This window comes from Medicago truncatula, chromosome 3 (assembly GCF_003473485.1).
Source record: "Medicago truncatula cultivar Jemalong A17 chromosome 3, MtrunA17r5.0-ANR, whole genome shotgun sequence".
NCBI lineage: Eukaryota > Viridiplantae > Streptophyta > Magnoliopsida > Fabales > Fabaceae > Medicago > Medicago truncatula.
The window spans coordinates 30,206,875-30,339,506 of record NC_053044.1 but is presented as its reverse complement, the minus strand read 5'-3'; the positions used below and the strand labels follow the sequence as shown (position 1 = coordinate 30,339,506).

General features: G+C 32.4%; 14 protein-coding genes across 22 annotated transcripts; 8 read left to right on the top strand and 6 right to left on the bottom strand.

Moving 5' to 3' along the window:
• The first annotated feature begins 12,027 nt into the window (after nucleotides 1-12,027).
• LOC25490994 (alanine--glyoxylate aminotransferase 2 homolog 2, mitochondrial) lies at nucleotides 12,028-16,405 on the top strand. Its single transcript, XM_013604907.3, has 9 exons — nucleotides 12,028-12,257; nucleotides 12,339-12,569; nucleotides 13,142-13,312; nucleotides 13,547-13,690; nucleotides 13,929-14,108; nucleotides 14,897-15,122; nucleotides 15,235-15,348; nucleotides 15,718-15,804; nucleotides 15,911-16,405. The coding sequence occupies exons 1-9, from the start codon at nucleotides 12,033-12,035 to the stop codon at nucleotides 15,952-15,954; spliced, it is 1,422 nt and encodes a 473-aa protein (XP_013460361.1). The 5' UTR covers nucleotides 12,028-12,032; the 3' UTR covers nucleotides 15,955-16,405.
• A 1,047-nt stretch (nucleotides 16,406-17,452) lies between these two features.
• LOC25490993 (EKC/KEOPS complex subunit TP53RK) lies at nucleotides 17,453-20,333 on the top strand. Its single transcript, XM_013604906.3, has 7 exons — nucleotides 17,453-17,671; nucleotides 17,874-17,961; nucleotides 18,355-18,468; nucleotides 18,811-19,089; nucleotides 19,201-19,314; nucleotides 19,917-19,989; nucleotides 20,073-20,333. Exons 2-7 carry the CDS (start codon nucleotides 17,899-17,901, stop codon nucleotides 20,108-20,110), a joined length of 681 nt encoding a protein of 226 aa, XP_013460360.1. The 5' UTR covers nucleotides 17,453-17,671; nucleotides 17,874-17,898; the 3' UTR covers nucleotides 20,111-20,333.
• Nucleotides 20,334-23,776: 3,443 nt separating this feature from the next.
• Nucleotides 23,777-30,849, bottom strand: LOC25490992 (F-box/LRR-repeat protein 4). Of its 8 annotated transcripts, none has more exons than XR_005645140.1 (8): nucleotides 30,269-30,849; nucleotides 29,002-29,712; nucleotides 28,675-28,781; nucleotides 28,473-28,558; nucleotides 27,746-28,017; nucleotides 27,574-27,643; nucleotides 26,507-26,844; nucleotides 23,777-24,153 (listed from the first exon to the last, which is right to left on the bottom strand). XR_005645140.1 is itself a non-coding variant. In XM_039831320.1 (8 exons), exons 1-2 carry the CDS (start codon nucleotides 30,795-30,797, stop codon nucleotides 29,380-29,382), a joined length of 1,353 nt encoding a protein of 450 aa, XP_039687254.1. In that variant the 5' UTR covers nucleotides 30,798-30,849; the 3' UTR covers nucleotides 23,777-24,153; nucleotides 26,507-26,844; nucleotides 27,574-27,643; nucleotides 27,746-28,017; nucleotides 28,473-28,558; nucleotides 28,675-28,781; nucleotides 29,002-29,379. The 8 variants fall into 8 exon arrangements, 7 of the variants coding, with proteins under 7 accessions (XP_039687254.1, XP_039687252.1, XP_039687253.1 ...); XM_039831320.1 differs by having other exon boundaries at nucleotides 29,002-29,384; nucleotides 29,450-30,849; XM_039831318.1 differs by having other exon boundaries at nucleotides 29,002-29,356; nucleotides 29,450-30,849.
• A 10,654-nt stretch (nucleotides 30,850-41,503) lies between these two features.
• LOC11409257 (28S ribosomal protein S29, mitochondrial) lies at nucleotides 41,504-45,849 on the bottom strand. The gene is made up of 7 exons (XM_003599244.4): nucleotides 45,414-45,849; nucleotides 45,111-45,277; nucleotides 44,018-44,229; nucleotides 42,960-43,214; nucleotides 42,760-42,846; nucleotides 42,349-42,521; nucleotides 41,504-41,783 (listed from the first exon to the last, which is right to left on the bottom strand). Exons 1-7 carry the CDS (start codon nucleotides 45,737-45,739, stop codon nucleotides 41,672-41,674), a joined length of 1,332 nt encoding a protein of 443 aa, XP_003599292.2. The 5' UTR covers nucleotides 45,740-45,849; the 3' UTR covers nucleotides 41,504-41,671.
• A 2,723-nt stretch (nucleotides 45,850-48,572) lies between these two features.
• Nucleotides 48,573-49,458, bottom strand: LOC11410789 (wound-induced protein 1). The gene has a single exon (XM_003599243.4). The coding sequence runs from the start codon at nucleotides 49,396-49,398 to the stop codon at nucleotides 48,910-48,912; it is 489 nt and encodes a 162-aa protein (XP_003599291.1). The 5' UTR covers nucleotides 49,399-49,458; the 3' UTR covers nucleotides 48,573-48,909.
• An 11,586-nt stretch (nucleotides 49,459-61,044) lies between these two features.
• On the top strand, nucleotides 61,045-62,716 carry LOC11405677 (agamous-like MADS-box protein AGL80). Its single transcript, XM_003599241.3, has 2 exons — nucleotides 61,045-61,164; nucleotides 62,021-62,716. Exons 1-2 carry the CDS (start codon nucleotides 61,086-61,088, stop codon nucleotides 62,491-62,493), a joined length of 552 nt encoding a protein of 183 aa, XP_003599289.1. The 5' UTR covers nucleotides 61,045-61,085; the 3' UTR covers nucleotides 62,494-62,716.
• A 3,815-nt stretch (nucleotides 62,717-66,531) lies between these two features.
• On the top strand, nucleotides 66,532-71,059 carry LOC11405228 (WRKY transcription factor WRKY24). 2 transcript variants are annotated; one of them, XM_039831315.1, is made up of 6 exons: nucleotides 66,532-66,976; nucleotides 67,413-67,586; nucleotides 67,851-68,410; nucleotides 68,825-68,989; nucleotides 70,459-70,836; nucleotides 70,896-71,059. In XM_039831315.1, exons 1-5 carry the CDS (start codon nucleotides 66,722-66,724, stop codon nucleotides 70,829-70,831), a joined length of 1,527 nt encoding a protein of 508 aa, XP_039687249.1. In that variant the 5' UTR covers nucleotides 66,532-66,721; the 3' UTR covers nucleotides 70,832-70,836; nucleotides 70,896-71,059. The 2 variants fall into 2 exon arrangements, with proteins under 2 accessions (XP_039687249.1, XP_003599287.1); XM_003599239.4 differs by having other exon boundaries at nucleotides 70,459-71,055.
• Nucleotides 71,060-76,527: 5,468 nt separating this feature from the next.
• On the top strand, nucleotides 76,528-78,347 carry LOC11405226 (uncharacterized). Its single transcript, XM_003599237.3, has one exon. It carries the CDS (start codon nucleotides 76,736-76,738, stop codon nucleotides 78,230-78,232), a length of 1,497 nt encoding a protein of 498 aa, XP_003599285.2. The 5' UTR covers nucleotides 76,528-76,735; the 3' UTR covers nucleotides 78,233-78,347.
• A 9,268-nt stretch (nucleotides 78,348-87,615) lies between these two features.
• LOC11408364 (uncharacterized) lies at nucleotides 87,616-88,680 on the bottom strand. Its single transcript, XM_039832046.1, has 5 exons — nucleotides 88,600-88,680; nucleotides 88,217-88,481; nucleotides 88,017-88,113; nucleotides 87,796-87,923; nucleotides 87,616-87,704 (listed from the first exon to the last, which is right to left on the bottom strand). The coding sequence occupies exons 1-5, from the start codon at nucleotides 88,678-88,680 to the stop codon at nucleotides 87,616-87,618; spliced, it is 660 nt and encodes a 219-aa protein (XP_039687980.1).
• Nucleotides 88,681-95,947: 7,267 nt separating this feature from the next.
• On the top strand, nucleotides 95,948-99,608 carry LOC11409768 (cation/H(+) antiporter 15). The gene is made up of 3 exons (XM_003599235.3): nucleotides 95,948-96,202; nucleotides 97,069-98,073; nucleotides 98,420-99,608. Exons 1-3 carry the CDS (start codon nucleotides 95,948-95,950, stop codon nucleotides 99,557-99,559), a joined length of 2,400 nt encoding a protein of 799 aa, XP_003599283.1. The 3' UTR covers nucleotides 99,560-99,608.
• A 1,377-nt stretch (nucleotides 99,609-100,985) lies between these two features.
• LOC11410788 (cation/H(+) symporter 13) lies at nucleotides 100,986-104,060 on the top strand. Its single transcript, XM_003599234.1, has 3 exons — nucleotides 100,986-101,225; nucleotides 101,481-102,479; nucleotides 102,933-104,060. Exons 1-3 carry the CDS (start codon nucleotides 100,986-100,988, stop codon nucleotides 104,058-104,060), a joined length of 2,367 nt encoding a protein of 788 aa, XP_003599282.1.
• A 4,698-nt stretch (nucleotides 104,061-108,758) lies between these two features.
• On the bottom strand, nucleotides 108,759-109,806 carry LOC11415388 (uncharacterized). The gene has a single exon (XM_003599232.4). It carries the CDS (start codon nucleotides 109,692-109,694, stop codon nucleotides 109,182-109,184), a length of 513 nt encoding a protein of 170 aa, XP_003599280.1. The 5' UTR covers nucleotides 109,695-109,806; the 3' UTR covers nucleotides 108,759-109,181.
• A 15,159-nt stretch (nucleotides 109,807-124,965) lies between these two features.
• LOC11426114 (exocyst complex component EXO70B1) lies at nucleotides 124,966-127,337 on the bottom strand. Its single transcript, XM_003599231.4, has one exon. The coding sequence runs from the start codon at nucleotides 127,143-127,145 to the stop codon at nucleotides 125,259-125,261; it is 1,887 nt and encodes a 628-aa protein (XP_003599279.2). The 5' UTR covers nucleotides 127,146-127,337; the 3' UTR covers nucleotides 124,966-125,258.
• Nucleotides 127,338-129,187: 1,850 nt separating this feature from the next.
• Nucleotides 129,188-131,968, top strand: LOC112420196 (zinc finger MYM-type protein 1-like). The gene is made up of 2 exons (XM_024778895.2): nucleotides 129,188-129,411; nucleotides 129,616-131,968. Exon 2 carries the CDS (start codon nucleotides 129,617-129,619, stop codon nucleotides 131,966-131,968), a length of 2,352 nt encoding a protein of 783 aa, XP_024634663.2. The 5' UTR covers nucleotides 129,188-129,411; nucleotide 129,616.
• Nucleotides 131,969-132,632: the final 664 nt, after the last annotated feature.

Below are 132,632 nucleotides of genomic sequence, written 5' to 3'. Positions count from 1 at the left end.
CATATATTTACTTCAAAATATTAATAATTGTCATTTCCATTTTATTTAGGAAATGGAGCGGATCTTCACCCTCCATTTGCTCCATTATCAAAGTTTTGGTGTATTAAGTTCTCTCCATTTGTTCCATTTTCAAAGTTTTGGTGTATAAATGTGCAATTACCGAAGTTATCAAGATAGTTAAAGTGGTGAAGATCCTCTCCATTTTATGTTCTCTCCATTTGTTCCATTACCAAAGTTTAAATGTATTAATGTGCAATTAATATCTTCAATCATCAACAACTATTTAAAAACTCCAACAATATCTTGGCATAAAGCCTCAACAACATAATCAACCAACATAGGGCCATAACATCAAGTTCCAAAAATTGATACATAGGAAGAAAACAATAATAATAATAATTCTCATCCCACGTATCAGAGCCCTAGACACGACACTTGAGCCACCACCGACTACTCAGGATCACCTGCAAGTTACCCATAGGAAGGGCAACATTTTCAAGCATAAGGGGTGAGATTCACAACAATAAAATATAGATATTAAAATCTTCAATTGAATCTAACACCCTATAAACATCAATTTATCATCTTGCAAATATAAATATATAATTCACAAGCAACAGCAACATCTCATCAAATCAATTCATCATAATATGTCTATATATATATATATATATATATATATATATATATATATATATATATATATATATATCCATCAACAACATCATCATCATTAATATGGCAACTACAACCCATGGCCAAGACTCATGCATGACATGACGACACCACTAAGACTCCTCAAATATGCAATTATGCATGTGGTACCAAACAGGACCGAAGCCCTCACCGCTTTTGAACCTAAAACTATGCTCAAAACAACAACATCAATCATCACCATTCATACAACAACAATCAGCATGCGAAATTTAGTAACTTGCCTCGCGAGCACATCTGCTCGCTATGGCGAGTTCACAAAACTGGTTGCTCGCCATGGTGAGTTCAAGGCGAGTGAAAATATGGGGCTCTCGGGAGTTTTGGCATTTTTGTCACTCAAACCTCAATTCTAAGCTCCTTATTCATCTTTTTAACCTAAAACTTGCTCCAGTCATCATTAAAATCATTTAGATACATTAAACTATCCCCAAAACATCTTATAACAACAAATTGAAAATCCAGAATTTCACTCACTAACTCGCCATGGCGAGTGGTTCTGCTCGCGAGGTGAGACAGGGATTTTCGCGAGGCGAGCGATGAACATCAGTACGGCCAGAATTCAGGTTTTTCCCAAAAATCCCATTTTCCTTCAATTCACTCCCCAAATTGGTTTACAGATGTAGAACTAAGTACTGTCTATAACCAGAACCTAATTCCAACATCAGAACAACAATCTCCATCCTAAAATCATCATTTTCTCATAAAAACCCATAAATCCCAATTCTCACCAAAACTCTGTTAAACACAAAATCAGAATTAATAACTATACTACTGAAGCAAACCTCACCCTTACCTTAGAAATTGCGGAAGAAATGCACAGCAAAATCACTCTTGGCTCTACTTGCTCTTCTCTACCTTTTCTCCCAAAACTGACAGTTTCACGTAAAACAAGTTTTGACTCTTTTCTTTCTTTCTTAACTTCCTTCTCAACTTCCCTTTTTTTCACTTAACTCCCCATAAATTCTTATAACTTCTATTAATCCCCAAACACCAAAATAATTATTATTTCTCACTTAATCCAATTATTATAAAAATAAACTATATAATAAATGGGTGAAGATCATCTCCATTTGATAAAATAAATGGAGTTTTGCAAGTTGGAGAGAGATAGACACAAGAAATAGATGGTGGGTCCTACCACTAAGTGGATCCCACCGTCATTAATTATATTTTACTTTTTTCAAGATTTTATGTGTCTTTATCTCTCCAAATTGAAGAAATGGAGAAACACATAAATGGAGAGGATCCTAACCCATAATAAATGTATATCATACCACATAAATCACCAAATTATTTAAAATCACATATAGGACTCTAATTAAATCAAAATAAATAAATATATCGACTAGGGCGTTACACCCTACATTTTAAGTTCTCTCCATTTGTTCCATTTTCAAAGTTTTGGTGTATTAAGTTCTCTCCATTTGTTCCATTTTCAAAGTTTTGGTGTATAAATGTGCAATTACCAAAGTTATCAAGATAGTTAAAGGGGTGAAGATCCTCTCCATTTTATGTTCTCTCCATTTGTTCCATTACCAAAGTTTAAATGTATTAATGTCTTTAATTTTTTTTTGAAGAAAAATGTCTTCAATAAATGTGTGCATTTATATCATATATTTACTTCAAAATTATAGTAATTAAAATTTCCATTTTATTTATGAAATGGAGCGGATCTTCACCCTCCATTTTAAGTTCTCTCCATTTGTTCTATTTTTAAAGTTTTTGTGTATTAAGTTCTCTTCTTTTGTTCCATTTTCAAAGTTTTGGTGTATAAATGTGCAATTACCAAAGTTATCAAGATAGTTAAAGGGTGAAGATCCTCTCCATTTTATGTTCTCTCCATTTGTTCTATTACCAAAGTTTTGATGTATTAATGTGGAATTAATGTCTTCAATTTTTTTTTGAAGAAAAATGTCTTCAATTCTTGAAATGTGTGCATTTATTTCAAAATTATAGTAATTGACATTTCCATTTTATTTAGGAAATGGAGAGGATCTTCACACTCCATTTTAAGTTCTCTCCATTTGTTCCATTTTCAAAGTTTTGGTTTATAAATGTGCAATTACCAAAGTTATCAAGATAGTTAAAGGGGTGAAGAGCCTCTCCATTTTATGTTCTCTCCATTTGTTCCATTACTAATGTTTTGATGTATTAATGTGCAATTAATGTCTTCAAATTTTTTTTTGAAGAAGAATGTCTTCAATTCTTGAAAGGTGTGCACTTATATCATATATTTACTTCAAAATATTAATAATTGTCATTTCCATTTTATTTAGGAAATGGAGAGGATCTTCACCCTCCATTTGTTCCATTTTCAAAGTTTTGGTGTATAAATGTGCAATTACCAAAGTTATCAAGATAGTTAAAGGGGTGAAGATCCTCTCCATTTTATGTTCTCTCCATTTGTTCCATTACCAAAGTTTAAATGTATTAATGTCTTCAATTTTTTTTTTTGAAGAAGAATGTCTTCAATAAATGTGTGCATTTATATCATATATTTACTTCAAAATTATAGTAATTAAAATTTCCATTTTATTTATGAAATGGAGCGGATCTTCACCCTCCATTTTAAGTTCTTTCCATTTGTTCCATTTTCAAAGTTTTGGTGTATTAAGTTCTCTCCTTTTGTTCCATTTTCAAAGTTTTGGTATATAAATGTGCAATTACCAAAGTTATCAACATAGTTAAAGGGTGAAGATCCTCTCCATTTTATGTTCTCTCCATTTGTTCCATTACCAAAGTTTGTTATCAAGATAGTTAAAGGGGTTAAGATCCTCTCCATTTTATGTTCTCTCCATTTGTTCCATTACCAAAGTTTTGATGTATTAATGTGCAATTAATATCTTCAATTTTTTTTTTTGAAGAATAATGTCTTCAATAAATGTGTGCATTTATATCATATATTTACTTCAAAATTATAGTAATTAAAATTTCCATTTTATTTATGAAATGGAGCGGATCTTCACCCTCCATTTTAAGTTCTCTCAATTTGTTCCATTTTCAAAGTTTTTGTGTATTAAGTTCTCTTCTTTTGTTCCATTTTCAAAGTTTTGGTGTATAAATGTGCAATTACCAAAGTTATCAAGATAGTTAAAGGGTGAAGATCCTCTCCATTTTATCTTCTCTCCATTTGTTCCATTACCAAAGTTTTGATGTATTAATGTGCAATTAATGTCTTCAATTTTTTTTTGAAGAAAAATGTCTTCAATTCTTAAAATGTGTGCATTTATTTCAAAATTATAGTAATTGACATTTCCATTTTATTTAGGAAATGGAGAGGATCTTCACACTCCATTTTAAGTTCTCTCCATTTGTTCCATTTTCAAAGTTTTCATGTTAAATGTGCAATTACCAAAGTTATCAAGATAGTTAAAGGGGTGAAGAGCCTCTCCATTTTATGTTCTCTCCATTTGTTCCATTACTAATGTTTTGATGTATTAATGTGCAATTAATGTCTTCAAATTTTTTTGAAGAAGAAAAATGTCTTCAATTCTTGAAATGTGTGCATTTATTTCAAAATTATAGTAATTGACATTTCCATTTTATTTAGGAAATGGAGAGGATCTTCACACTCCATTTTAAGTTCTCTCCATTTGTTCCATTTTCAAAGTTTTGGTGTATAAATGTGCAATTACCAAAGTTATCAAGATAGTTAAAGGGGTGAAGAGCCTCTCCATTTTATGTTCTCTCCATTTGTTCCATTACTAATGTTTTGATGTATTAATGTGCAATTAATGTCTTCAAATTTTTTTGAAGAAGAAGAATGTCTTCAATTCTTGAAAGGTGTGCACTTATATCATATATTTACTTCAAAATATTAATAATTGTCATTTCCATTTTATTTAGGAAATGGAGCGGATCTTCACCCTCCATTTGCTCCATTATCAAAGTTTTGGTGTATTAAGTTCTCTCCATTTGTTCTATTTTCAAAGTTTTGGTGTATAAATGTGCAATTACCGAAGTTATCAAGATAGTTAAAGTGGTGAAGATCCTCTCCATTTTATGTTCTCTCCATTTGTTCCATTACCAAAGTTTAAATGTATTAATGTGCAATTAATATCTTCAATCATCAACAACTATTTAAAAACTCCAACAATATCTTGGCATAAAGCCTCAACAACATAATCAACCAACATAGGGCCATAACATCAAGTTCCAAAAATTGATACATAGGAATAAAACAATAATAATAATAATTCCCATCCCACGTATCAGAGCCCTAGACACGACACTTGAGCCACCACCGACTACTCAGGATCACCTGCAAGTTACCCATAGGAAGGGCAACATTTTCAAGCATAAGGGGTGAGATTCACAACAATAAAATATAGATATTAAAATCTTCAATTGAATCTAACACCCTATAAACATCAATTTATCATCTTGCAAATATAAATATATAATTCACAAGCAACAGCAACATCTCATCAAATCAATTCATCATAATATGTATATATATATATATATATATATATATATATATATATATATATATATATATATATATCCATCAACAACATCATCATCATTAATATGGCAACTACAACCCATGGCCAAGACTCATGCATGACATGACGACACCACTAAGACTCCTCAAATATGCAATTATGCATGTGGTACCAAACAGGACCGAAGCCCTCACCGCTTTTGAACCTAAAACTATGCTCAAAACAACAACATCAATCATCACCATTCATACAACAACAATCAGCATGCGAAATTTAGTAACTTGCCTCGCGAGCACATCTGCTCGCTATGGCGAGTTCACAAAACTGGTTGCTCGCCATGGTGAGTTCAAGGCGAGTGAAAATATGGGGCTCTCGGGAGTTTTGGCATTTTTGTCACTCAAACCTCAATTCTAAGCTCCTTATTCATCTTTTTAACCTAAAACTTGCTCCAGTCATCATTAAAATCATTTAGATACATTAAACTATCCCCAAAACATCTTATAACAACAAATTGAAAATCCAGAATTTCACTCACTAACTCGCCATGGCGAGTGGTTCTGCTCGCGAGGCGAGACAGGGATTTTCGCGAGGCGAGCGATGAACATCAGTACGGCCAGAATTCAGGTTTTCCCAAAAATCCCATTTTCCTTCAATTCACTCCCCAAATTGGTTTACAGATGTAGAACTAAGTACTGTCTACAACCAGAACCTAATTCAAACATCAGAACAACAATCTCCATCCTAAAATCATCATTTTCTCACAAAAACCCATAAATCCCAATTCTCACCAAAACTCTGTTAAACACAAAATCAGAATTAAACTCGGTTCAACTCGTTATGTTCATTTTTTTTTCTCAATTCACATAATTTAAAATTCAATTTTTTATAAGAAAAAAAATCAACTTTTTTTAGATATTTGACCTTTTAAGGTCTAAGATAGTGCACATGAAGATCGAAGGCTAATTGTTCAGGTTGTTCAACATTCATAAAATTCAAATGATTTCATTTAGTCATGTTGTCCAAGACTGACTATGTGGTTGGCTCTATTCTTTTTGTAGAACAAGACTTTCTCTGATGTAGAACATAGAGATAATGTATAATAGAAAGTTATAAACCAGTTGACAAGTATTCAAGAGCCTTTCCACTTCCAATTTACCAATTCCTTACCAAACAGATGAATACCAAAAACAATCATAGATAGTTAACAAAACACAAATTGTTACAAACACAACCAGGCTGAGAAACAAACTGTATTTCACATAAGTTTTCTTAACTAAGACCTATTGTTGACACTTGATTCTCTGTATGAAAGAAGGAAAATGTTACATGAACACCCTTTATTCATACACCCCATTATACATCCTATGTATTAGAGATATTTTGGTAAGTAATTCATCTCACAACCACACTTTATCTTTTATTTATGTGGGGTTCAGGTTGCCACGTGTCAGAATTTTGTGTGGTGTAAAGAGTGTATTGCCACATGGGATGATACATGTATCACCACTCATAAATGAAATGATTATCTTAGATCCACTAATATTTTCGTTGAGACCAAATAAAATGAGGTAGAGCAAACTTTTCCTATGAAGTTGAGTGCCAAGATAACCAAACCAACTAATGAAGAGCAAACAATGTTGAGATAAAACACAGATAGTGAGTTTAGTTGATGAATTTCTAAAGGATATGTAAATATTTTCTCTGTTCCTTTTTAAGTGTCACTTATTTTTGTTTCTATTTAACTGTCACTTTCAAAGTTCAATGCAACAATAAATATTGTTTTACCAACATTACCCTTGGTTATTTATTGCGGAGAGAGAAATATATGAAATAAGATATTAAATGAATAAGACTATTATAATAAAAGTACTAATTTTTGTATAAGAAAAAGTAACATTTATTTAATGTATTGGTATGTGTAAAATGTCAAAAAATGACGGTTAAAAAGGAACGGAGGTAGTATTAGAGAGACAAAAGAAAGCATTCTATCTACTCCATCCGTTTCAAATAAGTGTCGTTTTAACCAATTGCACACATATTAAGTAATGGAATGAAAATCATTAAACATAACACTTTTAATAAAGTGTCCTTACTTTATAAAAAAAAAAAAGACAAATTTAAAGTTGCATTGAAAATTGTGTGAGAGAAAAGTTGGAGTATTTATTAAGGATAAAGTTTGAAGAAAAAAATTAAATTTGTATTGGAAATGTAAATTGACATTAATTTTGAAACAATTTTTTTTTTGCTAAAACGACACTTATTTTAAAACGGATAGAGTAATTTGAAGGGAAGGAAAGGAGAAGAAAAGTTTTTCTTTTCATTGGAAAAGAGAATGAAGCCGTGAATGTGTTTTGGGAAAGGGAGAGCAAAGGTTAAAGAAATAAAGCCAGTTAAATTTTTGGTATAATACAAGTTTTAAAAAAGTATTGAATAAGTCAACAAACCAACATAGATATAGGTTCCCTCAACAAAAAAAAAAAACCCATAGGTATAGGTTTTAACTTTTACGGTAAAAAAAATGTAGTTATAGGTTTTAAAAAGTTGGAAAAAGTTAAGATATTTTTCTTTAAAGTATATATATAGAGAGTTTTGCTAGAAGACACCTTTTATGAAGGTGTCTTTTAGCAAGTTATTTGTTGAAAATAGACTTCAAATTTGTGGTTTGGAAGAACAGAGAAATCGTGACACGATTTCATCAACGTAACACGATTTCCCAGGCAGTGAGCATGGTTTGCAGAGTGCTCAATCGTGTCACGATTTTGGGAAAACGTGACACGATTTTCAAACTTGTTGGGTGCGTTTTTAGGATAAGGTTGGTCGTACCTTGGGTCGTACGCACCAATCGTGCCACGTTTTGGAAAACGTGACACGATTTTGACAGCTGAAGACTGCTATATAAGTAATCTTGTGCAGATTTTGAAGAAGAGCTTGAAGAGAGAAAAACTTGGATTACAAAGGAGGTAACTTTAGGGTTGAGTGTCTTTGTACTGAGGATCTCTTGGATAGGGAAACATTGTAAACACCTTGGGTAGTGAGATTTTTCATTGCTTATCTTTGTGCTTTGATTATGCTTGTGGTGTTGCTCTACACTTAGATCTAGGTCTGTTTTTCTTGTTGTTGCTTGGAGACACTTTACACATTGATTACCATTTCATTTGCTCCACACATCTTTGTTATTCATTGGTGTGATTTTTTACCGGAATTCACAACATTATTCTCTTAACATTTGTTAAAAGACACCAACTAATTTTTAGGAAGGTGTCTTTTAGCAAAATTATAACTAAAAAGTGGAAATTACACCTTGAGGTGGGGGTTTCTAAAAGACACATTCATGGGTGGCTTCTAGCATAACCCATATATATATATATATATATATATATATATATATATATATATATATATATATATATATATATATATAGGTTTGCTACAATGAACCCACTCATTTTTAAATAAAAGTGTATAAACCGTTAATCTTGATGTATCTCAATAACATATGAAACGATTTTAGATTTTCGTAAAAATTTACGTTAATGATCTATTTGATATAAACTTACAATCCAACGGTCAAATTTGAAAAATATGCATTGAGTAAAACGATATTGAGCGGTGTAACATTAGTGTAACTTTTAAGCAGTGTAATTTGATCCCTCATATATATATATATATATATATAAGCTGCTAATTTAAGGCCTAAGTTGGCAAACTCTACCCAGTTGGTTTTGATAAAAAAAAACCAATTTGTCCCTCTTCAAACCAATTTAAAAAAGAAGGGTAGTTTTGTAAGTTTCATTAACTTAGTTAAGAAAACATTTGTTATGGTATGAAAATAATTTGTTTAATCACCTAAAGATCATAAAAAATTGTGTTTAATAAAAAATAGAATGTGTGTACGTTTGAACCAAAGATAAGATAAAAGATATATAAATTATAAAAGGTTTTCATAATTTTAATATATTCAACAACTACATCTACATGAGTTCCTAAAAAAAAGGTACAACTACAAGAGTGAGTACACCTCTCATTATCAACGTTAGGAGGAACTTGTCATCATTGATTGGGTGATGTTTTTGTTTTAATCATCATTAGTTTTTTTAAATTATCATTGACATCATTGATTGGGTGATGTTTTTGTTCTAATCATCATTGGTTTTTTTAAATTATCATTCTTCATTTAATCATTAAGAGACCTTGATGGTAAAACTTGCACCCAAACATACCAACATGACACCCAGATAAAACACACTTATTTGCGGTATGTTGTCATCCCCATTTATGGTTGTAAAACCCTTTGAAAACGCGTTTTATGTAGTGTAGATCACCTGTCAAAACACTGACTTGGTTCGGATTATATAATCTGAATTCCTATCCATAGTTTTCGGATTATATAATCCGAATTTATTCGATACTGGGTTAAAAATGAGAGAAACTATGTACCTTACGTAGGGTGACGGAAATTTCAGATTATATAATCTAAAACATGATTTTTTTTTTTCTGTGGTCCACATTGCACTAACAGTTTCTGTGGTCCAGGACGCTCAGATACCTCTATAAATAGATGTCCAGGTTTTCATAACAAGTAAACCACACATAAAAAAATTGAAAAACTTTGTCTTTGATCCAAACACCAAGTTAGCTGCAGTTTAATACAATAGGGGAAATCACCCCATCTGTTCAGGATTCGCACTGATGTCACCCTCTCTGGGTTGAAAGCTCAAATGGATTAAATCTACATCCAACTCAACTACAGAGACACACAGAGAGTGTATGGTGTTGAGTATCGACGTCTATCGACCGACTCAGTTAGAAGTGTGCGGTTCAGTCGGATGAAGCTCATGAACGACGACGACGTGAGAACCATGTTCTCGATCTTTTGTCAGTATAGTACAAGAGGGACAATCAAGTTGGATGCTTCGTTGGTCAGATCTATTTGATAGATAGCTCTCTATTTGACTGCATGATGAAGAACGTCAGCATGTTGTAGAAACTATATAGATAGATAGATAGATAGATAGATAGATACAAAGAGGTTATAAATCTTTATTTGAATACCAAGAGGTTGCTCTCTATTTGAATACCAAGAGGTTGCCATGAGCTAGATCTTGCTTCCTTGGCATATAAATATCTCAGTTGGCAAGGCAGCAGGATCTAACTCAAAATAATCCTCTTGAAACACCTTGTCTTTCATCGTTGTGTTGCAGATCTAATTCCGAAGAGGTTCTTATAAAATCGATCCAGTTGGTCTCCCGATCAAAATATGTCAGTTGGCAACCTTTTGGATCAAGTTCAAAAACACCTCTTCGAACACCATCCTAGAATATTATGATCTTTATGTTGTTTTAAGTTGTTTGCTTGTTTTTTTATGCATTTTTTAATATATTTTTTCTATGTTATCTTCCATGAAAACCTTCTAAAAACACGATATGGTGATGTTTAGATTATATAATCCAAAAATTTTATGTCAGTTTTGGATTATATAATCCGAATACAATCAGTTTTTTTGGACGGTGGCATTTCACCAAAGATTTGGACGATTAGTATAGAGTTTAATGCATTTTTAGACAGTGGAACGCGTTTTGTTTTACTGTAGTTATGATCTAGGACTTGTTTTAGAGAAGAACATGGTACTTTTGTTTTGGCCAAAATATAGCCCCATGTGTGAAATTCATGATGGAGGAGCTCTACGATTTTTATCTGCATTAGAATGGGTCCATTTGCTTAACTTAGGACATGTTGATTTCAAGTTGGATGCTAAAAGGGTGGTGGATAGCTTTAAGTCCCATAATAGTGATGCTACTGAGTTTGGGAATATCATTAATAATTGTAAAACTCTCTTTAGTAATTTCTATGAAAACTCAAGTGTTGAGTTTGTGCGGAGACAAGCAAACAAGGTCACTCATAATTTAGCTAAGGCGACCTTGTTGTTAGCTAGTTCCCAATTACTGGCAACAATACCACATTGTATTGAACACATCTTGATAAATGAAATGCAATAAGTTTATTCCTCTAAAAAAATATACTTGCATCTTCAACAAATTCCTTCATTCTTCACTTCACCTCTTTTCTTACTTTTTTTTTTCAACATTTTTAGTTTTTTAGGAGTGTTTATGGTGTCTTGGTCATTGTTGACCGTACATATATATAATCCCTGCAATTGTTTTGCAGCTTATGTGGGGATTATACGATGGACAACAGAGACCTTTGACATTAAAGAAAACATAAAAATCATAGTTCAAAATAATTTGGATTTTATAATCCGAAAAATGCTAATAATCTGGTTCGAATTATATAATCCAAACCAAGGGTATTTTGATCTTTTTGCAGGGCGCGTGAGAATAGCATATGGTGGAAAAAGTAATAGTCAAAAACGATTCATAGACCAACCTCAACCCAAAAACAACACAAACAAAACCATCCACCAAAAACCGCAAGCATCTAAATCCTCCACACAAATAACTACGGACAAACACGTGAGTGACATTGTCGTGTCAATGTTATATGACATTGTCCAAACCACAATGTGAGAAGTGGTTTTTTTTCTTTCTCTTTTGTTCTTTGTTATTATTTTAAATAAAGAATGACACGTAACACGCTATGATTGATCAATATCACATAATATTAACACCACAATATCACCCAAATATTCTCCAATAACGATCGGTTTCAATAGAGAATTAACTTCAACTTATTGAAATTTTAAAAAGCGTCTTAAATAATGTTTTATGTTTTATGGACATTTTGTTAGCGTGATCCTAAAAGAATCTCTATACATAAGAGCCTCATCACTTTTGACATGTAAAAAGCCTTCATCACTTTTGCCAGACATAGTCCAGTGAAGTCAGAACCACACGACACTCAACATTGCAAAACATGCAGCCACGAAAACTTATTATGTGGGACAAAATTTGCATGTGGCAGAATCGTGTGTTTTCCACCACCATAGCTCGAAGCAATGAAGATGGTGTCAATTTTCTTCCCAAAATGCCACAATTCAATCACACTCCATCTCCTTACAATGGCCCTTCAGCATCTGATCTCATACAGAGAAGAAATCAGTATCTTCCCACTTTTGTTAACACCTATTACAACCACCCAGTAAGCAGTTTTTTCTTTGATGAAATGTTTTTGCATGAAAAAAAACTATAGTTATTTTACTTATTCTAAATGGTGGCACAGTTAAATCTGGTGGAGGGTAAAATGCAATATGTGTATGATGAAAATGGTCGAAGATATCTTGATGCATTTGGTGGAATTGCTACTGTTTCATGTGGTCATTGTCACCCTGATGTTGTTGAAGCAATTGTTAATCAGACTAGGCTTTTGCAACATACTACTGTTCTTTATTTGAATCATAATGTTGTTGATTTCGGTGAGGCACTTGCTGCTAAGATGCCAGGAGAACTCAAGGTTTATAATTTTTTTTTTCTTTTTATTTTTGTAATCAAAATTGTAACGGTTGAGCAATTTAGCCCGTCAAATTTATCCAATAAAAATTAGTTTTTTAAATTAAAAAAGATCGATCAATAACCAAGTGATTGAAACCAATAAACTTTAGTTTTCACGAATTGTCAGAGCGAACCTGAGTTCGAATTCTGGTTGGAACAATCCTTGCCAGGTCCGGAATCTGGTGACCAGATTAGCAAGACTATCTTCTCCTCGCAACCTAAGAGTTACGATGAAAGATCAATCCATTCAGTCACTCAATCAACATATCTATTTAGTACACATCCATCAAAACCAATGAAAAAAACTTACATGTTGATTTGAATAGTCTCTTTTTGCATCAAGATAAGTATAAAATGTTTCGAATTATAGTGGTAAATTTGGAAAAAAGAACTAAATTGACCAACATTGTTCAATTTAATTCACTAAATTGACAGATTCTTACAATTACAATGTCTAAAATGTTGATTTGCTCATTCTATTTTGCCACAGCTGGATTATTTACTATATTGACGAAAATAATTCATTTTTTTAAGGTTGTTTTCTTCACAAATTCTGGGACAGAAGCCAATGAGTTAGCTTTGATGATGGCAAGACTGTACACTGGCTGCCATGATATCATTTCCATTAGAAATGGTTACCATGGCAATGCAACCTCAACTATGGGTGTCACTGCGCAGTTTTATCACAAGTTTAATGTTGTACAGGTGACACTTTTTCTTTTATAATAATGGTATATTTTGTGTGAAACAATTCTTGTTTAAATCTTCTATAGCATCAATTAAGTTCACAAAAACGACTGCATTGTTGTTTTGCTGAGATGTCGGTAATTCATAATGATGCCTTTGTAATTTTAATTCTCGCCAAAAAAAGTTTTCAAAAACAAAAATAACTACTAATTGCATCAATTTTTATCCTTGTTATTATTTCTATGACAGTAGACTGGAGTTCACCATGTCCTTAACCCAGATCCATACAGAGGAGTTTTTGGTTTGGATGGAGCGAAATATGCAAATGATGTTCAAGATATAATTAATCATGGAACTTGTGGTCATGTAGCTGGCTTTGTTGCTGAGGCCATTCAGGTAATACTGATATATGTCGTTTAATAATTGAGTTTAATTTTGATATGCGGTTAGTGTAAAAGTTCTACACTAGTTATCGTTAAAGGAAAACGTTTTTGATGATCCTACAATTCTGGTTGTTTGATAGTGTAAAAGATCTTTTAGTGTAACATAGAAATAAACATAATGGTACTTTCTCACTCTCATAATTTTGTAAAGGGGTTCATATTATTTAGTGAACGGTTCGTGCTTGACACAGGGAGTGGGTGGAGTGATAGAATTGGCTCCAGGTTACTTGCCTGCAGTTTATAGCATCATCAAAAAGGCAGGAGGTGTCTTTATAGCCGATGAGGTTCAGTCAGGTTTTGGTCGAACTGGTAGTCACTTTTGGGGCTTTGAGGCACATGGAATTGTCCCTGATATTGTAACATTGGCAAAGGTAACAACGCTTCTTTAGTAGTAAGCAGCATTGGTGAGTTTTCGACACCATTTGTCAGAGAAACCAATGAAACTTATAGCAACGACTTGGCACATATATGCAATCAGGCACGACACTCATGTGAATCATTAAGAGTACAACCTTTTAGATTCTGTGAACACAAACTATACAAGGCATGTACCATGATAATCAGCATTTCATGTCTAAATGCTGCTTGTGAGTATACACAATCTCTAATTTCATATAAGGATCAAGGAAATCTCGAATCTGTCTTCGCTAAGATTCCAAATGGACATTTTCTGTGGCTTAATATATCGAAATTTCCACTACTTAATGTATAACACTGTGTATATTACATGTAATTTCAGTACTACATATTTAATCCTGCAGTTTTATTTGGTGAACAACTATCAAGCCATCCTTCAATTACAGTGTCAGTACTGCATAACACTAGCTTTTTTGAACAATTGAACTAACTTGAATAATAATATGATATGTAACACCGACATTTCATATTGTTGGCATGTTTGGTGTTGGCACGTGTCATAGTCCGACACCGACACATGTACATTCAATTACTTTCATTTTCTAAAAATATTACCGGTGTGTACATGTCAGTATCAATGTCGTGTTTGTGCTAGTACTTCGTAGATAATTTGAAATTCTAGTGACACTGTTCGGAGAACATAACAATTGCCAATTGTTCATTACACCTCATGCCCTGCTAATCTTGGTTAATTCATTACATCTTTCTGTATTTTGTGAAATATTATTCATCGTCATCTCAGGGAATTGGTAATGGCGCACCTATTGGTGCAGTTGTAACAACTCCTGAGATTGCAAAAGTCCTGAAATATGCGTACTATTTTAGCACATTTGGAGGAAATCCTGTTTGTGCTGCAGCTGGATTAGCTGTTCTGAATGTAATTGAGAAGGATAAACTTCAGCAAAATGCATATGTTGTTGGATCATATTTAAAGGACCGCCTTAATTCACTAATGGAAAAGCATGAGAGTAAGCTTCTTCTTTTTTTTTTTTTTTTTTCCTTTCCATCTACAGTATGTTGCATCATGAGTAAAGAAATTTGGATTATGAATACTATTGCTAACATGTTTTCTTATGGCAGTAATTGGTGATGTAAGGGGAAGGGGAATGTTGCTTGGAGTTGAACTTGTGAAAGATAGGAAGCTGAAAACTCCTGTGAAAGATGAAAATATGCAGATCCTCGAACAGATGAAAGGTCTATTTCTATTGCTTCTATCCTAAGAATCACTGACATAGACACGACACAGATACTTCCTGACACGTTGAGACTACTAATAATTTGAGAAAATAAAATAACCAAATGTAGCCACATGTGTTTCCCTCGTGTCATACACTAACATGTGTCATACACTAGATGCGTCTTCAATCTGAAGCGTCGGTGCTGCATAGCTTCTATTTGGTTCAAAATATATTTTTTAAACAATAAAAACAAATTCATCTAGTAATTGCAATGATCCTTAAATGGCACACAAATGAGCATACATGATTTGTGTATCTGGTACAAACTATCAAAAATGTGTGACACAATTTTCTTAGCTAATATTAAGGTGTCATTATATTTCAGATATGGGAGTGCTAGTTGGGAAAGGTGGCTTCTATGGAAATGTTTTAAGGATCACACCCCCACTTTGCTTCAATAAGGAAGATGCAGGTTGATTGTCATAATCATCATCACCATTTTCTTTTGATTCCTAATACTCTATTTTGCTATTGTTATTTTTATTTGCTAATTTAGACTATTTACTTCATAATTGTAGATTTCCTAGTAGATGTGATGGACTACACAATGTCAAAGATGTGAAGCAAATGCAATACTAATGGATAAAGAACTTGTTCCAATTCTGACTCCATACTTGGAGGTCCTATATAAACCCTGATGTAAATCAATAATTGCACTTTTGGGGTTTATTTAATAAAAATGAAAAAATTATCATAAATATTATAGACTTGGAAATTTGAACAAGGTGAGAATATCTCCACAGTTGTTCATACATCAACTCTAGCACAACCGATCCGAGGATAAACTTAAGAGTCTGCTTGGGAGTAGGGAGTTTACGAGGAGAGGAGAGGATTTTGGGAAAAAAGATGGAAAATTTAAGGGCGTTGGAAGAGTTTACATTTCTTGGTAATAGAAAAATTTTTCAAAATATGTGTTGGAGGAGGTTTTTGAGAGTTTAAATAGTTTTTTTTGTTGGTAGTGAGAGTTTAAATAGTTTAATTCCAATATAAGATGTTACAACACTCTCATAATTAAAAATATATTAACATAAATAGATATTTATTTATCTTTCTCTACAAAAATGCTTTTTTAAACAAGGTGTAAGGTTTCTCTATATTTTCCTCTCATCCCCTCTTCCGAAAGTCCTTGCCTCCTCTCCTATCTAATTATCGAAGGGAATGATGACAATTCAACTTAGGGAAATGTTAACGAATACTCATGGGTACTCGACCCTTAAATGGTAACTTTTTATTAGAATATGTGTAATCAATATATTAGAATTCGAAGTATTTAACTTTTTTTATAAAATATCTTCTTTTTATTTAAATCCTTGTCACCAAGTGCTACTTGTGCTACGAGGACACCGGTTAACAAGTCCTTTCAATTTATGGAGCATCAATCAATCAATATGAGAGAATGACATACTTGTTGCCTCTGATTAATAGTTAGCATAAAAAATAGGGTTAAATATATTTTTGGTTCCTATAAATATATCAACTTTTCGTTTTAGTCCCTCTAAAATTTTCCTTCAACTTTTAGTCTCTATAAAATTTTCAATCACTACTTTTGGTCACTGTTTTTAAGTTAATTTTAGTATTTTTTTTTTTAATGGAATTGTACTGAAATGTGTAGATTATTGTAAAAATATTTCCCAAAAAAAATTAGAACTTTTTAATATGAATTTTTAACCATCAAAAATATAAAAATTCATATTAAATTCATGTTTTGGTAATAAATTCTAAATTTTTTTGGGAGAAATTCTTATAATATTATGAATTTTTCTGCAAAATTTCATTCAAAAATATAAATTCTACATGTAAGTTTACTTTAAATGAGAGACTAAAAGTGAAGATGAAATTTTTTTGAAGAACTTAAAGTTGAAGGAAAATTTTAGAGGGACTAAAACAAAAAGTTGATATATTTATAAGGACCAAAAATATATTTAAATATTAATATAACACTAGATAAATAAATAAAAATTTAAATATCTTTTCACTTCATATAAATATATAACTTTTTGTTTTAGCCTAACAATTTTTTTATATATAATTTTTTGTATCAATTTTTTTTTCTTCGAATTTTAGTCGCCAAAAGTTTCTCATCTTCCTTTTTTTTTTAAAGATTCATCTTTCCATTTATTGACCAATAGATTAAATTAAATAAAAAACTTAAAAATGGTCGAAATTTTGAGAAATTTGTAATTGAATTGAAGGAGTCACTGTTTTGTCAAACTTAAAAAGCTTTCTGTGTTTTCTTTTCTGCAACACGAACTGCACATCGTCGTCCGCCGCCATAAACGGTAAGATTGTCCGTCATGTTTTCCCTTTTTTATGTATTTCAACTGTTTTCCTATTTTACTTCAATTTCGTCGAATACAAAAGAAACTACTTTCACATTTTCTACTTTTTAATGTGCATATAAGCTGTTTGTTAAATGTTCTGTGTGAAACCCAAACTTGTTCAACTTCAATTAATACAAAATTCTTATATTTTACATTGAAGGGTTAAATTAAAGGAATTTCATATTATGGGGACTGAAACTGAGTCATCAGATAGCTCTCTCATTCTCATCAAGCAAGGAGCTGAAGCTGTAAGTTTAATTCACACTCATTGGATTTTCAGAATTAATTTAGCACATACCCATTATATAAAAAAATCAATTTTTTCTTGTTTTTTTTATGCACCCATCTTGTTAATTGAAAATTAATTCATGGGCTATGTTTAAAGTTTCAATCTTTCATTGTAGCAATGTTGTTAGGTAGCTGCTATAGCAGCATATACAGAATTTGAATTGAACAAGTTTCTATTATTTTGTGATATACTATTTAGTACAAAATGTTGTCAAATTGCGGCACTGTGACATTGTTGCATAGGGAAATTTGAACAAGCCGCTAGTTGATTGACAATACTGGTTTTGTGACTTTGAAGGAAATTGGATTTGTTATAGCTTATGGTTTTTTATATTGTTTTGTTGTTGTTGTAGAGGGTTTTTGAGACTTCTTTTGTGGGAAGAAGGTCTGTTGTCAAGGAGAGATTCTCAAAGAAGTACAGACATCCGACTTTGGATGCTAAGTTGACACTCAAGCGCTTAAATGCGGTACGCTCAGATTTAGATAACAGTTTCATTTTTATTTCTGATGAAGTTAGGTCGTGTTTGGATAAACTGCTTAATTGAACATATATCGTATAAGTGCTCATGTATAGCCTCTTTATGTAACAAAAATAAAATAAAGTCAGACTTCTTTTCTATAAGCCAGAAGTTGTTTTCATAAACTATGCTGCCTTGTTTATGGAAATAAGCTGAAAACAAGTTATAGATATGTCATGAGCTGTTTCCATAAACTCTTTGAAACAGTCTCATAAGTACTTATTCAGTAGATAAGTTATGTCTCATTGGATGTTTTCAATACTTTGTTCCGCCAATTGATTGCTGGAGTAGGAGGCGAGGTGCACAACAAAAGCAAGGCGACTCGGTGTTTGTACTCCTGTGCTGTATGCTGTGGATCCTGTATCACACACTTTAACATTTGAATTTGTTGAAGGACCTTCAGTCAAAGATGTATTTCTCGAATTCGGATCATGTGGTGTCAATGAAGAGCGCTTGGGAAAGATTGCATCCCAAATTGGTGATGTAATTGCGAAGTTACATGATGGTGGTCTTGTTCATGGCGATTTAACAACATCAAACATGTTACTAAAGAATGATACTGATCAGTTGGTGAGTTCATTCGTCTCTTAGGTCCTGGAATTAATATTTATTACATTTACTTAGTACAATATGAGAAATATCATTAACTTTTGTTGCTGCTGTGATGTGTATTTTGTGTAGGTTCTTATTGACTTTGGTTTAAGCTTCACTTCAACTCTACCAGAAGATAAAGCCGTCGATTTGTATGTTTTAGAAAGAGCCCTTGTTTCGATGCATTCTTCATGTGGTAATGTGGTAAGCCAACTTCTCATTTTCCCAATAGTCCTAAGGATATAAAAACAGGGTCTTATTTGTCTGTTATGGAAATTTAAATTGAAGTGCAAGTATATTTTAGTTCTCCAAGTTCGAGGTCTTACACTTTCCTTCCCTCAACTTTTGTGTAGAGGCTATCTGTCATGCTTGTGACTTTCTTCGACCCAAAAATCATTAAGAGGATAAAGCTTTTATTTATTTTCCTTTTTTATACTATTAGAATTTTATAGTTTGTGCACTTGAGGTTGATTTGAAATTTTGATAAAGAACTTTAGGACAAAGCATAATTATAAATTATCTATTTGTACTAAAGCTGATGATTTTAAATATCAATACCATGGGATATATCAAGAAGGTATTATTAACCATTTTCAATATCACCCTTATTTACCTGTATATATAACAAGACGAAATATTTTTAACAATAGATAATGCAAGGCAGATATATAACAAGACGAAATATTTTTAACAATAGATAATACAAAGCAGAGTAAGTACTCTGTTATTTAAGAAAGATTGGAAGACTTGTTCTGCTATAATATAGTTTCTGTACTGATATTGATTATTGAAATTTCTCTGGATAGATGGATCAGATACTTGCTGCTTACCGCAAATCATCGAAACAGTGGTCATCCACAATGAACAAGCTTGCAGACGGTATTGTCTTCCATCTAATATTTTTTAGTATTGAGACATTTTCTGTAATAGTACTTACCTCTGTACATTTTCACAACTTGTAGTGCGACAGAGAGGACGAAAGAGGACCATGGTTGGATGATTCTGAGTTTCATTTCGTTACTGTAGTAAAAAGAGGTGACAACCAATGAATGTTATCAACATAATTTATATGTATTTCTTATATGCACATCTCTTACAAATTAAAAATCACAACATTTGAACTTTGATTTTCATGTCCGACTTTTGTGTGTAACAAAAACTGAACTTTTCTGAGAGCTTATTTTTATATCTATACGTCAATGGTTCAAAGGTTATGCTTGTTACTATACTGGTTATTGGTTAAACCATCAATCTGTAAATAGTAGATTTCGAAGGTGAACAAATTTTAAAAATTGCTCTAGTATTGCTGTTTCAAGGCTTGAATCTATATCTCAGTTAAGTCTGTTCACGGTGAACCTGATTGAGAGCACTGCGACAACCTGTCAAGTAAGTTAGAGATTCAAGTGACTAGAAGGAAGCAATGATGACTTGAGATGCATCCTTTCAAGATGAGACACCACAATAAGAGAGTCTAAAACAGTCCTCACTTTGTTAAAACCCTATATGTCAATCAGAAGATCAACGCCTTTGAAGATAGCTCATAATTCTGCCATGGTAATTGACAAAGACTAACATCACTAGAGTACCTGAAGATGAGATTACCAACATGATCATGCAAAACACAGCCACAAGCTGCCTTGCCGGCAAGATGAGACATTGCAACGTCGCAGTTAAGCATCAACCAATCCTCATAAAATGGCTCTCATAAAAAAGAACATTGACGAACTGCAATGGCCATCAAGCCTAGCAATCCTTCAATGTAAAGAAACACTCAGCAATGAAAACAATCTGACACTTTGACTTAGGTCATGGTTGGTTAAAACACTTTTTTGCAAGGCTTTCGTACATTTTATTTTTAGTAAATAGTACCGTATGGATGTAATTTTCGATGCCAAAAAATGCCAACAGTGTTCTCAATTGACAATTAAGAACCTTATGTTGTTCTTAAAGGTCTTTAACTTATGCTTTTCTCGATTATGTTAATTTTCAACTTTTACTTTAAAAATCATGTGAGTTTCTCATCAAATATCTAGAAGACTGACAGAAAACAAATCAAGATCCTTTGTTTTCTTAGCTGAGTGACGTTCTCTGTAAATATGTGCAATACACTTTTTTGGATTGAATTTATGTGCAATACACTTGGTTACCTTTCATAACTCTTTAAGCGCGCGTCCGAATGCTATTTATCTTGAGATTTCAACTTTACAATCTGGTCCACCTCATACATTAATAATGGGACCACCGCAGCTGTCGTCACTGACGTATAACGTGACGGAACCCCGACGACCACCATATCAATGCACTTGATGATATGGATGAGTGACGTAGAAATTTCATGCAATCTGATCTATAAATCTTTTAGGGTAAAATATGTTTATTAAAAACATATATTAAAATGTAAGGACTATTCTTCAAAATCACGCAAAATGTAAGGACCAAAAACATATTTAACTTTAAAATAATTGAGACCCACTAACTGCCACATCAGTATTCCGTTAGAGAATTAACAACATAGACTAATTGTGATAACGGAGATAAAATGTAAGGATTTTAAAAACATTTAATAAAATGCAGGAACTATTCTTCAGACTCAAAATGTAAAGACTAAAAACATATTTAACCCTTTTAATTACTCCTGACAAGTGTTTTGCTCAACTAATTGGTCAGCAACACCATGCAGAGAGATATTATCGAGTTGCAAAAGATGACCAATAAGGCCCGCAATGCAATTTTAGGGCTTCGCTTTTCCTACCCTAAAATTCATGAGATTTCGGATTATAAAATCTAAGAACATACAAACAGTATCATCATCATTGATCTCATAGCCGCATTGTAATTTTCATACTTCTTGGAAAACTTGTGGTTCAAGATGGATTTGGGAGGAGGAGGGAAGATTTCTTTGAAGTGGCTTGCTAGAGGAAAAGGCATATCTCAAGTTGTTCTTGATGACATTTGATCCTGAAGATAAGATGTCCCAGTTAACTAAAACACTAGCACTTATAGATTTACCATTTTGTACGCTAATTTCTGTAAGCTTGTCTTTGTTTTGACATTTCATCCCTTGTAGCCAATTGAAGTTTTAAAATTAGAACTGTGCAAAAAAAAAAAAACTGAAATAACATGAACTTCATCCTTATTCAGAATCTACAACAATACATGTCATCATAACATTGAAATAATAAGGAACCAAACAAAACTGAAAAAGATATTTACCTTCTCATCAACGAAAACCCCATTCCTGTGGAATTCGTCTCTGGTCAGGCTTCAGAACGTTGGTACCTCCCGGATCCTCACGATATGAACCTTCAGCCTCCAAGCCTTACATTTTATACCAATAAAAAAAATTCTTACATTTGGATACGATGAAAGAAACAAAGACAAGTTGAAGCTTTCCAAGAAGAATAACCGACCAATGTAACAAAGGTTGACAACAACGACTCTAATTATAACAACTGAAGCGTGTTTGCGACAAACTAACAAACGACTATCTACAATCTTTCAACAAATGTGAAGAAGCATTGGAGAAGCTCATAGCTGACTATCTGAAGATTTGTTGCTATCACCCTTTCTGGGCGTTCCACATTCACTAAAGTCAAGCTCGCGTCCCTCAACCTAAGGAAATAAAATCCCATTAAGCTATAAGATATTGTCAAAAGTAAGTTTTATCAGAAATGTTCTTTCACTGCATTGCGGTGGAAACCACATAATACTCATAATAATGAGATTACAATGCTCTCGTGTTACACAGTGAGGGACACCAACAAAAATCACTTCTGTTTATTAAAGAAACAGATGAAGTTGGGCTTTGCCCTCTTTTGTACCAAAAAAAAAAAAGACAAATGAAGTGAAAAGTTTAAATATTGCATTGAAAACAAGGGAATCAAGCATAGATAGGGCTAGGACTGTTATCATTAAATTCAACTATGAATTGTTCACCCCGGGAATATTATTGTTTCCAGATGCATCTTTAGGCTCTATTTAGATAACTTAAAACTAACGGAGCGGAAAGGAATGGAACGGAGTTGAATGGAACGGAATGGAATAGAGATTACATTCCATCATTTGGATATTTCACGATGGAAGGGAGCTAACTTTCCGCTCCATTGTTTGGAAAGTTGACGAAATGGAATGTATTATAATTTTTTATTCCAATTTTAACCTTTATTTAAAAAATTAAAAATGCTTCACAATTGCTTCACATCAAAAAAATGTATTACACCTAATTTAATAAAAATGCTTCACATATAAGAGTGATGCATCCAGAATATGAATTCGCTGCAAATTAAAACATGGATGTTTTATTATCTACCTCTAATGATGAAACACAACTTGAAGCATAATTTTCTCCAATGGTTCAGATATTATTTAATTAAACCAATATAATAATAATGGTTGATGGCTCAGTTCATAGAAAGGATTAGAAGCGCATAGTAAGGAGTAAGTTTGTTATATGACTACTATATGGATTGGATTTTATTTTCTGCAAATTGTGGAACTTTGTGGTGTCACAACGAGGAACATTAAATAACTACTAGGCCATGGAAGGCGTTAGGTTTTCTGGAAGAAAAAAACTGTAGATAAGTGACCTAAAATACTAATTAGAGAGAGAGTTGTAGGAGAGAGAAACAGGAAGAAAAAAAAATGCAACTTGCACACACGCAAGAAGTGAAATAGAAAATGCAGGGATAAAATTTGTAATAAAATTATTAATGTGTTTCATTCCATTGGATACACCCCAAATTGGATGGAATGAAAAATTGGAAGAATGAGTGGTATTGGATGGAATGGGTTCCATCACACTCCATTCCATTCCATTCCTTTTTTACAAAACCAAACAATGGAACATGGTTCCATCCCACTCCATTCCATTCCATCACTCTCCATCAATCCAAACATAGCCTTAGGTACTGCAGTAGGAGTATCATTTTTCAAAATGTCATGTGCATTTTCATACCTAGCAGCAGTCTGTTCATCGACTTGTTTTAAAAACCTGACAGTGTCGAAGTTTCTTTCACCTTCTAGGCTCTTGAAAATTCCAAAACCCTGAAAACATGTTTACTGTTTTCAGCAGGTCAAATATATTTCAAGATTATTAAAGTAGTTATCCAACAGAACCAAAGTCAAAGAAATATGAATTTTCAGGTTCCCTACAGACAAGAAAACTGTGGAGGCAACTTAAACAATTAGCAATAATACTATTATCTTAAGTTTCGATATCAAAATGCACACTAAGTTGAATTAAATGCATCCCAAATAAAATGAAAATATTTAATTGATATCAACAACAAGAAATTAAATACTCCCTCCGTTTCAAAATACATGTCCAATTTTTGCAATGTGCACTATTCACTTGACTTACTTTGACCAAACTTTTTAACTAATATATAAATACAAATATTAGCATGTAAGATGTTGTTTGATTTGTCTCGACAAATATTTTCAAAATATTAAATTTTTATAATTTTTTACTTTAGAAAATTAAAGATATTAACAGTCAAAATTATGCATTGGCATATGTGAAGTGGTTGACTTGGACATGTATTTTGAAACGGAGGGAGTATATTTCACAGTGAGAAAACACAAATTGTGCATTTGAAGAAATTGGACACAGGACGGATCCTAAATTATTAAATCGACCGGACGAGTTGTAAATCAAGTACTGACATGCTTGTTATGTTCCATGGGAGGATCTAGGTTCGCGGACAAGGATGCTAGAGGTATATAGTGTGCTTCTTCCCACGGCAGAAATCAAGTTTTCAAAACTTTCATAAGAAACAAAAGGTATGAAAACATACTATATTTTGAAATTCATATACTAGAGAAGATTATAGCAAATGATGTAGTGAGGGTCCAGAAGCTTCCATACATAAATGTAGTGAGGTTGAAATTCAATATGCCCAAAGGAATCTCACACGCTACACTTTTATCAATAGTGTTGTCAATCACAAATTGCATTAAATAGTGATTTGTTCAAATTCTACTACACTAACTACATGGTTTTATTGTATTGTCTTATTCTAAATCTAAATAAGACAATACAATAATAGTGATTTGTTCAATTACTCTTAATTCCAAATGCTAATCATGTTTTAAATATGATACCACGGATCGAGGTATAACAAGAAACCTAAAAATCTGAATCAACATAATAAGAATTGATTGTTGATAATTTCAGAGTGGCTAGATTCAATACAAATCAAATACATGAAACAGTAAAAATGTGGATGCTATGCTATACAATCATTATTTTAAAGATGTATTAAAAAAATCATTATTTAGTTATCAATGATACCCTAATAACAAATTGTAACGAATTGGTACAAATCATAAACACATGAATAGTTCCAAAAGATCATTTATGACATTTTGATACATCCTGTCAATATATCACTTTCAACCTCACATAACAAAAATCATAAAGATAACCACAAAATATCTGATTTATTCTTTTGCCTTTTCTGACCTTTTGGGAAGTCTAAATTTTTATTTTTTTGCCTTTTCTGACCTTTTGGGAAGTCTACATATATATATTAACCTCTTTAAACTTCTAAGAAATAATCAAAGGAAACATACCCAGACACATTCCTACAAATGGTTGTCAAACTTGGGATTCAACCAAAGATCGTTTGGGTGTAAAAAAAGCGCAAATAGTAGGATCGTAACTCGGATCGTAAGATCTCACCAAACACAAAATTATAGGAATAACTAAGAAAAATAACTTTACCATCATTTTTTAGTTAATTCAATCATAAAGATGAGAGTTTGACCAAAGTCCAAAACATAAATTATAGAATTTTTTATTAATTCCCACCAACCATGGAATTTTTTATTGATTGGAAGAATGGAATGAATAAAAAAATACCTTGAAACCAAAAAAATAAAAAATAAATACGAGTCCCAAAAATAGGATGAGAAATTCCCAAATTGAGGAGAAATCTCAATTAAAAAACCCACCGAGTCCCAAAATAAGTGTACGCTCAATCTATTCCTTCTCTTGCGATAAAAAACGGATAGAATTCCAAGTCAAAACGTGTGAAACTAGGCTGTAAAGGTGCGGGTTGTTCCGGGTCAGCCGGGTTAAGAACGTGTGAAACCAGCACGGGATAAAGCGCTGCTCCTACGATTTCAAGATCTTCCTCTGCGCGCTCACCGCTCCGGCCTCTTCAACAATTTTCGTGCCGCTCCGGCACGGTGGAGAGAGAAAAACGCGCAAGATCTTAAGATCTCACGATCTAGATCGGGCTCTTAACAACCTTGCTACAAACTACTCCTTCCATCCCAAATTATAACTCGTTTTGGGAAAATATTTGCCCTACTTACAAACTCGAACATGGCTACATTGAGCATGATTAGGACTCCAGGAGATTTAAAGAGAGCAAAGAAATATAGGCCTAACCTCGGTAAAGGCAAGATTTACGAGTGAGAAAGAAACTATCCACCAGCTATCATAAACACATTTGTGCTAACTAATGAACCCCTTATTTATGATTGTGCGCATTCTATGATATATACAGGAGCAGTGACAGAAGTTACACCCACACCAATGCCAACAAGAAGACGGCCAAGTATGAGAATATATGCATCTGGCGCGGCAGTCATAACAACTGATCCAAGAGTGAAAACAACATCAGCACTAAGTGTGGCCTTCTTACGTCCGAGAACGTCATTAATTCAGCCACCTGTTGCTGCTCGAATAATTGCACCACCAACCAGTGCCATGCTTACAATAGTTTCCTGGAAACATAAAGATGTAAAACAATCTTAATTCTAGAGAAGGCAATATGTGAACATGTATGCTAAATGAGATTTACAAGCAGCAAGTTTGGTTTATCCGGTTAGATAGTTATGTTTCACACTCTTGATGGATATAAAATCCAACTCCTAAACCCCCACATTGGTATACAAAAAATGAAAAGGATAGAAGAAACAGGAAAACGGAAAAGGCAATAAACATATGAATCGTACTGGCAAATACAGCATACCACTTTTTAAAAATTAAGGCCAAATACATCTTTTGGTCCTTTAAGTTCAACAAAAATAACGGCTTAGTCCTTTAAGGTTTTTAAGTTTCAAACAGGTCCTTTTAGTTGTTAATTTAATACACTGCTACTCTTTTAAGGACCTATTTGAAACTTAAAAACTTCAAATAGGTGTATTAAATTAACAACTTAAAGGACCTATTTGAAACTTAAAAAACTTAAAGGACTAAGCCGGTATTTTTGTTGAACTTAAAGGACTAAAAGATGTATTTAGCCGAAAATTAAAGTGATCCACCGATGCACTCGTAGTTTTAACAGCTGCATTCTTGGATAGCGTAGATAAATTCCTATGCAACTGTTAAAATTATGGGTGTATTGATGGATTACTTTAATAGTGATGCACAATAAGTTAATCATCTCCCTATAAATTAGAATTCATGCATTCTTAATCCTACAACATTCAATAACGCAGAAACGCTTGTACCTGAAGGAAGCTACTTCTCTTGACATCGTCAAAATCATCTTTAATATACATAGAGCCCCTGATATAACACCTGCATCACAGCAAATAACAGTTCCACGCATAGTCAAACCACAGAAGCACAATTGCTTCAAATGCTTCATGAAATTTGAGAAGAGGCATAGTACGTACCTACCAGTATCCTAACAAAAGACGAGACCAGTAGCAGCAGTAACACCAAGAATGTAGGGATTCTTGAAATCCAATATCTTTCTTTCTAGATACAATTCTAAGTAATAAGGACTTCCCGGCGTTCAAGACTATGCAAATTTGTACGCACCATCTTCTTCATGATTGCTGCCTCTGAACAAGAATGAAGTGGAGAATGATCAACTGATTTCTTTTATCTGATCTCTCTTCACGTGATTCATCCACGGTGGAGAGCATGAATGAAGAGTTGGCACAAATCTGGTGGAGCCAATTGTTTTGTCAGGATCAAAATGATAATGACTTTGTTTTTATCCCGTCAAAATGGGTGAAAATTGATAATATTGCAGGTATAATTGATTCTGGCATGTTTGGTAGTTTTCAAATAAAATTGACTTTACCTCAAGAATTGTTTCTAAGTTAGGATCTGTAGCTTTTGGTTCTATACTTGATTTTTACACAAATTTATTGATCAACTCTCTTTTAATCAAGAATCAATTTCATTTAACTTTTTTTACCCTATATTCCCTACAACATCTTATAAAATAATTTTTTTTACCACTTTTGTCATTTAAATTTTTACATGTGATTTTTCTTCTTCAAAAAAAAGTTTTACATTTCATTTATCAATCTCATTTTCAGGCACATTATGAGTTCAGCCCCAAATAACATTTTTTAGTTTTTAATAATAGGTCAAAAATCAGAGGGAAACTCACTGACTCTAGCAAGGCCAATTATGTTGAATGTTGACATTGCCATCCATAGATTTGTGCTGATACCAAACAATGTGATGAAAACGACGCTGAAATCAAGCAAACACCAATGTTGTTATATAAAGCAAAACATATTATAGAGTATAGCTAACTTGAAGGTAAAGGAAAGCATGACTTCATGTGACAATAATATATATATACTTACACTGTGATAAACCACTCTAATTAGAATAGGCTTTTCTACTGTAGGGATCAAATGTTATATCCCTCCCACAATATAGATTTCAAAGCTCTGCCAAATAGGAATGAGGCCTACAACAATTTAATTTAGCACGTCAAAAGAAAAGAAATGTTCACATTCTATGCAGCAACAAAATCAGAGTATTTTATTTCAATAAAATAATAACAATGAAATGTATATTCATTCATTCATGGGAGCAGACAAGTAAAAACAAATGGAAGTTCACTTGCATTTTCAACAAAAGAAAAAAAAAATCTAAGAGAAGTAACATCTGAAACATAAAAAACTCACGCTAAAACAGAACACAAGCACTTCTAGAATAACTAGCAAACAAGACATCGCCCAGAGAGGAGTTTCCTATCACAGTCACGGGGACGAAAATGAGGCGGAGCTGTAATTTTTCTCAGTGATGGCCTTGAAAATATCATCCAGGAAATAACATTAGCAGAAACTCTACGACAAGATCCCAGATTAATCTCTCTTAGGTATGTGCATTTTTCTACCACTAGCCTAACCCCTTTCTCTGTGACAAGATGACAATGTTCCAGGTCAAGTTGAAGAAGGCAGGGGAAAATCTTTGAGATTACATAAAGTGTTGTATTATCAATTCTTGTATGTGACAAGTTCAAGACCTCCAGTTTGGATGCTTCATGTTTGATGGAAAATGAATTAGCCTGTGAGCAGAAAGCAAGGTTCAAATGCCTAATGTTAGGACATCTCTTTAAGACTGTATCAATACCTATTTGAGATATGGAATTGCAACGATGCACATCAAGAAGTTGCATGTTAGGGAACATTAAAGCAAACATGTTAATATCTTCATCTTTCAAACGTGGATTGTCAGCCAAATAGAGAGACTTCACTTGATTGTATACAAAATCCAAATCCAAATCCACTGACAGACTTTTTCCAATATCTGCTGACTCCATTCTGATCTCTGTGAGCAAAGGACAGTTCCTAAGGAGTGCAAAGAAGGCTGAGTTGGTGAGCTGGTGACAACCGCTGAGGTTTATAGACACCAAATCAGCAAGATAAACAGACAAGTCAGTGATACCCTGATCATTCAAAAAAGTTGCAAATTGAAGATCTAGATGCTGTAGAAAACGAGACCTTGATAGTAGATAATAGATACCATAATATGTATAATCCAAACAACCATGGAGAACGAGTTTGTTTAGAGGAAGAGATTCAAGTGCTAAAGAGCAAAGCATGAGATCAGAAATACGTGAGAAAGAGAAATCAAGACAAGTTAATCCCTTCAAAGTCCCGAATGAATCAACGAAGTATGGAGTAATTTTATTGAATCCATTTGCTTCCTGAAAATTACTAACAGAGAAAGAATTCAAAGTGGGTCTCTGGTAGATTGCAGAAGCAATACCATCATGTGTTAGGAATTGGCAATCGAACATAAAAACTTGTTGTAGAAACTTACAGTTGACACATAGTTGAAAAAACAAAGAGTCATTAAAGTAGGAATGACCAGAGAGATTAACATTGCGGAGTTTTGAAAGCTTTTGAGTAAGAAGCTGTAGAGCATTGTAATAAGCATGAGCATTACCAGATATTGTTTTAGGGAAACTGATATCCAATTGTTGGAGGAAGGGGAATGAATCTGCGATCAAGGATATGTGAGTGTGGCATAGAGAAGCCATATTGGAACATGTGAGAGAGGTCAAGGTGGATTTAGTAGTAGTCTTTTTGAGAAGAGTTTGCAACCCTAAGACGGGGAAGGTGGTGTGGTTGGAGAGGTTGAGGGATGTGAGAGTAATAGAAGCGGGGATTCGAGAGAGAAGAGCGTTTAGGTCACCGCGGAAGCTGGAGAGGTCGAGGGATGTGAGATTTTGGAACCTTTGAAAGGGTCGATAGAGATTTTGATTGTAGATTAATTTGAAGGAATACAAGAATCGGTTTGAGACTGAGAGGAATTGTTTTGATACAAGTGATAGAGTCTCTAAATAATTGTTACGCTCGTCGACGCTAAGGTTCTCTTTGTTCACGATTTTCGATAACACGTATTCCCAGCAATCATCGGGTAAACCTCCACCTCCTGCAATTCTTTTTCTCGATCCCATTCTTTCTTCGCCCATTCGATTCGATTAATAAGTGAACGATGGATGAATCCAATCGATTGTGTTTCTTTCGTTGATATTTGATATTTATATTGTTTTGTTTTCAACCAACATAATAAATAACACGGGCTGGCCCATAGGTAACCCTCCAAATTACCCAAATTGCTGAAACTTTTGTTATAGAAAATATTATTTAAGGGTATAATTGAGATAATAAAAAAATAAGTATAAATATATTCTTTTAGTTTGTTTAGTTTGTTACACTTTTTAATCATAAAAGTAAAAACAGATAAATTTATATAAAGAAAATTATCCCTATTAATATTTTTTGGTTGGATTTTTCTTTCCAAAAATACTATTAATTTTAAATACAAATAACACATGTAACAAGTAGATTAGAATAATGTAACAAACATGAGCAAAAAATAATGTTAAAAATTGGAGCTTCAATCCTCAAAAAAAATATTAACAACAAACATGAGCAAAAAATAATGTTAAATATTGGACTTTAAATCCTCTAAAAAAAAAGATTAATAACAAACGTGATCAAAAAATATTGTTAAAGATTAGAATTTAAATCCTCTAAAAAAAAGATTAGGATTCAAAATATTTTAGAAAAAGATTTGTTAGCGCTATATTAAATGTTAACACTATTATGAACATCAAAGAATTGGAAATGTTCTAAATGATGCATTACTCTTACCAACTGAGTTAAACTCACAAGGATGAGAAAGAGAGTTTAAATATTAGTGTTTGCTGACAAAGTTAATTATTAGTAGTAACTAGTATTAACATAGTTTTAAAAACCGGCTCGGACCGGTCCAACCAAGAATCGGTGGGGTATCCGGTTCGGTCTGCATGATGGATCGGCTATGCAGTTAAACCGGTGAGAATCGGTGAAAACCGGCTAAACTTGGGAAAAATCGGTGACCCGGTGAGTTTGTGTGAACCGGACGAGTCAACAGCCTTTGACCGCGCATCCAAATTAACTTTCAAAAAATTGTGATAATTTGCACAGGATCAACAACAAGGCAAAGGAATTAGATTTAAGAATTAGCCAACTCACCACTTGTAGATTTGTGTTTAATTCTACTTTCTATTTTTTATATTCAACACATTCAGGTTCAAAAGCCATATAGTATATTCCACCAGCCTTTTTTTTTTTACGTTATTTTTTTTAAATCTGGTACACGTTTTTATTTTGAAAGAATTGAAGCTGGTGGTACACTCTTCATGTATGTTTCAATTCTTTTTTTACTACAAATTGTTCATATATTTTCATTAAAAAAACATTGTAATTTTTTATTTAAAAAAAACATTCCACCAAGACAACAAAAACCACTAGGTCATTCTCACAAACACTAGGTCATGACTCAAATTTTGAGTTATGTCTATGTTTCGAATTTGAACAATTAACCGATAAAATTATTATTGTTGGATATTTATTTTTATTTTACATGTGTCATTATTTTCGTATTTAAAGTGACCGAGTCACATCCAGAAGTCCTAGCTCAACTGGCAAAGTGCCGAAATTGTTAAGCCGGATGCCATGACCAGAGTTCGAACCCCGGTACCTCCACTTGTGTGTGTGAGTTTATAATGGTTTTGTCATTTCGTCTATCTACAAAAAAAAAAAAAAAAAAAAAAAAAAAAAAAAAAAGTGACCGAGTCACCGATTCAATCCGGTTAAATAGCTATATAAATTTAATCTCAAGACCGAGTTATCCAACCGAGTTGATCCGGTTTAGTCATACAGTTCGATCAATGATCCAATAGTTCAACCATTGACCCAGTGACTCAGTACCCTTGCCGAGTCAATGTCCGAGCCGAGTTTTAAAACTATGAGTATTAGTATTAGTGTAACGCCTGTTTTAATTAGGTTTTTCTAACCTTGCACAGGATAAGCAGTAATTAAGTAATTAATGCACCCACTATTATAGGTTTTTCCAAATTTTATTAATGACCAAATCTTGAAAATTGATTTTTTTTTCTTCTCTCATCTGTTACTACCTCTTCACGTTTGTTTTTATTCTTGTTCTTTTTTTTTTTCCATTGTTACATTCCAATTCATTTAACTTGCTGCGTATTTAATTTTCTCTTGTTCCTGCACGTAAGTTCCTGATAATATTGCTGCTGCCATTTTTTCTTTCTTTCACTATTGCTACAATTAAGCGGTGTGGTTTTCTTTTTTACGGTGAAACACATTTTTTTCACATAATATAACCAAATTCCTCAAATTGAGAGCAATATAACCAAATTCAATATGATAGTGTTCAAAATGATGGTGTTTAAATTGACAACAATATAATCAAATTCAAAACAACGGTGTTCAAAACTATGCTATTCAAATTGACAACAATATAGCCAAATTCAAAATGACGGTGTTCAAATTGATAATAGAATCAAAACTAGACTCCAAGACTGCCAAAACATATCAAGAAAAAAGGAAGAAAAAAAAATCATTAACAGATGAACAAGAATAAAACGTAAAAAAAGGAACAGGAATAATACGTGAAAAAACAGTAACAAGGAGAGAAGGAAAAAGAAAATCAATTTTCAAGATTTGCTCATTAATAAGATTTGGAGAAATCTATAATAGTGGGTGCTTTAATTACTGCTTATTCTATGCAAAAAAAAAAACCTTTTAATTAAATAAAAGAATGATAAATAAAATGTTAATTTTGGCATGACTTCACTCTAAAATCATCATTTTCTATGTCTCCTGGTTTACAAACAATTTTGCAAGTGTAGACAAAATTATGCACATCTTTCGTTGTCATGCCAAGCTTATCAAACCCACCAACTTCTTCTCCTAAATAACTCCAAATATTAGTAACTTTCGTATGCCAGCGTTCACCATAGACTTTATGAGACCTCTTTTGGTTTCTGATACTTTTCTCATAGAGTGTAACAAATGTCTTTGCTCGAGCGGCACCAAAGCATAGTTGTGATCCATTATCAACTTAGTAATTCACCATTCTCCATCCTTGCTAACATTAAATCGCACCATTGCTTTATAATTTGTCCTTGAATCAGCCCTTTGATAAGCAACTTCACCTACGATTTCTCCTTCTGGTTCATTGTTCTTAAACCCTTGTTTGAAACAATAATAATCTTTCAAACGTGTGTTCTTTTTATCATTATCATAGTACAATTCCTTCCCTTTTCTTACACTAAAACCCATCTTGAAGCCATGTTCTTAGTATAAATTATAAGCTTCATCCTTGCTACGCACAACTTGACCAAGAAAAATATATTTGGGCTTGTCAATTTCAACTGCTTGACATTCAGAATCCTGCATATTTATTCTACAAATAATTATAGATGCAAGTGAGTCATTGAGTGATAACAAACATAAACAAACCAAAGTCATCATTTAATTGAACATAAATAACATGTATATTAAAAATGCCTCTGTAGTGCCGTTTTAATTTGATCCATAATAACATGTTCTATCCAAAACCAAAACAACTTTCAAAATAAATTATCTACATACAAATTTGATAATGATAATTTAAATTGATAAAGTAACTACATGTAAAGGCATTAAAAAGTTACAACCATCTTTAGATGAAAAAAAAAAGTTTATTAAAAAAATAGTATAACTTATTTAATAACATGGAGCTTCCTCTACAAAATCATAAAACAAATAATTTTCACACAATAAATAAGTGACATATGGAGGAATAAAAAAGAAAAAAGAAGTTCTTACAAGATGAACAGTGAAAATAGAGAAAATGGGAATGAGTTGATGTTGAAAGGGAGACCAGCAAGTGAAATTAGCTTGTTACTGAAATTAAACCATGGAGGAAAAATGGATGAGAGATGATGACAAACAAAGAAAAGAAGAGCGGGATAAGTGATGAGTTATGATCCCAAAGCAATGAAAGATTATTTTTTTATTAGAAAATAAAAAAGAACAAAATTTTAGCTTTTATGAGTTGTCATGGTTTTATTGGTTTTGCCCAAATATGATGTGTTGGGCTTCTATCTATGGAAGACTTTCTCATGTTTCTAGAGGTTTTGATTCCTGTACTTATTATGTACTTGAAATCAACGGAGTTACTGTATTGATTGTTGGAGAGTTTGATAGTTTAGAAGATGGTAGGGATATCATTGTTAAAGAAAAGGAAGTTTTTTTTTTTTTTTTTTGCAAACACATTACAAGTATTTACCATTGTAGCACCCGTTGTTGTTTCTATTTGGAGAGGATTGTTGCGAATTCGATGAGAAAACTCACACCAATATTCTCCATCCATCAAATTTTCAGTCATACTACAACAAGGATCAATACAAGGAACATATCGATCATAACAAGTTCGTTATCCACAAAAGTCAGTAAGTGTGTTCGAGATAGTTTATGTGAATTTGTTGCATTTCGAATCCAAGAAAAGTGTCTCGAGAATTTTGTTATTATACTGAGAAAACGACTTTTCCAACGGTTTGGTCGACTTATATTCGATGATTGAATCTCAACGGTCGCAAATTCAACCAACAGTTTAAGATTAACGGTGCATAATAAAAGTTGCAGTTTTACTTTTCACAAGGTTTCACTATCTCTTTGATTTTCGAGCGTTTTACTTTCCGTTCAAGTCTTCAACCAATCTCATTATCATGAATCAACAACCACTCTGTGCGCTTCCATGTTCAAGGTGGTGGCGAAAAGCACAACCAACTTGTGGCGGCTTTGAATGCCGACGGATCAGTAATTGCGGCCAACAGCTGTTTACGTTCTCGTTGTGCCTTAAGCCAAGAAGAGTTTGCTGCAACTTTTTAAAACTTTACAAAATTAAATATGTAATTTTCATGTTTGCGTCTCGGCAAACTGACCTAATATATTTCCGTTCAACATTGTTTCACAATCGTTTCTATTTAAGTTGCATGATCTAATGTTTTGTGTAGAATGGGGTTATAGATGATTCATAGTATTTATGGGCAGACAAGTTACACACTCGCTATTTGCAGACGATAATTTCTTCTTTAAAAAAACAAACTATAAAAGAGAAAGTGAAAATTGTGAAAATCTTCTAGAAAACTTAGGCCAAGTGTTTCAGTAAGTTCTAAATCTTCAAAAACTACTCCATCCGTCTCTATATCTAAACATCCATTTGATTTTATTTTTGTCCTCAAATGTAAACCCCTTTTTAAATTATTAGATGCATTTATTATTTTTTCCTAAACATACCCCTAATTAATACTCCCTCCGGTCCTATTTACAAGAGACATTTGACTTTTTAGATACATTGAATAATGTATGTATCTAGTCAAGAACCTAAACCAAATACATAAATTATTTAATGTATCTAAAAAGTAAATTGTCTCTTGTAAATAGGACCGGAGGTAGTACTACTATCTTCTCTTAAAATATGAAAAATCAAATTTAATACACGTACAAACAAAAGACAATTTCGTAATATTAACAAACAAAATAGATACATTAATTATAATGACAACTTTTCTTAAGAAATGTGAAAAAGATAATGGATACCTACATTAAAGGGACGGAGGGAGTAAATATGATGCTTAGCATAAATGTCCCTCACGTTGTCATGGGAAATAGAGAGTGGTCTTAATTCTTAAGTATGTGAACCGTGAAGCTACCACTTCTTAATTCTTATATCTTTGCAAGCAACGATATTCTCTTGTGTATTAGAATGTCTACTTTGAAAGCGATAGCTTAACAATTGTTAATGTGGTCCTTTTTGGCTGGAATGAATACTAAAAAAACATTAGCAGAAGAAAAGTGTATTAATTCTAAACAAGCTTAATTCATCGTAATTAATTAAAATAGAGAAACAAAGTGTATTAATTCTATAGTAGAAGAAAAAGTAAATAACAATTGAAGATGCGAAGACACAAATGGTAAAATGTACAGCAATCATGGTTTTTATGGGCCGAATTACAGACCGCAAACATAGAAGTATGACGGACATATGGAAATACCTCCGAAAGAAGCCTCTGCCTGCCTGTCCTGGGATAATCTCTGGTGTTATGTTTGAAGAATTCTGCTCTTCATCCAAATGGTTTCGCTCATTTCTAAAATAAATGATCAAAATATCCCTACACATGTTAACTCACGCTAGTGTTAAATTTACATGAGTTAACTCATGCCGCGTAAAAAATCACATTGAATACCAACGTGAGTTAACTCACGTTGGTTTCTTTCATTGCCAGTAGTAGTGCATTCATTCATAGTAGGCACCACATGATTGAAATCATTTGATAAAATCATGTCATGGTTAGTGGGCAACAGCAAGAACACGCATACCAACTGGAAATCATTCGATGTTTGTCACCGTTGATCATCTATCTTCATTTCATATTAATTAATACTCCATTAAATAAATATATTATCATTTGATGGATATTATTCTGTGTTTGGTACTGGCCTACTTAGAAGGAAGGTCTCTTTAATGTTGTTGCAATATCATTGTGCCGCTTAATGCAATATTGTTACAAAGGATGTCTTATATTTATTGCCTACTAGCCATGAAAACCAATGTGAGTTAACTCACGTTGGAATTTCAATGTGAGTTAACTAACGTGAATTAATTCATGTAACGTAATTTAATTTACGCAGGGGCAATATAGATATTTACTTTGGGAAAGAGCGAAACTGATTTGGTAAAGAGCAGAATTCATGTTTGAATTGTGTCAAATACACCAACCTTCAACATATTTTCTTCAAGTAATTCAATTTCATGTTCTTTGTACTCAATTTTTTTTCTAAGCTGATCATGATTTCGCATCAAATCTTTCCTTTTGTTTAGTTCAATTATAATTTTTAGACTAAATACCTCTCTGTGTCCTTTAAGTTCCATGTTTGTTTCAGATAGATCCTTTAAGTTTCTAAGGTTTCAGATAGGTCCTTTAAGTTTGATGTTTGTTTTGGATAGGTCCTTTAAGTTTCTAAGGTTTCAAATAGGTCATTTAAGTTTTGAGTTTGTTTCAGATAAGTCCTTTCTATCAACCTCCGTTAAGCCAAAGTTGATTTGATAGAAATGAACTATTTGAAACAAACTCGAAACTTAGAGACCTATCTAAAACCTTAGAAACTTAAAGGACATATCCGAAACAAACTCGAAACTTAAAGGACATATCTTAAACCCTAGAAACTTAAAGGACCTATTTGAAACAAACATGAAACTTAAAGGACCTAGGGAGGTATTTGGCCTAATTTTTATAGAGACTTCGCAACTGAGATTTTGATAGAGACTTCTTTTCCTGCAGCTCCTTCAACCTGTCTCCTTTCTTCGAGTTAGAGTACCTGGACCGTCAATATATTTCTAAGGACCTAAAAGACCTCTAGAAGGGCTTTCAGACCCTCTTAGAGGCCTTAGCGCCCTCCAGAAGGGCCCTAATGCCAAAGGCGCGTCCTCCCAGGGTGCCGCCTCAACCTGCTTCTAGAATGCGCCATAAATACATAAATAACCTCGTTACTTATCGACTAAGTAACCACAAATCAGATCCATAGGGGACTATAAATACAACTCTTAGAGCCTTCTCAGGGCATGATCAATATAATACAAACCCTAACTACGATTATTGTATTTTTGCAAGTACAGGTAAAACTAAACTACACCACATCTCAAAACCCTGTTATTATGAATCGTAATCCGACATCACGATCTGAAAACAACCACATTTCACCACGATCTCCAACAAAACTGACCACGATAGGTGTGAAAGTCACTGACCTCATCTTGCCGATGAGTTATCGTTCCTCCGTCACCGTGGTTTCAACACGCCTCCTTTCAATTTTTTTATCATGTTGCATGGATGATTGTTTTGCTCGTTTTCCTCTCAGAGTTGTTTTTTTTCAATCTAGTACGTAAGTGTTTTCCATATAGGTAAGTGTTTTATTTATGAGGAGTGTTATTTGAACAACAAATTTGGTGACAATTTATTTGACAACCATATTTTACATTGAAAAAAAATGGTATTGACACGGAAACCATAGCAATAGAGATAAAGTAAAAAATAATGTGAGTATGAGAGAGAAAGTTGTTACAAAAGTTGTTACTAAATGAATGTTCAAATATCATTTCTCTTTATTTATAGGGTTAATAGTGTTTTTCACCCCAGTAATATATGTCATTTCTGGTTTTTGCCCCTGTAAAATTTTTGGTTTGATTTGCACCTTCGTAAAATTTTTATTTTCCGGAAAACACCCTTAATAGGCCATTTTCATAAAAAAAAATTCAAGAAATTTTGGTTTTTGAATGGCCTAAGGGTGTTTTCCGGAAAATAAAAATTTTACGAGTGTGCAAATCAAACCGAAAATTTTATAGAGGCAAAAACCAAAAATAACATATATTACAGGGGTGAAAAACACTATTAACCTTTATTTATATTCAATATATGGTTTAGATTCCAATTGGCTGTCTCGTATAATTTATACGTAAGTGTCTTGGTTCTTTTAAATTTCAATCCTAGTGATTATTAATCCTAGTATTGGTTTCATTTATTCCCATAAATCCACGTTCACCCATCACTCTTTCATGAGTCATGCCATGTGCTTCCTTTATTCCATCATTTCACAAAATCTTGATTAAATTTGTGTGGTCATCGCTTTCATATTTGTTACATATGCCACTAAATGATAACAACAACGGGTCTTATTTGTGTTTTGAAAATAAAGCTAGACAACCATGAGACTTTGCCTCGGTTCTCTGACTTAGGATATGAGGAGGGTTTGAAAATTCTTATCCAATTGTTTATGTTTTAGCTGTGCAAGATACCATTTTTATTTTATTTTTAAATACACGATACTGGTCAATTTTGGTGGTACCATATTCATATTTTTCACTACTACATATGTCTATTGAATTTTGGGGTTGCTGCAAAAATTTATGTTGATATTACCATATATAGTCTGACAAGTATATATTAGAAGAGATTTCAGTATATATACCAGTTGAAGATTTTTCAAACTTAAAGACTTGGCAGAGTCATTGCAATATATAGTTATACTTTTTTTTTTTTTAAGGGAGTATAAATATGAGCAGGTATACCACCTTATGTGACAATATCTCCTTGTACACCCCTTAATTAGCATATTTTAATTTAAAATAGTACAAACTCAATTCTCTCTCTCTTTCTCTCACATCTGTTGTCACTCCCAATTCACCGTCCACACTTTTCTTTCATTCACCTTCATCGGTAGCCGCCACCACCACCGTCACATATCTCCACTATATTTTCATACTTTCTGTTTCTTTTTCTTTTAATTTCTCTCTTCTCTCTTCTCTCAATTCTTTGTGTGTGATCCTCTCATCTCTCTCCTCCACCTCTGACCACCACCGTCATCATCAACAGCGGCAGTTTTGTAATAACTAGAAAAAATGAGCGATAGTTTGGTAAGTTGGATAGAGTTGTGTGTATAAGACAAAAATTGACCTTAATGGGAAAAAAAAAAAGGAAAGAAAAAGGGAAAAATTATCTCTTCTTCTTCTCAGTTGAGAGAAGTTTTCTTCTCATTAGGGGTGGGAATAGGCCAGACCAGGCCAGACTTTGATAGGCCTGAGCCTGGCCTACGAAAAAATTTACAGGCCTGAGCCTGGCCTATGGCCTATCATAGGCCGTTTTTCTAGGCCTGGCCTGACCTATTTAAAAGCCTGGACTGGCCTGAAAGTCTAATTACAAGCCTACTTAACATTAAGGCCATCAAATAGTTCATTTGGCCTACTAAATAGGCTAAACAGGCCTTAAAGCCTACTTAAAAGCCTATTTCACCATAAGTAAATTTTACCTAGATTAAAGCCTATAACAACAAAGTCTATTAAGGGACTAATAGATAGATAAAGAAATGTTTATATTTGTAATGTATGCAATTATTTTAATATAAAAAAAATATTTTTTTTAATAAATAAGTATTAATAGGCCGGCCTATTAGGCTTAACAAGCTTTTCTGAAAGCCTAAGACTGAACTATTTAACCAAACAGACTTTCTAAAAAGCCTAAGCCTTGGCCTATCAACTAAACAGGCCAGGCCGTAGGCCTCTGTAGGCCGGCCTGGCCTATTCCCAACCCTACTTCTCATCCTCAACAATCAGTAGTTTTATAAAACAGTTTGGTTGAGATGTTTTTCATCTTTCTCCTCCCATGATGAATCAACAACCATCCTTTCCATAACAACATCGTACATCGCAGGCAGAGAATATTTAACCAACATTGACCATTATGGCAAGTGCCTCTACTTGCTGGTCTGTGACCTTCAGCACACTATCCTCATCCCAAATCCATTATCGAGCCATGAGTCACATTGCTCGTAACCTATCTACAAGACCAAACCGAATCACACTTTTAAATGTCTTCGTCAAACACCACGTTTTCGCCATAGATAAACATCATCATCCCATCAGACAATCTTCTCCAACCACCAAGCTTTTGCCTTCTCATATATCTCACTTTCATCCCTGCAACTATGCGTAGACACTCCGTAATCACTACCACTGGAACACAGCCACAATAAGCTGCTACACTAAAGTCAGCCTGTACCTCATCTTAAAGAGTTACATAAATTCGACGGAGGAAAAGAGAGGACGGGAATTGTTTTACTTTTATCGGAGGAGAGATTGTAATTAGATATTCATTTTGATCAAGTAAAGGGCAGCAGAGAACGAGAGGAAAAATGTTTTAAACATAAATTTTCTTTTATAATAGAGCTTTTAGGTGTACAAAATCTGAATCAAACACTCATTACACTGCCTTTGCGAACAAGATTAAAAAAAAATTAAACAGATTAGTGGATCAAACAAATAGTAATCCAATTTTATCCTATCCTATGATAATATAGCTCATGACAACAAGAAAAATCAATATTATTATGGATGACAGTCAGAACACATCTCATTGGTTGATTTTTTTTATAACAATACATCTGATGTCTGTCATCGCATGAAAGGAACTAACCCCCTCATTTCTGTTCCATTCCCATTGCATAGAAAGTAAATTTTCTTCCAATTATCTTCCGTGAATGCTTCACGGCGAATAAGCCTTTGCCTGTCAAATATGAAAACACAAGAAAATCAGGAATATGAAACACAATTTTCAAGGTATGGAATTTGTATGCACCACAGTATCAATCAAAAAAAGGTACATGCAATATTCTTTCAAAAGATATTTGATAGGTAGTTTATTCCTCTAACTGTAACCAATGTATGATAGATCCTAGTTATCATAGCAAAAAATAGAAAATCCATATACTACTAGTGACCAAATATTAAGAGCAGGTGTAATTCAAGATATGTACGAAAATAATACTTCTACTTAAGGACTAGAAAAAGATAGAAATATATAAGGACATTAATCCATTGATCAATTGTTGAAGAAACACTTAAATATCTCGGATGTATCTTCTATACCGACAAAACTATAAACTTACAAGTGCATATCGGAAATCTTCAACAATGATACATTACAAATAGGAAAAAGAATTAAGCAGATACAGAATTAGACTGGTTAATTTATTAAATGATGTCTTTTCTATTTACTATGAACTAGAAACTTTTATTTTGTGCCATAAGTAATGCTATCAACCTGGTAAACAGAGACTGTGTAAGCATACCTTAAATAATAATGACAAACGGTCTCGGCTTCCTCTAAACTGTATCGAGGAAACATAGCACGAGCATCTACCGGTACATCCGGTAAGTCTTTACGAAGCTTTCCTACAGCTGTTGAATGAGAGAAAGCCCCTACCATCATATCATCATGCATCATTGACCTAAAAGCCTTCACCTGCAATAGTAAGCAGAAAGCATATAATGGTTTCCACCAAAGTCAAACAGTTGACTTATGTAATATTAAGAAAGTCATTAAAATGCCACATAATAAATCTCTCTTTCCCAAAGAACTAAGTTTACAGTAAAAAGAATAGAACGCACAAAAATATAGCATATCTTCAAGAACAGAATTTTTATAGATAAAAAATGTATAGGTGACATTATTCTAAAATATAAAGAAGCAATGTACTAACCATTGTAAGTTCTTTAGCATGTATTGGCCGACAAGAACGAATTGTAACAGGCTCCTCATACTCACTGAATGTAAACCAGTTATTATACTGGAGACAGGCAATCACAGCAAATAAGATAAAAATATAGCATACCCCAATTTTGAGAAAAGATAATTTTAATGAATGAACATCATTTTAACATCAAGGAATACGTTTCTCACTTGATCAATTGCAATAAGAACAGGCATGTTTTTAACAAGTGATAACTCTTTCCTCAAACGAACTACCACTCCAACAGCTGCATGTGTTTGTTCAATGCCAGTCTTCACCAGCTCATATAACATTGTACCTTCAGGAATTGCCATTGAATCAACATCTTTCAACCAACCAACCCCAGCACCCTCACCTAATGGGATTGGATCAAATATTTGGCATGGCAGTTCTTTTAAGTAGGATTCATTGTACTTCAAGAAATCCTGAAGAAAATTATCCAAAACATTTAAAGTTACTCTGGGTAATGAGCTGAGGACGCTGGTAACAGAACGTTGTTAATCATAAAAATCGTAATAATCACTAACATGCAATATAAGTAAACAGCCAAAAATTAAATATACAAATAAGTAGGAAAATAACCTTTTCCTTCTTCAAAATCATATTATGAAAATTTCTTTCTTATACATTATATGTCTAGCTGCATATATGCGTATAGGTTTATCACTGTACTAATATAGTAGCCTGGTACTAACAATTTTACATGACATGTGGGTATTCATTCCTCTAGCCTGCATAATCATGACATTATATAATGATGTATACAAAACCATAGCATCGGTGAAAATCAACATTCTCTCCAAGATAGGCAGAAAAAGAGAGAGAGTACGTGACACTGACAGCAGTTGAGTGAAGAGAGAGATGAAAGAAAAATGCACTCATTCTTTCTTATTTCCTAAATATAGTTCATTTCTAAGCATTGGCAATGTATTTCTTATAGGTAAACTACCAGGTCAATTAGACATACTATGGAAATGTAATGAAGGTGCCCAATGACACTGGAGTAACCAGCTACTTGAGCAGCGATAATAAAGCAGTTTACAACCATCCTATGCAACTCTATAAATTGATTCGTTGTTGCCAAAGCATCATCAAGAAAACACATTGTTTCATTCATTTCTCATGAAACCTTCTCAAAACCGAACTTCCAACTGAAAATTGTATTTAGCATAGCATACGCACAAACACACACAATGAAAGATAAAAATAGTAAAACTCATAATCTTACTTTGAGGACATTCTCAGCCTGGACAGGTGTATCCCATAGCCCGGTTTGCGGATGCTTATAGAAAAATCCTCCATGAGTCCATTCTTTTGCGCTAGGAACATACAAAACCAACCATCCTTCTTCTCTAGCCCACTGAACAAGCATTGCAAGCGCAATGCTCTTCCCACAGCTAACAGGACCATCTAAAACAACTTGCTTCCTAACTTTGACCCCTGAATTTTTTTAAGAAGATTCAAGTCGAGTCTCAAAATGAATTTTCCAAACACGCCAATATGTATACATAAACATTGAATATAATCGAGTAAGGCCTGTTTGGATTGGCTTATTTGAGTTTGCCAACTGATATAAGCACTTGTGAGACTTCTTGGTAGAGCTTATAAAAACAGTGTATAGCTTATATATGAAAAGAATTTGACTTTATTTTATCTTTTGTTATAGAAATATACCCTGTTTGGATCAACAACTTATATGCAACTTATAACACAAGCACTTACAATGATAAGCACTTATGAATAAGCTTAAAGTTATTTCTTTAGCAAAAGATAAAATAAAATTGTTGTACATGCTACAAGTTGTTTTCCTAAGCTATCTCGGAGAACTTATGAAAATAAGCTGAAAAAAGCTTACGTAAAATGTACAACAACCAAGCCTTATCTCACTAAGTGGGGTCGGCTACGTGAATCAAACAACATCGTGTTTCTATCAAAAAAACATGTCTTTCTCCAACTCATTGATCTCTAGATCCTTCTTGATAGTTTCTCTAATAGTTTTTCTAGGTCTTCCCCTACCTCGAGTGATTTGACTCCCCTCCGACCAATCTACTCTCCTAAATACAATACAACATCCACATGTCTTCTCTCTACATGCCCCACCCACCTAAGTCTAGTTTCTACCTAACAGTATCATATGCTGTTTTATTAGTTCTCCCAAACAATATCGCAAAGCCTATGTCAGTAGATAAGCTCAAATAAGTCAATCCAAACATTCCCATATAATATATACATAAGCACTTATAAGATAAGTGTTTACGCACTTCATTAAGTTGTTTATCTAAACTTGACTTAATTCAAAAGTATAAATGCAAAAACCGCACCTTTACCGTGAGGCGACCACATTCGCGGATCAACAACACGTTTAAAATTATCACGAAGATCCAAAAAGCTCTGACGAACCATCAAAGCAGTTCTCATAGAATCCTTAAACTCTTTCTCCATACCGATCGGCAACCCTTCAGGCAAGACAGCATCCAATCCCTCCTTCCTGCAAAACAAAACGAACCCAGAAACCCAAAACCCAAAAAAAAAGGTTAAAAATTGAAAATTCAACTACACACACAACCTGTTCGATAAAATGCCACAATGAAAACAAAGCTTGAATTTAAAGAGAGAGCATGTACGTGAGGTTGAAGTAAGTGCAGATATCGTTGTTAGTGAGCTTAGATAAGGAAGTGGACGAAGTGAAGAGGCGTCGGCCATTGGGGCCGACGTTGAGTGATGGGTTTTTTTCGTCGGCGGTGAGGTTGCGGAGACGTTCTTGTTCGTCGAAGAAGATGTCAGCGGTGGCAGCGGTGGTGGTGGCAGGGGTTTTGGAAGTGGGTTTTGTGGGTTTAGTGGGCTTTGATGGAGATTTAGAAGAATAGTTTAGAGATGAGATCGTTGGTGTGATATTTCTAATGAAAGAATAGTGGTTTTTTGCTGCGGTTTTTGTAATGTGCCGCAACATTTTTGTTAAACGTTTTGGTTTCTGAAATGAATCAGAGAGAGTGGGAGATTTTGCTATGGAAGTGAGCTACGAAACTGAGAAAGAAGAGAAGAGAAGAGATTTTGCTATGAAAATGAGATCAGGGGTAACTTTACTTTAAAAAAAAGTTAAAAATAAAAAAAACTTAACTTTATTTAGAGTATAATAAGAAATAAAAGGTTGGTTTAAGTCCCTTAATTTTATTTAAAGTATTAGTTAGATTTTTTATGTTAATTTAATTAATAAAAAAATGTTAATTTTTGGTCCTTTAACCTTTTATATTTTTTGAAAAAGCTAAATTAGTCCACCTAAGCTGGCACCGGAGGGAATCGAACGAGGAGGAGCAAACTCTCAGATCCAAGCCAATACCACTAGGCCAACCCAAGTGGGTTTTTTGATCCCTTAACTTATTTAATTAGTATTAATTTGGTCCCTAAATTTAACGTTTTTTTAAATTAAATTAACTGAAGGGACCAAACCCATACTTTAAATAAAGTTAAGGGACCTAAAAGGACATTTTATTACTTATGGGACAAAACTGATACTTGAAATAAAGTTAAGGGACCAATTAAGCATTTAAGCCTTTATTTGTTCGGTATTGATTTTCCCACTCTAGTTTCTCGCACGTACTATTTGGATTCTAAAATTCAAAATTTTTTAATGTATTTTTGAGAATTTTATGGAGTGTTTATGCCGTTTAAATTCTATAATCTGGACTGCATAGGATACATGAGATATTAATAGGGTGTGAAAAGAAAGAGTGTTATTTGTTTGGTCCGATCATTTTCATTGAGTATTATAGCCCACTCTATCTTTCTGTTTTGAAGTTAACAATTGCTATTTAGACACTTAGTAAATGTTGAACGATAATTAACTATGGTTCGATACACATTTAAATCGGATGAACCAACTTAAAAAAATACTTTTCTCAATTTAAAAGATGTCGAATGATAATTAATTGTCGTTCGGTAGGTGCATGTGAGAAATGGATAAATGCCTAAAGAACAATTGTCTTGAAGGTTGCTCTACCCCGTGTTGGTTAGAGACCCCCCTAAATTTTTTAAAATGTACATACTAGAGCATATTGGAAGTTCTCTTATGTTTAAAATTTATCTGAAGTTTTGAAGAAGTTAAATTAGCTCATCCAAATTGATACTGAAGAGAATCGAACCTCAGATTTTAAGGAGGAACACATTTTAAGTCTCAAGTCAATATCATCATACTAACACAAATGGGTTAAAGTTTATCTGAAGTTAACTTTCTTCTTCGCTGCTTATCAAAAGATTATATTTTGGTAGGTGTCAACGTAAAACCAAAACTCCTTTATTCCTTCTCATATGTGTGTTATTACATCCAAAACACTAAAAAGCTCAAATCTTAACAAACCAATCCGCTTCTTCTTCTTTTGAATTTTGTCAAATCGACATTCAAAGCATCGCATTTCTTTTCATTTTCAACAAATTCAATTATGTGTTTTTGAGTATTTTGAAGTTTAATGTTGTTTTGTTGTTTAGAAAGATTGTTGTTATCTAATGTCAACATAGTAAGATATTTTAAGTGTATGTAGTTAGATATTGTAAGGTTATTTATTTGTTGTATAATTTTTTTTGTTTAAATGTTGGATTTTAAATCAATAGGAAGTTCAACCAAATATATCATAAAACAAAAGAGAAAAACAAACAAGTAAGACTCAGTTTAGATGTTACTAGAAGTTAATTTCCGACCATTTTGGGACTACGAGCAACACAGGGGAGAGAAAACTTATGTTTTTTTTTTTTTATTTCTTCTTGAGTAAATTACATTTTCTCATTTCTAGAAATTCAAAGAGTTCACATTGGAATAATTACGGGTTTGGTCCCTAAATTAGTTGGTCATTGTATTAAATATCAAGTTTAAAAAAAATAAAAATTATGGTTAGTCGAGTGGTTAATGAGCATAAGATCAATTGGTTGGAAAGAATTCGAAATGAAACATCGACTAAAACAATATTTATCATTCATCTGAACTCCTAATTACAGATACTTGTCATTTGTGAATATGAGGTTTTTGTTTCAATTGAAACTATATACAATAATATAAAGACTAACTACAAAATTAAGTCTAACTTGAGTAATTGTTCCTTGACCTTACCCAAAGTACTATCCACAACCTCTTCCTTTACCATTCCCCAAGTGTCATATTTCAAGCTTGGTCGTGTGTTTTATTGAACAAAATTGACACAAGGAAATTGGAATAGACGTACACACAAGGACATCAAAATCCCTTAGGTGTATCTTCAATGGAGATACCTTAATCCAATATGAAGTCTAACTTATTTAGTACACCTATTGAAGGATGAGTGAGAAGAATAGTTATTGAGGAAGAGGTTTTTAGAAGCACACTTTTTCCTCTTATATATATAATAACAAATTATTTAATAAATAAACTGTTATTATTATTAATATGATGATAGGAAAGCTACTGAAATTTTTTTTTTGAAGGAACTGAAAAAAGTTATTAGTGACTCGTTTAGTATATAAAAAAAATGTTGAATTGGAGGGCATTCATAACCAAAACAAAGATAACTTGAAACTAATTTGATTAAGTTGGTCAAAAGAAAACAAATATTACTATCTCAATTTAAATTTTTACGCACTCAAACATATACCAAATTTCTGGTGTAACAATGAGATATGATGATATTTACTGATTCAATTGTAAAAAATACTTTTATGCATGACTAAAATATTTTACTTATGCACATGAAACAAATGTTCAAACATTTTTTTTTTTTGAAGGAAACAAATGTTCAAACATAAAATCTAACGATCTAACATTGTATAATTAATTATATATTGTATTATAAAATTAACTTTTCTTCATACGGTTACATGTTGCTTCCTCCCACCACTCCAATCACAAACTAAAATATTCATCATTAAAATTCAAGGTTATTATTATATCAGGAGATGAGAAATACCAGGAACACACTTTTTAATATACATTTTTCAACACACTCTCTTTGATTAATTAAATTCACATGAGACCCATATAATTTGATAGGACCCATGTGAATTTTAACTAATCAAGGAGAATGTGTTGAAAAGTATATGTTAAAATATGTGTTGCTAACATTCTTCGCTAGGAGATAGCATATCATATCATGGCATGATTCATATGGAAAGCACAAGATCAGGCAAGGATCCTTGAACCCTAGCCCAAGGAGTACTCCTCCAAAGCCTACCCTCATTTCCATCCTCAGAAACCACAGTGAGCAAAGTGTTGAAATACTCACGTAGCTGAGTAATAATCCCATCCTTGACCCTCCACACATGTACCCAATACTCCCCCACATCTTCCCATCCTTCAACAATCAAACGGTCACCCATAACACTCCTCATTCTCCTTGGCCTAAACTTGAAACTCTTTTGTGTCGACTCACCGGTCAACATTTTCATCATATGTTGGCAATGTGGAGGTCCATGATACCTCCATTCCAATTCTTTTCCTACCACTTTTGCTATCTTCTCCGTCTCACCACCACGTAGTAGTGCCTTGTACACCATTTTCACCACCCTCCGGTTGCGATTTTCAAGTTCTGATTCCGTCCAAGACGCGTTGGAGACATTCTCCTCCATAATTTCATTTGGAGTGATCTTCATTATGATTTTGATCACAATTTATTAGGTTAGTTCCTTTGTTATTGAATCATGGTCTCTTATGATACATTTATATAGACGATTGAATTTTGTATGTGTTGCACTATGCTTTATAAATAAATATTATAAGTCCTTGTTTAACAGTTGATTTTGATAGCAATAAGTTAGAAATGAAATTGACATGTGACCCAAACCAACTTGTAGGTTGTAGCACGTTTTCAGGGTCGTGTATGAGCATTTCAGGGAAATATAAGTTGGAGAAAATATAAAATACATATGATGAATATTTTAATAATTGTTTAAAAATATCCAACTTAAATTTAAAGAAATTAAAGCGTTGATTAATGAAATGAAAATTGTAGAATTTTTGTTTTTATTGAATAACTAATTGAGAAAAAAAATTGATTAGTCCATATGAATCTGTGTAAGTGTCATAATCATTTGCTAATGAAGTGTCATAATCATATATATCAGATGATTTGATGAAATTAAAAATATAACGTTGCTTGGTAAAATCCAAGAATCAAAATTCAAAATTTATACTTAGTAAACTAAATATTCAATTCTAATGTATAATTAATAATAAACGTAAAATTATGTGTATAAGGCTATAAGCTAATTCAAGGTTGGTTCAATCGGTAAAGAGTTTGATTCATGTCCTCACGTGCGCAGTTCAATTAGTAAGAGAAATGCATAATTTATGCAAGGACCGATGTTTGAATTTCAAATAATTCACTTATTCATTTTAAGAGGTGAATACTAGTCACTGCATTACTTGACAAAAGAAAAAGATTTTGGCTCATATCCCACAAAGATGTAAATTCAACTCTCGTTCTTTGAGTCTTGAGGTATAATGTGACCCTATTGAGCCTCAAAACCCAACTCTTATAAACCGCTTCACATCAAAAGTAAGACATATATTATTGTATACTCTTTCGGGTCTCAAATATAAGTAAAAATTGGTTAAAAAATTAATCCAATTTTTTTTTTACTAAATACATCAACTTTTTTTTTTCTTATCAATTTTTACTTATATTTGATATCAAATGGAGTATATATTTTTCAGTTCACTTGTGCAAACTAAAAAAATTATATTCTTATTATTTCAAATTGGTAAAGTGCACCAGAAACAAACACAAATTCACCATCAATAAAATTGAAAATGATGAATCTACAAACAAACTCATACCGTTTAATTTAATAGCATAATTAAACAGCAAAGACACAAATAATGTGACAAATCAAAGTGACTGAAATATTTATGTCTCCGGATCTGCTACGTCAACAATCAAATCATTGATTAAATTTGTAACTGATTGTAGTTGATTTGACAATCTAAATTAAACAAACACGACAATTAGATGGGAAATCAAACAATGCAAAACCAAGATGACAAACAAAACAACACTGCGCTAAAATGACGAAATTACAAAGGAAAAAACACAAAAGAAAAACTTAATCTATATAGAAACCACTTAATCAAATTAGAAGAGGAAAAAATAGAAGATTCATATGGGTAATTCTTAGCTAAAAATGACCAAAACCACCCCTTACTGGTGAGTGAAGAAGAAGGAAGAGAGAAATAACTCTTTAAAGAAATTTGAGGTCGACTAAAATTTTTATAAAGGGAGAGAGAACTAAGAAATGGTTTGTTTAATAATCAATTTTTTTTGGTGAAGTTTTAGTTTAATAATCAATTTTTTTTGGTGAAGTTTTAGTTTAATAATCAAATTTTAAACATAGATAAAATTACTCTCATTGTCTCTTAAGTTGATTTTAAGTAACATTTTTGTCATTTATTATTTAAGTAATTTTTGTCATTTAAATCAATTTTCATATGCATTTTCATGATTCAAATTTATTGTCCTTCATTCATGTTTTCATATAAATTTTAAAATTTGATGTTTAAATTCATATACAAACGGAACAAAAAGACTAAAATAACATGAAAAAAAAAGACAAATTTGTTATCTAAAACTAAACTAACGGACAATAAGTATAGATTTCCCTTAAATATAATATCAATTGGTCTTAATTATAATATATTCATTCTTAATTTAGCCCACTTATTCATTTACCTGCTCTCTTTATTAATAAGGTAAGTAAAGTTCATACGGTAAAGTCTCTATGCGCTTAATTCAATTGGTAGGATGTTACATAATATATACATAGTTGGGAGTTTAAAATCAAACACTCCACGTTTAAAATGTGTGAACTCCACCCACAAAGTTACTTGACAACAAAAAAAGTTCACATAATAAAAGACCGTAAAACACCGTTCAAATCTGCAATTTCTCTTTTTTTGTGGTGGTCGAGATTCGAATCCCAGACCTTACATATATTATACATTGTCCTAATCAACTGAGTTATACTTACGAGGACCTGCAATTTCTCTTTAAGTAAAGAAAACAAAGTCCAAAATAATTTTTTATTGAATAAATAATTGAGAAAAATATTGATTAGTCAATATCAATCTGTACAAGTGTCATATGCATTTGCTAAAAGAGGGTCATAATCATATTTATTAGATGATTTGAGGAAATTAAAAATTTGAAAGAATAACGTTACTTGGTAAAATCCAAGAATCAAGATTCAAATCTCATACATGTAAAAAATATTCAAATTTGATAGATAATTAAAGATAAATATCGCTATTGAAAATATGTGTATTATAGTTTAAGACAAAAAAATGAAAAAAAATTAGAGTCCATGAAATTTATTTTTTTTGAAAGAAGGAGTCCATGATTTTTGAATAGCGGGGATAACATATACATTTGTAGCATTATATATATATTTTTTGACAAAATTTGTAGCATTATATATATAGTTAAAAATAACTTAATTAAACTACCACATGTAGCAATGTTCCTTGCATCTATCAACTGAACTATATTTAGCGAACAATCTTAATTATATTTTATTAACCCACTTTTATTTTTAACAAATTAACCCAATCATTTGTCACTCACTCTCTTTGTTAATAAGGTAAAAAGTGTGTTACTTTTTACACCCTACTGTCTTCTCACGCGCCCTACAAAAATTTCAAAAATACCTCTGGTCCAGATTTTTTTCCAAACCAGATTGTTAGTGCTTTCCGAATTTTAAAATTCGGAAAAAATCGATATGAAATTTTTGTGTCTTTCTTTGATGTCAAGGGTCTCTGTTGACTGTTATATAACCCCCGCATAAGCTGCTATGCAATTGCAGGGGTCGTATGAACGGTCAACAATGACCATGACACTACAAGCACTCCTACAAAACTTACAAAATTTGAAGAAAATGAAAGAAAATAGATGAAGTGAAGAATGAAGGAATTTGTTGATTTCAATTTTCAATGGATGGATTCGAATTATATAATCCGAAATGTGTAAATCACCCCGTCGGTGCATCTGTTCTTATAGTGTCCCGCTGTTTTTTCAATTTGGTATCCGGTAGCTAGGTGGTTGGGTTGGGAGGTTGTTTTCCCCCTTGGTCTTGCTCAGCAGTTCTAGGCCTTCACGGGTCTTGGAAGGGGGAAGAGAGTTAGGATAGGTTTGCTTCTGGTTTGGCATGCTGTCATTTAGACCGTTCTGACTTCTAGAAATAACCTTATTTTCTCTGGTGGCACCCTTCGTGAGGAGCCTGTGGTGGATAGAGTAAAACTCTTAGCTTGGAAGTGGTTCTTGGCTAAGTGCCCTGCAAGTTCCTGCACCTATCATGAGTGGGAGGTTCAGCCCGTTCTACGTTGGAATAGGTAGGGGTTTCGTGGTGCTTTGCCTCAGTTTTCTTGGGGGGTGGGGCGGTGGCTTCTGCATTTTCCCTCCTGGTTTGCTCCTGGGGTTGTTCTTTTTGTTTTGTGTCCCGCTATTTTTGTGGGGTGTTGGTGGTTTCCTTTTGTTTTGGTGTATCTCGCTCTTTTTCTTGTTTTTCTTGTGGTTTTGGTGTGGTCCATTGGGGTTTGTCCAAGGGACTTCCCTTTTGGTGGCTTTCGTGAGCTTCTTTTGACGGCTCTTTTGGTGTATTTGTACAGTTGCTTTTCCTTTTATTTATATTTATATATATATATATATATATATATATATATATATATATTTTGCCATTAAAAAAAAACCAACAAATAGGGTGAAAAATGATGTTTTCAAATTACATAATCCGGAATGTGTTAAAACAATCCGGATTTTATAATCCGAACTGCATCAGCACAGAGGCAGAAGCCATCTGTTTTGGCTGAGCCTTTGTTTTAGAGCAACAACACTCAATTGTTTATGATTTCGACCAGTTTTTCAAACAAAAAAATCAATTTATAATATTAATCAAACAACAACACAACATAATTATCCAAATGTTACATAACATAATTATCCAAAATATTCAAACAATAACATTGAATAAAATACAATCAACCCCTTATAACTACACCCGTACCGACCCTCGCCATCATTGCTTTCTTCTTCCCCTCCCTCCTCTTTCCTCCCCCCTCTTAGATTAGAAATAGTTTTAGATTCTTATGTTAGCTTAAAAAACTTCAACATTATTGTAATGTATTATTCATATATCAATAAAATGAGTTGTTTTTATCTTTTTGTCTTTTTATTTCTGTTTTATATTTTTATTTGCAATTATTTTACGAATTTGAAAGTTTAAAATAAATGAATTATGGAAAAAGAGCTTTCCGGTTTTAAAATCCGGAAAGCACTGACAATCTAGTTTGGAAAATAAAATTCGGACCAAGGGTATTTTTGAAGAAAAAATAGAGTGCGCGAGAATAACATAGGATGGGAAAAATAATACTCTAAGATAAATGTATATTTAACAAAATGTTAATAGGTCCAATAACTAAGTACACTTGACATGGTTAGAGGGTGCAGAACGCAGGTTCAAATATGCAAGTTTCCATTTTAGTTTTGGCACTTTTAATGTGTGGTTTTGTCGTCAGGCTTCTCAGAAGAATAATTGTTATTATAGTCATCATATATTTTAATACGAAGGATTAATTGAAACTTATTTTTTTTTTCAAAAAAAAGGGACAAAGGAGTATTAATCATAGGCCTCATGTTCTAACCAAATTAATTAATATAGCAATATTGCCTCTTAATTGTGATATTTACCATGCATGTTACTATTAGCTTGTGTAAAAATATGTTATGCTAATTAACTCGGGTGTTCAAAGTTATGATATATATTATTGGAGCTCAGTTAGTAGGGATATTATGTATTATATGTATGGATCGGAGTTCGAACTCTGGACATCCCACATATCCGCATTTAAAATATGCGAGCTCTAACCACTAAATTACTTGAAAAAAAATATCATTATGGTGGAAAAAAAATACTCCACTAGACTTTCATTCTAATTTAGTTTTGTTTAGAATTGGGATTTGGGACACATGTATGACATAACGAAATATATCTTGTTAAATTAAATTTATGCTAATGCAGGCGTGTAATGAGCTCAGGAATATACCAAAGACAAGCACGATGTGATACTAGCCCCTAAAAGGACAAAAACTCTTGGACCAATAAATCTCCATTATTTTATTAGTAGTTAAGTGTATATTTGTATAAGCCTATTAATTAGGTGTATAATAATTAGTTTAGCCAATTAAACATTATCTTTATTAATATTAGTTTACATTCTATTTCGAACCGGATCAATTCTAAGTCACTAGCTCATAGCTCATAGGTGGATCATCATATGGACTCTCTCTAGAGACATTTTAAAAGATCAGATTATGACCATCTGAACAAGTCAGGACTATCTGATGTAGAGACAACCATGAATCGTCTACCATGATCCACGGAGACAATTGTCTAAGGTACTATTTAATTAATATTAGTTTAGCCAATTAAACATTATGTTTATTAATATTAGTTTACATTCTATTTCATACCGGATCAATCCTAAGTCACTAGCTCATAGCTCATAGGTGGACCATCAATATGGACTCCCTAGAGACATTTTAAAAGATCAGATTATGACCATATGATCAAGTCAGGACTGTCTGATGTAGAGACAACCATGAATCGTCTACCGTGGTCCACGGAGACAATTGTCTAAGGTACTATCTTGGGTGTTAACACCTTATACATCATATTATTAAGTCCAACTTATGGTTGTGGCTCAATCTCAATTACACATCTCTTAGACTATATAAGCCTTACTTCATCATCTTTTAAGGTATGCTTCATTCTAAACCTAGTCACGACCTCAAATATATATTAACTTGAGCGTCAGAGCATTTTCAAGTACAACCCCACCTCCAAGGCGAAAGATGTGGATATGTTTAACCATCACCACCATTTGAAGACCCATAAGCCTCGCCCCCATTAGCACTTTTGTAAATCCAAGTTTCAGGACCGGAATGCATTCAATTACTACATGAAAAATCAATGAGTACAATTGGAAATGTGAATGCAAATGCAGTTCTTCCATTTAACATCAAAGAGAAATCATATCGTCCTTTCAAAAAATATAAACATTTTTTTCAATAGAAAAGTAGATAATTTGTTGGAGGTAGTGGATAGGGTCAAACATTTATCAATGATATTGGTTCATTTGTAAAGAGGGTCAAACGTCAATGCATTTGAGTTTGAAGGTTTTAATTTTGAACTGTCAAAACAAGGCTAACGTGAAGGTGGTGGGAGGCTTCATGTGTGCTGATATTTTTTCTCAAGCCTTGTCAGATGTTTGTGATATTCCATCTAGTCAGCTCCCTAAACCTATCCTAAAAGGGGATAAATTCTCTGCAGCAATCCCAGAAGAATAATATGAAATAGGGATGGAAGCATGCAAAAATAATCTACACGCTAGAATCATTTGGCCTAAGGGATCATCTCCTCTATCTGTTGTTGGCTTGAATGAGAAACTAATTCAAGTTTGGAAGAATCTAGGCCCTTGGGAAAGAGCTTTTACCAATAACTAATTCCTCTGTACTTCCATAAAAATACTTTTACCAAACACTTTAATTTCAATCAACTAATTTTTCAACTATAAGCTTTCAACTACCAGTCATCACCTATAAGCTAACTTTTCAGCTATCATCTACCTTTTCAGCTATCGGCTAGCTTATAGCTTAATTTTACCAAACACACCCTTAGAAAACCTTCAAAATCAATCCAACCTTCCCTGGTGCACGATAGGAGACTTCAATACTATTATTGGCTCTCATGAGCACAGAGGAAATTCCCCTCCTGCTAGAATTCCCACGAAGGATTTCTTTGAATGGTCAGACTCCAATGCTTTTTTTCATTTACGTACAAAAGGTGCTCAATACACTTGGACTAATAGTAGAAGAGGTGCAAGACAAACTGATAGTAGACTTGATAGGGTCATTTGTAACCAGTTATGGCTTCATATGTCAACTTCACTTAATGTTTCAACCTTAGTTAGGCATAAATCTGATTACTTTCCTTTGTTACTAGACTTTGAAACATCTCAAAATAGCTTCATATCCCAATTTAAATTCCTTCATATGTGGACTTTACATGAAGATTGTCAGCAACTGATTCAGAATTTTTGGAACTCTAATGTAGAAGGTCGCCCTATGTTTGTTCTAAATCAGAAATTAAAAACTCTTAAGCTAAGAAATGTTGAACATATCTTGGTTAACATTCACAATGAGATCGATGGAAATGGAAGCAATGAGGCTTCCATTTAGTTTGCTACACTTTTTATTAGGCAAAAATCTATAGAAATGGAAGCAATAATGTAGAAGGTTGTTGTATGTTTTTAATGACAGCAACAACAATCTTTATTATAAAAAAATTTATTTAAAGGTATAATTGAGATAATGAAAAAGTTAGTATAACTATACTCATCTAGTTTGTTACACTTTTTAAATGATAAAGGGAAAAAAAAACCAGGCATATATATATATATCGTGTTTTTTTTTTTAATATTTAAATTTAGGAGAAAACTTAGGTACAATTTCTTAGATACTTTTCATATGGTTCTTAACTAAATTTAGTATGATTTCCTCAAATCCATAATTTTCTCAAAGTTTATTGTATCATAAAAAGATGTATTTTTAGTTAAAAACCATACGAAAATTAAAGCACCTAAAGAATTGTACTAAGTTTTATCCTTAAAGTTATTCTTATCTATTTGTAGTAAAAATTGGCAGCATTTTTGGAAAAAGAAAAAGTCAACCAAAACAGCTGAATGAGGTTTTTTTTTAGGAAATAGTTGAAAGATATTATTTTCTTTATATATAATATAAATTATCATTATTATATTATATATTAATACACTCTTATCATTTTTATGACAGACAAATAAGGACACAACTTTTTTTTTTTTAGAAAGAAGCACACAATACTTTTACTGGGTTTGGATATAGATTTTCTCTGAAATTTAAAGTCGCGGTCTTGGTAGGTGGGGTGGGAGGATATCTTCCATGCAGATGTCCATGAACCTGCCTCATTGTTAATTTTTTTATGATTAATTAAGTAAATTATCCTTATAAATATTCAGAATTTTATTTTTAATCTCAATAAAATAAAATCACACTTTTTAATCTCTATCAAAATTTTCATCAATATTTGTAGTTACTATAAAATTTTTCATCAGCATTTTTAGTCCCCAAAATGCTTAAGGAAAATGTCACAGGGACTAAAAGGTGTGATTTTATTTTGCAGGGACTAAAAACAAAACTGTGAATATTACAGCGACTAAAAACTTAATTAATCCTTTTTTTATATGCATATATTCATTTCATTTTATTTAATATTTAGAGATATATTATGAATTTTAATATGGACAAAACTTAGGTACAATTCTTTAGGTGTTTTTCGTATGGTTTTTAACTAAAAATATATCTTTTTACGATACAATAAACTTTGAGAAAATTATGGATTTGAGAAAATCATACTAAATTTAATTAAGAACTATACGAAAAGCACCTAAGAAATTGTACCTAAGTTTTCTCCTTTTAATATCATCTCAATAGATTTTTTTTTTGTTTTGGAAATCTCATTAGGATATTTAATTTCAATATTATTTTATTATATTTCGAAAAAAAATTATTATTGTTTAATCATTATTATTTTACCATCTATACTATATATAAATAAAACAGGCTTAAAATGTACCACAATAGGTTTAAAATACATGAGTTTGGGCTGACTTTTTCATTACCTATTTTACCATTCCTTTAAACTATTTAATTTACTATGTTATCTTTAATTACATCAGGGGTCCTTTAAGTTTGAGCTTTGTAACATATAAGTCCTTTAAGTTATTTTGGTCACACATAAGTCATTTAAGTTTGTAAATGTTTTTGTAATGTTTGGTTAATAGAAGGTCTAAATTGAAAACGATTACAAACTTAAAAGATTTTTGTGTAACCAAAATAACTTAGAGGACCTATCTGTTACAAACCTCAAACTTAAAGGACCTCTAGTATAATTTAGCCTTAATAATACTATTATAAATTTTAATTAAAAAAAATTAAATCCCACTAAAAAAGGAAATATCCCACGACAATAGGAACACCACTATCAATATTATATATGAAAGGCATTGAGATTTTGGGTTGAATTCTTTATAATTTCAATTATACCTTTAAAGAAATTTTTCTATATTAATGTTATATTGTTGATGGTGTTAAAAACATAAAAATTTATATTATATTTATTAAATTACTGTTATTGAAAATAATAAACATGATTTTTTGGGTTTGTTATAATTTGAAAGTCACAAATAGTTCTACTTATAATTTTTAATCAAAATCAAAATTTCATCCGTTTATAATTTACACATGTTAACGCAATAAAAAGAGTGAAAAGACGAACACTTTTTGCTAATATTTATTATAATAATTTTGTCTTTCAAATTTTATTATTTATTATTATTATTATTATTATTATTATTATTATCATCACCATCATCATCATCATTATTATATTATATTAATACACTCTTGTCATTTTTGTGACAGACAAATATGTTAAAATTGATATAGTTGGTTCATAATATAGACCAAATACATAATATTTTAGTAACTAATTAATTTGTCTTGTATAAAAAGATCTGAAAAAGCAGTACACATGCACAAATAAATAAAATACATACAGGGGCGGGTGCATGTCGAGGAGACCTAATTCTTTAAAGGATGGGGACCCAAATTCCAACCCTAAAAGAAAATGACCGGTGCTAGTCACACAAAAAAAAAACAAGTTACACCTAAATTTATTTAAAATTTTACTATAATATCAAAATTGTGTAAATTTTTAAAAATCCATCTTTTATGATCATTCTGAACCCTTATCCCCTTTCATCCACAAATCACCATAGATGTGCAACCAATATCTGAATCAACATCTTTGTTATTGATCTGTACTATATTCATAAAGGTTAGTGAATTTCATTTTCGATGAGTTTCTATTTGTTTATTGTTTATTTTGGTATGAGATATGCCTGTCAATTTGATTTTAAGTGAGAAGTTAGTGTAAATTAAGTTTACGTGTATGTATATAAAAGAGGTTAGTGTAGTTTACGTATGTAGGTTAATGTAAATTCAAGTTTACGTATGTTCAATTTAGGTTAGTGTAAATTCAGTTTACTTACATTCAATCTAGGTTAATTTAAATTAAGTTTACTTATGTTCAATTTAGGTTAATGTAAATTTAGTTTACGTATGTATATAAGATGTTAGTGTAAATTAAGTTTACTTACGTTCAATCTAGGTTAATGTAAATTCAGTTTACTTACGTTCAATCTAGGTTAATGTAAATTAAGTTTGTAAATTCAGTTTACTTACGTTCAATTTAGGTTAATGTAAATTAAGTTTACTTATGTTCTATTTACGTTAATGTAAATTTAATTGATTTGAAATTTTTATTTTAGTTAAAAGATATATTAGTCATTCTAAGGTATAATTTGTTTTTTTTTTTGTGTGACTAACACCGGTCAAAGAAAATGGGTTTTTGTTGAAAGTCAGGAGTTGGGGAAGGAGGTAAAGCTCACCCTATCCCATTGTCACGTTTAAAGAAAACTCTAACAAATGTCATAGATATGTTTAAAAACAATTATTTATAGTAATAAACTTGTATAGGAAGATGTTTTAATTTTCCATAATTGTCTCTACAATTAATGATATTCTAAGATAAAGAGAAAAAATTAAGTTTCCATATTGTAAAATAAATAAGTATTTTATAAATAAATAATTAATGCATACGAAAGTTTGTAAAATATTTTATATTAAGGGACAAAGATATAAAATCATTTAGGTTGGTTTGGTGGTGTTGACTTAGGAGTTTCAATTGCGCTTCGCTCAAGGTGTAAGATTTGATTATCTCCGGAGTCAATTTCAGTGAGTTAGTTTGACATATTTTAAAAGTAGGGACATTGAAATATGAAAAAGAAATGTCTTATAATTAGGACCTAGAAAGTATATATTATTTAGTGACCATACAATTAATTAACTTCTTTTAATAAATTATATTAAAAGAAAATTAGGCTTTGTAATGTAAATTAAAAATAATGAATATTATATTTATTAAAATTAATGTATGAAATATCATAATCAATACTATTCATAATTTTTTTTTTAATATTTTTGGTAAAACATTGTTGATAATTTTTTTTTAATATTAATGTTTTTAGTGACGGAAATTTTGCCTATTTAAGCATAATAACCGGAGTAATAAGAAAATCACAAACATCATTCCAAAATTTATTTCTTTCTCGTTTTTTTTGAGTCATCGCTACTATGGGCAGAAGAAAGGTGGAAATCGCATACATAACCAATAACTCAAATCGGAGGTTAACATTCAGAAGAAGAAAAAATGGTTAGCGATTAACTTTTCTCTAGTTTCAATTAAAAACTTGTTTTATTACTTTATAACATACATGTTTATTTTATTTTTTCTGACCCCACTATGATTATAATCTTTGATAATCGGTTTCTGTCCAGAGGCATCTTTATGAATTAGGCGCTTGAGGCCCGCTATATGAGATTAATTTTGGGTCAACAACAGCAGAACCATTTACTTTTTTTATATATGATTGAACTCTCAACATGTTCATAAGTAATTACATATTGATTACCATTAGAAATAAAATATAAAGTATTTGAAAAATTAGGGTAATAGTTTGATTTTTATATTTAATCAAAGCATCTAACTAATCAAGCTTATGCAACTTTTTTTTTATTACAAAATTAGGGTAAGTTCTGGCTGCCACCAACAACTTGGGCGATTTTTCACAAGATGAAAAAAATTGAGAATGACCGATACTTTCATTTTTTTTTAAATTGTTAATGGAAATCGTTACTACTATTAATGACTTTCCTTTTTTATTTTCATTTTTTTAATAAGCTGATGCATGTTCATGTGAGTGTTACCAATCTTTCAAACTCCGAACCTTACATATATTATGCATTGTCCTTACCAATTTAATTAAGTTCACGAGGACAAATAAATAAGTAGTCAACTTTATCATTACTTACCTTAAAAAAATTAAAATATTAGTTTTTATCCATGATGTTTTTCATTATTTATGTTATAACAAAATTAGGGGTAATTTATTGGTGGCTACCATAACTTATCCTAATTGTTTTATATAAAAAAGCTGCATTTGTTTGATAATTTACTACTTTTATTTTCTCTCAATTATAAATCATTTATATATATATTTTTTCAATAGGTATAATGAAGATGATCAAGGAATTGAGCATCCTTTGTGGTATAGAGGCTTGTGCAATCATTTCTGATGAAAACCATCATGAAGCTGAGGTTTGGCCTTCTCCAACTGAAGTAGTAAATGTGTTGTCAAGGTTCAAGAATTTGTCCGAACATGAACAAGGAAAAAGGATGCTGGATTTAGAGAGCTACTTGAAACAAAGAATTGAGAAAACCCAAGATCAGTATCACAAGCTAAAGATGGAAAACAAGAAGAAAGAAATGGCTGGATATATAGAGAAATATATGTGTACCAAAGAATTTAATTTTGGTGATGCTCACTTGACCAATCCTAATGATTTTACGGACTTTATTAACGAGCAATTGAAGGAAGTCAAGCAAAAGTTAGATTCAATGGATTTCCAAGCTCAAGAGGATTCAATTGATTTTGATGATATTGATTTCGATCCAAATGAATTTTATCTAGCTACTCCATAATTCTCCAGAAAACTTAGGCTATGTTTGGTTATGTTTGTAGGTCAAGTCTTTCATGATTTGAGTTGTTTGGTTGTTAATGTCTTAATTATCAATTATGCGTGATTAAGGTAGTCAGTCAGTCCCAAAACCTATTTGGGTTGGTTTTGTGGTATTGGCTGGAGACTTGAGAGTGTGGTCATTTTCGATGTCTCAGGTTCGATTCCCTCCAGTGTCAATTTGGGTAGGTTAATTTAACTTATTCAAAAAAAAAAAGGTAGTCAGTCCCGATTCGTGTTGTTTCATGTGTTTGTTTCAAACATGTAGTCTTTGTTTTAATGTCATGTTTTGTTTTACCTTGTTGATGTTGATCAACATAATTAATAAAGACTTTTTTTTGAAGGAGTAATTAATAAAGACTTTGTTTATGTGATTTATATTTTTTTTTAAAAGAAAATATTATTACTTCCTTTGTTCCTTATTCCTTGTCAGTTTTGTAGAAAAATTTGTTCCTATTTACTTCTCATTTTCAAAGTTCAATGCAATACATATTATTATTATTAGATCAAAAATCCCATTATTTATTTATTGCGGAGAGATAGACAAATGAAATAATAAAATAAATGATTAAGGGTATAATAATAAAAAGATAAATAATGGTATCAAAATTATAAAAAAAAAAAAAAAAAAATTGATTGCGATGTTTGTATAAAAAGTTAAAAAAAAAAATTGTAAAAAGGAATAGAGGGAGTAAAAGTTAGGGAGTGCAGATGATATTTCAAACCATCAAAATCAAACTATTATAAGTTACGAAGAACAAGAATCTCAAGAGGGTTCGATTGAAGATCTCATTAGTAAGGCAACCAAATCACATATTCCATGCAAAATAATGATCTAGATAACACTTTTCTAGGCTTTAGATAGCACTATGTAATATCGCGTTGCTAAAGATCTAAAAAGTGTTTTAAAATATGTAAAATTTCTATCTAAGAGGGGAATAATATAACGCTTTAATTTCTCCTTCAAGATCTATCAAAGGGTGTCTTTAGAGAAGAATCAGAGTTGATCAAGTGCTTTAGGTGTGTACCAACACTAACTTCTTTTTTAAGGAACCAATACTAACTTCTAATTGTACTAAGGTGTGGAGACAAAATATTATGCCACCATTTCTAGGTGGGCAGACAACATGAGACTCACATGAAAGTGATTAGTTACGATAAAAAAAAATTGCATTGTAGCTTTTGATATTAAATAATTACCCCTAAACCGCATATTAAATTTCTAATTTTATACACATATGACATTAGGTAATTAGACCCTCGTAAACTTTGAGTTTCTAACCCTCAGTCCCTCACATATACATTTTGAAGGTGGAGAAAATACAAGAAAAGGGATTTTGAATTTTGTTTACAATTTTAAAACCTTTTAGAGAGACAACCGTGATTATTTTAATGTTTGTTTGATTAAGGATTTTAGCTAGGAAGCTTTCTAGACAAAAATAAGTAATTTATCAAATCATTTAACTCTATTTAAAAGAAGATAAGTAAGATAGAGTTAAACCATAAAGAACTGATTCTAAGTAAAACAAACAAGACATAAAGAACTAGTTCACTATATAATCTGATAGTTAGTTCAGTCCACTTCTGAAAAAGTGACTTTTCCTTTTCCTCGAAAAGAACTTAATCCATTACAATCAACGATTACAGTTTATAGAGTATCTTCTGCCATTGTTGGATATACTAATAATTCAATAAAATATCAATCTTTTCTAAGTCATTTGCCACTCATCATCTTTGGCTAGCCGACCATCACTACAAGAAATGAAGGTAATTCCGACCAACAAATTTCGAGGAAACTTTGTTTCTTGCTAAAATAAAGGTTTTTCAAGGAACAATTTCCTCGTATGCACGTGTCAGGAATCTCTGCTCCACCAGCTACATAATCAGTTTAACACGGTTTTCAAGATTACATATCGAGGAACTACCGAGGACAATGTTTCTCGGAAAACATGTTGTCATTGTATTCTCTATTACATAGTGTACAATATTGAAACTTAGAAAGAAAAAGAAAAAAAACCGAACGTGCTCTCCTTATTTGACTTGTCCTTCTGTAACTCTTGACAATCAACAACTAAATGACTAGGCTTTTTGTAATTGACGAACCCTTTTGATCTTCTTTCTTGTTCTTGAAACTTGATCCTTTTGAACCACTGCTCCTACCTGGAAACCTTTTCTTCTTGGTCAGGTAAAAGATCTCTTGGTCAAATATGCCATCTCCTCAAGATCTGAATCATTGGAAGAGAAAACCTAGAGAGAAAAAACTAGGGTTGACTTGTTGGAGAGGGGGTTGGCTGCCTCAGTCCAATAGATGTCCACTACAAAATGACGGAGTTATAGAAACATATGTAAGCGCAAAAAATAAGCGCGTGAAACCTAATTGCAAAAAATAAGAGGTGTGTGAGCTGACGAGCACCGGTCTCAGATTTTGATAATGAAAAATGTATATATCCATCAACACGAAAATGAATCCACTCACCCACAGTTTACTAAGACCAATAATATGAGACTCTCAACTATTTCTATCCAAACGGTCCAACAAGCTCTAGAAAACATGATGAACCTAAATTGTGAGATTAGTCCAAAATGAAAAACTGATTAGAGCTCAAAACGAATTGGAATTGCGCATGAGGAAACCAATAAAATCGGATATGGGATGAGTAACCATCAACAAACCCTTTCAGGTTTCAAAACAAACAACACAGACCGCAAGAAGAACACATTTTATAACAGAACCGTTGGTGACGATCAGCAAGGCAGTCACCATCATTCCTTGCAACAAAAATTAGATCTTGAGAAAACACTAACACAAACATGAACAACAACAGTGAGATCTATCTTGACACAGTTCAAATCGAACCACCACCTAAGGAAGCAACGTTGTAACCGTATTTGAAACTTAAAAAACCAAAATCCACCGTCGCAATGGCCGCTGAGAGCCGTCGTAATCGAAACTTTACAATTTATACTATAGTTACTTTAAATTTTTGTTAACTTATATGTCAAATAACTTAAATATACTATAATTTTGTGTGATGTATTTTTTCATGACCGAAAACATTATTATGATAATAAATTTTTTATTTTGAATTTAGTTTATATACTTATAACTTTAATATAAAATAATATTATTTTAAGTCATTTAATAAAAAAAAATACATTAATTCCCCATATAGTGCACGGGTCTCACACTAGCACTTACTTACATACAAATGTTCTCTCTTCCTAAAAAGATACAAGTTTTTTCTTAAAATTATTTATTTGTTTCGGACCGATTTATTGTACAATACTTCATTATCTCATGGCCAATTTCTACAAGGATTCAATCCAACGGAACCAATCTTTTACATTTGAATCCTCTGCGGTTCGTAACACCTAAACAATTCGAAATGACTCAAAACAACTGGCAAATCTATGCATTGAAAGACATTGTTTGTAACGGTCTCCATTCCTATCCAACGGCTCCTCTTCTAGGGCTACACATTCCTTCACAACAATGTAAGGTGCACTTTCTTTCCCATCTAAACTTGTCACTCTTTCCTTTCTTATTGACTTGACCGGAAAGTACTTACACATCACCTTTTCACATTTAAACTCAAACGAATGCTACTCCACAAAGTCTGGTCCTTTAAATTTGAATATCTTAGACGAATCATGAGATGTTGTCCATATAAATTACTAATTTGATTTTGTAATGTCTCTCTAACTTTTTTAGTAAATATTTTACATAAAAATTTAGGTGCCTTTAAAAATATGTTGTCCTAAGGTGCCTTCTCTATGTCCATGCTTATGGCCATGCTGCTCCATTTTGGCTAAATTTCTCTATCATTCATGTCAAATTGTATTTATATAAAAAGGAAAGAGAGAGTATTATTTGGAGCAACAAGATTTTATTAGAAAAAGAAAGAAAAATATCTCAGTGTGTGTCGCCGCCATCCAGTCAAACCCACACCCTCTGACCCAAAATTAAATGTCTTTTTTTAAAGTAAACAAAAATACACAACTTCTTCATTTTACCTTCTAAGAAATATCCTCTCATCCTTCATTATATCATCTTCTAAATACATACTCATCTTCTTCTTCTCCTTCATTTCATCACCCTCCTTCATCAATTTATTTATTTTTTCACAATCTTCACCATTTTTGTTCATACAACAAAACAACATTTTTTTTTATCTCAACTTCTCTATAATTCAATGACCTCCTCTTTCTTCTCTGACCTCCTTAATTCTCCAACCGACCAAAACCTTAAAGACACCGAAAGATCTCAAAATCACGTGTTGTCGGATCAAAACAGGTTGGGTTTACCCCCCAAATTCAAGTCTACACCTCCTCCATCTCTTCCTCTTTCTCCTACACCTCTCTTTTCTCCTTCTTCTTATTTTTCTATACCTCCTGGTTTCTCTCTTTCTGAACTTCTTGATTCTCCTGTTCTCCTTAACTCTTCTCATGTAAGTCTCATAACAAATTCAACTTCTTTTGTTACAAAAATAATTCATCAAATCACCAAATTGATCACCTTAATTATACTTTATAGTTGACTTCATAATTCTAACTATCTTTTGTATTAATTATTGTTTTTGTGATTGTTTTTTGTTGAGTATATGATATTACTTTGTGTTGGTTTGCCATATATATCGATTTAATTCTTGTATATGGTTGGTGTAATTATTTTTTTACACTTAAAAATTAATCATAATTGTTAGATGATTATGAACATTTAATTTTAATCATGAATATTTTTTAAGTCACATATATGTGGTTGTGATTTGTTTAAAGTGGAAATAAAATTGATATAAACCATATATGAAAATTAAACTCATATTATATACTCTTTTTTGTATTTATGTCTATGCATATATAAATATAATTTTTTATTTATTTCAGATTCTTCCATCTCCAACTACTGGATCATTTGCTAATAATCAAGGCTTCAATTGGAAGAATAATTATGAGGAAAAGCAAGAGAATGTCAAGGCAGAAGAGGAAACCATCTCATCAAGTTTCTCCTTCCAAGCTCAACCAGCTGGGTTTCAATCTTCAAACGCCATAGTTCAAAATGTATGTAACCAATTTAAATTCACTAGACTCATTTATAATACTTATGCATATACTAAAAAAATAATCGAATTACCGACAAAAATTAAAGACGAAAAAATTTAATTAATCTCTATTTCTTTACATCTTTAAAATTTAGCAATAGAATTAGAGACGAAATTCATGTTTTTCAGTCGTTAGAAGTATATGTATTTTTCTCTTACTTTGGTTAACTAGTTTAAATTCAATTCTTTGACACATGCTTCAAACTTTTATGTATACCAATAGGGATGGAGTATGGTGAAAGCAGAAAACTCTTCTTCAATGCAAAGTTTCACACCAGAGAGTAATTCTACTAGTGAACAAAATAACTACAACAAGAGTGGTTCACAATCAAATTACAACAATTATCAATCACAACCACAAGTTCAGATCCTTAGTAGAAGATCAGATGATGGATACAATTGGAGAAAATATGGACAAAAACAAGTGAAAGGAAGTGAAAATCCAAGAAGTTATTATAAATGCACTTACCCTAATTGTCCAACAAAGAAAAAAGTTGAGAGGGGTTTAGATGGACAAATTACTGAGATAGTTTACAAAGGTAGTCATAATCATCCTAAGCCTGTGGCTAACAAGAGGAACACAAACTCGATGTCTTCATCGTCGTTGTCACATGCAAATCCTCCTCCTTCAAATCATTTTGGAAATGAAATTCAAATGGATTTGGTTGCTACACCGGAGAATTCATCGATATCGATTGGAGATGATGAATTCGAGCAGACTTCTCATAAATCTGGTGGAGATCATGATCAGTATTGTGAAGATGAACCTGATGCAAAAAAATGGTGAGTTTTTACTCTCTCTTTTTTTTTAGTAAAAAAAAATAGTGACACTTATATCGTATCAGGTTATGCTAACCAGGGCACGGGTTAAGGATACTAAAAAAGGAAATTATTATTAAAAAAATGAAATTTTTTGGATTTTTTATGGATTAATTAAACAATTTTCAATGCAATAACTACTATATAATTTCTTTTTTTAGTATCCTTAATCAGTAGTCGGGGACACCGGTTGGCATTTCCCATATCATTTTATCATATCACAAAAAATTTATGGAAACTTCAATTGTAATACTTTGTTGCACATACCTCAAAATTAGTTAATTTGTGGACCACATTTCAAATCCATGAATGTAATCACTTTATATATAGTTACATTTTATACATAATCATTTTGATTTAATTTTATTAATATTTCAGGAGAATAGAAGGTGAAAATGAGGGGATATCATTAGGAGTTGGAAATAGAACAGTGAGGGAACCTAGAGTTGTTGTTCAAACAACAAGTGACATTGATATTCTAGATGATGGATACAGATGGAGGAAATATGGGCAGAAAGTAGTAAAGGGAAATCCAAATCCAAGGTAATTAAAAAGCACTCTTTTTATATTTTCCTTTGACTATTAAATCATTTTCAACTTTTTAAAAGTTGCTGTTCTTTTTACTTTTAAGAATTTTAGTATGAGAATTCCATCATAGAGTTCTTTGACTCCTTTTATTATGCTTTGATGTTTGAGATAATGCTACTGCTAATACTCACAAAAAAATTTGCTATTATGCTAATAGTAGTAGGCAATCATAACGCCCTCAATTAACTCCTTAAATGTGAAGGACATATCGTATATCAATATTTTTTCTATTCATTATTTTGTTGTTCATCGTCTTACATATGTGAATAAACGATGTAACTTTGACAACTAATATCTTTAATTATTTGTCATCAATTTTTTATTTTAAAATTGATACTTTAAATGTTTTTATCGACACAAATTGAACAATAATACTCTAGTAGGTTATACGATTATATTTGACCTTATATATTACTCCATTCGTTTTAAAATGAGTGTCACTTTAGCCAAAAAATATTGTTTCAAAATGAATGTCACTTTACATTTTCAATACAACTTTAATTTTTTTCTTCCAACTTTACCCTCTCCAACTTTTCTCTCACACAATTTTCAATGCAACTTTAATTTTGTCTTTTTCTTATAAAGTAAGGGCAGTTTAGTAAAAGCGTTATATCCAATGATTATTTCATTTTATTTCTTAATCTGTGTGTCAAAGCCTAAAGTGACACTTATTTTAAAACGGATGGAGTATTAAAAAAGTATAATCAAATTAGCTTACATGAATAATGCACATAATCAAACGACAACAATTAAAAATAAATCGAAGAAGTATAAATATAACGGAAATGTTAAAGAGTGCCCTTAGGATTCATATAAAAAAAAGTGCTTTTAGGACATTGGTTACATGCCAGTTTGATATTAATTATTAAGTCCAAAATTAACCTAAAATGATATTAAAATCTACTATATTCTCTAATACAGGGTCATTTAAAAAATTGTCTAAGTTTCAATTTAAATTACTAAATACATTTTTTTTTCTAATGATACTCACAATTAACAAAACCAAGTGTTTTTGGAAGATAAGCTCAAACTTAAAGGCACCCATATACTTTTTTTTTTTTTTTTTTAAGAATTCATGCAAAAAATGTACACATTAAATACATTATCTAATCTTTCTAATATATGTAAAAATTGCAAGGTGAATTTATGAAAAGCAACGTACCATTATAGATCATGTTTTGGACCACCTATACCTATCACGTGCAGTTGAATTAGACCAAAAACTCTCAAGACTTTTTGTACAATGTCTAAATATTCTTATTGGTCAAATTTGGCAACCCACATTTCTCTAATGCATGCATGGGAGTGAGAATGAGACTCAAATATTCTATGCCATGTGATGTCTAAGACTAAAGGGTTTTCCCACTACTTTTATTTTACTCATTTTGTGTAATTAATTATTTTTTGGACTAATCATAATATAGGAGTTACTACAAGTGCACAAACCCAGGATGTCCAGTGAGAAAACATGTCGAAAGAGCCTCACAAGACCTAAGAGCAGTGATAACAACGTATGAAGGAAAACACACTCATGATGTTCCTGCACCACGTGGAAGTGGAAACCACTCTATCAACAAACCACTACCAATTCAAACAACTATGAACAACACCAACAATTCCATCAACAACACTTCAGTTAATAATGGATTCTTCAACCATGAGATGATGCAGAACAATGGATTCACGGTGGATTCTTACATGAATATGAATCAACAACGTGTTAATAATATTATTAGAGGTAGAGCCAAAGAGGAGCCTGTAGAAGATGACTCGTTTTTTGAATCTTTCCTATCTTGAAGGAATGTTCCTTAATTTATTTATTTTTTGCATAGTTTTTTATGATTGGAACTTTTTAGCGGGTTGGTTTAGGGTTTTATATATACATATACTTATGACTAATAAGATCGACTTCATTTCATTTATTATATTTTTTTATTGTATATTTTCACACATACATGATTTGTATACTATGTATATTCAACATTTGTTGTAAGTTTATTAATATGATATATATGTTTGTAGGTTTTTTTATTATTACAGAATTTTGGAATCAAATTAGTTACATGCATGCATGCCTTTATTTTTCATCTTAATGTTTTATTTTAAGGGTGGTGCAAAATAAAATTGATAATCGGTCGTACTATTTACCTGACCGACATAATAGTTTTTTATACAAAAAAATAATGTATAACTTTATAATTGAAAATGAAATTGGTGTCATGTAATGGAAATATCGTGTTGAGGAGGTAGTTTTGCTGATTGGAGCTTGCATATGTCACTTGTTTTTGTATAATATCTGGTAAATGCAATTAAAAATCAATGATTTCTAGATGATGGTGATAGATTACTTGGTGTGCAAGGCGGTGAAGGTCAACTTTGGCTTTCTATTGTTATTTGGCTAAATGACAAAAAAGATATAAAGTGAAGAAAATAATTATTTCAAGAAATTTACAAATTACAATTTATTATGTTAATTATAATATCTATTTTTTTATGAAATAACTTGCTATAATTTCACTTAAGATAAATATGCGAAGAATTCATAGTTTAAACTTCGACCCTTGCATGTATAAAACAATGTTTTTATTAATCGAGCTATCTTTACCATGACATAATATCTACTTTTATTTAATTTCAACAAAAATATAACTTTTAATCTGTTAATAAAAATATATTTATATTTATTTTACACTCTTAAAATACTACTAAAAAAACTAAATTTAATGAGGGAAATTTAGTGAGGGAAAATGTAAAATTCCTCTCTAATTCCGTTACTAAATTTTACAACCAAAGTATTTGTAAAAAATTTCATTTTTTACGTCACTAATTTCCCTCGTTAATTTTGTTTTTTCTAGCCGTGAAATAAGATATTCACTTTAGAGAAGCATCTTTGTTTATTCTTCTTTCTAATCAATCGGTTATATCGCTATCCAAAGTGATGGCCTAATAGGGTCAAGCAATATCTGAAAGATGTCTGCCCTTTGTCCAGATTCATTGTACAGTGTGAATGCAAGATGGGTGTTCCTATGGAGGCTATGAGCTGTAGCTCTTGCCGTGCAACTATGTATATGATAGATATTTTATTGCTGTTTATCATACATAACTATTGGATTGGAACACACTAAAATGACGGAATAGGAGTATGTGTCAGATCTTGGTCATTCAATCTCCAATCAACAGCTGAGATCGTTTAACTAAGTAAAATTGATAATTTTACATAATTTGGCTGTTATAGAATTTGGGGAATTACTTGTTTGTAATGGAGCGGCTAGAGTTGATTTTGTACGTACTAATGAAAATTTAGCTCATCCTTTGACGAAATGACTAAATAGATAGAAAAACACAATGTAAAAACTAGTGTGTGTGACTTAAAAAAGTCTCACATTGGTGAGCCACACCAACTAGAAAGTGTTTATATAAGGGTAGAGTGACCTTCAAGGGTGTGCCCTTGGGGTACCCACTTTTGTGATATATATTTTTTTGTCACTTGAAAATGTTAAATTAAATTATTTAATCAATCTAATCATTATCCGAAAACGATGCGCGTAACAAATAAAATTGTTACGATCCGACCCGATCCAAAACGCGTATCCAAAACTTTCCGGATATATCCAATTAAGAAACAAAACGCGTTTACTTGAGGATTAAGCAGACTTAATCCCCAAGACTCTCGTTTTTTGTTACAAACTCTTCCTATAAAAGGAGAGCTCGCCCCACTCCATCTTTACACTAAAATTCACAATCGATGATTCCTGTGTTTTTCCTCTCTTCTCCCCTTGACTTGTGTTAACAAGTTTCTTCTGCTTCTACTCCTTTATCTCCCTTTCGGTTTCGAATATAGCGGTTACGTACCGTATTGAGTGGTCTTAATCAAACAATTAAACCATAATTTTGAGGTGTATATCTCGAGCGATTATATATTGTGCAGTGTATAATCGTAACAGTGATCTGTGCTGTTTTATCCTGGAGACGGCGTGTTTGTTAGTCTACCTTGCACAACTTGTGTAGTGCCACGAAACGTCTTAAAGAGAGCGATCTGGTCGTGACTCAACCCAGTAATTCCTTTGGTAGTAGTTCTGATTTTTAAAACACGAAAACAACACAAACACATGGTAACCAATGTGGATTCTTTAGGAAGACCCATGTTATCCTACTTTGACGAAGAGATTCTTAGGGAAACCTCAACTTTCAAATCCAACTACTCATGACAAAGTTTGATGTTCCAAAAGTCCTTGTAAATTTAGATAAGTAGGTAGTTCATGAGATATGTATTCATATTTTGCAAATGTCCACTAAAAACATTTTGGTTATAAGGAGTCCGATGGACCACCCACATATCAGGTAAGAGTAATCACATGTGAGAGAGACACCACATTTTTATCCAAAACTCTAAGACGTTAAATTTATGCATAGGTCCTCTCGTTATAAAGTGTCAAACCTCCAATTTTCTAAGCAATGTGAGAGTTCCTCAAGTGTGAGTCCATCAATTAATCGTACACACCGCAATCGAAAGCTCTTCATCCGCACACACTTGCTTGTCGCTTCCCTCAATGGGAAGCGTCACATGAATGTATACCTTACCATAAAGACTTTCGATACAAGGATTCAACCAGACCCTACGTCGAATCTCAATCTAAAACCCATGTTGGGTCATGAGGGGAGCCCGAGGGACCTTCAAGACATTAAGTTTATGAATCCTCATACTTATAGAAGTCCATCCTCGACTTTTCTAAACAAGTGCGACTTCTAATTCACACTTGCTACACAACAAAATTAATATTGCACGCCGAATGAAACTTGCAAGGTTTGGACAGGTCCACCAACAAAACTTGGGAGTATGTCAAACTCAAGGTTCCTTTTGAAGAATGAGACTCTAGGAGGTACGTGAAAGTGCAATCTCTTGTGGTTGACTATATATCTATCTACAATTGTATCATCAAAGGACTCACACTAACAAAATTAGGAGACTTTTCTTCAACATTGCGCCTCAAGATGAAATTTCATGTCATTTCGAGGATCATGTTGATCCTTCACGCCGACATTGAAGATGCAAGACTGTAGTTATGCGAATTGATTGTAAGTGGTGTTTCCCCTTGTTTTAGGTGAAACACTTGGGTGACATTGAGGTGTCAATGTCATGTGACATTGGCCAACCACAATGTCACAAGTGTAGAAAAAGACAAAAAAAAAATTGTAAGTGAGAGAGAAGAAAACCATAATTTTTTTTGTCTTTTTGTACACTTGTGACATTGTGGTTGGCTAATGTCACATGATATTGGTACCCCAATGTCACCTAAATGCTAGGGAGTGGTTATGGTGCATAAGGAAATCTTTATGCACCGTGCATAAATCCCAATATAATTGCTTCCTACACCCCCAAAGTGAGCCAAAACCATTTTTGTTCAAAATAAAAGAAACCTGATGATTGTAATGTGTTTATGCACGGTGCATAAGGAAATAACTTATACACCATAACTTTAGTCGTTGACTAAATTTATCAAGATTGCATAATTATGCATGATATTAAAGTGAGAAACTTTAGGAGAAATGTTAATTTTACTTTAAGGCTTTCACAAAACAAATTTATACTCCAATTGCAAATTTCATTATGTTTTGTTATTAGATTAGATTTGAATTTTCCTACGACTCAAACATCTATAGTTGACTAAAGGTCAGATAATGAAAATTAAAACTATGAGTGGAATGAGAGTTGAATAAAGTTAAAGTGATTTTAACTATACATATATGGGTGCTTTGTTCCTTGATAACATCTTCGGGAGCCATCTTGTACAAATTTCTCCCAACTTCCCTTTACTGAGTAGTCTTGCAAATTATAGCGAAAAGATCCTGAAAGAGAATTTAGCCAATCACAAATCAAAAGTTTAGCAGTATTTGTGGGTTTTGAATTTGCTGAAAATAGCATTTTTCTAAACTTTAATTGTTGATGTTGATTTTGTTGAGAATTCGTTGAATTTCGTAATGATCAAGTTTGGACTTTGGTTGATGTTGGATTGTTGCGATTCATCCTTGTGTCTCACCTATGTTTTAAGGGTTCAAACGTGAGTTTGGGTGTGCGAACACGGCAAAGGCTACGGTGGGAGACCTCTTTAGGTCTCCTACCGTAGGAGATATGATTTTTTATATTTTGTTTTCTTGCAAAATGAATGTCAACCATTGGATGTACTAAGAAGATTTTGAATGGCTGAGATTTGCAGGTTACTTGACCCACTAAAATTCTATTTTTTAAAAATATATATTGATTTTAAAAAATTAAATTGATTTTGGAATTACATTTAACAAAGGGTGTTTTTGGCAATGTTGGAAAAATTGAAAAAGTCCCAGCATGCTTATATGCTTTGATTAATTCTGATTTAGTTTTAGTGATAAAACTATATAGTCATAAATATAAATAATATTAGCAATTACATATTATGGTATTTTTTTTATTATTTTTTTTTTGTTTTAAAAAAATATTATGGTATTTTTAAATAGGGTTAAATATATTTTTGATCCCTATAAATATATCAACTTTTTATTTTAGTTCCTCTAAAATAATTTTTCAATTTTTAGTCCTATAAAATTATTAATCATCAAATTTGGTCTATATTTTTAAGTCAATTCATGTGTAATATTTATACTTATTCAAAAAAATGCGTGATATCTATATTTTTTAACGAAATTGTGTAGAATATTATCGTAAATATCTCTTAAAAAAATTATTAACTCAAATTATGTTAACTCTAATAAATTGGACGATAATTATTTCAACTAAAAAATATGAGAAATCATTTAAAATGTAAAATGATATGTTTTATGGATAAGAGCAAAGTAATATAATGGGCATGAAATTATTATAAGAATTATTTATATACTTTTTTACCTCCTATACTAGGTAAACAATATGCATCACCTACAAACACAAGTTATTTAAGTTGTCCAAAAAAAAATATGGGGTCTCTCATGGTAGGAGACCTAATGTGGTCTCCCATCCTAAACGGCGCCGTGCGAACACATAACAAAAAGGATGCTAAGTCATTGTGTTATTTACGCTTAGTGACATATATGTTCATCACCCGTTATGTCAAGTACACAATCTCTAATCTCATACTAGATCACAATCTTATTTCTTTCTTACTAACTTGAATGTCGAAGTGTTTGTAGATATCACCTTCCACCATCAACTCACTAAAACGTTTCGTTCGCCCAAGCTTCTCAATATAAATAGATCAAAATATTTTCACAATCTTTTAAGTCATTTTCTATTAAACCCCTCTAAAATATTTTCATGTCCAGATTCTTTTCTTTAATTAGTAAAATAAATTTAGATTAAGGGAAACACACCCTTATGCAATATCAAAAAGAATCACTAACTTCATTGATTAAAGAAATCAATTACAAAATATTTTCTTATCTAAATTCTTTTCTTTAGTAAAGTAAATTTTAAATTAAGGGAACACACCCTTATGTCAAAAAAAAAAAAAAAAAAACGGCTCTATAATGGCATTTTTGTTATTCCACATAACTGAATGGCACTTTTGCAAATTAACTCTCAATACATAGCAGAATCCTCTTCCTTCCACCCTCATTCCCGCAAAGCAAATCAATCGAATTCCCGATTTTACCCTCCATTCCAAACCTAATTTTCAAACCTTAACCAGAAACGTCTTTCTTTCTTCTCCTTCGTTTCTTGTGAAACAATCCATGGAACACTCCATGGCAAAACACGGCTTCCTTCGCAACATTCTCGTCCGAATATTCTCATTCGCCGTTCTCATCTTCGCTGTTCGATTCGCTATCATCGTCACCATCCACGGAGAATCATGCAACTCCTCCGATTTCTGTATCTTCTCTGAAAATCTCAACCTCACCGCCCCCTCTCATCTCTCCACCTCCGGTGATCCATTCTCCGGCAAGAATTGGCGCCGCTCCGTCGAACACTACGCCTCTATTTTTCAAGATCTCATTGGAGAAGGCTCGCTTTTACCGAATTCTAAAGCTCTCTGCATTGACACTCCCACCGGAGAAGATGTTTTAGCGTTGAAGGAAATCGGTGTTGTGGACTCCGTCGGAATCTTCAAGAAACCGTCACCGCCGTTGATTATACAAGGAGAAGGCCGGAAACATCCATTTCCCGGTGATTCCTTCGATTTTGAATTCTCCGGTAACGGCCGTTTGGAAGAATCCGTTAAACCAGCAGAATTAGCCGGGGAGATATGCAGAACTCTCCGTCCGGGAGGATTCATTGCGGTTCACACGACGGCGAGAGATTCATACAGCTTCAATTCATTTCTTGAATTATTCAATTGCTGTGAGTTCATCAGAACAAGAGAAATCAACGGTGTTGATTCATCAACAATTCTTGAAATTTTGATGAAAAAGAAAATTCTTCAAAAATTCAAAACCCTAGATTTTGGAGTTTCACCCTCAAATGGTAATTACCATTCAGTGAATAAGTGCTTAATTCCACGTTACAAACGTGAAATAGTGAATAATGCAGAATCATTGATACTAGAAGAGCCATTGAAACCATGGATTGCATTGAAGAGAAACTTGAAGAACATAAAGTACTTAACTTCAATGGTTGATATAAGTTTCAAAAGCAATTATGTTTATGTTGATATTGGAGCAAGAAGCTATGGTTCAAGCATTGGAAGCTGGTTCAAGAAACAATACCCAAAGCAGAATAAAACATTTGAAGTTTATGCAATTGAAGCAGATAAAGCATTTCATCAAGAGTATAGAACAAAAAAAGGTGTAAATCTATTACCCTATGCAGCATGGGTTAGGAATGAGACATTGTTTTTTGAGATAACAAGAGACCCAAGTAAGAAAATGATGATGAAAGGTAGAGGAATGGGTAGGATTAATCCTGTTCAAACAAGTGCAAGTCATATGGGTGATAAGGATAAGATTCTAGGGTTTGATTTTGCTGAATGGTTGAAAAGTGTTGTAACAAGTAAGGATTTTGTGGTTTTGAAAATGGATGTTGAAGGTACTGAATTTCATTTGATACCTAGGTTGATTCAAACTGGTGCGATTTGTTTGATTGATGAGCTTTTTCTTGAGTGTCATTATAATAGGTGGCAAAGATGTTGTCCTGGTCAAAGAAGTGCCAAGTTTCAGAAAACATATTCTCAATGTTTGGATTTGTTTACTTCACTTAGGAATATTGGTGTTCTTGTTCATCAATGGTTGTGATAATCGATAGTACAAACCTGTTTGTATAGGGATTTTTTTGTAGATTAATTTTTGGTCAATTGTTGTTATAGATGTAAATGAAGAGTTTAATGAATGAAAGATTTTGTTTATTTTATATTTGTGTTACTGTAAAAGCATTTCCTTGTCAGGGTTTGAAAAGATGCATAGCTGCTGGAGCTGGATTACAGAATTTTTGCAACATACATTTTTTACTTGTATTCATCACCATACTGTATGTTTATTCTCTATATTATATACACATAAAGTGTAACCAAATTAAAACTGTCACATTGCTCATTGATAAATGAGTCTTATTATAGAACTTTCACCATATTGCATTAGGAATGATGTCATATATTATACATTCAGATAGTGCTCCCTTGTTGATTATGGAACAACAAAAAGGATTGGCAAATATATAGTACTATGTAGTTAAGAACTCATTGGTGAGAGGATAGACACATATATAGTACTATATAGTTGACAAAGTTACATCTTTTTGTTTACACAAATTCTTTACCAAACTGAAGGGAAATATGGTAATAGCTGCAAGAATTATTATACCAACTGATTATTAAAATATCCCCAAACAATTGACAAAATAACATTAACCATGAGGCCTACAAATTGTGTAATTTGGTGCGGCTAAAAATGTCTGCATTCTTTATTCTATAAATTCTTTTTTTATTTTATGCTTATTTCTCATTATCACTATTGTTTTAATAGAATATGACTCAGAATTGTCTGATTCACATGGTTTCTAACTAAGCACATTAATCTAAGATGAGGAAGGAGGCCGATTGTGTCCTGGGGGAGGAGGTGGGTTTGTTTGGTAGCAGATTGCTAATAACATTAGAGGGGGTTCTTAAAAAAAAAACATTAGAGAGGGTGCTGGATTGGTAGATGGAGGTTACGATGGGTCCTCTATTATGTTTTGGAGAGATGCATGGCTTGATGGATTTTCTTTGACTGTTATTTTAGTAGGTTGTATGAAATAGAGAAGAACAAAATGGCGACTATAGTTGAGATGTATGATTTGGGTTGGGGAGTGATATGAATGGTGAGACGTGAAAGTGGCGTAAGAGGTTGTTTGCTTGGGAGGAAGATTTATTGGGGAGTGCGTTGATCGTTTAATCTCAATTGTTTTGCAGGTGATGGAGGAGGATATATGAGTTTGAAAATCACATTCATCTCATTGTGATACAAACTGTAGTGCTTATAACAACTTGACCGTAGTGGAAGACAATATTTATCCGACTAACACTCATCTTTTATTGATAAAGGTTGTTATGCTTAAAATTTTCTATTTTTGCATGGCGTTTGATTCTTAATTGTGTTCCAACAAAGAATAATTTGGTCAGGAGACGGATTCTTGCTCTTAATGATCAAAGTTGTTCGGCGACTTGTGGCATGAATGAAGACAGAGATCACTTATTTATTAAATGTAATTTTTTTTTGGTAGATTTGCCTCTTATATCTAGCTGCCTTGGATTTTCAACGACATCACGTGAAAACTTATTGGACCAACCTATTTCAGTTTAGAGGGTTAGGGGGATTTTATAAAAATGTTCGTTTCTCCTTTAATAATATTTGACTTTCTGTGGTTTGGGTCGTCTAGAAAGAGTGCATTAGACACATTTTTCAACACAAGGAGGAGCACATGCAAGTGTTAATTGAAAGGGTTAAGCTTCGGTCTTTTTGGTGATTGAAGTCGAAATACGTTACTTTCGATTTTGATTGCCACGTTTGGAGGCTTAATCTTATTTCTTGCTTAAGTGCTGGAATTTAGCCTGTTTTCTTTTTTCCATTTGTGTTCAGACTTTTTGTATTGTAACTCTGCTTTTTAATAAGTTTTTTTCGGTAGATCTTGTGCTGGTAGGACTTATTTTGAATTTTTAATATATATATATATATATATATCATTTTGACCTTTTCAAAAAAACACATTAATTTAATCCGTTGATATGACGTATTTTAATATAATTTATTATAATATTAATTAATTCAAAAATCTAAAAAATAAATCATAATTAATTGTTTATGTAAAACAATTACAATTACAATTTTATTAAGAATGATATGAAGTTTTTTTTTTAAATAAGGACATGAAGTGTTATTTGGAAAATAATTTAAATTAATATTAATATTATCTACTTTTATAATTATAACTATTTCCTTTTTTATAGAATATGCCTCAGTTATATGAATGATGTGATTGTGACTAAGTAAATTAAAGTTGGTTCAATGAACTTTTTTTAAAGGATTATTATGATTATAACTATTTCCTTTTTTTATAATTATAACTATTTTCTTCTTTATAGAATATGTCTCAGTTATATGAATGATATGATTGTGACCGAGTAAAATTAAGTTGGTTAAATGAACTTTTTTTAAAGGATTATTATGATAATAACTATTTCCTTTTTTTATAATTATAAATATTTCCTTTTTCATAGAATATGTCTCAGTTATATGAATGATATGATTGTGACTAAGTAAATTAAGTTAGTTAAATGAACTTTTTTTTAAAGGATTATTATGATTATAACTATTTCCTTTTTTATAATTAGAACTATTTCCTTTTATTCCTTAAAGAAAAAAACTATTTCTTTTTATAATTATAACTATTTCCTTTTTTATTGAATATGTCTCAGTTATATGAATGATATGATTGTGACTAAGTACATTAAGTTGGTTCAATGAATTTTTTTTAAAGGATTATTATGATGGGTTGGTTCAATAAACTAGTAATTTGAATAAAATACAGGTTTCCTTAGTCTGCTGTAGTCTGTTTTAGCATTTCTTTGTTTATTTTCTTCTGAGGGTTTTGGTCTAATCCCCTCTCTTGTATATGTTTTTCCTTTTTTTAATAAAATTTTAGAGTTTGGCGGCATATGATGGAGGTTTTCTGAGATGCCAACCTAGTTGGGATGTCGGTGTTTCCTCTTGATGCATGTCGTCTCTCCTTGCCTAACAAAAAAATAACTAGTATTTTTAATATAATTTATTATAATAATATTTATTTATTTAAAAAGCTAACACAATAAATTACAACTAATTTTTTTTACTAAAAATTATAACTAATTGTGTAACATCCCAACTTTATCTATTAGCATCTAGAAGAATAAATTACGTGTACTCCTATCTGTATCCAATAATTGATAATTGGGATAATTTTGGTTATTCACCAAAAAAAAAAAAAAAATTAAAGTAGATAAATGAGAGGGAGTACTTAATTGTAGCGAGAGCCTCACCCTTGAATTTAGTTTCAAATCATATGTATCCTTTTTCTTTTAACCAATTAGAAAACATGCATTGTATTCCACTTACCTTTGTCTCTCTCCATCAGTTTTGAAGAGAAAAAAGAAGGTAGATAAGAGAAAGGGAGAGTGAACTAAGAGGGATGGAAACTAAAGGGAAAAGATAAATTTTACCTTTACACCAATTTTGGGCTGAACGAAGAGATTGGAGAAAAACAGTGGACGGAAGAAGAAGGTGGAAATCAAGAGGAGAAGCAAGAACAAAAAAGTTTGAAAAAGAAGTTAAGATTAAGTTTAAGGAATTTACCACATTCACTTCAAAACCCTAAGGTAACGTTGTCTTAAATTCAAACCTTAAAACCTCTCTTAAGGTGTGCTTAAGATCATTTAACTTCATGTTATTTATCAGATTGTGCCTTGCTTGAATCAATTTTATTAAATTTTTTGAGCTTAGTGGACTTCAAATGCACTCGAGGTGTTGATTTGATCCTATGAATTTCTTGATGCGTGGATGATTTATAATATGATTTAATGTGAATTAGAACGATTATCTTGAGTTTCCATGTCTTTTCCTTTCAATTCCATGTTTTGGTCAATGATGGTTGTGATATTAAGATTTTGTCCTCAAAACATGTAAAACCTTAATAAGAAGAAAGTAGAAAGAACTAACATTGCATTGTGAAAATTCTACTATTATCTACTGTTCTCAAGTGTTGCACAATGTATATACCCATACACCTTGTAGTCTAGGCAGCCTAAGTAAAAATAGTCAAGTTTATATTATGAAGTCCTTTGATCAAATAGAAAATTAGTAACATATTGAAAGATCACCACACCAAATTGGACATTTCTTGTTAAAATCACTTCCAATAACTTGGTTAAAAGATCTACTCATATGCAGAGATTCAAATCCAACAAAAAGAGAATTTTCTATACTAGACTTAATGCACATATAATACATAGATCATCTCAACAATGAATGCACAAGTATTAATGCTAACAAGCGCCCTTAGGCTATCCACAATGGTGGGTGCTTCACCTATTTAGCACCATATTAAATAGACACCTCCATTGTGGAGTATAATATTTGGGTGCCTATGGACAAGAGTGACTATGGAAGCACCCTCTCTCTCTTCGCTTTTACGGACCCTATTTAATAAATCATAATGAAATAAATAATTTTTGTTGAAATGTAATGATATAAAATTATTTGTTAGACCTATTTAATAATTTCTTTTGTGGTGCTGGGTTGGAGACAATTGTTGCAACGCCTGACTTCTATTAAAACGATAAAACGCGCGAATAATACAACTATTCAAGAAATAGATGTCACGTCTTCAATAAAACTCAAACAGCGTGCATACAAATTTCTCAAAACGTCGTAGCGGATAAATAGCATACATCTCCAAATAGCCAAGTCATAAGCATCATAAATACATTGTCAACTAAAATCTCCAATCTCAACATATAAGGAAAATCTCAACAACATAGTCAACATCAAATAAAATAAAGACCAACATCCTAAGTCAGAGCCCTATACTAAGACCCAAAAAGCGATAGACGAGGTAGCTCCAAAGCTAACATCCAGCAACTCACCGAACAAAGATAAGCTAATCCTGCACGCCATCTATACCATATTTAAAACCTTGGTTTGAAACTAAAGGGTGAGGTTCTGGCTACAATTAAGTACTCTCTCTCATTTATCTACTTTTTATTTTTATTTTACTATTCATAAAATAACCTAAATTATCCCAATTATTAATTACTAGACCATTGACCTGTGCTAACGCACGTGTCATTTAAAAAAGATAATATTCACTGAAAAAATAAGACACTGTAGTTCGCGTGAATCTAAAAATTGTCGTGAATCAAAACATAATGTCAATATCAAAGACTTTGTTATTGTTCCATAATTCTAGTACGTAGTTCCTGTTACTTTAAAATAACATATAATTTTGAAAGGGAAATTGAAGTTCGTTGACATGCAAATAGTTTCAATAAGTAAGAAAATGAACAGTACACAAAAAAGTCCTACACATTACGGAAAACTTCTCTGTAGACCACATTTGATGCAATATCGATATCATCGCCGTCGTCGTCATTAATCAATATTTTTAAACCACCTCTCGAAGTAACCCGTGATATTGTGACGTACAACTGTCCATGTGAAAAAACAGGAGACGGTAGATAAACACCAACATGTTTCAACGACTGACCCTAACTCTTGTTAATAGTCACTGCAAATGAGACGACAGATAACGGAAATTGCCTTCATGTCAAGCAAAACCTCATAATTTGCTAACCCGTGCTACCACACGGGTCAATGATGAGCACAATATATTAGTAATTTAGGAGTTCAACATCACATAAAAACCGTAAATTAAAATAACATGAAATATATAGCTATATTATGTAGGTAAGGTATGATTTACAATTAATGTTTTGCAATGATCATGCTTATAGTTAATGGTAAGTTAAGCATATTTTGAAGACACAGTCATATGGTTAGATAGATCCTTATTCAGCCAATAGAATATCATGTGAAAAAACAGGAGACGGTAGATAAACACCAACATGTTTCAACGACTGACCCTGACTCTTGTTAATAGTCATTGCAAATGAGACGACAGATAACGGAAATTGCCTTCATGTCAAGCAAAACCTCATAATTTGCTAACCCGTGCTACCACACGGGTCAATGATGAGCACAATATATTAGTAATTTAGGAGTTCAACATCACATAAAAACCATAAATTAAAATAACATGAAATATATAGCTATATTATGTAGGTAAGGTATGATTTACAATTAATGTTTTGCAATGATCATGCTTATAGTTAATGGTAAGTTAAACATATTTTGAAGACACAATCATATGCTTAGATAGATCCTTATTCAGCCAATAGAATATCACATGAAGCATTGGGCCAATCCTTATTAAAACAATGATATGAATCATGGTTTACAACTTAATTTGTAGTTTGCATAGCTCAGGGGATATCTAAGACATAGTCACATCAGTATAATCAACCACCACCGTATAAATTATCACCGCGAGGGCCTTCTTGCAACAACCACCACCGCATAAACCTCCTTCTAGAATATAACAAACAAAAAAAGAGATGATAATAAATTAGATAACAATGCAATTCAAAAAGTCATCGGATTACAAATAACCAAAAATCAAACTAAACAAATGCTCCTACTCTTATTCCAACCCCGAATTTGAAAATTCCTGAACTGCAAAATCAACAAACCAAACCCCACACCAATCATATAACAATTACTTTGATTTTGTAAGAAGCCTAAAAAGCTATTGCAAGCTATTTTGTACAATAGAGGAATTGAATGCAAAGAAAGATGTGTGGTTAACCTTAGTCACAGAAAAGAGGAGGAGCAGCTAAAAATCCATTTGATTTTTCTTCTCAATGTTAACACATTAACAATGCTTCTATATAAACACAAAAATTAAATTAGAATGAAACAATTAAATCATTGTGGAGCCCTGTTTGTTACATACTTAATGAATTAATTAATTAAATCAATTCCATTGTAAGATAAGCTAATAATTTTCGCATGGAGAGAGAAAACGCACTTGCAATTTTGAAGTGAGATGAAGAAGTCATGACCAAGTGTAACAACGAAGCATATCTGCAACTTTCGGGATAGAACCAACCCTTCCAGCTTCTTGGTGATAAATCCAACGACATAGTGGGAACCATCAGAGAAAGTGAGGCAATTTTATAAAATAAAAAAAAAATAAAAAAACTTCTATACAAACTCAAAAAAAGGGAAGAAAAAAATAATAATTAGAATGAAACAATTACATAATGAAAGTGAAATAAACAAACATACCTGCATATCCCCAAATCCACATTTCCATCAACAAAATCTGCTATTTGTAAAATAAAGCTACAGATCAAAACATGGTGGAGAAAGAAAAAACATTGAAAATCATTGCATATATCATCATCTTACACAAATGATATTAGCAGATTCAGAAATCCTATGGGAGTTTAGACCAGTCAACCTCCAAGGATGCGAGTAACAAAATCTATTAGCAGAAGCAGCAGAAAATAATGATTTGTTTTGTTAAAAAAATATAGGAGTGATTTGTTTTGTTCAAAAGAATAGGAGGGATTTGTTTCGTTCAAAAGAATTGGGAATTTCTGCAATAAAATAGGAACAATTTGTTAATAGGAGTGATTTGTTTTTCTTTTTTTTAAGTTTATCTGTTTAGTAGGAAACAATTTTTTTTTAAAAAAAAAAAGGAGATTTCTGCAATTTGATATTTTAAACATGGGTAATACAGTAAAAGCAAGCATTGAATTTAAGTTAAATTAGGACAACAATTAGCATTCGGGTTAACTTTAATAAATAAAAGATAAAAGATAATATATTAGGGTAAATGAGTTGAGGAAGTGAGGAAAAAAATATGGCAACAGAAAATATGGAAATCAATTAGATAGGTTTTAGGAAGAGGGAAATTAGGAAATCATGGTTAGAGTTTGGAGGAGGGGAGTTAGGAAATATGGTTAGGTTTTGAAGGAGGGGAATTAGGTTTTAGGAGGAGGGAAATTAGAAAATCATGGTTAGGGTTTGGAGGATGGGAATTATGAAATACTAGACTTTCCACCCGTGCTGCCGCACGGGTCATATACATTGTAGATGTAGTAGACAAAAACAAATCTCAATGCATATCAAAGAGAATGAAATATGTGGTCCCAAATATATGCAGATGTTGGAATTCGAACCTCAGACACCACACTTATTCACCTTAAAAATATTAACTTTTATCAATCGTGTGTTACTTCATTCTTTTGTTAAAATTATATGTCAATGTTATATTATTGGTATGTTACTTCATCTTTTAATTTTTTTTTTTGGTCAACATCTTTTTTTTTTTGTTGACAAAATGTTACTTCATTCTTTTGTAAAAATTATATGTTAATGTTATATTATGTACCTAAAAATAGCTCATTCTTAACCTCAACATGTAAAATGTTTTATTTAAATAATTTTCCTTTTATCGAATATTTGGTCTTTACCGTAAACGATACCCTTTAACTGTTTGTTGAAATGTTTCTTCCACCGGTTTATATAGATTGCAAAATTCTAGTGCATTTTGTGGTAGATATTTAACAAAGAGAGTTCAATTCTAATTTGGATGAAAAGTGTAATATTAACAAAAAAAAAGTTGCTATAATCTTTCAAAACCCTTTTATTCCAATAGGGCGATTTGTTTTGTTGAAGAAATAGGGCGATTTGTTTTGAAGAAATAGGGGAAATAAAGCGATGCCGATTTGCTTTGTTCATGAAAATAGGAGATTAGGTGTGAGCATTAGGGTTGTTCATGAAAATAGGAGATTATGTGTGAACATTAGGGTTAAAACAATTAAATTATACAATAGGGTTTAGGTTAAAATTAGGGCTTACGGGTTAACTTTAATATACTAGACCATTGACCCGTGCTAACGCACGTGTCATTTAAAAAAATTAATACTCACTGAAAAAATAAGACACTGTAGTTCGCTTGAATGTAAAAATTGTCGTGAATCAAAGCAAAATGACAATTACCATAGACTTTGTTATTGTTCCATAATTCTAGTACGTAGTTCCTATAACTGAAGTTCGTTGACATGCAAATACTTTCAATAAGTAAGAAAATGAATAGTACCCAAAAAAGTCCTACACATTACGGAAAACTTCTCTGTAGACCACACTTGATGCAACATCGGTATCATCGCCGTCGTCGTCATTAATCAATATCTTTAAACCACCCCTCGAAGTAACCTGTGATATTGCAATGTACAACTGTCCATGTGAAAAATAACAAAGATGAATCCAAAACGACATCTAAAAATTTCAATAAATAGATAGCTACCTCAGTTGACTCAATCATGCTTTCAATTGTCATTCGGTTAGTGTTGAGCAAGTCATCTGATAAAGACGCGGAGCTGTTCGTTGAAATTTGGCTGACACTTCGGGTGAACTGTATTGATGCATTTTTCATTCTAATAAAATGGCACCAATGTTAATAGAAGAGTGGTGAGACCTCCAGACAACTTAATTATGACCAAAAAAACTTGTCTTTATTCTAAAGCATATGAAAATATAAATGGTTACCGTGTCATGTACGCAGCGACATCAGGCAAATCGCCATTAAGTATCAGCTTAGTCCCATTAAAGGCATTAACAACTCCCATAGCACCTAATTTTTTTAAAAATCAACAGCAAGTGAACATAATTTCCCATTTCATTGTTGATATCAGCAGAAAGCAAAAACTTAAAACACGACATACCTAAATACACGCGTGTCTTGCAAAACTGCAATATCAATATAGTAGGTGTGTCGTTGTCATGGTTGCCAAAAAAGGTCACAATTTTGTCGCCATGTTCACCCCAAAGAGAGCAATGCAAGCGGTTGTTTCTGTAATAAAATATTACCAAAATATCAATTCAGAAACATAAGGTATATTAAAATTATATTACAACCAGGTACAAAGAAAGAGACAAATCTTACTCAAGATCTTCTAAAGTGAGATCAATAACCCTGCTTTTCCTTCTGTCCTTTTCAGTTTCCCTTATATCACCTCTTTCAATTACATGACCAATAACATCTGAAATTACGTATACAAAAGCAAAAACAAATGTATGAAATTCCTAAACGAATGCTTATAGGTAGAAATAATGTACAACACACATTCAGAATTCAAGTCCTACCCGTAGATACTTCCTCGACAGTTGAAGAGAGAATTTCATTGAATGGCTTGAACTCAAAAACGTTCATAGGGATAGCAGGCAAGTGTACTTTGGTAAAAGTTGAATTGTGCATCATACTAAGCTTATGTTTGTGTGAAGTTACCTTATAAGGACTTTCATTAAAATCTACAATTGCATTTTCAAGCTGATATGTACCCCCTTCTTGAACCATGGACCTGAACTTTGCCACCAAATCTTTTCTAGCTGTGGCGTGAATACGTCCACCCTGTTGACGACAACAACAACATTAAACAGCTGGTTAAATTACATAACTAAAAAACAAAAATGACATTACTTTAATTTTAAAGTTAAGAGTGCAAACATGCAGAAACCTTTTCATCGACCAGTAACATGTTCATGAAAATGATGCTAGTGGGGACCTTCTTCTCTCGAATCAACCAAATGTGAGCAACTCGCACACACATCTTGAGATTCTTTCTTCCTCCAGAAACAGCTGAGATTGGAGTGTATTTGGCAGACATCATTGGCTTGTTTTTTCCTTTCCAAGAAAGAGGATGCTTATTTAGATTGAGATGGTTTGGCTAATAGGTTATGATATATTTATAGGAAAAAGGTGGAATATGTGTGAGTAGGATATGTCGGTTGAGCAATAAAGAGTATTAGTTATCAGGATAAGCACAAAATAGTGGAACAAAATTAGGAAGTGGCCAACATTTTAGGATAAAGATTAATATGAATAAAATGAAATTAATATTGTTGATGGGGCACTTTGTTTTAATTAAGAATTTACATTTTTTTTTTACTTAAGAATTACCATAGTTGATTCGCCAAAACATATTAGAGATGTGGATGAAATGTGTAATAGTTACTTGAATGAGATGAATTATGATTTTTAGTTTGTTTCCACCCAAAACATATTTTAGATATGTGGATGAAATCCCCTACTTATTTGAATGAGAGAAATAAGGATTTTCGTTTGTTTCCACCAAAAAGTTACTTTAGAGATGTGGATGAAATCTCTTAGTTACTTGAATGAGAAGAATTAGGATTTTTAGTTTGTTTCCACCGAAAACATATTTTAGAGATGTGGATGAAATCCCCTACTTATTTGAATGAGAGAAATAAGGATTTTAGTTTGTTTCCACCAAAAAGTTAGATTAGAGATGTAGATGAAATCTCTTAGTTACTTGAATGAGAGAAATTAGGATTAGGATTTAAGTTTGTTTCCACCCAAAACATATTTTAGAGATGTGGATGAAATCTTTAGTAGTTACTTGAATGAGAGGAATTAGGATTTTTAGTTTGTTTCCATCCAAAACATATTTTAGAGATGTGGATGAAATCTTTAGTAGTTACTTGAATGAGAGGAATTATGATTTTTAGTTTGTTTCCACCCAAAACATATTTTAAAGATGTGGATGAAATCCCCTAATTATTTAAATGAGAGAAATAAGGATTTTAGTTTGTTTCTACCAAAAACTTAGTTTAGAGATGTGGATGAAATCTCTTAGTTACTTGAATGAGAGAAATTAGGATTAGGATTTTAGTTTGTTTCCACCCAAAACATATTTTAGAGATGTGGATGAAATTCCCTAATTATTTGAATGAGAGAAATAAGGATTTTAGTTTCTTTCCACCAAAAAGTTAGTTTAGAGATGTGGATGAAATCTCTTAGTTACTTGAATGAGAGAAATTAGGATTAGGATTTTAGTTTGTTTCCACCCAAAACATATTTTAGAGATGTGGATGAAATTCCCTAATTATTTGAATGAGAGAAATAAGGATTTTAGTTTCTTTCCACCAAAAAGTTAGTTTAGAGATGTGGATGAAATCTCTTAGTTACTTGATTGAGAGAAATTAGGATTAGGATTTTAGTTTGTTTCCACCCAAAACATATTTTATAGATTTGGATTAGTAATTGTTAGTAATAATGTTAAGAGGAGACGTTACACAACTATGCTACTAAATTGATTCTAGTAATTGTTACTAATAATGTTACTAAAAGCCATGTTACTAAAATGCTTCAGTAACACAACCATGCTACTAAATTGATTCAGCAACACAAAAACAAACACAAATATATAAATCAAAAAGCAAAGCAAGCAAGGCTAAATTATTTATGAAATTCAAGGGACATTTGCTAAATTCAAAGACAAAAAAAATAGATGCTTCCAAAACTTTAAGAAACTAAAACTTAAAATTCAAATTGAAAAGGTCTTGCACAATTTATCTAAACATGGACTAATTGTAAATAACATCAAGGTAGATGGTATCATGTGACCCAACCATCGGAGCATCCCCTCTGATCTTCACACCTTGTTGGACTTAGGATCAGTCAATATTGCATAGCGCCCAATTTGATCTCCGAAATCACCGCCAAACATGTTTGGCAAGCATACTGCACCCTAAAAAAATAACAAACAAAAACATCACAAACATTGATAAAATAGAATGCAAATAATTAAGAATAGGTATATTTCGCAAAAAACACATACAACATCAATGTCATATTCAACGATATATGATCTGTATTTCAGTCTGAGCTTGTTGATTGCTTTGTCAAGATCGGAAAAAGAGTTTTTCACCAACGGACCTACAAAAGATTGAAAGGGATTGAAAGAATGATTTATACTTTCAAACAGCGAGGAATAAGAGCAAAAATCTATATATTTAGTTTAAACCAGAGTGGAATGAAGATATGGTTACCAGTGAGGTAGTGGTATGACAACAAAGTTTGAATGTTTCTGGAAGCCATGTTGATTAAGAAATTTCGGTTTAAGAGAAAGGTATGGTTTTAGAAATAGATTTCGGTTTAGGAGAAAGGATTTAAATATATTGGTGAGGGTTTGGAGGAGGGGAGTTAGGAGATATGGTTTATGGAAATCAATTAGATAGGTTTTAGGGGGAGTGAAGTTAGGAAATCATGGTTAGGGTTTCGAGGAGGGGAATTAGGAAATATGGTTAGGTTTTGAAGGAGGGAAAAGTTGCTAAAATATTAGGTTAAAATATTAGGTTAAAATTAGGGCAACCAAGCTTTGTTTAGGAATAAGAGATGGGTAGGTTTTGAAGGAGGGAAAAGTGGCTATAATTTTTTAGGTTAAATATTAGGTGGAATTAGGGCAACAATGTTAGGTTTATAAATAAAAAGAAATATGGTTAGGTTTTGAAGGAGGGGAATTAGGTTTTAGGAGGAGGGAAATTAAGAAATCATGGTTAGGGTTTGGAGGAGGGGAATTAGTAAATATGGTTAGGTTTTGAAGGAGGGAAAAGTGACTATAATTTTTTAGGTTAAATATTAGGTGGAATTATGGCAACAATGTTAGGTTTATAAATAAAAGGATGGTTAGGTTTTGAAGGAGGGAAAAGTTGCTAAAATATTAGATCAAAATTAGGGCAACAAAGCTTTGTTTAGGAACGTTTAAGAGAAAAGTATGGTTTTAAAAAGAGATTTCGGTTTAGGAGAAAGGATTAAAATATATTGGTGAGGGTTTGGAGGAGGGGAGTTAGGAAATATGGTTTATCGAAATCAATTAGGTAGGTAGAAATTTCGGTTTAAGAGAAAGGTACGGTTTTAAAAAGAGATTTCGATTTAGGAGAAAGGATTAAAATATATTGGTGAGGGTTTGGAGGAGGGGAGTTAGGAAATATGGTTTATCGAAATCAATTAGATAGGTAGAAATTTCGGTTTAAGTGAAAGGTATGGTTTTAAAAAGAGATTTCGGTTTAGGAGAAATGATTAAAATATATTTGTGAGGGTTTGGAGGAGGGGACTTAGGAGATATGGTTTATGGAAATCAATTAGATAGGCTTTAGGAGGAGTGAAGTTAGAAAATCATGGTTAGGGTTTGGAGGAGGGAAATTAGGAAATATGGTTAGGTTTTGATGGAGGGAAAAGTTGCTAAAATATTAGGTTAAAATTAGGGCAACAAAGCTTTGTTTAGGAATAAAGAAGATTCGATACAGATAAGAGTACACTTAATTTATTCTTCTAGATGCTAATAGATAAAGTTGGGATATTATGCAATTAGTTTTAATTATTTTTTTTTTTTGTCAAGTAGCCTAATGGCTAGAGCTCACACAATTTAATTGTAGAGAAGTGGGGTGTCTGCGGTTCGAACCCTGGCCCCTGCATATAATATGCAATATCCCTACCAACTGAGCTAAGCTTACGGGAATTAATTTTAATTTTTATTAAGAAAATATTAGTTGTAATTTATTTTATTAGATTTTTAAATAAATAAATGTTATACTAAATTATGTTAAAAATACTAGTTCATTGAACCAACCCATAATAATGTAACCAAAAAAACCAACCCATAATAATAATCCTTTTAAAAAAAAAAAGTTCATTGAACCAACTTAATGTACTTAGTCACAATCATATCATTCATGTAACTGAGACATATTCTATAAAAAAGAAAATAGGTAAAATCGTAAAAGGAAATAGTTATAATCATAATAATCCTTTTAAAAAAAGTTTAATGAACCAACGTAATTTACTTAGTCACAGTCATATTATTCATATAACTGAGACATATTTTATAAAAAAGGAAATAGTTATAACTATAAAAGAAAATAGTTATAATCATAATAATCCTTTAAACAAAAGTTAAATGAACCAACTTAATTTACTTAGTCACAATCATATAATTCATATAACTAAGACATATTCTAAAAAAGGAAATAGTTATAATCATAATAATCCTTTAAAAAAAGTTCAATGAACTAACTTAATTTACTTAGTCACAATCATATTAGTGCTCATGAGCTTAGCTCAGTTGATAAGCACAATGCATTAATATATGCAAAATTCGGGGTTGAAACTCTGGACACTACCAAAAAAGTCACAATCATATCATTCATATAACTGAGAAATATTATATAAAAAAGGAAATAGTTATAATTATAAAATGAAATAGTTATAATAATAATAATAATAATAATAATAATAATCTTTTAAAAAAAAAGATCACTGACTCAACTTAATTTACTTAGTCATAATCATATCATTCATAATTTTAAAGGATTATTATTATTATTATTATTATTATTATTATAACTATTTTCCTTTCATAATTATAACTATTTCCTTTTTTATAGAATATATCTCGGTTATATTTTATAGAATATGTTTCGGTTATATGAATGATATGATTGTGACTCGGAGTTTGAACCCCGAACCTTGCATATATTAATGCATTGTGCTTAGCAACTGAGATAAACTCACGATGATTGATATGATTATGATTAAGTAATTAAGTTGGTTCATTGAATTTTTTTAAAGGATTATTATGATTATAACTATTTCCTTTTTTACATAATATGTCTTAGTTATATGAATTATATGATTGTGACTAAGTAAATTAAGTTGGTTCATTTAACTTTGTTTGAAGGATTATTATGATTATAACTATTTCTTTTTATAATTATAACTATTTTCTTTTTTATAGAATATGTCTCAGTTATATGAATAATGAATAGGAAAATTCTATGGTGAAGTCATAAGAATGATTTTTTTGGTGAAGTTAACACTATAAAATCAAAATTATAATGAGTAACACCCCACTGTTTGTATAATGACATCAAAAGTTCAGTCCTCATGGTATCATTAATTCATCAGATTAACAAGACTACACTTAATCTAATTTTATCCTACCTTGTTATAAGCGTAATACCTCATAAAGTGTAACACTTAAAACTATCATATAATATCATCAACTCTGTTTGCATGTTAAAGATTCCAACGATAAAATAGTACATGTAAGTCCAAGATGTTGCAAGCATTACTAGATGAATTACTATTGATCATTAATCAGTAATCAACAATTTAAAAATGAATCAAGCGTTAAAATCAAAATTAACTTTTTCAAAAAAGTCAGTTTTCTGACTGCACCGTAGAAGCTCCCGAAACAAAAATGTATATACCCCGTCAATTTAGATTGCCAATTTTGCTAGTTCTTGATTGTTACACTCTGCTCCAATTGAAACTTTAAGAGATAATACTTTGATAAGTGCACATTAACTTTACTGCCAATTTTGGCTCTCCTCATTCATTTTACTCAAAAAAAAAAAAAAACTCCTCATTCATTGATTTTGAGAGAGAATTTGTATGGAAGAGCTTTTCTGAAATTAGCAATTGATTGGCACCCCTAAATTAACACAACTCCTACCCCCTTCCTCCTAAAGCATCACATTCAATGAAATAAGTTACCTAAATCAAGCAAAAGTTAAATAAAGGCTTGCAGTTTCCATAAAGCTCTTTCGACATCTGAGTTCTAAGAGAAATATCCTATATATGTTAAGCAAATCTATCAAAGGTTAGCAATATTCCAATATTACTTAGCAAACCTGAATAATGACGAGTCATTCTTGAAATACCGTGGAGCTTGTTAGTGTAAAAAAATTGGTCCGAAGTTAGAGAAGGAGTTAGAGAAATGTCGTCCAAGTTTAGCTTCATAAACTAGCTGAGAAATAGTTGTTGAAGTGGAGATGAAAAGAGGATAGAGTTGATAGAATAATTGGAGAGTAATGGGGATGTTTTTGAATAACTCAGACTCAAAATCACACCAAAAAAACTTAAAAGTTTGGAGAAAGTGTTAGTGGCAATCAAAAACCAAACATTCAACTAACAACAGCTGGTCTAACAATGGTGTAAAGCAAATTCAGAATCGAATCAAAGAATAAGAAGATAAAAGAGTGGTAAAGAAGAGAAAGAACACATATATTTATTTACTTAGTTTGGTCTAACAACGACCTATACATGGGAGAGAGATCTGTAAAGTTCACCATCAAAAAGTTATTTACAAATAGATAAAGGAGTTACAAGAAATTTGTCTTCAATAATAAAACCTAATATCTACCATTTTTTCGAATCTTCTTATGGTCAAAAGACTCAATAATTTCATTACCCAAGGATATGCTTAGTTAGCATCCATGCGGGTCATTAACCTTTTTGCACATGATGATATTTTAAGTCACATTCAACAAGGGCATATGATGAAAAGAGGATAGATCTGGATTTCATTTAGAGTGTTGCTATTTATCCAGAAAATAAACATCACGAATGTACAACGAACAAAGGAGAAGCGTTAGATCTTAAAATTGTTATAAATACATGGGGTAGATGAAAATGAATAAGTCATGTTGCGGCTACACTTACAATCGTCGCGAGGTTATCATGAGAAAAAAATTCGCGACATCTAACATTTTCGTTTCATTTAATTAAGGTTTTTGGTAATTTAATTTTTTGATTTTGTATTTTTAGTTTTGTTTTAAAAAATTTAATTATGTAATTAATAACATGTCATTCACTAATACATTCGGGTCACGACACATCATCAAAGAAATGTGTCACATCATCAAATCAAATTTAAGTCAAAATATCTGAAATAGAACCAAAATTGAGTGATTTTAAAATGGAAGACTAGTTTTATGAGTGAGCTAACACCGATGAACCAAAACGGCACAAGTTAGCGTTTCAAGAAAATAAAATAAAATGCACATTTGTCAAAAAACAAAAAAAAAATGCACATGTGAAGCAATGCAAAAATATGGTCAAAGCAATAGTACGTATAAGAGGGAACCAATAGCGCTACCAATTAATACTTAGAATCTCTCTCTCTATCTCATCCATCCACATGATCACAATTCTCTCTCAATCCAAATGGGGTTGTCACTTTCCCTCTCTTCCTTCCCTCAAGGTCTCTCAACCACTCTCTTCTTGCTCCATCCATGGAGTCAAGGCAAGACATTAGCAATAGCAACAATTCTATGCCTGATGATGGAACTGAGTCACAGTTTGGAGGATCTTTCATATGTCATACAATTAATCATATCAACTCTAGGGGGTATTGGTTAGGAGAAAATCCACTTGCTTATTCTGTCCCTCTTTTCTTGATCCAAGTTTTTCTCATGTTCATTTTCACACAGCTTAGTTACGTTATTCTCAGGCCATTTGGACAATCTTGTTTTGTTTCTCAGATTCTTGTAAGTTTGCAAGCTTTTTCTGTTCTTTGTTTTCATCAAGATTTAAATTTCGCAATGCCGTCCCAATGCATGAAGCAATGACATAGACACGGCACCGACACTGATACGTGGACACTAGTAATATATAAGAAAGTTGAATTAGTTGAATGTAATCACTTGTGTTCGGTGTAGTGTAGAGTCTGGCCAATCAAAAGTGTTGGTGCTACAGCCAATAGAGATCACAATCCTTGATAATGTGGATAATCATGGTCAAATGTGACTGAGGCAGTTTCAACTGCAATCATGTTACATTCGCAGAGACATCAAAAACTTTGATGTAGTGGCCCAAATAGTTGTGTGTTTCTAAAAACAACCTTGATTTTGATTTTAAGATGCCATTTTGGTATTGGGTTTTTCATTGATTGTTTATGTGTATAGAATATTGTATTTGTTTGTGATCACATTATATCATTCTTATTGATGAAAATCTTTTACAACATTATTTAGGTGACCGCATTGGCTTGTCCTCCATAGCACCATTTTCATATGCTATTTTCGTAATTACTGTGAACGCGGTGCACCTTTTTTTTATAGACAAAAGTTAGTAATAGTATAAATTTAATCCGACGTCTTACATAAAACTTCTTTGGTGTACTAACCTAAACCACTGGGCTACTCCTTCGGGTCCGGTGCACCACTTAGTTGATACTAAACCCATACTAATTAAAAATGAACAAATTATTTTATTTCCTACTTTTCATTTTCTGGCTGCATCACTTGTAATACACACACACACACACACTTATCATTGGTTTTTGGTATAATGAGAATGAATGGCTAATGATATGTATATCTGAACTATTTCTACAATGTTTGATGTTCACTAGGGAGGTGTGACACTAGGTCCTTCAATTCTTGGTCACTATTCAGCATTTGCGAACACTTTCTTCCCAATAAAAGGAAGAACTGTGCTTGACACATTAGCATTTTTTGGATTCATGTTATTCATCTTCCTACTTGGGGTAAAGATAGATCCAACCATCATTTTCCGATCAGCGAAAAGGACGTTTGCCATTGGAATTTTAGGCTTCTTTGTTCCTTACATATTTGGCGGATCGGTTGTTTATATCATCGACCGCTTTGTATCATTGGATAATGATGTTTCGAAGGTGCTTCCTATAGTGGTAGAAATTCAATCTATCACAGCCTTTCCAGTAATTTCGTGCTTTCTTGCTGAACTTCAAATCCTCAATTCAGAGATCGGACGGTTGGCTTCGTCATCTTCGCTAGTATGCGATGTTTGCTTTAGTTTAGTTTTGATAATGAAGTTTGCTGCAAATATATCAACAACGAAGTCAATAGGAGTATCTATTGGATTGATCTGTTCAACCACTCTTCTTGTTTTGTTCATAGTTTTTGTTGTTCATCCAGCTGCATTATATGCTATTCATCACACACCAGAAGGAAAACCTGTTCAAGAAATTTACATTTGTGGAACTCTTATAATACTAATATTCTGTGGATTCATCGGTGAAGTTATCGGCGTAGATGCAATTTTTGTATCATTTATGGTAGGGTTGGCTATACCAGATGGTCCTCCATTAGGTGCAGCATTGGTAGATAAACTAGAGTGTTTTGTTTCAGTTGTGCTTTTACCGATACTTTTCGTGGTCGTTGGATTGAGGACGGATGTTTTTGCAATACAGAAGATGAAGAATTTGGGAATTATTCAGTTGATTATTTGCGTTGCTTTTTTCGGTAAAATTGTTGGGGTTTTATTGCCTCTACTTTTTTGTAGGATGCCATTTAGAGATGCTCTTTCTCTTGGTCTTATAATGAACTGCAAAGGCACAGTTGAATTGGCATTGTTGATCAACCTGAGATTAAAAAATGTAAGTCATGTTCATCTTCATATTACAATTTCATAAGATAGCGAGTAAATACACATTTTAATCCTTGAAATTGTAAGTGTTGGTTAATTTAGTTTCTCAAGTTTAAACATATCAATAAGTTAAGTCTTTTTCTCAAATTTTGCAATAATTTTAATGATTATATGCTTGTTTTGATGGATATTTACTAAAGAAGTATATTGATCGAGAGACTGAATTGCTATTTTGCAAATTTCAGGGACTGAATCAAGACCCTTAAAATGTCAAAGACTAAAATGTTTATTTACTCGAAGCTAGTTAGTATTGTGTATAAGATTGTTAAAAGGAAACTTTTTTTATGTCTTTGCAGGTTCTGGATGATGAATTGTTTGCAATTATGGTTCTTACTTTAGTGCTTGTAACCGGCATTGTGTCGCCTATTGTGAAAGCTCTATATGATCCTTCTAGAAGGTTTCTTGCTTATAAAAGGAGGACAATATTGCATCACCAAAGCGAAGAAGAATTGCGCATACTAGCTTGCATTCACAAACCAGATAATGTATTGGCTGTTCTGAACCTCCTTGCAGCTTCGAATGCAACTGAAAAAACCCGCATAGATTTAGTTGTACTGCAGCTAGTTAAGCTTGTTGGAAGAGCAGCCTCCGTGCTTGTTGCCCACATACCGCGAGAAAAGCCTAGCGAAAGAATCTTCAATGCATTCAGCAAATTTGAAGACGCTTATAAGGGAAAGGTATCATTGCATTGCTATAAAGGTATCTCACCCTATGCTACAATGCACAATGATGTTTGCTACTTGGCACTTGAAAAAAGAATAACTTTCATAATCATACCTTTCCATAAACAATGGATAATCGGAGGTATGGCCGAGTCAACTTTCGCATTCAAGCAACTCAACAAAAACGTTCTCGAGAAAGCTCCTTGCTCGGTCGGTGTCCTAATCGATCGTGGCAATCAGAAGAAATTTTGGTGCGGCTATTTGAACGAATCAACATATCTAGTCGCAGTGCTTTTCTTTGGAGGCCCAGACGATAGAGAAACGCTCGCGTACGCAAAACGTATGATGGATCAACCTAATGTAAATATTACTCTCTTTCATTTTTCATCGTCTTCGAAAGATTTTATTGGTGGTTCAGATAGAAGCAAAAAGCTTGATACTCAAATATTGAGTGAGTTTAGGTTGAGTGCTTTTAGGAATGATAGGGTTTCTTATAAAGAAAATGTTGTAACAAATGGAAGAGATGTGCTTTCAGTTATTGAATACATGGATAGTTTTTATGATCTTGTTATGGTTGGAAAGAGGCATGAAGATTCAAAGTTGATGTCTGAACTTGGAAAATGGAAGCATGGTGAGTTGGGAACTGTAGGAGAGATTCTTGCTTCTTTGAATATTGGAGATAAAACTTCAGTTTTAGTTGTGCAACAACAAATTAAATTTTGGGGGTCACGTGATCAAGAGGAGTCTACACATTTGAGAAGAGTAAATGTATAGCATTGTTTAGGATTTGACAAAAAGAAACATTCTTATGTATACACTTAGTTTTAAATAGAACATGTTTCCTAAAACCTTCCAAATTTGCTTCAATTCTTTTCTTTGTTTTCATTTTCTTTCTTTCTTTTGCATTGCTTTTGCTCATTCTAAGGTGACTTCATTTGATATAAATTGAGTATTTTCGACGCGAAACTACAGAGATTATTATCTAAGGATGAGTAGGATCACAATGGATTGTAAAATCATTCCTCCAGAGATTTAAGTCGCTGCATTTTCAGAGCTGGATTCGAACCTAGAGAAGGGATGAATATATATGTTTCATATTTATTCACAATTCTTATTCATAAAGTAATTTTTTTAATAAATATTGATTCATAAAATAAATTAGTGCAATAATCGGTGCATATATAAAATATTTTTATCATCCAAAACTGCACTAAAATGTCTTGGAAGAACAATATTTTGCGGGAAAGGTGCATTGAATGTCAATAAAAAAGTAAGGAACCCTAGAATGTAATTTTTCGAACTGACTTTGATATTAAGAAAATTTTATTTTATTGATTATTAGTGACCTAACTACTAATACTATTTTTGTAAATCTACTATATTATTAGAAACAAAAAATTGGGCATAAACAAAAAAAAAATTGCTAAGCCAGAAGCAAGGACGAACATCAAGGGGAAGCGACGACATCCCAATTAGGTTGGCACCTCGAAGAACCTCATCCTATGTCGCCAAACTCAATGAAAATTTTATTAAAAAAAGGGGAAAAAGAAATATAAGAGGGGGGACTATTCCAAAACCCTCAAAACAAGAAGGAGAAAAATAAAAGAAAAGAAAACACACAAAAACAACTGTCTAGGAAACCTGTAATTAAGCATTCCACAACGGTTCCTAAAGAACTCAACTTGCAAAGCCGGAGGCAACACTGAGGACCAAACCATACCCTGAAGCGAATGACCCATATTAGCTAACAAATCCGCGCAACAGTTGCCTTCCCTGAAAATATGAATTCAGAATTAAATAAACTTTAGTTTATAAAACTCTTTGAAGTCAAGAATTTAGATTTGAGTTTAGTTTCGCACAGGTCAGTTGTTCGTTTGAAATGATGCAATAACAACATTATTTGATTTTAGATTTTCACAAAATAAATTACCAACAAACAGGATAGAAATCAATCAAGATTTATTTTATTTTTTTGTTGAAATTTCCTATTTTTGGCTACTCAATTTTATTGGATAACAATAATTGTTACTTTTCAACCGTTAAGCTTCTGACTTCCTCATTCATCCATTATCAAAATGATAGGTTCACTCTCTCTTTCAATCATCTCTCTCTCAGAAACACATTCTCTAAAGTTTATTTGCATTGTTCATATCTTTTTGCTTAATTCTTATGAGGATTAACTTTCATTAAATCAATAGAAATGGATGCCAAAAATGAAAGAATAGATCAATGGACTTCCCATGGAATAATTGATAATGAGAAATTAGTTTGTCAATACATGACAACAGATACACACAAGGGTGTGTTTTATGGAGAAAATCCCCTCAAAGAAACCAAATCTATTCTAGCATTTCAGATTATTGTTATGTTTGCTCTTAGTAGAATTACTCATTTCTTGTTAAGTCCTTGTCATCAAACTCTCATTGTTGCACAAATTGTGGTAAGTTTATTTCTTGTTATGTCTTTTTCAATTTAAAACTTTTTTTTTTGACTTCCTTAATCAATGTCCCTAGAATACTGGTTAATATGACCCATTTATCATTATTATTAGGGTTATGCTAACAATTCCAAAAAAAATTAAAAAAAAAATAAATTTCTAACCAAGTGCATCGAAGCACTCGTCAGCATTTTTCATATTATTATTGTTGTTACAATTACCATAATCATAATCATCATTTTGTTTTTATTTTAACAGGCTGGTATCATAGTGGGTCCATTATTTTTGGGTCGAGACAACACAAGTTTTGAGATGTTATTTCCAACAGCAAGCATAATGATACTTTCAACATTTGCAGAATTTGGAATGATAATTTATTTCTTTAAGATGGGGGTGCAAATAAACTCTAAACAGATTTTTATGGTTGAGAAGCGTGCAGTAATAATTGGAATATCAGGCCACTTATCTTCTATGGTACTTGGCATTATAGCACTAAGACTTGTTGAAAGATTCACCCCTTTAGGATCTGAAAAACTTAGTATGGTAAATTTGGCAATTTTTGGTTCATTAACCTCATTTTCAGTTATTAGTAGTTTCCTAAGTGAGATGAACATTTTAAATTCAGAGATTGGGAGAATGGCATTATCAACATCCATAGTTAGTGATGCATGTATGTGGGTAGTTTATTTTATAGTAATCAATGGAACTTTAGCCTTGGAACGTAAATCATATAAATTTCTTCTAGAAATGTCTATGACAATTGGTTATTTCGCCGTCTTATATTTTTTGTTAAGGCCATTAGTTATATGGATCTCGAACCGCAATCCAAAGGGAAAGTCGATGACGGAAAGCCATTTCTTGATGATAATTGGTATACTTTTGATAGTTGGACTCTCCGCACAAATTGCGGGACAATCTTCTTTTATCATTGCGTTTTGGTTTGGTTTGTTTTTGCCGGATGGTCCTCCTTTAGGTTCTATTTTGAGTGAAAGACTTGGTACTATTGGTTCTACTTTGACTGTTCCAGCTTATTGTACTATTAGTGGGTTGAGGACAAAAGTTCCTAATTTAGTAGGGCCAAAAATAGCATTCATGGAGGTTATCATAATTGCTGGGTATATAGGAAAATTTGTTGGAACCATTATACCATCACTTTACTTTCATATTGAATTTTGGGATTCCTTTGCTTTGGCTACAATCATGTGTTGCAAAGGCCTCATTGATCTCAGTTTGTACAACATATTATTGAACAGTAAGGTACTTTCTACATCCTTCCTTTGTCCCTTTACATTATATATATATATATATATATATATATATAGCATTTTTTAAATTAAAGGGTTAATAGTGTTTTACCCTTGTAATATAGGTCATTTCCGGTTTTCAGCCTGTAATTTATCTTTAGTTTTCGTCCATCTAATTTAAAGATTTCTGGTTTTGGACCTTGATGAATTTTGACCGTACGAAATCGATGATATGTCTGGGGGATAAACCAATTTGCTCAAATTAACATGGGGTAAACTGAAGGAGCGAAATCTGCCATGAAGATCCAAAACCAAAAAAAATCAAATTACAAGGACGAAAACTAAAAAAAAAATATTTACAGGATGGAAAACCGGAAATGACATATATTACAAAGGGTAAAGTACCGTTAAACCTAAATTAAATATTATACTAATTTTCCCATCTATTTAATATATGTTATAACAGCAAATAGGTGAACTTCCATTCACTCTCATGGTATATACAATGGTGGCCATAACAGGATTGACAACTATAGCTGTTCATTACATATATGATCCATCAAGGAGGTACAAAACCTACATGAGAAAAACAGTTAAAGACTCTCAAAAAGATTTTGATCTCAAAATACTTGTATGCATCCAAGATGAAGCAAATGTACATCCAATGATAAACCTCCTTCAAGTTACAAATCCAACAAACACAACACCTCTCTCAGTCTTTGTTTTGCATCTCATGGAATTATCTGGTAGAGCAGCCTCAATCCTTACCAAAAATGAGAGTACTAAATTTAAATCAAGATCTTTTAAGGAGAATTCAAGTCAACACATAAGCAATGTGTTTAATCAATTTCTATTGCATAACCAAGGATGTGTCACATTACAACTTTTTACAGCAATTGCACCATATGCTAGCATGCATGACGATATATGCTACATGGCAATGGACACAAAATCGAACATTTTAATCGTGCCATTTCATAAGCAATGGTCGATGAATGGAAACATTGAAGCTTCTAATGGTTCGGTTAGGTTAGTGAACCAAAAATTACTAAACAAAGCGCCTTGTTCGACCGGTGTCTTAATCGATCGAAGCCAAATGAGCGGAAAATTATTGGTTATTCATGAAAAGTGCTTTTGTGAAATTGCTATGCTATTTTTAGGTGGTGCAGATGATCAAGAAGCGATGGCTTACGCTATGCGTATCGCGGAACATCCTAATGTAAAACTCACCGTGATTTGGGTACGGTACATGATGCAACAAAAACAATTTAACATAAAAAATCCTTACATTGATTTGATGGAACATGTAAGGTATACTAGTAACCTTAAAGAAAAGGTGTTTTTTAAGGAGGAGATTGTGGAAGATGGGGCAGGAACAACACAAGTTATTCGTAGGATGGAAGGAAGGTTTAGTTTGGTTATAGTTGGTAGACATCATATAGCAAATTCTCCATGTATTATGGGCTTGACAGAATGGTGTGAACTTCCTGAGCTTGGTCCAGTTGGGAACCTATTAGCCACATCAGATTTTACATTTTCTGTTTTAGTTGTGCAACAACAACCCTATAATAATGAATTTTGGTATTGTAGGTGAAAACATATATGCCAATACACTCATGGTTGTTTTGTAACACTAAAATCTTTGTTCATAAAATTATATGTCTTTGTACCTAAACTTGCTTTCATTCTCATTATCCTATGTATAGGGACATTCACTATACAACAATATGCCTAAAAAAATAATTAACCAAAAGATATTTTTTGAAACATATATTGTCAAATGTTGAGTTTGAGAAACATAGAAGAGTGGAAAATGGAAAGAAAAAAATCTAACAATCAAAGAGTGTAATATTCACAAATCTAGTTATGACAAGGCTGTGATTCTCTATTTATACATGATGTGAATCCTCTAGAGTTTGTTATAAATTTTAATTAAAGTTACTCAAATATCCATGCCTCCAAATTTGTAGTGTTAATGTCCAAATCAACATTAGTTGAATTTATAATGAGTTGAATTTGATGTGACAATTTAAATTGAACAAACACCACAATAAGACGAGAAAACCAAACTATGCTGCACTCATAGAATAAAATCACAAAAAAGAATTATATGAATAATACTTATTTAGACAAAAGGAGAGAAAATGATGCAGATAGGTCTTCTGAGCTAAACTATGACCTAAAACGACCTATCTAGTGAATGCAGAAGAGGCCATAAGCCTTGTTTTTATGGTTTTATTTTATTTAATAAGTTAGTGTTTTTATTTGGATTTAGTTTCAATTCACTACATTTTATTTAATTTCCAATTTATAAGCCAAGAACAAGAAAACGTGAAGAAAATTATGAAAAAAGTGCATTTGGCCAAGCTTTAAAGAAAAGGAATTAAATGATGGTATTTAAGGCCAAGTCAATGCAAAAGGGTTGAAAACTCAAGGAAAATAGCTTTGTTCCCGTAGCAAGAACTTCCAAGTTTGTAGTCAAAAGATTAAGGAAAATTGAACAGTTTGTAGCGTTAATGCCTAAATCATCATTAGTTAAATTTATAATGAGTCAAATTTAATTTGACAATTTAAACGGAATAAACATCAGAACAAGACGAGAAAACCAAACTACATTGCACTTATAGAATAAAATAAAAAATAAAAATATGGGTGACTACTGAATGCTCAAAACTAGGCTAAAACACCCACTCTTTATCTCTTATATGAGAATTTTTGTCAGCATAAACCATAGAATTTTCATTGTGCTTTCAACTTTAATAGAGCCTTACACTTACTCTTGCATTTTGCTAAGTTAATAAAAGTAAGCTTTCCTTTAATCATTTATGTCTTATGTCTTTTGTTTAACTTTGTTTAGTCTACAATGTGTATGAGTGAGTAGACTTCCTAAGTGTTGGATCGTGGAAAGAAGTTCAATAACAGACATTTCATAATTCTAAGTCTTTCTTGTTGCAATGAATTTCAAAACCTTATAATTCTATCCGATTGTTCCTAAGAAACATTTTTAAGTATTAAATTATAGAATTATAATCATTTAACCTTAGATATTGAACGAATGATTAATTAAGTTAGATATCGACAAGTAAATGGTGATGGTTGGTCTCCAGCCTATAAGATATAATAAGGGATTCAAAATATGAAAATAGTACAGTTCTCGTAAGGTGATATAGGGTAATTGTTGGAACATTAGTTAATTCTAGTCAAAAAATTGGATAGAAAAACATAATGTAAGAACTAGTGTGTGACTTAAAAATGTTTCACATTGGTGAGTTACACCAACTAGCAAGTGTTTATATAAGGGTGGGGTGACCTCCAAGTGTGTGCCCTTGGGGTACCCACTTTTGCGAACGGGTAAGCGCTTAGAAAAATATAAATATATATATATATATATATATCACGCGCACGACACCGCCGCCGTCTGACCGATCGGATCGGACTTGGGTCAAAAAGATATATATATTTTTTATTTGAAGGAAAAAGATATATATTTTTATCACTTGAAAATGATAAATTAATAATTAATTTAATCATTATCCGAAAGCTTCACACGCATAACAAATAAATTCGTTACGATCCGACCCAAAATGCGTATCCGGATAAATCCAACAGAAAACAAAATGTGTTTAGCTTAAGGATTAAGCTGACTTAATCCTTAAGGATTAAGGATTAAGCTAACTTAGTCCTTAAGTCACTCGTTTTTTGTTACGAACTCTGCCTATAAAAGAAGAGCTCGCCCTTCTTTACACCGAAATTCACAGTTGATGATTCATGTGCTTTTCCTCTCTTCTCCCTTCTTCGACTTGTGTTGACGAGCCCTTCTTCTGCTTCTACTTCTTTCTGTCCCTTCGGTTTCGATAAGAGTGGTCTACGTACCATATTGAGTGGTTTTAATCAAACGATTAAGCCATATTTTTTAGGTGTAGAGCAACACCACAAGCAAATACAAAGCAATAAAGATAAGCTAGAAAGAAAGAACAAACACACCAAAAGATTGTTGACCCAGTTCAGCCAATATGACCTAATCTGGGGGAGAGAGCAACTCTCCAATCCACTATGATGAAAGTGTTACAAAGGGTTACAAGAAAAAATAGCTTGCAAGCTTACACAAGAACAAGACCTAGATTCTACCCATTTGTGTTTCCCCACTCTCACAATATGAACCCTAAAAGAGAAGACACAAGAGGAAGCTTTTGATCCTTCCAATGGTGAAATCTCATTACCCAAGGTGTTTACAATGTTTCCCAACCCAAGAGATCCTCACTACAAAGACACTCAACCCTAGAGTTCCCTCGTTTGTAATCCAAGTTTTTCTCTCTTCAACTCTCCTCCAAAATCTGCACAAGAACACTTAAATACAAGTCTTCAACTGATAAAATCGTGTCACGATTGATACGTAAGTCACAAGGTACGACCTGTCCTTATCCTGAAAACTTAACGAGCAAGTTTGAAAATCGTGTCACGATTCCACAAGATTGTGTCACGATTTGGCACCCTGCAAACCAGCTCACGGCATAACAAAATCGTGTCACGATGCCAAATTCGTGTCACGATTTCTCTGTTCTTCCAGACCACAAATTTGAAGCCAAATCTCAACAATTACGATGAAACCAAAATCCTAAAATACTTTTTGTATTATTGTTAATCTTCATACCAACATCAATCTCTTAAGTTATAATCTTTTTAGGTAAATCTTAAAATGTTCATAATAAACATTAGTCCTCTTACATCATATCAAAAGATTTTATAGAAATTTCTTTTCCTTTAAAAACAAAAGTTGGAATTTCTCTCATTAAATAAATAAGGCCGGCTTGAGAAGGTTTACTTCTTCTTTCTAGTTTTTTATGGTATCAATTCTTAATATGCCTATTTTAGTATAGGGTTAATAAGTTTTTACCCCTATAATATAGGTCATTTCCAATTTTCTCCTCTGTAATTTTTTTTTATTATTTACCCACAGTAAAAAAAAATTGTTTTGATTTACCCCCTAGTAGGGCAAACAAAAACGAAAATTTCTTGAAAAAAAATAATAAAATTTGTTTTTGTTTGGCCTATTCGGGGAGTAAATCAAAACAAATTTCTTTACAGGGGTTAAATCAAAAAAATAATTTTACATGAGAAAAACCAAAAATAACCTATATTATAGAGGGGTAAAGACCTATTAACCCTTTAGTCTATTTTATTTTAGCGGAAGTATAAAAGAATCTTAATCAAAGAACATTTTTTTAATAAGAATGTCAGCCTAATTAAGCCATTTTTTCTCGTTTTCTTCAATAGATAGATTCCTTGAGTATGCATATGTGCCTAACATGCATATCAATTAAATACTCATGATCTCTAAAATATCTTTTAAATCTAATTAGGCTAACCTGTATATATGTAGTTAAAGTAATATATAAGTTAATAGTTATTTTAGTCGCTAAATGTGTAATGAGTAGTCACAGTAGTTTTTGAATGTATCGAAATTCTAAGTAATGAAATTGGAGGCCTAACTCATCCTTAAAAACCGGTTCATAAGGTGAGGATTATCAAGAGTCTTATCTATATGATGTGGGACAAGAGTTTTTCCCAATACACCCTCGTCACGCCCAACACTATTTGGGCTTTGGTGCGTGAATCGGTAGGTGACCCTTGAATCCGACAGGCTCTGATACCATAATGAAATTGGAGGCCTAACTCATCCTTAAAAACCGGTTCATAAGGTGAGGATTGTCTCCTCTATATAAACTCTTATCAAGAGTCTTATCTATCTGATGTGGGACATGGTTTTTTCCAATACTAAGTAGTCATTGCTTGTGCATTTCGCTAATCAAAATAGTTTACGACGTTAAAATAGTACATCAATGATGACAATAACTCTTTTCTTATAGAAATTGATATGACAATAAGTATTTATATGGATTGATATGACACTAAGTAAGTCTATTGAAGAACTAATGTGATAATATTAACGAATCATATTTTAATGTGAAAGAGTATTGTGACTACTCATTACACATTCCGAAATTGTTAGGACAAATAGCTAGGTAAGCATTGAATAATTTCAAATGGTGGGGCACAAAGAAAAACTCAACACTCATTTGTTTCTCCTCAACTCTCATTTTCAATTATGTATACAAAACACAAAGAAAAGGAAGATTTTATTTCCATAAGCTTACAACTTGAGAATTTTTTTTTTTAATATTAGAAAAAATATAATTCTTATTAATTAAAGTGACATGAATTATAATGGTTTTGCCCATTTCATCTATCTAAAAAAATAAAAGACATGAATTAATTATTATTTTTACAACCATTCCGCGAGAGAAGTTGAACTCTATCCTTCAAGTTACTAAATCAATCAATCTATTTTCACCTAAACTTGTGACTTTGAGATTGAAAATCACTTGATATAAATTTGAACATTGATTCTTATCACCATATGTAGTTATATATATTGTTTTCTTTTCTTTTTCTATGAAGCAAATAAAATTATATGATTTGATAACATCCAATTCACACATAATTCACCCCACAGAAATTAAAACACAAGTATACGAAAAGCAAGGTTAAAAAAAAATTATCCACAAAATTAAATGCCCACGTACACTTGTAAAACAATAAAAAGGGCCATGCTGCTATATATTTCAATAATTGAACCATTAAATTTTTTTAACGGTCCTCCTCTGCCGCAGCCAGTGTCGTGATTATGACACTGGCTGACAATTCTGAAAACCATTTAATCTTCAGAAATACTTGCTAAATGAGGCCTCCATATTCCAACACGACCTTTCTTGCGATCCCGTCTTGAGGATTTCTTCTCCTTATATTGCAAGGGTGATGTTGATGAGTAAAAACAATCACCATCCCCACTACCATCATTCTCATGATCACCATCATCACCGTGCTTGGTGCTTCTTTTCTTTGAAGACAATGATGCTTTCTTGTTGAGATGAGAGTCGCTAACAATTGATCCATTCCGTTTGTTCTCCGGCAAAGATGTTGCCGGGATCAAGAAGTATATGCTTCCTCTCTTGAGCTCAGTCTCCGGTGAAATGATCAAAATCCGACGAACAACGCCTTGAGAACTTGGTTTGCTTAGAACATGGTTAGGGTTTGCTTGAAGAACCTCACCTGCTGTGATTGAATGTGTAATCTCATCTACACAACCATTCAAATGTACTATTCGGATCAAATCTAGTGCCCCACAAGGAAGAACACAAGCCAAACAACACCTTAAGCTATTACCCATATTACTATACCTTCTATGCAAAAATATATAAAAAAGAACAACGTAGAAAAACTAATCAAAACTTGTTTGAGTCTTTTGGGATTGTTTGAACCGAGGAAAAAGGTATGAGGTTACTTAGGTATATATAGCACCAACCATACTCATAATGTAAATGAAGGGTTCAATTAAATAATAATTGTGATGTGATGTTCTAGTTAATAATTAAGGAACTATATGTGGATTTGAATTTGAATTGACAAAATTGTCCTTTGAAGTAGGGTATATTTCAATTTATGTGGTTTGAATTTTCACATGGTGGGGTGAGGTGGGGTTCATTGTTTTTGTAATTCTAGCTTCTTGTAGGTTGCTTTAAGGAGGTGATTAGTATTGTTTTAGTTTCTAATTATAATTATAATTAAAATAGGGTAACACTTCAAACAGAAGATAGAGGATATGAGTATGACCAATTTAGTTGAAATATAAAACTATAAAAATCAAGATAATTTTAATTAATTTATTGAGTGTATATTTAAATATGAGTTCTGGTTGGTAGCACAGCTGTGGTCTCATTTGATCTATATATTTTAAACAAAGAGTTTGATCTAGTACAATTATTAGTACTGTTTTTCTTCCTGACAATTCTCTTTTTTTTTTTTTTTTTTGGTAGATTGACAATTCTCTTTTAATTACAACATCAAAGTGAGTGAGAAAATATTCCTCCTTCACTATATATATATATCTACCATATATATCAATGAGAAACTAAATTAAAAACTTTATAACTACACTTAATTTTAAATTTCTGTCGTAGCTATTTTCTAAAATGAAGTCTACTATTCCTTAACATACATGAGATAATGGACGTTTATTGTTTTTTTTTACAATCAAAATCAAAATCTCATCTTATTTCACTTCTTAAAAGAGTCTCAATACAAGATGGAATCAAATTAAATTGTTGATGACACCCCTACTAAAGTATGAGCGACAACATTAACTTGTCTCTTAGTAAAACTTATCTTAAACTTTGGATGTTCTTTAAAAAAGCTTGACAATCAGATATAATGCTACCAAACTCTACTTGGTTGGTATTCCTATCAACTATGCTATAAATTACTAGCGTACAATCTAGTTCTATAAGCACCTTCGATAGGCCTAATCTACCAAACCAAGAAATAACATCACGTAGTCCTGTTGCTTGAGGAGGGGGGCTGCCTTCATGCCAACATGTTGCTGCCTTTAAGAAATGGCCCCTAAAATTCTGAATACAATGGATATTTATTGTTGTGAACAATCTTTAGTAACATTAAGCATTTTCCCATCTATATTTATTTCTCTCATAAAATGAAGTCTACTATTTCTTTTTTTAAATAGAGCGGATCTCGTCACCGTGAGTATTCAGTTGATAAGAACATTGTATAATATATGTATGGTTGGAGTTTGAACTGCAAACACCTCATTTATTCATCATTGTAATTTTAAATTATTGATTACCATATCATTACTCGAACTAGGTAAAAATCCAGTAATAAAATGCATCTCAACCATGTGCACAGTTGGTCTTACAAGAAATATAATTCGAATCATTAACTATCTACTACTACTTTTTACACTTATTATTTTTATGTTATGACATCGAATATACAAATTAAAAAACATAAGAAACAAATCATCATTTCCCATAAACAGATGATAGATTTATTTAGATCCAGAAACTGCCAAGATCAAAGTAATGTGAAGTGTGAAGGTTATAAAGAAATATAGATAAATATAATGCATGACACCTGATCAGAAACTCGTTCACCGATAAATAGAGACAAAGAAAGAAAGGTAAAATAGAACGAAAATCAATCAATACAGCTTCAAATAATGACAAATAAAACTCGCAAACTGAGAAATCCGCGTTTAAAGGTTACCGTGTTTACAGGCAGAATCTTCATGCTACGAATTATTCACCAAAGTTAGTTAGGTGCATTTAATATTGGAAAGTACGTAGTCTTCAAATACGTACGGTGGTATGTGTGTTTAAAAATCATATATTAACAAACAAGTTGTCTGGGCTCCGGTAGCAAGGAGCTCCTTTCAATGACGTATTTAAGGAATATCGGATTCGATTTTTAGGGAAAACAACGTTTGATCAGTGCGCATGCATATACACACGAGTCGGATTAATTGTCCATTATTGGTGGGTCAGAAACCGGTGCGAAAGCAAAAAAAAAGATGATATATTAACGGTTAGGAATTGCAATTCTAATACGACTCAATAATGGTATTAGTTGTGTTTGAGTAAAAATGATCGGTTTTTTATGGTAAAAGTCTCTCTGACAATGTTGGTCAACAACATGTCTCGTTGATGTAAGTGCCAATGGCGGTGAAAATGATATAAGAGTTCTACAATATTTGATGAAAAATTGGATGTTAAAAACATATAAACAAGGGAACACGTATATATACATAATGTCTAAAGATTATTGATGAAGATGTGGTGTCTAATTTCACCTGTGTGGTGAATGAGTGCTCATCCTCTTGGCCGACGAGTTGGACTCATGCATATGTATTTTTTAGGAGTAATTTAAAAAAGTGTGCGGAGAGTCTATGGGTAATAATGGAGGTTTTATGATAGTTTGAGTTAGCTTTGAGCCTATGGATTCCATAGAAGTAGATAATAAGGTGTCAATGTGGAAGACTTTTTTCTTGGCGGCTATATTCTTATATTGTCAATAAGGGACAATGCCCTTCGTTTACCTTGGTCTTTTAGTGAGTGAAAATCCACGGAAAATTAACATTTTTTCCTTTAATCTAGGTTGAGACCATTACAATTAATGAGTTTTCTATATCAAATCATTTTTTTCTAAGTCAAAAATTGATTTCTCTAACCAATTTTTTAAATTTTTTAAAGTTGATCTTTTTTTAAGAAGTTAAATTAGCTCACCTAAATTGATACAGAAGATAATTAAACCTGACACTTTAAAGAGGAGCACACTCCCAGATCTTAAAGTTGATCTTAAGATTGATCTTTACCTAAAAATTGATTCTTCTAAGTTTGTTTTTCTAAATTTCCTAATTTTAAACTCAAAAATTAATTTTGTTAAGTCTAAATTCAATATATGAACCCTTGAACATCCTAAAACACACAAAATTGCAGAGTAATATATAATTACAAATTGTATAACAACTAATTTAACATCAAACATAATATATTAACATGAATTACACACATTAAACACATCAATTAACACTTTAACATAAACATTAACAATTAACACTCAGTCATCATTTAACATCATAATTTAACTCAACGAGTAATTTTAACGACACATCATCGTAGATGGTGTAATCACATAACAAGTAGCTTAATTTTTCCTCCACAACAATCTAAAATACAGCTTTGAGGTCTTGCGACCTAGGGATCATTCGACATTTCTATTCAATATATTTAAACCTTCACTCATTATATTCTCGCTTAAACTTCTTTGTTTCTTAATCGATGATTCACTTGCACACGAATTTGGTTGACCGAAAGATGATTCAAACACATTGACTCTTATGGTTTTAACAGAATTCAAAGAATAATAACAATAGTGAGAATAAAAGAAAAGGGTGTTTTTGAATGATTGATCGTACCAGTCGAAGGATGATTTAAACAATGAGAAGTAATATATTGGTACTCTTCGAGTCAGGCAATTTACTGTAGGAACGAAATTGGAAACGACTGAGAATTGACATTTTATAGTTTTTGAGAGTTTGAGAACTATGTTTTTTACTACGATCGAAATGTATCCTTTGATAAGTTTTATGCGATCGGAAGTTACGTTCTAATAAATTACAGGACTATTTAGCAAAACTGAGGACTCATAGACAGTTCCATTGCTTATATATCTACATGCTTAGCTGTTCAAAAAAAGACTGTTTTATGTATTAATCCTTGGACTAATCAGAATGTGATAATGATCGTCATTGATTACTATTATGCAGACATTCTCTAGTTCTATAAACATGAAATTTTTCCTTTTTAGTTAAAATGTTGACTAAGCCAGAAAAAGATGTGGACTAAGCTTCATATAAAAAATAAAAAAATAAATAGACATGGCTACCATTCATCAACTCATTTCCTATGTCCCATGCCACCTTTCATGTATATGATTTGAGGAAATGGGGACTACTGTGTGATGTGATATTTCTATTACTTAAAAGGAAATACGACAGATATTTAATTTATTTTCCCTTTAACATAAAATAATTTAGGTGATGAAATGTACAACTCATAATTGATGAAACTAATAAGGTCCATATATATAATAAAATAAACACTAAATATCACTAGTATCAATTATACTTAAATTGATGGATCATCATTTTATTTCTAAAAGCGTGTGAAAATTAGACAGCTCTTCAAGTATACCAATTCGGTGATCAGATCTCTCTAGTCTCCATCACTTCCTCTCTCTTTTTTTCCCATCATTTCTTTTTATTTTTTGGTTTTAATGTGTCATTGGTCCATGCACTTTTATCAGATTTTGGCATTTGTTCCTGCACTTTTTTTTGTTTGGCATTGGTCCCTGCATTTTATAAAACTATTGGTATTGGTCCCTCTGTTAATTTTCTGTTAAAATAAAAAAACACAAAACTAACGGAGTACCACGTGACTCAATTATTTCACGCCACGTGGCACCAATACCAATATTTTTACAAAGTGCAAGGACCAATACCAATATTTTTACAAAGTTGCAGGGACCAATACCAATAGTTTTGTATTTTTTTAACAGAAAGTTAACAGAGGAACCAATACCAATATTTTTACAAAGTGCATGGACCAACGCCAAAATTTGATGAAAGTGCATAAACTAAAGGCATATTTAAGCCTTATTTTTTAACAAATATTGATGTTTTTCGTGTATTTTTTAAGATAAACATTTGTTTTGTTTCTTACACTATATTGCTGCTAATTATGTTTGTAGCTGTACTGAAAAATCAACTTACATTGACAAGATAAGGCTGGCTTTTTCCATTACGTAGCTATATATTATTTAGGGAAATTAGTGACTTTAATTCCTGAATAGAAAAGTAGTAGTTACTTTAGTCTATGAATGCAGAAAAATTGCAAAACAGTTCTTGAATGTATACTTTGTTGATCAATTTCAGGGATTAAAGTGACTAATGGAGCCTACATTTAAGGACTAAATTGACTAACGAAGTATACATTGAGGAACTAAATTAACTAATAGAGTCTATATTTAGAGACTATTTTGCAATTTATTTAGATTCATGGACTAAAGTTATAACTCATTTGCTATTAAGGACTAAAGTGATTAATCTCCTATATTATTTATCTTCCTATCATGTAGAGCTGGCTCTTTTTGTTCTTTTTTAAATCTATTTCTTAATAGTTCGTTCATTAAAGTTTAAACTTGAGAGATATATAACAAAACGACCAGCCAAGAAGAATTAAATATATTGCTCTAACATATGTAAAGATGAGGGATTAAGTTAGGAAAATGGTAACATGTGTCCGACACATGTTATTATATCGAAAGAAGAAATTATATATTAAAAATTATGTCAAAATTTTTTTAAAAAGTTGAAAATTAAATTTTTTTTTTCTTCTTCAATAAATGTTTGTTATTTGTAAAATCATTAACATGTGTTTATAGACACATTAGCAACCATGTAATTGACCTCAAAGTGGTAAATGAGTTTCACCAAGGACGAATCATTTAGGAGAGCTCGAGTTTGAATCTTGGATGGAACAACTTTTTGTCAGACTACCCATACCTTATAGCCGAACTCCGGATTACCAAAACTCCATTCCCTGAGAACCAGAAGGTTAACATAAAAAATATATAAAAACAAAACAGAAAAAACACATGTTAGCATAACTCATTAGGTTGAGATAGAATCGTCTCAATTGAAGAAAAAAAATTGAGGGAATCTTGTGGAGATCTTAACCATTGATCTCCATATTATCAATGGCCAATATCTTTGCTCCCCGTTACGTTAATCCATGAGTAACTCTAAGATCATCCACAATGGTGGATGCTTCACATATTTAGCACCATATTAAATAAGCACCCCCATTGTAGAGTATAATATATGGGTTGGAGAATGGTGGCTATGGAAGCACCTTCTCTCTTCATTTTTTGCGGGTCCCATTTAATAAATTTTAATTCAATAAATAAATTTTGTTGAAATGTAATGATATAAAATTATTTATGGGACCTATTTAATAATTTCTTTTGAGATACTATGTTAGAGAAAGTTTGTCCTTAATAAATATTACCGTAAAATAAATGATGTAGACATAAAAAACCTATTTAAACACCCAATTCAGGTTTCTATATTATGGATGGTCTAAATTTAGTCTAAATTTAGTTTATCCATTTTCTAACTTCCTATAAATAATAAAATTTCACCAATTCAATTGTTGTTTACCCTCTTATATTAATTCATGGTCAAACACACAAAAGTTTATATAAATTCGTACCTACGTAATCTAACATGTGATATTTACTTATAGTTTTATTTTACTATACATTAGTTTTAAAATTTTATAAATATTTGTGGAAGTAATCTCTTAACCAAAGTTTAATCTTGTAGATAAAAAAACAAACAAAAAATAATCTTCGGTTAAGCCAATGGTAACTTTGCTAACTTTTTTTCTTTTGCTAAAAATAAATTTAGGGTAAAGATATTATATCACATTTTAAAGGAGAAAAAAAATTACGTGTTCAAAAATGCTTACAAAAGTGTTTACATTTATCTCCTTCAAAAACGTTAACTATGCATAAATCTATGGCTTTCACATTTGATTACCACTCCATCAAATCTTTGGAGTGTTGGTAACTTGGCAACCTTCATTAGGGGTATAAGTAGTTCGGACGAAATCGATGAAACCGGACCAAACCTATAAAGTATTCGACATTGTTTGGCTCAGTTCAAAACCAACCGAACCAACCTAAATTGATCTAGTTTGGTTCAGTTCTCAATTTTTAATTTTGAGATTCAAAGAGCCGATGAATCGAACTGATGCTAACCCTACTCCCTATTTTAGTAATATTATCCCTCCTCACACACTTATAATTAAGCTCAAAATTAAAGTCCAGCATAATATGCTCCTTAATTCATTTATTTTTTTCTATTATCACCCCATCTCTTTACTCATACTCTAACACTAGCCACTCGTTATACCTAACTCATCGTTCCTCACGGCCGTTGGAACGTCCATCTCTTGGTTAGTTTTCTCATGTTAGTTATACAAAGTTGTTTGAAAAACAAAATTCGATGAAATATTTTGAATATGTTGTATACATAAATACAAATTTGTGAAACTATGGATTTTTTAATTGTATTTTCAAACAAACCGATCAACCAATCCAAAACCGAACCAAACCGACTAGTTTAATTCGGTTTCTTTTTTGAAAAACAATGAAAACCAAATCAAAACAAACCAATGAAGATTTTATTTGTTTGAATTTTATTTTACCAAAAATCGATCCAAACCAAACCGTTACACCCTCCTTCATGATAGTCATAAAAAAGAACATTTACATTGGTCAAACTCAGTCAACCGTGTACACTAACTTCAATTTTTGGCAGTTAGTGTAAGAATATGCACACACACAATATATAAGACGAAGCTTCATGGCACTGAGGTTTCAGGCACCGACCACAAAAAGCTCAAAACCTCAATCAAACGTTTCTCATAAACAATAGTGGTGGTTACATGAACGCACGAGGTTTACCATTTTTTTACACTTAATTAAATCTAACAGAAACAAAGAATTCATTATTGAACAACGTGAGCTTAGTCTGTCATTACATTAAATCCAAGGTGGAAGCACATTATTTAATCAACTTCACTTTCTATTTTTATTATCTTGAGTAAAGTCTAAACAAATGTACTTGAGTAACGACCATTGATGTATAAATGATTAGGAATATTATAAGATCCTTCAAATCATAGACTACCGTGGTACCTCTAATTAAGCTACATACTGATAATGTTCTTTTAATCTTGTTATGAGCTTCATCAATGCACACCATCTCGAGAGACTCTAAGTTTTGTTACTATTTATGAAGCATGAATACACTTCTCGAATTATATGTGTCCTGATATCGATTATGTGTCGTGTTCGATATCGAACGACACTGACACATATAATTACACTGAATTATATTATATTATTTTATCAATTTATTATCAGAGTCGGCGTATCAGTGTATGTGTCGTGTTCGGTTTTCGTGTGGGTATTTGTGTTTCATAAGTTACTATTATTATTATGAGTCAATTAAGTGCATGTTCTTTCTACTAGACTTATTAACATCTCGATAAAATATCATCTTTAAGCAGTACAAGATTGATCAGGTGCAGATACTTACTTGGTTCCATAACCTTGAGCAGTATTTAACTTAACCGTGTGAATTACTCCATCTGTTTCTTGATTAATGCTCCATTCTTAAATATTGCATTTTGTTGAGTAAATGATAAAAATTAACAAAGTTGATAGTAGTAATAAAAACATGATTTTAGAAATGATATATGAAGGACGTGAAGAAATAAAATAAATTGGTAATATTCACCAACAAACTTTTATGAAAATTCATCTTAACGTTAGAAACCACCTCAAAATCTCTAATTTTTGCCCAACTTCTCACCCATGATGAAAATATTATTAACCAACCCGAAAACCCCTAGAAAAAATCCCAAACTCACAAATTCTAAACATAGAATGCAAACCTTCAAGAACGAAGAAAAAAGGACGGACATCATGATCGGGGTTCAAATCCTGTCACTTCCACATGTATGAGTTTATAATGATTTTATCATCTCGTCTATCTATAAAAAAAAAACGTAATAAAGAGTCCCCCACCGAACACCTCTACTCAAAGGAACTCCGTTGTTGAACTCTCATTCACCAAAATTTACTGGTAGCCAGACTAAGACAAGCAAACATTCAACTTCTCCATCTACTCAAAAAAATAATTTTTGTCTTAGAAATCGTGGTTAAAGCTAACACAACCCTATAAAATAGGCTTGTGAGTTGAGAATTACCCTAATTTATAAAAACACAAGTTCATGTCATCTTTTATCTGTTGTGAGACTCTTTAACACGCTCCCTCATGCCCGGGACTAGACACTTGAAACGTGGATAAATGGTGGTGGCCCGATAGCGAAAACCTGATAGTAGGCGGTCCAATGGATCATGGAATAGGCTCTGATACCATATTGAAATTGGATCTAACTTATTCAATGCGAGACTCTTTTAACATTTTGCTAGCATCATATCAAGATAATCTAATTTCATCGACATATGTTTTTATAAAATCAACTTTAAACATGATCAAACCCTTCCTTTTGTTTTTTGTCTCACCTCATTAGCATCTGACTATGTGAATACATATCAAATGAGTGGGTGTCTTTTTTATTCAAGATTGAAATGAGTAACCCTTTGAATCTAGCAATAAATTAGTTCAAACTGTAACATAATGCCATGTGACTTGTTTAGTAGTCATACAACGACTAAATAACTTTTTATTCTGATCATCCATCTATGATTATGTGACCTAGCTTGTTAGATTTATTACTCTTCTCTAATTATCAAAATTAGACTTAACTACAACAATTTTTATTATTTATGTATATGATCATTTGATCTTTCACCTCTTGCACATTATTCATAACCATGCAAATTAGTTGATTAAGAAATGTATCCCATACACATTATTTGAGTGAGATTGGTAAAAACTAAAATGCCAGTTGGTATGTGAAGCAAGGCTTGATTCACGGCAAAGTCGAAATCTTGAAATAATTTAGTAAAGTTGAAGAACATTAATTGAATGGACCCTTCATGAGATCATGACCCAACCCTATCCTATTAGATTTTTGTAGCTCACTTTTCGTTTGTGTGGTTGATTTACTTTCCTAAGATCTTGTTGGTATATGTATCTTGCCACTAACGTCCAAACAATGTGGTATACCATGGAGACGAGTTTATATCATCCACGAATATGTTGACATAGACATAATACTATTACTTACCATATTTTTTCACCAAACAAAACTATATACCCAATAATAATACATTTGTGAAAGAGAGCAAGAGTACGATATTATGAAATTTGAACGTAATTGTATATGAAGAGCAGTAATAATACATCTGTATATTAATTGAATTGTATATAATTATACTGAATTATATGATTTTCATATCATGTCTGGTGTTCATGTCCCTATTCGTGCTGATAGAAATTTGGGGTATAGCTCATCATTACAAAATCAGCTTGTAATATAAGGATTGTCTCCTCTATATAAACTCTTATCAAGAGTCTTATCTATCTGATCTGGGACTTGAGTTTTTTCCAATACATGCTTTATAGATATATAAATGTTAGTATGTCTGGTGCGAATTAGAAATTTTAAATTAAACAAAAAAATTAACGTTGAACAACATATAAGTGAAATAAGTTATATACCAACGTCTTAAGATTTTGAATGCAAATGTAATGTTCAATCCACTTGTATATTACTCTTAGTTCACTATGATGCTCAAACTTCCTTCATTATCCAACAATAATACATTAACAAAGAAAATCCTAACAAAATAATAATTAATATACTAAAACTTTTTTTAATATATTCATTTGTTTGGTGAGCCAAAAATTGAAAGAGTCATAATATACAAAATAAATTTCAGTAAACAAAGATTCCCAGTGACCCAACTATATTGAAAAATAAAAGAAAGAAAGAGCAAAAACTCCTCTTATCTGTAGTCTCCATTCCCCAATACTACATCTACACCACAAAAGTACAAATTTGTCTCCAACTATCATGATTTATGACATCGTTTAGCAGATATATGAACAGTAGGTGAGATTTTATACTTTATCTCTTCAACCTTATTATATATTTCCTTCGTTCCAAAATGTAAGCAAAAATTGATCAACAAAAATTAATGTATGTGGTTCAAAATTTATACTAAATACATCAACTTAAGTTGTCCATTTTTGCTTACATTTTGGGACAGAGTGAGTATTACCTTTGTACTTATCAAGTAAGGTGTCATTTAGAATGCACAAGAATCTCATATCATCTACCATAGATCAATATTTAAAATTTGTGGTGAAATTCCGTAAGTAAAAATTCATAATATTAATTGTCCTCAAAGTTAAGTCGGTGATCCAATTCGTATATACAAACGGAAAAACATAAAAAGCAAATATTAATTCCTCAAAACTCAACTTATATACGTTTTTTCTTGTTTTTATTAAATCAATGTCAATCATGTTCGTTTCACAGTCGCAAAGACTTAAAAGACTCTAAATTTCTACTTAAATGTGACGACGATAATCACCAAAAATTTATATAAACAAAAACGAAGTTTAGATCTACTAAAGACTATATGTAATACTTCCTAACCCTAGTGATTGTTAAGGTAAAACGTTACATCAAAATCCTAAACTATAGATGTTATTGTAACTACCAAATCTACACATATTTTTGAAAGTACTGCTTCAAGTTTCGGGACATTGAATAGGATCTTAAAGAATATATGAAGAGATCAATTTTAAACATTGGTGTTAACTGGCAAGACCAATAAATTGGACTAGTATATATGATAATGATATATTGCCCACGAGTGGGTTAGTATCCAATCAAATCTAATAATAAGACAAACTCTTGGTCTTAGTGAAATTGGCAGATTGGCATCCGTGTATCATGCATGGTGCATGAACCTCTTCAATTGGTCACAGTCAAATTCAAGATATGGAATCAAATTAGTAATAATTAATACATTCCTTCATTATTGTTGCAGATGTTCAAAATATCCTTTGTCATGTAAAATGTGATGTGATTAGAGAAATTCATAAATTAGGTTTCTAAAGTATTTTGGTTCCTCGAAGTAATAAGTTCAACTCTGCATCAATTTTTTGCTTAACTATTATCATGGACAAAGAAATCAAGCCAAGCTGTCAATCAGAGAAATAGATTGTCTAGATTTACATAATCAAGTCAGTGCGAATTTGAACTATCTGATTAAAGATTGAAAGATCCACGTTTTGACGTCGCATTTTGAATATGTTTCGTAAATATGTGTATGGATTATTCTATAAGAAATGTGATGTAGAAACGTGGACTTTTCAATCTAAAATGTGTAAGATTGTGTGACTAAGTGAAGGTTGGATTGTCCCGATCCGACTTTAGGAAATTCAAGTCTAGTCGATCATCTAGAAGATTCTAAGAAAATGAAATTCTAATTCTCCAGCAAACACTCACATATAGATAAGTGATTCAAACCTTTTGAATTGTTGGTGCAACTTAACTAGTGAAAATGGCAGATTTATATAGGTGTATTCTCTCCGGTCACACTATTATAAACAAATTTTATGTTTCAGGTCCTCCGATCACTATTATATACAAGATGTATATGCATCATCCACCTGAAAAATGAAATAGTTTAAAAATGTCATTTTTTTATAATTAAAGATAGCAAGAGCATAAGGGGTCCTCTAATTCTTGTATACTAATCATGCTTATATTTGGACAATAAAACCCACTCACATCCATTAGCTCGAGAACCTTATTCATTTAACAAGATTCAAAGCAATTTATTGTTTAAAACAATAAAATGTTTCTGCAATTAGCGTACTTGTGGGCTCTTTTTTTGTGCTCTTGTCTAGTTTTGGTTATTTATTTTTGCTTATTTGTTTGCTATTTCAAATTCTTGCATAATATTGCATCGGAGCTTGTCTAAAGTAAGTTCTAATTGTTACGAAACGGGTGAATTAATACGTGAAAATAATTAGTAAGTTCAAAGTTCTACTTAGTCAAATAGTGCAAGTTCAAAGTTCAAATTCGGGAGTTCTCTCCGGAAAAAATATTTTTGTGTTTTTAAAAGTTTGAGAAGATAATTTCCGAAGGTTGTTTTTCAGGATATATGGCAAATAAAAGAGGAGCTAAACGAGCAATTATTGTCGAATTTTTGCTAAGTTGAGTAAAAATGGGCTTATCAAGGATTCATGGGCTTGGAGACATTCAAACGAGGGTGTTTGCTCTTTAGGCATCTAGTGATTGCTCAGACACCTTCCAAACATCAATTAACTACCGTTTGACACTTTTAAATCGGTTTAATTGATTTAAAAAGTGTGTCAACGGTAGTTAATTACTGCTCCTAAAAAAAATCAGTATTATCTCTAAAGCCTAGGATGAGTTAGTTGCAGTTAAAATTAAAAAATCATAAAACAATTATTGGGAGCAGAATTTTGACAGAGGAGAGCCAACAAGGACACGTGGAACCCACTTAGTCACCTAAATAGTGGAGTCTCATTGTTGATGCTCTCAGCGGATCAATTGACTTAGTAGACCAATGTTTAGTTAGTGCTTGTTTGGAACTGGGTCATGTTCACCTAAATCACAGTGAAAAATCACGTTGACGCAAAGGTTAAGGTTCGGAACTTCTAAAAAGTTGTGGTGGAAGCTAGTTTTGGACGTAAATTTGACAATTCAAACGCTAGAACAAACATATGCTTAGTTAATACACTTGTCATGCAAGTTAAGTGAGAAGAACACGATATATTGAGGTAGATTACATTTTTGCTCTATAAAATTATGAAAACGGATGTATTCCCCTCAGTTTCATCATAGTGCTAATGGGATTCCTCAACTCCTCATAATGGTAGTATGGTACATACGAAATAACACTTCAAATAGCATTTGTTTCTTCTTAAGTTGGCATTTGGATTGACTTATTTGAGTTTATCTACTGACATAAGTTTTTGTTTTGTGAGACCGTTTGGGATAATATATGAAAACAGCTTATGACAATTTTCATAAGTTTTTTTCAACTTATTTCCATATGCTACAAGATGCAAATAAGTTGTTTATCCAAACATGCTCTTTATTTATTTATTTATTCATTTCTTTCCGTTTTCGAATGAATATATGCAGCGATAACTGGATGATTTAATCAAGCTCTTTTAAGTAGTGACAAGCAATTCACACTATACACCATTTTACAATTTTGTGATTTATGAGCCAATGGGATTTGAGAGTCGATTCTAGAACATTGTTCATCAGCAATTGAAGTGCATGTTTGGTATCACGGTAGATTTCATAGTGACACCGTAATTTTGACAAAATCCAAGGTGATATCAAACATGTCTGTCTCAATTATGTCTACATCTTGCGCTAGCTACATGACTATCCAATCAAGTCTACTCAAAGTTGGGGTAAAGATGGAATGTGCTAAATGATGGAATAAGATAATATATTCATGGCTATAGCCATAGGCTCTACTCCTCAGTATCATATTTGGATAAAGGAATAAAGACAGGGATAAAATCCATCCAGATTTCTTGAGGACAATCAATTTTAGCTATTGTCTCAGTCTTGTTAATTACTAAAAAACAAAATGATAATAAGAACAAAATCTTCTGCAGCCCCAATCAAATTCCATAGGCTTTTCAAAGATTGAAAAAGATAGAAACCAACTATTATCAGGGTGAAGTGTAAGTAGACAAATGAACCATAATTTTGAAATTTTATTTACAGAAACCTGTCTCTTGACTTGTATGCAAGAAATACAAGAGGGAAGGTTTTGCACTTTGGATCGGCAGTGACTTTCGCGGAATCAAGGTGAACCACCACAATTTTAACAAAAACAACATCTTAGAGCTTCAACAAAATCACAATGTTACCATGATTTTGCAAAACTCGCCATCAATCCAAATATAATTTCATGTGAATGAATACCAACTTCTACATGTACTGAGAGACCAGGGTTCTTTGTCCCAAATTCTACTCCAAAAAGACCAAAACCAGATATCCTCTCTCTATTCCTCCGCTTATTCACCCCTTGTCATGTCTTGCCTGAGGGGGAAAAATTACTGGTACTGTTTGTGAATCTCAAAATACAGTTAGATTAATGGAATTAACAAACCCATGACTCAATTAGTCTAGGACAAAAAATAGAGCTTATACATGCTAGCAGAACCTTCTTCCTTTTCAGTGTTTTAATCTATGACTGCAACTGTTAAGTTTTCTGGCGTAACCATTCGCCAGATAATAGTTGGTACCAGTCCTATATCTCCTGTAAACTATCTAAAATCCAATTTGAACCCAAACATCATTAACCCGCCATTCCTAAAGGCTTGTGAATCTTCCTGGCTAAACAAACATAGAATGGATCCAAAAGATTGCAGTACTTTTTTACACCACATAAAACAGGTACTAATCCCTGTCACTGCCATAACTTTTGCCTTAAACTAAAAAGACTAAAAATATACAAGAGAAACAGGCATATATAATTAACAAATGAAATTTCGTGATCAAGAATGCTCACTTTTAACTCTTCAAATCCTGTTCTAAACATTCAAATGTGAAGTAACTACTACAATGGAATAGTTGAAGGACATCACTAATTGGAACCTAAACTTTACAACAGATCTGATCTGAGCAGAAAAACATACAATGACATACATAGATAGATAGCAAATGTGGACTACATTGATCACATTCAAAACTTTGTATCCTAATTACACTACAAATTCATACATATACATATACACACAACAACCAGGAGCTTATTTTTACCTTCACTTACGGCTACCATTCGATCCACCACTTCCCTGAAACAAGTTGTTAAGCCGAGCTTCAATGTCCTCCATTCCAAACTTGATATACTTGTCACTATTCTTAGCAAGCTCCGGTAAAATTTGAAACCTTCCAATAAAGCTTCCATAAGCAGGCAACAAGAGCTTTTCGATGGAGATCCTTATTTCTTCCTTGAGCTGCTCATCGAAAACAAACCATTGAGATTGAACCCTACAAATCTCTTCAAAATGCAGATTGAACATCTTTAGCTTCTCCTTCATAGGTTTTGCAGCCAATGTCTCCACCTTCAGAAACCCCAACAACTTGTTCCATGAGCTTCTTTGATAGTTTGTATGGCATTGCCGCACTTTTGTACTGTGTTTTCTGATCCAATCATCACCCATAAGTGTTCCTAATTCACTGTCTTTGGTCTTCTGAACAATGTATCTCCCATTGTTCATCATAAAAACAGAACACAAAGCAGGGTCTTTGTAAATTCTAGATTTCGCTTCCAAATTCCGTTCCAACAAATCCATAATCCATGAAATTTGAACCGAAAATGATGAATTTGATTGTAAACTTTCATCATGCTTATGGTAATCCTTCAAAGAAAGTGCATTGTCTTTGAAAACTAGTTCTAGGGTTTTACTCGACCTACATGCAGCACGAAGATAGTTCATCACGTAGCGAGTAATCGGATGAAGACCTCCGCCGGGAACCACTGCCTTCACCGGATCACGACTAATCAAATTCTCCAATTCCATAAAAGTTCCTCTTATCGCTTCACCCAACCTCTTCCAATTCGTGATTGCTTCGTTAACAAGAAACGAACAATACTGATCAGAAAACAATGATTCAAATTCAGGAATTAGGTCACGCATTGTCTCAAACACATCAAGCACTCTAAACAACCGTTCAGGTGATCTACTACCAATCGCCACCGCATCAGAGAAATTCAGTAACTGAATCGCCGAACCACGACAGACCTCCATAAATGAAAGATCGGCAGCCGCAGATGACGAAGATAAACCGGAGAAAACACGATCACATAGACGCCGTTCACTCGGAAACAGAATCTTCAGAGCAACATTCGAAGCCTTAATCCATCGTTCAATTTCATCTTCAAGATCTTGCCATTGCATCTTATGAACTTCCGAAATACTCAATTTCTGTAACCCTAATCTCGATAAACTCTCTTCCAAAAACTCCCTCCTACAACCACCGTAAACATGCGAACACTCCTTCCCAAACCCCGCTGCTATCATCCTTTTCGCGATTTCACGTAAATCGTTCACCGTAGCCGGAGGAAGCGCGTCGATCACCACGTTATAATCAACAACCGCTTTCGCCACCGGAATCAAATCCTCATCACCATCAATCTCCTCTTCTTCATCTTCATCCACCTCATCGTTTGTTTCATAAAGTGAATTACAGTTCAGATTCATCTCTCCGTTGAACGACGCGCCACCGAGTTCCATCAACGACCGAAACTCTTCCTCCGCACGAAACATAGCTTGTTGAAGAATATCCTCAGCACGTAGAAGACACGCGCCGACGGTTTTATCATCGGAGAGAGGACTCCAATCTTCGATAATCGCAACAAGCTCGTCAACGGAGGAGAGAAACGCCGCGGAAGCAACCGTGGGAATCTCCGAGGAGAGATGATGAGAAATCTGACGGTCGAGATTGTTAAGAGTTTGTTCAAGTGCGGTGTAGCGTATGGTATCATTCCGTGGAGCTGAATCGGAGAGATTTTCTTTAGAGAATCTACCGTCGAAATTTGAGAAGATTTGAAGAATATCATCGGTCATGTTGTGATTTGTTTGGCCTAGAGTTTTTGCTATGTGGCGTGCCACAGCGAGTAATTTCTCTTCACCGTTTTCAGACATTTTTTTGGTTAGTGTCGTAACTTGTTCGGAGAAGAACTGAAGAAGGAAGTGTTTGAGAATAAGAGGTTGGAATGACGAAAATGTCCTTGGAAAGACGCGTTTTCTGTGAAGAATTAAGGGATAAATTGGGAAAGTGGAAGTTGAGAAGAGACGTGACGAGAACGTGGAAAAGTGGTTTTGTTAAGTTAGTTTCGCAGCTTTTTGTGTCGTGTCTTTATTTATCGTTACTGTGGATGTTTTAATGTCTTTAGTTAATTAATGCATTCACGAAAACATGGAAGCTTCTTGGTTCTATATACGTGTTTTCCCTCTTTGACTGGTTCATGCGTTCATCACATGGTTGTTTCAATACGGCAAAAAATAGATTGAAAATGACAACACTGTTTGATTATACTTAAACAAGAATTGATTTTTTTAAAAGCTAAAATGAAATATATTACAGAAATTTGGAAATTTTAGTATAAGAAATGCAAAAACTTCAGCCGAAAGAGTATTAAATTACAACCATAAAACAAAGGGTAACAATAAAAAGATTAAATGACTGGACCGTCATAATATTCCTAAGGACCTAAGAGACCTCCAAAAGGGCTTCTTAGACCCTCAAAAAGGGCTTAGCGCCCTTGAAGAGAGCCCAAAAGCCCAAAGTGCAGAAGCCGCCTTTCTAACCTTCTAGAAACCGCCCAAAAGGCCTAAATACCCCTATTACTTGAAGACAACCAAAACCCAAGCCCATAGAAAGCTATAAATACCACTCTTGAGAACACTCTCAAGTATCCAATTTTCAGTCTAAACCCTAATAGACGATTCTTAACCCTAGAATTCTTATTGTACTTTTTCTGCAAGTACAGTTGGCGCCGTCTGTGGGAAAAGGTAAAACTAACCTAGACCACACTCATAAACCTAAAAACCTACCGGCGATCTCGAAGGGACGATGGCCGGCGGATACCAAACCAGCCTCAGGTTCAATTATTTCAAAAAAGCGATCACACAATCAACAGCACGCGGCCTCGGCGCTATCAATTTTCCCAATCACCCAGGTGCTATCGATTTCAATGGCCTAAATACTTTAGACTACTGTAACTGTGAAAACCAAGTCTTTTCATAAATTTGTTTCGATTTTGATCTTTCAAAATAAAATAAAAAACGGTGATTGTTTTTATAATAGTTGCTTATGTTGTTTGATTTTAATGGACTTGTCATAAACTATAATTGAAGGTTTAGTGATGTCATCAGATTGAATCACCATCGCCGATTTAGTTTTGCTGCATTTTAATTTATAGCTTTTATGATGGCTATAAGTTGCAAGTGACACCATCATAAGTTGTGGAAGGCTATGAATGTGATTTATATTTTCATAGTTTAAATTATAGGAGAAAACTTAGGTACAATTCCTTAGATACTTTTCGTATGGTTCTTAACTAAATTCACTATGATTTCCTCAAATTCATAATTTTCTCAAAGTTTGTTATATCCAAAAAATATATATTTTTAGTTAAGAACCATACGAAAAGGACCTAAGGAATTGTACCTAAGTTTTCTCCTAAATTATAAATAGAGTACGTAATATCAGTTTTGCTGCCAATATGAAATTTCAATTTGTGTAGTGTACTCACCTAACCAGAATCTAGAAAATTGCTTCACATTATCCCTTTATTTGTGTCTCTATTACGTTACTATATACGAGTGAACCTTGTTTTTATGTGTCTATTTGCATATGGGAGTGGAGCGATTTTAGATTTTCTCGAACAGTTTAATCGATTGTTTATGCAGACGGATAAGAGCTTTCTAATCGGGACTCGGATGAACACTCAAACACACAACCGCAACAGCGTCACCCACGACTCAAGAGATGGCGCAAGAAGGAGGGCGACATACCAGGCTCTATCATTGACAGCAAAGCTCGACGAGAACAACATACATGGGCGGAGGCAGCATGAAACATGGTGTGGCATATGCCACACCAGTTTCTAATCTTTTTTTTTTTTTTTTTTTTAATATGCATAATTCATAAGGGAAAGGCCTGGCACTGGGAAGATAGAAATTGAAAATTGAAAAACATAAACAAACACTTTTCTTTTCCTATTCTCCTCTTCTCCTCCTCTTCTCCTCTTCTCATTCATTCTACTCTCCTCTTCTCCTCTTCTCAAAAATCACAATTCACAATCAATGAATCAAATATCTTCTTACAACAAACAAACAAACCTCTCCTTCCACTCTCATCAGTCAGCAACATAATTTTCTCTCTTCACTCTAAGTCTAAGCCAAGGTAAGTGAAATAGTCAATTGATTCTCTACTTTCTCATTCATTCTACAATTGCTTTTTTAGGGTTTTAGAATTGTGAATTGGGGATTTGGGGTTTTTTTTAGGGTTTGAATTGGGGTTTTAAAATTCTGCAATGGTGTTTATGATAAAAATTGCTTGTTTATGATAATTGATTAATTATTGTACAATGGTGTTTATAAATTATAGGATGAAGAAATTCTTCCTTGTGTTGTCTAGAGACAAAGCTAGTTCTTCGACTACGGATATTGCTCCCAACTCGACCAATGAGGGTGTTAAAGTTGTTGATTATAAATTGTTGGAAACAGATCCAGGAATTAGGCCTCCAATTTCAAGCTATCATCCTGACATCCAAGATGAGGTACGTAAAGCTTACTTGAAAATTCGTCGTCATCAACCTCCTAGCAACTTTGTTTATCCTTGGTCTGATTTTCGTGGAACAAGACGTCGATTTAACAAGAATTGGTTTAATTTGTATGATTGGCTTGAATATAGTGAATCTAAGAACCTAGCATTTTGTTTGCCATGTTTTTTGTTTAAAAATGTGTCTAATTATGGTGGGGATCACTTTGTGGGAGATGGTTTTGGTGATTGGAAGAATCCCCGAAAATTGGCTAATCATGCTACTTCTAATAATTCTCATGTTGATTGTGTGCATATGGGTTATGCTCTCATGAACCCAAACCAAAGTATTAAGGCTGCATTTGTTAATCAAACTAAGCAAATGAATGTTGAATATTGTGTCCGTGTTAAGACATCCCTTTTAGCTACTAAGTATCTTTTGAGGTGTGGATTGGCATTTAGAGGAAGTGACGAGGCTGATGACTCTTTATACAAGGGGCCATTTCTTGAGTTGTTGGACACTTTAAAGGAAAACAACTCAGATGTAGCTACTATATTAGATTCTGCGCCAGGAAATAGCTTAATGACTTGCCCTAAGATTCAAAAGGATCTTGCTTCTGCTTGTGCATGTGAAATAACTCGAGAAATTGTTTGTGATATTGCGGATGATGTGTTTTGTGTTTTGATCGATGAATCTGGTGATGTTTCTGGTAGAGAACAAATGGCTGTTGTTCTTCGTTATGTTGATGGTGATGGTTTGGTAAAAGAGAGATTTCTTGGTATTACAAGTGTTAAAGAAACAAGTGCTAAGTCACTTAAAGATGCACTTGAGACGATGTTGTCTATAAATGGATTGAGTTTCTCTAGCATCAGGGGACAAGGTTATGACGGAGCTAGCAATATGCGAGGTAGATTTGGTGGTTTGAAAACTTTAATTCAAAATGAGAATCCATCTGCGCATTATGTGCACTGTTTCGCACATCAACTTCAATTGGCACTTGTTGCTTGTGCTAAGACTCACAAACCTGTTAGTGGTTTTTTCGGTAAGGTCAACATGCTTGTTAATTTCATACGAGCTTCTAACAAGAGACAAGAAATGCTCCGGGACAAACAACTAGCTCAATTTGCTAAATTGATTGAGGAGGGCGAGATAGAGACCGGTAGTGGACTGAATCAAGATTCATCAATTGCTCGAGCAGGGGACACTCGTTGGGGATCCCACTTTAGGACTCTCACTAGTTTGATGACTTTGTATGGTGCCATTGTTGAGGTAATTGTAGAAGTGGGGAATGATCCCTCGTTTGATAAATTTGGTGAAACTGTGCTTTTGCTTGATGTGCTTCAATCATTTGATTTTATCTTCATGTTATATATGATGGTTGAGATTTTGGGAATTACAAATGATTTGAGCCTAGCACTACAAAGACGTGATCAAGATCTTTTAAATGCTATATCACTTGTCAATGATACCAAAAAACAATTACAAGAAATGAGGAATGAGGGGTGGGAAGAACTTATATCTAGGGTTGTGACAATTTGCACTAAACATGAGATTGATGTACCTGATATGGATGCACCATATATGGAAGGAAAGAAACCTAGGCGAGTCCCTCCGGTTTCTAGTGTTTCTAATTTGCATCATTATAAGAATGATTGTTTGTTTAGTGTTTTAGATTTGCAATTGCAAGAGCTTAATGCTAGGTTTGATGAAGAGAATACCGAACTTTTACAATGTGTTTCATGTTTGAGTCCTGCAAAGTCATTTTCTGCTTTTGATGTGAACAAATTATTGAGGATGGCTGAGCTTTATCCAAATGATTTTGTAGATGTGTCGGAAGTGGAGTTGCGCAGACAACTTCATAATTATGTTAGAAATGTTAAATCTGATCCAAAATTTGCAAAGTTGAAAGGGCTTTCGGATCTTTGTGCAATACTTGTGGAAACAAATAAGTGCAAGACATTTGCTTTGGTTTTTAAGCTTTTGAAGTTGGCTTTGCTCTTGCCGGTTGCAACTGCAAGTGTTGAACGTGTTTTTTCAGCTATGAAGATTGTGAAGAGTCATTTACGTAACAAAATGGGTGATCAATGGTTAAATGATCGGCTTGTAACTTTTATTGAAAGAGATGTTCTTTTCACAATTAGCACTGATGTTATTCTAGCTCATTTTCAACAAATGGATGACAGACGATTTTCATTGTAATTTAACAAATGTATGGTTAAATGTTTATATATTATTTTTAGTATAATTTTATTATAGTTTCTTTAAAAATTTTGCCACACTAATATGCAATGTCTAGATCCGCCCCTGACAACATACCAGGCGGATATCATATACAATCATGAGGAATGAACCCGGATAAATGCTCAAAGCAGCGAGGACCGAAGCGGCACCATTCAAAAGAAAATTAATGACAAGGTACATATATGCATATTAAAGAAAACCATCCAGATTCTATATTTCCTCAATTAATACATAGAACTCGCTTAATTTGATTATCATACGTTCCTCTCGGAGCATAAATGCTACACGTCACTTTATGATGTTATCTCCACTTTCACATATGTTTTCGGTGCATATGAACTATAGATTATGTATATATTACGTGGATGGTCAACTTTGCTTTAGGTGAACAATAAAATAGGCGACTTAGTCACAATTTAATAGAAAAAGGTAGAGAGTAGCATAGTGGTAGTTTTTACTTATTCGAATTACATACTTCGTCAATAGCTTAATTATTTCAGCACCTTTTAACGGATAAATGAAGTAGATAGAGGAAATATTACTGTAGGTATCCGGTGGCAGGAGTAAAGTGCAGTATGGCTAGAAGGTTACATATGAGGAATTCTATCGAGGAAGGTCTTGG

What these genes read in the sequence shown, in the direction of transcription:
- LOC25490994 (XM_013604907.3), top strand. Translation starts at nt 12,033, where the DNA reads ATGCAGCCACGAAAACTTATTATGTGGGACAAAATTTGCATGTGGCAG. An exon ending in ACACCTATTACAACCACCCA is followed by an intron (nt 12,258 to 12,338) that starts GTAAGCAGTTTT and finishes ATGGTGGCACAG; the next exon opens with TTAAATCTGGTGGAGGGTAA. An exon ending in ACAAGTTTAATGTTGTACAG is followed by an intron (nt 13,313 to 13,546) that starts GTGACACTTTTT and finishes CTATGACAGTAG; the next exon opens with ACTGGAGTTCACCATGTCCT.
- LOC25490993 (XM_013604906.3), top strand. Translation starts at nt 17,899, where the DNA reads ATGGGGACTGAAACTGAGTCATCAGATAGCTCTCTCATTCTCATCAAG. An exon ending in AGAATGATACTGATCAGTTG is followed by an intron (nt 19,090 to 19,200) that starts GTGAGTTCATTC and finishes TATTTTGTGTAG; the next exon opens with GTTCTTATTGACTTTGGTTT. An exon ending in AATGAACAAGCTTGCAGACG is followed by an intron (nt 19,990 to 20,072) that starts GTATTGTCTTCC and finishes CACAACTTGTAG; the next exon opens with TGCGACAGAGAGGACGAAAG.
- LOC25490992 (XM_013604904.3), bottom strand. Translation starts at nt 30,797, where the DNA reads ATGGGCGAAGAAAGAATGGGATCGAGAAAAAGAATTGCAGGAGGTGGA.
- LOC11409257 (XM_003599244.4), bottom strand. Translation starts at nt 45,739, where the DNA reads ATGTTGCGGCACATTACAAAAACCGCAGCAAAAAACCACTATTCTTTC. An exon ending in AGGCTGAGAATGTCCTCAAA is followed by an intron (nt 43,215 to 44,017) that starts GTAAGATTATGA and finishes AATTTTCTTCAG; the next exon opens with GATTTCTTGAAGTACAATGA. An exon ending in GTTTGTCATTATTATTTAAG is followed by an intron (nt 41,784 to 42,348) that starts GTATGCTTACAC and finishes CATATTTGACAG; the next exon opens with GCAAAGGCTTATTCGCCGTG.
- LOC11410789 (XM_003599243.4), bottom strand. Translation starts at nt 49,398, where the DNA reads ATGAAGATCACTCCAAATGAAATTATGGAGGAGAATGTCTCCAACGCG.
- LOC11405677 (XM_003599241.3), top strand. Translation starts at nt 61,086, where the DNA reads ATGGGCAGAAGAAAGGTGGAAATCGCATACATAACCAATAACTCAAAT. An exon ending in ATTCAGAAGAAGAAAAAATG is followed by an intron (nt 61,165 to 62,020) that starts GTTAGCGATTAA and finishes TTTTTTCAATAG; the next exon opens with GTATAATGAAGATGATCAAG.
- LOC11405228 (XM_039831315.1), top strand. Translation starts at nt 66,722, where the DNA reads ATGACCTCCTCTTTCTTCTCTGACCTCCTTAATTCTCCAACCGACCAA. An exon ending in CAAACGCCATAGTTCAAAAT is followed by an intron (nt 67,587 to 67,850) that starts GTATGTAACCAA and finishes GTATACCAATAG; the next exon opens with GGATGGAGTATGGTGAAAGC. An exon ending in AAGGGAAATCCAAATCCAAG is followed by an intron (nt 68,990 to 70,458) that starts GTAATTAAAAAG and finishes ATCATAATATAG; the next exon opens with GAGTTACTACAAGTGCACAA.
- LOC11405226 (XM_003599237.3), top strand. Translation starts at nt 76,736, where the DNA reads ATGGAACACTCCATGGCAAAACACGGCTTCCTTCGCAACATTCTCGTC.
- LOC11408364 (XM_039832046.1), bottom strand. Translation starts at nt 88,680, where the DNA reads ATGTGTGTGCGAGTTGCTCACATTTGGTTGATTCGAGAGAAGAAGGTC. An exon ending in TGTCGAGGAAGTATCTACGG is followed by an intron (nt 88,114 to 88,216) that starts GTAGGACTTGAA and finishes ACGTAATTTCAG; the next exon opens with ATGTTATTGGTCATGTAATT. An exon ending in CAAGACACGCGTGTATTTAG is followed by an intron (nt 87,705 to 87,795) that starts GTATGTCGTGTT and finishes TAAAAAAATTAG; the next exon opens with GTGCTATGGGAGTTGTTAAT.
- LOC11409768 (XM_003599235.3), top strand. Translation starts at nt 95,948, where the DNA reads ATGGAGTCAAGGCAAGACATTAGCAATAGCAACAATTCTATGCCTGAT. An exon ending in GTTTTGTTTCTCAGATTCTT is followed by an intron (nt 96,203 to 97,068) that starts GTAAGTTTGCAA and finishes GATGTTCACTAG; the next exon opens with GGAGGTGTGACACTAGGTCC. An exon ending in TCAACCTGAGATTAAAAAAT is followed by an intron (nt 98,074 to 98,419) that starts GTAAGTCATGTT and finishes ATGTCTTTGCAG; the next exon opens with GTTCTGGATGATGAATTGTT.
- LOC11410788 (XM_003599234.1), top strand. Translation starts at nt 100,986, where the DNA reads ATGGATGCCAAAAATGAAAGAATAGATCAATGGACTTCCCATGGAATA. An exon ending in TCATTGTTGCACAAATTGTG is followed by an intron (nt 101,226 to 101,480) that starts GTAAGTTTATTT and finishes TTATTTTAACAG; the next exon opens with GCTGGTATCATAGTGGGTCC. An exon ending in ACATATTATTGAACAGTAAG is followed by an intron (nt 102,480 to 102,932) that starts GTACTTTCTACA and finishes ATGTTATAACAG; the next exon opens with CAAATAGGTGAACTTCCATT.
- LOC11415388 (XM_003599232.4), bottom strand. Translation starts at nt 109,694, where the DNA reads ATGGGTAATAGCTTAAGGTGTTGTTTGGCTTGTGTTCTTCCTTGTGGG.
- LOC11426114 (XM_003599231.4), bottom strand. Translation starts at nt 127,145, where the DNA reads ATGTCTGAAAACGGTGAAGAGAAATTACTCGCTGTGGCACGCCACATA.
- LOC112420196 (XM_024778895.2), top strand. Translation starts at nt 129,617, where the DNA reads ATGAAGAAATTCTTCCTTGTGTTGTCTAGAGACAAAGCTAGTTCTTCG.